The sequence below is a fragment of the Chelonoidis abingdonii genome, chromosome 19 (genome assembly GCF_003597395.2).
Source record: "Chelonoidis abingdonii isolate Lonesome George chromosome 19, CheloAbing_2.0, whole genome shotgun sequence".
Taxonomy (NCBI): Eukaryota; Metazoa; Chordata; order Testudines; family Testudinidae; genus Chelonoidis; species Chelonoidis abingdonii.
Genome location: NC_133787.1, coordinates 41,239,198 through 41,383,376, shown reverse-complemented (window position 1 = coordinate 41,383,376; position 144,179 = coordinate 41,239,198).

Here is a 144,179-nt window from a genome sequence, read left to right as displayed (position 1 = left end):
ACTATGTATAGACATAGCAAATTAGAAGGTGAAACAGAAAAGCAGTAATGGTTGAAAGAGTCCAAGGAATGAAGTGGACAGTCAACTAAACAGGAGTCTGCAAACAGAGCTGCAAAAAAGGCCATGAAATTTTATGCCAAATAGACAAAGGAGTTGCATCACAGAGGAGAGACATGATTGTTCCTTCTCTATACAGTTCTGGTGCAACAGTACCTTCGAATATCACATTGGGTTCTAGGAACAACAATACCAGAAAGGTATCAACCATCTTGAAAAGTCTGGAGAAGTGTCCTCAGGATGATCAGGGAGCTGGAGGGATTGATTTATAAGGAAAGATTAATAGCACTACTGTGAATAAATGAGAACAGTGGAGAAGAGGAGACATACATAACAGGGTATACAAATAAAGGTGAGAGAAGAGTTGTCTATAGTAGCACACAAAGATCTACCTATGACTGATGGAATTAAAACACATGAAAAATTAGGGCTGAATATCAGGGAAAACTTGCTGATAATGACACGTATGAGGCTGTCAACTCTCCAAAAAGAATGGCTGGAAGTCCCTTCACTAAAGATTAGCAGGGGGATCAATTAGCTGATCTAACAGCTTTCTTTCTATATGTAATTTTTATAACCTTATACAAGTAGTAGAATCATTTGTCTCTTATGTAGTATGGCTATATACAGTCTAAACAGTATGATACTATTGCTTAGGGTGAGTACAAATGGATCCCTACATGAACTTCTGGTGAGTGCTGGGCAGAAGCGCCTTGTCATGGTACATGTTGGTAGCAGTGATATAGGGAAATATAGAGTAGAGGTCCTGGAAGCTAAATGTAGAGCGCTATGTAAGAGGCTAAGGTCTGGAGTTTCAGTCACAGCATTCTGAAAGTCTTCCAGTTTCCAGTCTTTCCAGCACAGGCCCAGTTAGATGGGGGAAATGAAGGTTACTTACTTGCAACTGGAGTTTTCGAGATGGACTCTGTGTATTCACACTCTCGGAGATGTGCCAACCAGTGCAGCTGGGAGGGTAGAACTTTCCGGAGTGTGTGGCGTCTGTTGCTGCCTCAGATCCTTCCACTGCTAAAAGCAGAATACCAAGTGATACCAGAATTAAGACTCTGCAGGAGCATGGAAGGTGCGTAGGGAGTGTGACTATGCAGAGTCCATCTCAAAGAAAAACAGATTACAAGTAAGTAAGTAATCTTCATTTCTTCTTCAAGTGTCCACTGCATAGTGCCACTCTTGCGATAGTTTGGCAAGCAGTACAGTAAAATGGATGGAGAGAGGTAGAATCCTAATTACATGACTGGAGCGCTGCTCTGCCAAACTGGTTGCCAGATCCAGTGAATAATGTTTCATGAAAGTGTTGATGGAATTCCAGGTAGCAGCTTTGCATATTTCAATATGCAGAATACGTCTAGTGAATGCTACACATGCAGCAATCACTCTAGCAGAATGGGCATTAAAGAGAAACAGGAGAGCGTGAAGTAGTTCTATAAACACTCTTCAATACACAATCTAACACACAGGGCCTGTGCTCGAATGGCCTGACCTTCACAGTTACCCATATATGCAATCAAGAACTTAGCAAAAGACCTGAAGTCTTTTGTTCTGTCCCAGTAATACAAGAGTACCCTATTTGCATCTAAGCAATGTAACCTAGATTCTCCTTTACATGAATAAGGTTTTGGAAAGAATAGTAAAAAATTAATACTTTGATTTATTTAAATTATGCTCCAAAATCACTTAAGGAAGAAATTTAGAAGGTAGTCTAAGAAACACCTTCTCTTTACAAAAGGTAGCATAAGGGAGGGGTCCCGTCATCAAGACATAGAATCTTGGGATGGGAAAGGACCTTGAGAAATCTTTTATTCCAGTCCCTTGCACTCATAGCAGGACTAAGTATTATCTAGATCATTCCTGACAGGCGTTTGTCTAACCTGCTCTTAAAAACCTCCAATGCTGGAGATTCCACAACGTCCCTAGGCAATTTATTCCAGTGTTTAACCAACCTGACAGTTAGGAAATTATTCCTTATGTCCAACCTAAATCGCCCTTCCTGTAATTTTAGCCCATTGCTTTTTGTCCTATCCTCAGAGGTTAAAGAGAACAATTTTTCTCCCTCTTCCTTGTAACAAACTTTTATTTACTTGAAAACTATTATGTCTCCCCTCAGTAGTCTCTTCTCCAATTTTTTGAATCTTCCCTCATAGATCATGTTTTCTAGCTCTTCAATCATTTTTGTTAGAATCACAGAATCATAGAAGATTAGGGTTGGAAGAAACCTCAGGATGTCATCTAGTCAAACCCCCTGCTCAAAGCAGGACTAACCCCAACTAAATCATCCCAGCCAGGGCTTTGTCAAGCCAGACCTTAAAAACCTTTAATGATGGAGATTCTACCACCTCCCTACATAACCATTCCAGTGCTTTACCACTCTCTAGTGAAATAGTTTTTCCTAATATCCAACCTAGACCTCCCCCACTGCAACTTGAGACCATTGCTCCTTGTTCTGCCATCTGCCACCATTGAGAACAGCTGAGCTCCATCCTCTTTGGAACTCTCCTTCAGATAGTCGAAGGCTGCCATCAAATCCCCCCTCACTCTTCTCTTCAGCAGACTAAATAAGCCCAGTTTCCTCAGCCTCTCCTCATAGGTCATGTGCTCCAGCCCCCTAATCATTTTCGTTGCCCTCCGCTGAACTCTCTCCAATTTGTCCACATCCTTTCTGTAGTGGGGGCCCAAAACTGGATGCAGTACTTCAGAAGTGGCCTCACCAGTTCTGAATAGAGGGGAATAATCACTTCTCTCTCAATCTACTGGCAATGTTCCTATTAATGCAGCCCAGTATGCTGTTAGTCTTCTTGGCAACAAGTGCACAGTGTTGACTCATATCCAGATTCTCATCCACTGTAATCCCCAGGTTCTTTCCTGCTGAACTGCCACTTTGTCAGTCGGTCCCCAGCCTGTAGCAGTGCATGGGATTCTTCCGTCCTAAATGCAGGACTCTGCACTTGTCCTTGTTGAACCTCATCAGATTTCTTTTGGCTCAATCTCCAATTTGTCTAAGTCACTTTGGACCCTATCCCTACCCTCCAGTGTATCTAACTCTTCTCCCAGCTTAGTGTCATTTGCAAACTTGCTGAGGGTGCAATCCATCCCATCATCCAGATCATTAATGAAGATATTGAACAAAACCAACCCCAGGACCAATCCCTGGGGTACTCCACTTGATACCAGCTGCCAACTAGACACCGAGGCTTTGATCACTACCCATTGAGCCCAACAATCTAGCCAGCTTTCTATCCACCTTAAAGTCCATTAAAAAAAAATATGGGTTGGATTAACTTGCTGACAAGAATACTGTGGGAGACCATATCAAAAGCTTTGCTAAATTCAAGGTATATCGTGTCCACTGCTTTCCCCATATCCACAGAGCCAGTTATATCCCAGAAGGCAATTGGGTTGGTCAGGCATGACTTGCCCTTGGAAAATACCTGTTGACTGTTCCTGATCACCTTCCTTCCCTCCCTCCAAGTGCTTCAAAATGGATTCCTTGAGGATCTGCTCCATGATTTTTCCAGGGACTGAGATGAGGCTGACCGGTCTGTAGTTGCCCAGATTCTCCTTCTTCCCTTTTTATTAAAAGATGGGCACTATATTTGCTTTTTTCCAATCAGCTGAGACCTCCCCCGACTGCCATGAGTTTTCAAAGATAATGGCCAATGGCTCTGCAATCACATCAGCCAACTCCCTCAGCATCCTTGGATGCATTGCATCCGGCCCCATCGACTTGTGCATGTCCAGGTTTCTAAATAGTCCTTAACCTGTTCTTTCACCACTGAGGGCTGCTCACTTCCTCCCCATACTGTGCTGCCCAGTGCAGCAGTCCAGGGGCTGACCGTGTCTGTTTAGACAGTGGCAAAAAAAAGCATTGAGTTCTTCAGCTTTTTCCTCATTCTCCATCCCCCAGTGAACTTACTTTAAAGCCCTCCTAACTAGGTTACCAGCCTGCCTACAAAGATGCTCTTCCCTCTCTTCATTAGGTGGATCCCATCTCTTCCTAGCAATCCATCTTCCTGGAGCAACACTCCATGCTCAAAGAACCCAAGCTCTCTCTCTGACACCACCTGCATAACCATGCATTTACCTCCACAATTGGATGGTCCCTACATGGGCCTTTTCCTTCAACAGGGAGGACGGACAAGAACACAATTTGTTGCTTTTCTCTGGACTTTCTCCAACTTGTCCACATATTTCCCGAAATGTGCCACCCAGAAATGGACACAATACTCCATTTGAGGCCTAATCAGCACAGGGTAGTGTGGAAGAATTACTTCTTGTGTCTTGCTTACAACACTCCTGCTAATACATCCTAAAATGATGTTTGCTCTTTTTTGCAACAGTGTTGCACTGTTGACGCATATTTAGCTTGTGATCCACTATGACCCCTAGATTCCTTTCCACAATATTTCCTACGCGGTCATTTCCCATTGTGTGTGTGTGTGTGTGTGTAACTGATTGTTCCTTCCTAAGTGTACTCCTGAGGGCATTCTGTGCCAAAAAAAATTAAAAATTCTGTGCACAGTATTTTAAAATTCTGCAACTTTCTACAGATTTTATTTGTCAGCTGAATGTGGAGGCTTCAGTATGGCACTGGCTGCACAGAGATGGGAGATCACTCTGCAGCTCCCCCCCAGGACACAGATTCAGAGGTGAGGCTGCACCCAATCATGACACAGCACAAGGACCCAGCCTTCCCCAGAAACCCCCCAGGACCCTGCCCCTCTGTGCCAGGTGCACCAGGTGTAGGCAGGCAGGCTCAACATGGCAGGATCCAAGTGTTGAGGGGCTTAGTGTGGGGGTGTGATAATAGCCTCCAGTCCCAGACCTGGACTTTAGCATCCACAATCTGGACCTGTCCCAAACCTGGACTTTAGCGTCCAAAATCTGGGGGCTTACCTGAAACTCCCCCAAGCTCACTACCAGCTTGGATATTCTCGCTGCCACCAGATCAGGAATTGATGGGGCCTGATCCCCCCTTTCCTCTCTCTGGTGTCCCCAACCCTCCCTTGGTGGGACACCCAGATTGCCAAATGCCTTGGATGCTAAAAGCAGGGGAGAAAATCCCTCCCCCCCTTCCCAGGCGCCTCTTGGTCTAGCCTGCGAGTATCAAGAAACCGTTTCTCCTGCTTCCCAAGAGATAAGCGTTCTCTACCTCAGGACAATTGAGATGCAAATGCAAGCATTGGTTTGCCTTTCCCTGTGCCTGCCTTCGTGAGGGAGACAGATACCTGAACAGAGGTGATTCTTTTCTCTTTCCCGTAGACTGCTCTTTCCCTGAAAGCAATAGGAAACCATTGTAGGCGGCTCCACTCTTCCTGGCGTCCACCAGAAAGAATTTCCTTGTATATGCATCTATTCTCCAAGTGTCTCCTACACATCTGTGATACAAAGGAACCCCGAAAAGCAATCGGACATGAGGAGCTTTGGGGTTCCTTTGTACTCATAGAGTTTTGGTATAATATTTGAAATAGAAAGGAGTTAGGAGGAAACCTTGTTTACTCACAGCCGAGAAACAAAAAAGACCCCGAGTATACAAATTCCCGCCCCTGACTTTAAACAATCCAGTTCTCTGATTGGTCCTCTGGTCAGGTGTTTGGTTACCCTTTCCAGGTAAAAGAAACTTAACCCTTACCTTACCTATCTATTTATGACAGGGGGAATCCAAGTGTGGGTTCAGAGCAGGGGTGGGCAAACTACGACCAGCGGCTTGGCCCCGATCCGGCCAGGGTGCTGGGTTGGGGCTGCACTATGTGGCTTCCGGAAGCTGCGGCATGGCCCTAATCTGGCTCCTATGCGCTCCAATGGCCCCCTCCAGTGCTCCAATGGAAGCTGCAGGGGCGATGCCTGCAGATGGGGCAGCATGCAGAACCGCCTGGCCATGCCTCCATGTGGGAGCTGGAGCAGGGACATGCCACTGCTTCCAGGAGCAACTTGGTGCAAGCACCACTCAGAGCCTGCACCCCTGAGCCTCTCCTCACACCCAACCCCCTGCCCCATCCATGATCCCCCTCTTGCTCTCCAAACCCTTTGATCCCAGCCTGGAGCACCCTCCTGCACCTCAAACCTCTCACCCTAACCCCACCCCAGAGCCCACAGCCCCAGCTGGAACCTGCACCCCTTCCCACACCCTTACCCCAGCCCTGATCCCCCTCCCGCCCTCAGTTCCAGCCCTCCTACTACACCCCAAACTCTTCATCCCCAGCCCCACCTCAGAGCCCGCACCCCCTCCTGCATCCCAACCCCAATTTTGTGAGCATTCATGGCCTGCCATACAATTTCTATTCCCCAATGTGGCCCTCGGTGCAAAACATTTGCCCACCCCTTGTTCAGAGGGTTCAGTATGGGGCAATCTGGGTGCAAGTAGCTCAGTGAGGGATCTGGCTGCACAGGGGCTTGTTGCGGGGTTCTGCGTATAACAGTAATGGGACTCTGCAGGGGGGTCCAGGTTGAAGTTCAGCATGGGGAGGTCTGGGTTTGGGTGGGAGAGAGCTCATGGGAGAGGTCTGAGTGTGGGGATCAATGGGGGTGTCCATATGCTGGGGGAATGGGACTCAATGGGGTCAGGATCCAGGTGCAGCTCGTTGGGGCTCAGTAGGCTGGGGATCCAGGCGTAGGTGGCTCATTGGGGTGTTCAAGGTTCAGGGAGAGTAGGGCTTATCAGGGGAGGTTCTGGGTGTGGGGGCGGTGAGGCTCACGGGAGGGTCTGGGTATGAGGGGGTCTGGATGCATAGTGGCTGAGCAGATGGGCAAGCAGTTCCCTGCACAGTGAGGGCTCCCCTGAAGATAAAGAGTAATGGGTGCAGGAAGTGCAGGGAGGCATTTTCAGAGCTTCCTACAACTGGGGTAGAAATCTGGAGGTGGGTCTGACAGGGACCTAGATGCCGTGCAGCGGAAGAGGAAGTTCCATCCTCTCTAGCCCAGCCAGGACTAGCAACTGAGCCCAGTGCAGGGTAGGAGCCACCAGTTGGGTCTTCCCCTGTCCTGCCCCTGCCCCACAGTGATTTACCTCTCTGCCGGCTGCACTGGGCACCCAAAATATACTGCTGGGGAGGGTCGAATGACCACTCCTGTGGTTTCCCTTTGCTTCCCCATCAGAAAGTCATTTTTCTGTGGGGAAGCAAAGAAATCTGTGTGGGACATAAATTCTGCTCATGTGCGGTGGCACGGAATTCTCCCAGGAATACAAGTGGAATACCTTGCATTTGTCCTCACTGAATTTCATCTTCTTTACTTCAGACTATTTCTTCAGTTTCTCCAGATCATTTTGAATTTTAATCCTATCCTCCAAAGCATTTCCAACCCCTCCCAGTTTTGGTATTGTCTGCAAACTCTATAAGTGTACTTTCTATGCCATTCTCTAAATCATTGCTGAAGACATTGAACAGAGCCAGACTCAGAACTGCTCCCTTCAGGACTCCACTTGCTATGGCCTTCCAGCATGATTGTGAACTACACGTAGCTCACTAACTCTTCTAGCAGAAGTGATTGCTATTATAAAAAGTATCTTTGAGGAAACATGAAACAAAGAGCAGCTCACTAGAGGTTCAACTGTAAGAAACCTAAGCTACACCAAAACTAAATTCAAACTGCATGGAGCGACAGGGTCCCATACTGGGGAATATAGATTCAATAAGCCTTTTTAAAAGTTTTTTACCAACATATCCAAACAAATGGATTTTCCATTATTGTGAGTACGGAACATTTCTATTGCTGCTAAGTGGACCTTAATAGAGGAGAGACACAAACCCCTTGCTTTTCAGTGTAACAAATTCTAAAACAAGTTAAAGAAGCTGAAACTGGGTCAACATCAGTCACTCACATAAAAATCTTTTCCATTTACAATTGTAACTTTTTCTAGCAAATAATTTCCTAGCATTAGTTAGAACTTGCTGCACCTCAACAGAGCATGATCTTTTTAAGTCTGTCAGAGGCCTATTGCCCAAGCTATCAGATGTAATGACTGGAGCGCTGGGTGGAAGATCTTCCCCTTCCGCAGAGGCAATAAATCCATTGATAATGGAAGCATATATCCGACAGCAAATACAAGGTGGAATAACTTGGTTTATCACTATTGACTCAGCCATGCTAGAGCAACTAAAATCACCCTCGGTGAATCCTGTCTTATTTTCTTTAGAACTTTGAAGATTAGAGGGAATGTGGGACATGCATATATCAGATCTCTTCTCCACTCAGGAAGGAACATATCCATCAACGACTGAACCTGCTCTTGAGCAAAACCAGGGACATTTTGTATTGAATCTGGTGGTGAACAGATAGATGTCCAGAAACTCCCAAAGACTGAAAATATTTTAAATCATAGAGCCCTTTAGAGACCACTTATGCATCTGGGAGGAATCTCTGCTCAGACTATCCGCGATTGCATTGTATTCTCCCATTACATGTAAGGCAATTGGGTCAACTCTGCAAAGAATACACTAGGCCTAAGATCTCAAATGAAAAGATTACATAGATGTGCTCTTCACCCTGTCTTGGCTGCATCCACGGATTGCTATTCATGAAGGAGGAATTGGGTTGAACAAAATTACTCTAAGGATGTTCTGTGGTTTCAGCCAACACGTTAGAGAAAGACGAATTTTCCTCAGAACAGTGAATATTTTTAACAGACTGTCTGTATTGTGTTTGAAGTTCTATAACAGCCAGTGTTGAAGTGGCTTCATTCTGAGCCTGGCATACGGCATAACATAAATTGTGGATGCCATAAGGCCTAATAAAGTCTAAAAGTGTGTTACCTTCAGTTGCCTGTTGAAGCACTCTGTCTGATGGTGCTTAATTTCAGAGTGGAGAAAGAGGCACTTCCCTTTGTTTATGAGGAGACCTAGAGTTCCAAACAGAGAACAAGTCACCCCAATGGCCTTCCCTAATTCTTCCTTGGATGGAGCCTTCAGCAGCCAATTCCTAAGTAAGGAAAGATGAAAATCCCTAGTCTCTTCAGATACACTGCTACTGGAACCAGGCATTTGGTAAAAAAACTCTGGGCTTGGTGCAGAGGCTAAATGATAAAACTCTGTATTGTAAACACTGTGTACCAAGGATAAAAACCATAGATATTTGTGATGCCAGGGTCTTTGTAACAGGGTGGATTGCCCCCTGGGCTGGACAGCCTGGCGCTAAGCCAGCCTTGATTGTAGGATGAGCCACACCTGGGCTGAATCAAGTGATCACATGATAAAAAGAGCAGGAAGTTGCAGGGAAGATGGGGGAAGCTCAAGAAACTGTAGCTATGTCTACAGACACATTATAGGGAACAAACAGGCTATGAGCCAGTGGGGAGCAAGAAGTAGGAGAGAGTGAGGAAAGTTCCCCAGACATGAAGGCCTGGGAGAGAGACTGTCCAAGAAGCAGGGGAGAGACTGCAATGCCCTACCATGTGGAAAAGAGCAAACACCAAGCAGGAGGTATTGGGAAGTAGACAAGCAGACACTCGGGGAGGAGAAGCTGTGCCCAGCTGAGACGGGGGTTAAAATGGTGACAGTGAGAGTTTGTATTTTCAGAGTCTGTGGTATTTTGGACTATTGGGAGAGAGACTGAACTAGGGTGGGGCCCAGAATGTAACAGAGGCCTAAATAAATGGGAACCCGGAGGTGGGGGGGTGTTGAACTGCCTTGGAACTGAACTCTTAAAGGACTCCAAAGAGGCGGAAATCAGAGCAGGATGCCTGCAAAGCATCTGCTCTTGAGGGGGCACTTGGGCAGTAACTACCCTGCTCCAGTCTTACAGAAATATAGAAGTGTGCATCTTTGAGCTTGAGAGCAGCAAATCAACCCAGAGTCAGCAGAGAGGGAATCATCAGAGGCAGAGTCAGCATTCTGAACTGAAGCTTCCTGAGGGATCTATTTAAAGCTCTGAGATCTAGAATTAACCTGAGAGCTCCGTTTTGGGGTGGGAATTGGAAAACGACAGAAGTAAAACCCTTTTTTCTTTCTGAAAGTTCACTGTACTTATCCTATAGCTCCTGCTTGCAATACAGCTTGTAATTCTGTCCTCTTGTGAAAAACATCCTTGAAAATGGAAGAAGAGAGGAGAGGGGAATTGCATGGATGAAGGGACTTGAATAGGATAGTACAGCATTCCCTTGCAGTGCCATGACTAGTTGATAATTGGCCACATGCATGTGGAAGATGAAGAAAACAATTTTCTCCCTAAAGTCCAACTTCTTCCCCTTTGTCATAAGTAGTAGAATACTACTGGTTACACACTACACAGGAAGGAGACTAGGCTGAAGAGGTAGTGGAATAGCACTGCATATAAAATATTCCACAGAATCTAGTGAGAAAAGAAACTCTGGGTGGAGAAGACCACACAGATACAAATCCCAATCTGAAAGACTGTAAATCTGTTAGGGCTATCCTACTCTCTTCAGTTCTAGATAGGTTCTTTTACCACACTCATCACTGTACCTGAGACTCTTCCAGTAGTACATGGAGCGATATGACTTACTTTGTCATGTGATTGTGCTCTCATCCTCTCCCCAGGGGAGAACCATTATGGTGGAGAATCTTGTTTTAGTAGGGTGGGGTTTTTAGAAGTTTTTAGGGCTTTTTGTTTTATTTGTATGTACCTAGCAACTTGGTTGATATCTGGAAGCTCAGAATATAACAGGGCCTATCCAGACTGGATTCTGCAAATGAACATCATGACTACTAATCTTTTAGAATTCTTTGAGCTTGTCAATAAAGTAGTGATAAAGCAGAACCAGTTGACATAATTTGTTTAAGCAACAAAGAATCCTGTGGCACCTTATAGACTAACAGACGTTTTGGAGCATGAATTTCGTAGATGAATACCCACTTCATTGGATGCATCTGACAAAGTGGGTATTCACCCACGAAAGCTCACGCTCCAAAACGTCTGTTAGTCTATAAGGTGCCAAGGATTCTTTGCTGCTTTTACAGATCCAGACTAACACGGCTACCCCTCTGATACTTGATAATTTGTTTAGATTTCCAAAAGGCCTTTTAGAAAGTCCCACACAAGAGGCTACGAAAGAAGGTAAGTCAGGGGTCCCCAATTTTTTTCTGTCACACCCCTCCTCTCACAAGTAATGGAATCTATCTGCACCCTTCCCAGAAGCCGCATCTGGGGGCCCCAAGGGCTGGGGCCAGAATAGTGCTCCCTCCCTACCCCGCATGGGGGCTGGCCCAGGCCCTCTCCCCCTGAACATTCTCAGGCATGCCCCACAGTATGGGGACCTCTGAGCTAAGTAGCCATAGGGTGAGAGGCAAAATATTTTCATGAATCAAACATTGGCAGGAGATAGAAAGCAAATAGTAAGATTAACTGACAAAAGGCTAACACTGGGATGCCTCAAGAATCCATACTAGGTACCATGTTCTTTAATATTAATAATTTGGAAATAAGAATGGATAGTGAGGTTGCAAAATTTGCAGATGACAAAGTTATTTAGGTCCATCATGACAATATAGGACTGTGGGTAACTGCAGAGAACTGACCAAGCTAGGGGAATAGGTCCCAATGGCAAGGAAAGGACATGAAAATCATTTTCAGTAATGTGAGATATGCTCAAAACTCCTTTTTTCATCCAGTCAGACCACAGAAAAGATCTCTGAGCAATTAAAATTTCAGAATTACCCCAAATTGAAGTCTCTGAATGGAACAAGGGAGGCACTTAACTTGGACGCAACCAGTTCCTGGACTTTCCTAGCAGCAAAATTGTGACAGATGTCTCCTTAGGGAAACGGTAGAAGTCTGAGTTTAGGATGGATTCTAGTGGTAGTGGGGCTACAATTCCTTCCTCCATGTACAGCCAGGCTGGAAAGCCTGGAGTGTTGGGGCTCCACAGTTGCGTCACTTGGCTCAATATTGAGGATACACCATAAAGTCTGAGGTTGGGAAGACCAAAGCCTGCTGGTCTGATAGGCAGCTGCATTTTTTTTTCCAAAGGATAATCTGGGCTTGTTGCCTAAATACCACAAGAAGGTCTTAAAAATGTTAATTCTGCCCAAAAAAGCCAGAAGGGGAATATAGACTGGAACGGAGCTGAAGGAAAAATTGAAGTCTTGGGAGGCCATTCATCTTTAATATACTAACTTCCCCAAAGATCTAGAGGGCAATCTATGTAAATCCCAAACTGCATGATAAGGTGATTGAACTTAATGTGACACTTTCTTTTATACTTCTAAGAAAGAGGACTCTCAAGTACCGGATTTCAGTCTGCTGCCAGTGAAAAATTTTTAAAGGGTGACACTATGCACCCCTTAAGAGATACTGAGAGCCTTTACCTTGTGTCACTTAATTTTGTCCCTTGAGATTTTCCCAAACAATTCAGTAGTTTGTAATACGTTGGGGGTGGTCTGTAGGGGGCTGCGGATAAATAAAAGTATGTAAGCATATTTTCATCTTTTAGGACCCTATTTTTATATCCTGGATCCGCTGGTGTGCTCTACTTTGCAGTGACAGATGCTGTATGGCCAAACCAAATAGTAGTGGGGACAGCCCTATCTAGGGTGATGAGGGTTGCCCAACTCATGTTTCTGTCGTATAAAACCCACCTGGTCTAGGTGTAGTATGCTCCTCATTACTTTTTCTGATTGTCCAACTAGAGCTTTAAACAAAACTTTAATATTCCAGTTGATTAAGAATATAGGTCAATAGCAATCAGACTCTTGGGCATCTTTGTCAGACTTATGCATGGCTAAGATTAGACCTTCATTCACTGAAGAGGGCAACATGATCTACCAAAAGCCTCAGTGAATACTTTGGCCAATTTTGGAGCCAGGATGTCTCTGAATTGGGCATAAAATTTAGCAGGAAAGCCATTTAGTTCCAGAGCCTTCTCCAATTTCACGTTGCCTAGGGGATCCATAATTTCAGAGCTATGTAAATTTGTTGTTGTTCTATTACTTCCAAAATTGGAAGCAAGTTCAAAAAAGAACTAGATAAGTTCACAAGATAAGTCTATCCAATTGTTAGTAGCCAGGATGGGTAGGGATGGTGTCCCTAGCCTCTGTTTGCCAGAAGCTGGGAATGGGTGACAGTGGATGGATCACTTGATGATCACCTGGTCTGTTCATTCATTCTGAAGCACCTGGCATTGGCCACTGTCGGAAGACAGGATACTGAGCTAGATGGACCTTTGGTCTGACCCAGTATGGCTGTTCTTATGTTATGTGCTAAAGCAAATTTTGGGTGTATTGTTCAAATAATTGATCATTTGGGGGGAGGAGATTTCCTCAAAATACAAGCATTGGTAGAATTTGGAGAACTGTTCATTAGCAGATTTTTGATCTGAGAGTATCTGGCCCTGACTAGACTGAACAGAGGAGATTTTGGCTTTTAGCAAATTCACTCCAAGTTTATGAACTGATCGTTTGCTAAAGCAAATTTTGGGTGTATTGTTCAAATAATTGATCATTTGGGGGGAGGAGATTTCCTCAAAATACAAGCATTGGTAGAATTTGGAGAACTGTTCATTAGCAGATTTTTGATCTGAGAGTATCTGGCCCTGACTAGACTGAACAGAGGAGATTTTGGCTTTTAGCAAATTCACTCCAAGTTTATGAACTGATCGTTTGCTAAAGCAAATTTTGGGTGTATTGTTCAAATAATTGATCATTTGGGGGGAGGAGATTTCCTCAAAATACAAGCATTGGTAGAATTTGGAGAACTGTTCATTAGCAGATTTTTGATCTGAGAGTATCTGGCCCTGACTAGACTGAACAGAGGAGATTTTGGCTTTTAGCAAATTCACTCCAAGTTTATGAACTGATCGTTTCCCAACTCTGCTCCCGGATTCAGAAGATGTCTGATTTAGTCTAAACAAAGCTAAGGCTAACATATTAATTTCACATCTGAGATTGGATAAACTCCAAGAGGTGACCAACAAAGGAGGAATCAGTAGCTGAGGTCTGCCTCCTTGAACTGTTCTATTAAAAATTCACCAGCTCAGCCTGACTGGCCGCCTTTTTATGGGAGGAATAGGATATTTATTATCCTGCTCCTTAAGTATGCCTTGCAAGTGTCCCATCAGATTTCTTGGGAGATCCAGGGGTGGTCACTGGTCTCAAAGAAACTTTATTTTTTCGTCCACAAGCTTTTTTAATTGTGTAAAGAGGCGTTTAAACTCTACCTTCTGGTTGCCCCTAGTTTTTTGGGAGATGAGCGCTGCAACACCACAGGCGTGTGACCAGAGACCATGGTCACTTCTATTTAATTTTTAATAACAGAGCTCACTAAACCACCTAATACCAAAAAAATAACTGATCCATGAATATGTGGGATGCATAGGTGAGAAAAAAAGTGTAGTTTCTCCATCTAGGCTGCTGCAGCATCCTCCTGTCCTTTAAACTCAATTCCTCCATCTGGGCAGTAATGCTCTGCCTCGCGGTGGACTGGGATCACTGGGGTCTGCTCCATCTGTCCAAAAGCAGATCTAACTCTCCCCGAAGTCCACCTCTAGAATCAAATTTTCTAGGGAAAAGTCAATTAATCTAGAAAATAATTGATTGAAAAAGGAGAGATCGTCTTTGTTGGGACAGAGGTTAGTAAGAGTGTACAAAACATCGGAAAGACTAACATTAACAATGTTATCAGCTAGTAGGATTTGTGTGTTCAGTTTTTCACTGAACAGAACTGACACCCTTCGACTTGGCAAAGTAATTTAAAAACACGATCACCAGTCCAGTCTTTTCAAAGCTATTCAGACTCAGACTCAGCAAGAAGGCTTTCCTGGAGGAATAGTATATCAGCATTCAACTTTAAGTGAAACAATTTTTTTCTTTTATATAGGTTACCAATTCTTTTTATATTCCAAGCAGCACATGTAAGTAGGTTAGCCACTGGTATTCACAGGGAGCAGCATCCCAACATGCATCTTATCCCAAGCCCACCAAGACCCAGGGATTCAGGTAGGGTGAGGACTCCAGGATGAAAGATATCGAGGGAAATTCATAAGAAGAGAAAACAGAGTAGCAAGAGGTTAAGTGCTGAGTGATTAAGAAAGTTGGGAGGAGGTGGGCTGTAAGAAAAGACAAAAGGTGTGGGAGAGCAACACACAAATCAGAGCGGGAGGACAAAGATCAGGAGGTTAAAAAGGGGCAGTCTGAACAAATGCATCCCCTCTGCTCCAAGTCAAAGGCAAAACAAAATGAATATTCCCAGTCCCCCACATTACAAAAGGCAGGGATAAGGAGCGTGAACATCCCTGAGTACATTTCAAACAGGGTTTCTGAGATAAGATACACCTACAGTATAAGTATGTAATGAAGGTTAGGATGCTACAAGAGACATCTGTTTGGGGATCTGCTGGGAAAAAATACAAGGGATGGGAAACAAGAACAAACAACTCCACCATCTTCTAGAGACACGTGAGTCCATAATACTAGTATATGGCCCTTTGATGGCCAGCTATTTAAAGACCCGTAAGAACTGAAATATTGCCCTCAACTCTTGGTATGCTACCCAAGATTACCATCTGCAGTTTCAACTAAAATCCATTACAGACATGCTGTTCTTAAAAACATGTTTAGCAAGTAATGGGACAGCAAACCCCCCTAATCTCCTGAACTGTAAAACCAATAAACCAGAACTCTATAACAATTATTAGAAATGGATTGAGGAGATCCGGCTCAGTAGCTAACCAACCCCAGTTTGTTAGGCAAATCAATCACTCCCATTGTCCCTCAGAGGGCTGGGGTGGTGTGCTGATTTGAGTAGGAGTATCTGACTGTTCTGGATGGCTTTACACACAGGCAAGATGGCAGACATGGGGGAGGCAGAGCTGAAGTGGTGTTTCTCTGGATCACTTTCCTCTGGTGACAACAACCCAGCAACATACCTGCTGAATAGCAATGCTAGATCCCCTGGCAATGTCAATTTGTCTATTTTATTACATGGCGACAATGTCGTTTTCTGCTTCTCCCAACTTGGAGAACTTAAGGAGATGAGGGTGGAAAAATTGGAAAGAGTCCAGCGGAAGGCAACAAAAATGATTAGGGGGCTGGAGCACACGACTTATGACGAGAGGCTGAGGGAACTGGGATTGTTTAGTCTGCAGAAGAGAAGAATGAGAGGGGATTTGACAGCTGCTTTCAACTACCTGAATGGGGGTTCCAAAGACGATGGAGATAGACTGTTCTCAATGGTACCTGATGACAGAACAAGGAGTAATGGTCTCAGGTTGCAGTGGGGGAGGTTTAGGTTGGATATTAGGAAAAACTTTTTCCCTAGGAGGGCGGTGAAGCACTGGAATGGGTTCCCTAGGAAGGTGGTGGAATCTCCTTTCTTAGAGGTTTTTAAGGTCAGGCTTGACAAAAACCTGGCTGGGATGATTTAGTTGGGAATTGGTCCTGCTTTGAGCAGAGGGTTGGACTAGATGACCTCCTGAGGTCCCCTCCAACCCTGACATTCTATGATTCCTGCTTGATCTTAAAAAAAGCCGGGAAGGCTATAAAATAGGTCAGTCCTTTCTCTTTGGCCAGTTCCTTGCCATACTGAACAGGGCTCTTTTTTCAACTGCATCCCACCCATGGTCAGAAAAAATTATTATTTGATGCCTACTCGGGTTTCCTTCTCTTTCCTTGGGCTCTTTTAAGGATGGATTCTTTCACAGTGTAGTTTAGGAATCTGAATATAAACACCCTGGATTTGGGGGCTAGGGAGAAGTGGGATCTATACCCAACTCTGCATCAGGTATTCAGAAGGGATTTCAAGTAGGGTCTTAGACAAAAATTCTACTAGCCTGCTCTTTTCTATTTTCTCAGGGGACACTACACTCAGGGTATTCTTCTGGATTGCCCTTCCAGATCTTGTATCTTTTTTGTGTCTCTTATCTATCTTGTAGCTTTTGGATCAGACTTAGTTGCTAGTCTGTAGTGGTCCAAACAGAGTCAATATTGTCTTCTAAAATAGAGACTCTCTGATCCTGGAAGTAGCCCCTGCAAACTGATGTGATGTGCTGCAGCTGTCACTTTAATTTCAGGGATCTGCTCTTCACATATCTGCTTTAGCATTTTATAGGCTTGATCCAGGCCTATTGGGGCCTCCTTGCAAGTGGTGTCATTCTGCCCTGCTCAGGGTTGTCAGGGCTTTGCTTTTTTGCAATTTGTGGGGAGTGCAGGGGGGTGGGACGGCGTCAAAACCGATCCATCTGCTACTCACATATTTAAGAAAAGATGAACCAGCCAGAGACAAAAACTGCACCTCACCATAACAGCTGGTGGAGGATTTTTAGTGGGGCTGAGCAAGAGTTGCAGATCTAGGGAGCCATTTCCCCTGCTGGCTTGGCCCAGCAGCACCCATTTTCCATAACCACAACTCTCCCTCCTCCTTTTCTTTGTGCACAGTTTTAAAGCTAAGGCTAACACACACACACGTGTATTGTTGGTTTATGGGTGCAACCAACCTATAAATGATAAGTGTGACCATAACAGAGTTTAAGGCAATGGTTTTCAACCTGGGGTCCCCAGATGAAGTCTAAGATTTCCAAAGGGGTTTGCCCCTCCATCTGAAAATTTGAGGGGTCCACAAATAGAGGTTGAAAATCACTGGTATAAGGCGTGGTGCTTGAATACTTAAAAAAAAATATATTAATAGCTTTCTTTCTGAATTTGTTTCATCTCACTGAGGCTCACATATGAAGCAGGTCTGATTAGCACTTGGACATGTGGCCACAGAGAATACCAAATCATCTAGGCTTGCTGCTTCCCTGTTATAGCAATGGATTCTCCTAATGATTTTATATATTTGATGCCTTTGGCTGAACCTTCAAGCTTCAAACAGGACAATAACTGACAGGAAAAAAAGCAGGGTCTGCCTTAGCTCAGCAGGTAGCCACATTACTTTCAGATGCAAGAGTCCCTGATTCAGTTTTGTGCTGGAATGGATTTCTCAAAAAATGGATTCTTATAGTATAATGTTTATACTTGATTGTCTCCCTAGATTATGAACTATCCACCTCTGGTGTTGTAAATTTCATATTGTTATGTATTCTACCCATAATATATATGCACTAAATTAATTTTTAAACAAGCTATATGGAAAAATATCTGCATTCACTGACCTTTAAGGCTGAGATAGTACACACACAAGTATCAAGACATTCAGGGTCACAATTCCCATAGTAAACTTAATTCTGCTGCCCACTAGGGTTGACCACAGCCAACTAACATTATTTGTAAAAACACTAAACTTTGCTATACTAGCATTCAAACACATTGTTAATTAAAACCTGTTAGATAACAAGTTTTTAAAACAGAACCTATTCTCCTAGTGAAAGAACAAGTAGGAGGAAAAACAGCCCATGGCCTGAGTGCTCAGGGATGAACTGGGAAGCATCAGAACTGAAAGCAGCTCAGACATTTAGATAATAGGATAAGCCAAAAGACTTGCTTCACCATCACCTCATTAAGTGACCACATCCTAGCAACTCAGACCTATGAAAAAAGCAGACTGCTGCAACAGAGATAAGGCTTTTACTAATTACTACTTGTTACATACAGTCAACGGACACGTTTTAGAAGTTCTGGGGCTACATCAGTCAGCATTCTGGAGTAATGCTTGTTATCCCTAGAGGAGGTTTTTTTGGGGGGGGGAGGGGGTGGAAATCAAAGGAAAGGCTTCACACCCCCTTTCCTGAGACTGGCCAAAAGTCAGTTCAGCCCCAGCACTTCTCTCTACTTATATTAGCTTGTAATGGCCCTCTCAGCCCAGAGGAATCCTCAGCCGCTCACTTAGGACAGCTTTAAGGACCTTTGGCACTGCTGGGGCAGCACAAAGGGACATTGGTAGAAGCCAGAAACTGGCCCCTTCTCTCTAGAAAGTGGCCATTTCAATTTAAAAAAGAATTAAAACTATATTATTGAGTTTAGAATTGTAAAACCTCTAATAAGTCCATTGTAGCACATCCCACGACCAATGCAAGATTGCATCCTACAGTATTTGTCTAGTGATTAGTAAAAGCCATTTTATGGCTTACTTCACCACTGCATTGCTCGGTTTTACACTCCACAGATTTCAGTGGAATTACACTGGTGTAATGCATGAGTGAATTAGCCTCTGCCTTCAGCAGGGGGTTGGACTAGATGACCTCCTGAGGTCTCTTCCAACCCTAATCTTCTATGATTCTATAGGAGTGCAACACTACTTTAGGGTGTGCATTCAAGTGCTTGTATATGCACAGTCAGCTATGTCATAAGCTTCAACACCTCCAAGGTACATGCATATTGGCTGACAAATACATAATGCCATGTACATATATTCTAGGAAGTATTGGTAAGTGGCTTTTTTAAACCTTATGATAATTTACAGTGAGCTAGTATACAGTAAGCTGCATAACAGTAAGTTTCTAAGTAAATTAATATTTAGTCTATACTTTATATAACATCCATTCTATCCACTGAAAATATACATATTAGATGCACAAATAAGTTAAATTTAGAATATCAGTTTATTTCAAATATGTAAAATTAATCTCATCTGTTTTTATTATACAATTGGGAATTCATAAATTTGAAGATTATTTCTAATTAACAAAATGCTCATTTAAAACTAGTTTTATTTGTAAATCTGATGGAAAGCTAGTTAACATCACATTCTCATAATCTAGCAACTTTCCCATTAGCTACAGTAAATATTCTTCAATTTTATTACCAATCAGCTCCCTATAGAGTTATGGGTTATAAGTTTAATCGTTTTCATTTCCATGCCCAGCTGAAGTGTATTAGAAAGAAAGAAAGAAAGAAAGAAAGAGTCACCAGTGCTCATTACACTTTACTGCATAACAAACACAGATGTCTGTTTTTCCAGACCCTCTTAACCTTGACCTATAAATGAAGGGTTTTGAAATAGGATAGTGATAAAACACAGGCTGAGTTCACTTGGCTAATAACTGTTGATCGTATAGAGTCACAATGAAGAAGTAAGTTTTCATTTAGCTGCATGAAACATACGTTACTTTTGAATATAGGAATTGCCATACTGGAGCAGACCAATGGGCCAACTAAACCAGCATGCTGTTGGTACTAGATGCTTCATAGAAAGGTACAAGAAATCCTGTAATGAACAATTATGCAATAATTTGTTAAAGGGAAAGTTTCTGCCCAATTTAAGGCACTTAGTATTTGACTTAAGCCCTGAAGCAGGAGGGTTTATATCCCTTATAAAATTTATCCTGTTTGATGTATCTGGGAAGGTTCTAATTATTCATATGAACTGTCTAATTTTTTTTTTAATCTTTCTAAGCTCTTGACCTCAAAAATGCCTTGTGGAACCAATTCCCAAAGGTTAATTATGCATTGTGTTTCCACATCTGTTTCCTTTTATCAATTGTAAACATGTTGTCTTGATTGTGAGGCCCATTAATTATAAACTGTATATTATGATAGTGCCTAGTAGTCACAACCAGGTTGGGCCTTAATGATGCCACATGCTGTGCAAACATACTGTTATGGAGGGAGTCACCAAATGGTACTGTTACGTAGTCTTACACATTCTTTTTCTTAGCATGAGAGCAGTATACAGTTGGGGGCAGGGTAGTGTTATTTTTTCGGATGCAGATTTCTTTGGGTGAAGGTGTTGCAAACAGCATGGGAGATTGGACTGTCTTGATCTAACTAGAGTCAATTTTCGGAGCAGAGCAATTTCCCATGAGACAGACCATGGTTTTTTTGGTTGAAGTTTCAGAAAGCGAAGTGCCTGTGGATCAACAGTGACCACCTCTGTTCAAAGACTGATGTATATAGTGTAAATAAATGAGCTGCACTAAGAAGATACCCCATGTCACTGATTTCTCCTCCAGTGTGGAGAGCAAAAGTAGATGGGAAGTGTAAGATGTCACTAACTAGATATTAAAGCAATTGCTACCGTAGTAAATATTAACAACATCTGCTATTCCTATGCTCAAAAATATTTTTGTGCAAGTTTAGTTTCCATCTATTAAACTGAAGCTATTGTCTGTCTCTTCCAGCTGATGTTACTCCGCATACATTTTTTTTTTAACTCTAGTCTGTTCCCCTTAATGCAGAAAGAGGAATTGGACCATAATATAACAGTTAAAATAAACCTGCAGACAGTCGCTTTGGAGATCTCACTGTAGGCAAGTATTTTCTTTTTATATGTGAAATGCAAAAGGACTAGTATTCCAGGATGAAAGAGTAATAGAAAAGGCATCACATTTCTCTGTAGTGCTGAGACTCCTTAATGATTAGGGACTGAAAAGAATGAGGGCATCATCAGAATAACTATATACACCAGCATCACCAATGAGACCTCCTAACTGCACCTGTTCAAGCCACCACCATATCAGTCTGGAGTAAGATGGGTTAGTGGCTCTATCCTATATATGTCATGGGAGCTGAGGAATATTATGCTAATCATAGAACTGTAGGACTAAGAGACCACAATAGGTCCTCTAGGCCAGTCCCCTGCACTGAGGGAGGACTATGAATTATCTAGGCCATCCTGACAGATGTTTGTCCAACATGTTCTTACAGACTCCAATGACAGAGATTCCACAACCTCCCTTGGATAGTTTGTTCCAGTGCTTAACCACCCTAACAGTTAGGAAGCTTTTCCTAATGTCTAACCTAAATCTTCCTTGCTACAATTTAAGCCCATTGCTTCTTATCCTATCCTCAGAGGTTAAGTAGAACAATTCTTCTCCCTCTCCTCCTAACAACCTTTTATGTCCTTGAAAACTGTTATATCTCCCCTCAGTCTTCTCTTCCCAGACTAAACAAAACCAGTTTTTTCAAGCTTTCCTCAGAGATCACGTTTTTGAGACCTTTAAATCATTTTTGCTGCCCTCCTTTGGGCTTTCTCCAGTTTGTCCACATCTTTCCTGAAGCATGGTACCCAGAACTGGACACAATACTCCAGCTGAGGCCTTATCAACACAGAGTATAGCAAAAGAATTACTTCTTGTGTCTTGCTTACAACACCCCTGCTAAAACCTCTCAGAATGATATTCGTGACTTTGGGGTATTTTTGGTTTTTTGCAGCACTAGTACATTATTGACCCATATTTAGTTTGTGATCCACTGAAACCCCCAGTTCCTTTTCTGCACTACTCCTTCTTCAGCAGTCATTTCTGATTTGATATTTGTGAAATTGATTATTTCTTCTTAAGTGAAAGGCTTTGCAATTGTCTTTATTGAATTGTATCCTATTAAATTCAGGCCCTCTCTCCAGTTTGTCAAGATCACTTTGAATTTTAATCCTGTCCTCCGAAGTGCTTGCCACCCCTCCTCTCTTGGTATCATCCACAAACCCTATAAGTATACTCTCTGCGCCATTATCCAAATAGTTTATGAAGATTTTGAACAGAACTGGACCCATGACAGATCCCAGTGGGACCCCATTCGATATGCCCTTCCAAGACAATTGTGAGCCATTGATAACTACTCTGAGCAAGGTGAGGGGTATTTTTCCCTAGTCATCTCCAAGACCCCAGAGATTCTTTGGTGCAGGTACACGTGATCCTTTCTGACCTTCTGAAGACTATTGTTTTTGGAAGCCCTTATTCAGCAGAATACACTGATTCCCCACTTTTTTAAAGTACAGAGATCATATCTGAGTAGTTAGACATCTGACTCAAGAACATGATAAGTGGAGAGAGTGACTATTAGTGAATATAATAAGCATTCAAATTTCTCGAGGAAAAAAATAAGTATCATGATTCTATCTGCAAACTACTCCATCCCATGCAAAATACCTTTGTCCCTTTCCTCATCTCCTTTTCCATGCCATCCAGAATACCTTGGATCACTGAATAGTAGCTGAATACTTCCGTTACACACTGATCATACATCATGATTCAAGTGCACTATTCATTTGGCATCTCCCATCCTGCATTATGAACAAATGGTAAAAGTATTTTCAGGCAATGAACACAAATTATTGATGCTGTATATTTCCTCTTCTCAGGTTGCAAGGACTTTCAGCAAAGGTAAGTGTGATTAGCTTTCTTGCAGATTTGCAATGTATTATTTTTTCCCCATCCAAATTTGAAGTCATTAATTTTTTTAAAAGTCCATCAAGCCATTGAAAGTGCAAAATGCTTTAGGCAAAAAGGATAAAAAAAGGAAAAGATTTTAAAAAGATAAAATATTATAAATGGTCCCCAAAGCCATGGGGTGTTCTCCTTTTATCATGTTTTTATTCTTAGGTTAGGAGGTTATTAACCTGTATCCTGGGGCGAAAGGATGCACATCAGTTACATCAGTTGAACAGACAAATGAAACAAATTAAAAATTTAACACACACAACACAGGGCTTCTAACAGAAATTTCATCTGAGAAATGAAAAGTGGAAATGCTTTCTCAATTTTTAATTGTGATGCACAGTGACAGGAGAAAAGCAGCTAGAGATATATAAACTAGAACGATCCATAGAGTTGATTATTTTGAAGTCCTCCTTCTATCTGTAATTCTGCAAACATTATAGTAACAAATCCATTGTAATTTAATCTACTTGACCAGTATTTAGCAGTCTGAGTACTCAAACAGATTTATCTACACTGCTTTTCGCTGGAGTCTACCTTCAATATGACTGACAGTCCTCTGCTCTATCACATTCATACTGAGACACAATGTGGTCTAGTCAGTGCACAGAGCACCAGGCTAAGAGCCAGGAACACTGAGTACTGTCCCAGGGTCTGATATCAGCAGGATGTGTTGCATTGGGCAAGTCAAAACTTCTGTTCTTTAATATCCCTCTATAAAACGGAGATAATGTTTATCTACCTACCTTATGAGCATCTTATGAAAAATTAACTACTTAATTTGTACAGCACTTTGAGAATATAGAGTGCTACATAATGCTTAACTAGCAAGCTATATTTATCCAAAAGTTCCAGGATAGAGACTACTGTACCTATCATTTTTTTTTAGTCTGCTATGTATTCTCTCACTCATTATTACATCGCACACTCAATCCAATTCACCCAGAACGCCTAAACTTTGTACAGTGCATTCTACTTTTAAAAGAAAAGAGCACTCCTATAACCAGTGAATTGTATCACACTGTTTTCCTAGATATTATGCCATGAGTCCTCTAGATATTTAAAAATAATTAATGGAGGGGAAGGTGTCCAGGCGGACTAGTTCGAGGACAGATAATGTGTCTTGACACACTCTGGCCTCCGACCTTTCTCAGGCCTAGCTACAGACTAGCACAGGAGAATATACTTTTGATGCTATTTGACTGTTTAAATAATTAGCAATGACAACCCACGCAGCTAACAGACTGAAAGAGCAGAATGAGGCCTGGTCTAAACTGGGGGGTGGGGGTGGGGATGGAGATTGATCTAAGTTATGCAACTTCAGCTATGTGAATAATGTAGCTGAAGTCGACATATTTAGATTGACTTACTGGGGTGTCTTCACTACAGTGAGTCGACTGATGCCACTCTCCCATCAACTCCACCTGAGCCTCTCACGGCGGTGGAGTACAGGAGTCGATGGGAGAGCGCTCAGAGGTTGATTTATCGCATCTAGACTAGACGCGATAAATCGACCCCCACTGGATCGATCGCTGCTTGCTGACCTTTAGACCCTTAGGATATGTCTACACTACCCAGCAGATCAGTGGGCAGCGATCAATCCAGCGGGGGGTCAATTCACCAGCTCACCATCAACCTCCAAACCTTTAACAAACGTATTTAACAACACTGATCCAAATCCAACCCCAGAGCACCCCGTTATTAATCTCTTTCCACAATAAAGTGCAGCTTTGACTCAGAGATGGATGTGTTGTCTTATTTGTTATTTTGTTTAATAATGTGTCAAAGCATTCACAGGCCTTTGGACAGATGTGTCCAGAAATAAATATATTAATGCTTCTACCAATGTTTGCACACCTACATGTTTCTGTTGACATGTGACCCCCACAGTGCCTCACCTATCTGCAACGGTGTTAGTTTTATAGCATAGGAGAGGATAAACTTTTATAAACAAAATACTTGGCTCCTGCATCCTGTCTACAGGAAAGCAAGACATGTGTGCCACTTGTGCAGAGAACTTAATTCTGAAAGTGCAGAAATGTCAGTACATGCCAGGACACTTTTAATTATATTCATACCCTCAGTGTACTCCAGTGCTGTTTTAAATGTTCCCTCAGCAAAAAACTTTTCTTTCCCATATAAAAGCCAAGGAGGATATTCTGTCAATCTAGAAGTATTTCTGAGACCTTCCTCACTAAAAGTATCTTAAAAGAAAAAGGGCCAGACTGTACCACCCTTATTCATGCTGAGTAGTGCCTTACTCTCACTAGTCCATTCATTCCAGTCCGACTCCTCTCAGAATAAGGTACAATCAAGCCTGCAGCAATTAGGATTTGCACACAGAGTTGGTGTCCACAACGGGCAGATTTTAGATTTTTGTGTTATTCGTTGTGTTTGGTTATTGCGGGCAGGTTTTGGAAAAAGGCATGTCTTGAAAATGGTCATACTCAACCCCAGCTCTTGCCTCCTCCAGCAGGTTGTTCCGCAAGCAGAGGCCTTTGACTGAAAAAGACTCCCCAAACAGTTTAGCTCATCAAGGACACTGCCACTAAGGGCTGGTCTACACTGGGAACTTACATCAACAGAGCTATGTCTCCCAAGGTGTGAAAAATTCACACCTGAGAGATGTAGCTATGCCAAACAATCCCTGGAATAGACAGTGCTAGGTCAACTGAAGAATTATTCCATCGACTTACCTGCCACCTATCAGGGAGATGAATTACCTGTGCCAAGGGAAGAACTCTCCCATCAGCATCGGTAGTGTCTACACTGAAGCACTACAGTGGCACAGCTGCAGCACAGAAGATGTGCTGCTATAGCGTTTTAAGTATCTCTTAAAGCACTGATCTCTTAAAGTACTGTTCAAAAGTAGATGTAAAAGGTGAATGTTTATTAATTGTTGGCACTGGAACCCACAGCATCCCACAACTTCTCCAAGAGGTCTTACACAGGCAAGGGGACAAAAATACCAGTCATGGAGACTATATAGATCCCTGGGAAACATCTACATGTTAGATCTTCTGGAGGTAACCCCAGCTGACTGCCCAAAAACAGCACCATTTCCTTGCTGGCTTATTATGCCAGTCTCACACTCAGAGAGTGTTCCTCCGTCCAGCCTAGCAATAAGCCTCACACAGGGTTATGCAGGAACCTGAGGATTACCCAGAATTATTTTCATAGATTCATTCATAAGTTCAAAGGCCAGAAGGGACCATTGTGATCATCTAATCTGACCTCCTGTATAACAGGCTATAGAAATGCCCTAGAAAAAAAATAATGACATCTCCTTTGAAAGTAGCCATGACAGACAGGAAGTCCAGGAATCTTAAACCATCAGTCTGGCCCCTTTCTGTAGGAAGAACTCTCAGGCCACTTATCTGGAAGAAGATGAGAAGTTGGCACAAAAGTTGGACCTTCACTGGAATCTGAATCTCAGTGGAGACCCACTGTAGTAAATTCCCAGAAAAAACAGGTTCCTGATACAGTACAGCCCCAAGCAATGGCTTTGAAGAGGAATAAAGAAGAACTTCTTGCTGGCTCAAATCAGAGATCCCATCAGTAATGGAAATTACAAGCCTCCTCATCTTAGAACAGGTCTTAGACATTTTTCTTGCAAAAGCAACAGAGTTTGCACTCATCGGAAGAGGATATGATAGAGTGAGGACTCTTTAGGACCCTAGAGGCCTGAAAAGACTTCACACCATCATTCATAGTCCAACACAGAAGGGCAGATCACTCAGCCAACTGGTGAACAAGCATGGACACTGGTGAAGGCATGGAAGGACTTGTGGAGTCAGCGATATGACAGCTTTCTTATATGGCTAGTTTTGTTCAGCTATAGGGTATTGTGCAACCAAATTGAGTCTTACCACAACTTGGCAGAGAGAAATAAAATTTAATACTCAAAACTGCATTCTTCTTATTAACTCAGCCCAAGACCTCACTGAAAGATGCTTATTAAAACAGAGGGAAAAACTACTGACAATACAGCCAGAAATCCCAGTATACATATCCAGTGGGGATGAATAGAGGATTATTGGGCATCAAAGACTAGAAATGGATTGTTCTATTTAATCATTCTGCAATCTTCCTTACAGAAGAGAAAATACTGTAAATAAATCTCTTTGGTTAAAATGAGCCTGGATCATGTATCTTCCCCTCAACAAATGCTGTGTCTGTTCTTAAGTGAAAGTGGTGTTTATAGCTATCTTCTGAGGAAACTGATAGTATGACAAGGCAAGCAAAAGGAACAATTAAGAAAAATGATAGCATATAGCCCCCAAAATTGTATCTTTCATATGCCTTTTTTAAGCTAACTCCCATCCAGTTGATCCATGAGCGGTATGGCAGCACATATATAATTGCTGAGGAAGCAAATACTTTGAATCAGTCCACAGAAACCATGCTGAACAGCTCCAAATGAACTCCAGTCTAAATGTCAGCCAGAAGAATGACAGCCATAATGCAGGGTCTCCAGAGATAGGCATGACAAGCAGAAAGCATTTGTTGAATGGCAGAATGAACTCACTTCCATCTCAAAGATAGATAGGTTTAAGTACCTACAGAGGAAGCCCCAGTCTGAACTAAGAAGAATGCCGGATGGGTGGTGGGAGAGAAAAGCTGCAGGAGTCCAGCATTACGCAGATATAAACAATGCAAAGATGTTCTTTGACTCTCTCAAAGCAGTCTATGACCCATCTAAATCTGGCACAGTCCCTTTGAAGTCAGCAGATGGCACAAACCTCAAAAAAGGAGAGAATCATACAGAAATGGGCTGAACATTCAGTAGTGCTCAATAGACCATCCACAGTCAATCGATGTATCCTTGAGCATTTACCTGAGAAACCCATCAAAGAGGATCTCGATATCCCTCCATTAGTTGGGGAAGTTATAAAAGCCATCAAACAACTGAACTCTGGCAAAGCATCTGGAAAGGATGGTATCCCAGCAGAATTGTGTAAAGGAGCAGGCCCAAAGGCTATTGAGGTGTTTCATGACATCCTTAGTAGCACTTGGGAGGAAGAAGAAATGCCACAAGACTTCAAAGATGCTTTTATTGTATCACTGTTCAAAAAACAAAGGCAGCAAAGCTGACTGTGGAAACTACAGAAGCATTACTCTCCTCTGAACTGCAGGCAAAATACTAGCTCGCATTCTACTGAACAGACTCATTGCAAACATATCTGAGGAGAATCTGCGAGAAGCACAGTGTGGTTTAAGACCAGGTTGGACACAGTCTTTGTTGTAAAGCAGGTCCAGGAAAAATGCTTAGAGCAGAACAGACCTGTATGCAGATTTCATTGATTTGACCAAAGCTTTTTATAACGGTCAACAGGGAGAGTCTTTGGGCTATTCTACATGAACTAGGCTGCCCAAGAAGATTCATACCAACCATCCTTCTGTTCCATGACTATATGACAGAGCAAGTACTCGCCAGTGGTGACTTTTCTGATGCATCTGAAGTCTCAAATGGAGTGAAGCAAGGCTGCGTACTGGCTCCAGTGCTGTTCAACTTGTTCTTTGCTTGTGTTCTCAGCCATGCAACAAGGGACTCGGATCAGGGGGTATACATCCACTACTGATTCAATGGCTCCCTTTTTGATCTTCAAAGACTCAGTGCTAAGACCAAGACACTGGAGAGACTTCTCATCAAGGCACTCTTTGCAGATGACTGCACCTTGATGGCTCATAGATAAGATGACCTTCAGGTCATCACTGATATATTTTATGAAGCATCCCAACTCTTTGGCCTCACCATCAGTCTTGGGAAAACAGAGTTCTTGTTCCAACCAGCACCTCATTCCAATGCCCCAGTGCCAGCCATCTTCATCCAGGGCACACAGCTGAAAAATGTGGATCAATTCAAGTATTTGGGCAGCATCACCTCAAGTCACGGTTCCTTTGATAAGGAAATCTCCTCCAGAATAAGCAAAGCCAGCCAGGCCCTTGGCCACCTTCAAACAGAGAGGTGTATAAAGTGAGAGGATAAGATATTTGTTCAGACAAAGAACTAGAGGAGACCACAGGGAAATAAAAATACCCGCTACCACAAATCTTTGATGACACTGTTACATGTGTGACAGTTATGCGTGTGCAAATGGAAAAAAAAAAAAAGTGTCCCTGCAAGCCACATAAAATCTTAACTGTGTGTGCAGAGCTGTTGTTCTTTCATCTCTTTTGTACTGGTGAGAAATATGGACACTATATAGGTGTCACATCAAGCTGCTCAAAGTATTCCACATGCGCTGCCTCTGAAACATCATGAAGATCTGCTGGCAAGACAAAGTGCCCAATCTCAAGGTCCTCAAGAGAGCCCAGATGACAAGCATCCAAATGATGATCATGAAGTCACAGCTATGTTAGACTGGTAATGTCAGCCGCATGGACGCCAACAGAATCCCCCGCCAGCTTCTGTATGGTGAGCTCTCCCAGGGCATCGGCCTTTAGGTCGTCCACGGAAATGTTACAAGGACACCACCAAAGCCAGTCTGCAGTACAGCAGTATCAAACCTAGGGACCCTGAGGACGCCTCCAGTGACAGAACACAGTGGCGTGCAACCGTCAGAAATACCTGCATCGCCTTTGAGGAAGACACTGCCGGCATCTACAAGAGACACGCGAACGATGTCGTCACAGAGCATCAGCAGCACACAATCCACTGACCGCGAACTTCCCATGCACCATCTGCAGCAAAAATGTGCACCTCTAGAACTGGCTTGTACAGTCAAAGGGCACACCATGAGACCAACAATAGATGATCTGCACAGATTTGTGTCATCATTAGATCGATGGACTACCAAGAAGATTTCTGCGATAATGATCTTTGAGCCAAACCTTCACTTTTATGACATAGAATAGTAACTATAAGCATCCATTTAGGGACATTTGGTATAGGTGGAGGTACACCTGACATCTCAAGGCCAAATTATGAATAATGAGTCTAGTTATGAATCATGAATCTAGATTTTTTTTGTTCATTCTCTTCTGTTGGTGCTCTTCAGGATGCAGAAGACTTTCTAGGTGACAATTATCCGCTATCTTAGCACCAAAATCAAAACAAAAGCAAAAGGATTTGCTTTTCTCTAAAGCATCACCTCCATCTTTAAACTTCAACATTTCATCATTTGCAAGCTTAGGACAATTATTTGGAAACAAATAGGAAACAAAGGCAGCATTACAACAGAGCTATGCAGTTTAATGCTATTTCTGTCTATATAAAATCTTCCGTAATTTGTTTATAACTCCCAGATTCAACAATAGTGTGCAAATGCAATCCCATTTATGTTAATGCCCTCTCCCTTTTTCGCAGATCAGATTCTGAATAAAAATTAGGTAAATACTCTGTTTTGAAAATATATAAGATGTGAACTTGTTGGGAAAAAAAAAAAACTCCAAATGCACTATCCTATCAACCACATTATTTTTTAACTTAATAACTGAAGTGTACTGTTAGTGAAATTACAACCTGCTTGTGACACAATAAATTTACAACAAAATTCACTCCCATAAATTATTCAATTCACTGACTGCAACTAAGGAGAGAAATATCACCATGAACAGGTGATTAGCATGTGAAAGGAAACCATCTCCAGACTGAAACAATCACTGTCACCTCCATTTGAAGCTGCCTAGTGGAGTTTTGTAAAATTACCATTAAAAATACACATTTAAGGCTTTGTAGTTTCTATAAAAGCATTAAGTATTTGATTTACATTAGATTCGTTTGTTCTTTCTTCAACTGTCTCTTTCTCCTACGAACCATAACTGCTTCAATAAATGCTGGCTCAATCAAGTGTGCATTAAAACAAAAGAATTTAAGCTCAATAAAACTGATGAATCAGAACTAGAAGTTAACTTTTCCCCTTGCCTTCCCTTCCTCTTGCTACAGAAACTGAAATTGGTTAATCTGGTAACCCAAGAATATAAACAATGCCTGTGCTATGTGTACAGGTATACCAGTCTTTCACGCAGAGGCTTTAAACCCAGGCAAGGTACCTATCCCTCAAATCTTCCTCATATTTAACATGGACACTATGGGCTTCATCATGCAATGCTTCATTGGTCCTACTGAAGAGTCTGCATCACATGCAGGAGCTTGCAGACTGCAGTTTCATCACAATATGAGGGTTGCAGCAATTTAGCCTTTTGCACAGATAAGATTTCACAGCAGGGTAGTTACTGAATGAGCAAAATCTAGACAGCCCCAACTTACCCTGAACCAAATTTTCCATCATTCTCTCTTTAAATCATTGTATCAGATGCAAACATCCCACCAACTGACAGCAAGGAGACTAACAGGCTTGCATTATGGCTAATTATTTTGCTCAAACTTACAGCAATCATTGATAATGTCTTTAGTGCTTTACCAGCCTGCTGAGACAATTTCTTGTGCACCTGTGTTGGTTGTTTTTGTCTGTTCCAAATAGGTAACCATCATCGTGTCGGCTTTAGATAATGCAATGAAGAGAACCAACCATGCCCATATATGCTTAACAATATTGCAGCAGTGTCCTGGGATTCCTTTTCTCTAGGGACCCTTTAAAATATTTAAACAGGGCAAAAGGAAAACTCTGACTGCTGCCGCTGCTTTATTTTAGTTCTTAGAACAATTCATTTCACTTCAAAGTTCACAAGAACAATTATCCTGAAGGCACATAGTCTCCCATGAGAGACTGGCCTTTGAGAAAACTACCCAGAAAACTCTCTCAAATGAGTTTTAAGCATAAATTTTCTGAGGTTTATCATCTGAGTCAGAGTGCTTTCTCCCCAACTGGTTCTCCCTTTTCAGGCCCACCAAGCAACAGACACACATCTTATTCATTACAAGCATTTATATGGCTCCCATCATCTTCACCTCCTGCCAGGTTTCCTGTTTAGAGAAATTATAAGGGGGTAATCTATGCACTGTAGGTCATTTTTCTTGAAAGAAAGGATTCATCCAGTTCTGGGAATCAAATTGTTAAACTGACACAAACGCTTTACAATAGAGTACGTAAGAGTCCATCACACCAGTCTTCAGTGAATTCAAGGATCGCTACCATGACATGTAACTTGGGAATCCACAACTAAGCAGTTTATGGTCTTAGAGAAGGAGCCATTATTTTTAGTGCTGCTCAACAACATTTAACCTGGCCTCTTCTCCATCTGCCCTTCAATATCCAGAGAGATTCTAGTGGTGGTGGTAGCAATAGCTTCCAGGAAAGAGGGAGCTGTGTGCCCCTTTATCAGGAAAGCTTATTGGTTCCACAAAAGACTGTATTTCTTCAACCAGTGGACAAAATATTCAGCCTTCACAGATCTGGAGTTAACTGTAAGCATTCAAATAATGTTCTAATTCCTTCTCAACATCTCTTTCGTTTGAAAGCAACAGCTTACATAATTCATGAGGATAATCACAAATATGCAGAAAGCTAGAGAGATGTAATGGAAAGGCTGACTTGTGTCAGATCCAAATAGCATACACTTCATGGAGCTTATGGTTTTCCCATAAATCTTGTTACATGGACATACCATCGTTCTCAGCCATTCCAACAATCCCTGCTCTCAAACGCAGGGAAACCTTGGTACAAACTGTTAGTTTCTCTCATTCTCCATGACAAAGCCTTTTCTTCTGAAGGATGGAAATTGAAAGGAATTTCATGTGTTATCTTCTAACCAGTCTCCAGCTGGCTGTATTTATTTATGGATGCCAACCCTTGACAGCATATCTAAAAATTGGCACAAAAAATGGTGCTCATGAGAGTGGAAAGTCTAAAAATCAGCACTTTGGAAATTAGGTAAAATTAGTTAGTTTTCAAGAGTAGACTCAAAACAAACAGTCAGATGTCTCAGGGATAGCAACTTTCATCAAATATGTAACATTTAGGCTACTTGTATTTCTTATCAGAGATTTATTAGTCATCTCCATCACAGCCAAAGGCTAGGCAGTGTTCACAGCGAACAATTCTTTGCCTTCAGTGCCTTAGCATCAAATGGACTGTTGAAGCGACTCAGTCTTTTCAGTATTTACCACAAAACGAGAGGCACTTTGATTCAGCCACACTCTTGATGTAATAAATGAAGTAAACCATTCTGGGTGTTGGAGCAGCAGCCTGGACAGCCAAGAGCAGCAACCAGTTTAAAGAGCCCTGTGATGGTGAAGGCCCTATACATTGTATGAACAGGAGGCGAAAACACAACTGAGAGGGTGGAGTAGCAAACGCGTAGATATAGGAGGGATTGGGGAAGGAGTCAGAATGATAAGGAAGATGGAGGCTGGGAAAAGGAAAGGCGGCATATATGGAAAGAAACTACCTATACTACCAACTCTTCAGGGCAGGGGACACATCTTAGGTGTTGCCTGTGAAATACCCAGCACACTTGAGGGCATTCTAAGATATCAAAACAGTAACAAAGAATGAAAGGAAAGAAAAAGCCTCTAAACTGAATGTGGACCAGAAAATGATCCTTTCCATTAAACTTCAAACTCCTATTCTTTGAGGATTCTCAAATCATCAAAATTAGTTCTAATAGGGAGGAGACCGGATATTATAAAATCATAACCAAAGGAATCAGTAATAAGTCTGTCTTCAGCAGTAGACAGAATTGGAGACATTAGTAAGTGATGAGATCACAAAACATCTGGAGAAATGTGAGCTGATATAAGAAGTAGCCAGCAGAGCCCCATAAAGGGTAAAGCTTGTTTGACAAATCTGTTGGAATTTTTTAAGGAGGTAACAGACAGCAGACAGGAGGAAAACATTGGACATAATCTGCTTGGATTTTAAAAGGTCATTTGACACATCACATCACAGCAGCCTAATACATTAAGTATGGCAACTAAAAAGCACCAGCTTTGAAAGAACAAGTAAAAACCAGAAAGCTAACCAAGGCCAAAGAGTGAAGTTACAGCTCAAGGCAGGGAAGAAGAAAGTGATGACTTTAACCTGTATGAAGTGCAACACTTTTTTCCTCTGGACATTAATTTTAGGGCATCTTCCTCTTAATCTGTTTGTACAGACACCCTAGGAAGACGCCCTAAAATAAATGTCCAACTCCATGGACCATACTGAACTGCTGTATGAGGTAAAGCTGATAACGTATAGGAAAAGGATTATAATACAACTGATTTTCATTTTAGTTAAGTTTACGATGAGACGTTGTAGGATTAGAAGCTATATATTAAACTGGCACTTTCTGAAGACACAGAATGGAAAAACTTGGAGAGACTCTAAAAATAACTATGTAACTGTCTTCATAATGTAATGTAATCAAAGACTAACAAGGCACGAGAGGGATAGAATCCAAATCTGGAGAAATCATTTAAACCCTCCTTAGACTAAAATTTAAGTCTCTTTGATAGATCACATTTAGACTTATGTGTCAAACTGAGGCCAGCATACCACAAAGCACTCATGGAAGAGACAACGTACCATACAACCCAGGATAGACTGAGCAGATAGGGAAGAGGAGAATGGAATGATAAAACATTAAGAATTGACAGGTAGAAATGCTAACAAAACTGAACAGTGGATTAAAGATGTTCTAGAGAGAATATAACTGAGGTTTTCAAGATGCTAAGGGGGACAGAGACTTACTTAGCAGGCAAGAACATAAGAAGAGAATACTAGGTATGTTCGTCAGTTTAATGCTGTAATTGGGACACACTCAACAGTACCTCCCCAGCTGGCTATGATTTTTCAAATTTAGGGCCCAATTCAATATTACATTACTCCAGTATTACTGCTAGTAATGGAATTACCGTGGTATAAAAGTGTAATAATGCACTGGTGAATCAGGACCATAATTTTCAGTGGTACAGTAAGTTTTGTTATCTAATGCCATACAATATAAAGGGAATATCATCTAGTCCTGATCTGCTTATGTTAAAGATTTCCACAAATTTCCCTTACCTGCCTTAGATCAACTATAAAGTTTATATGGTCTTTCTTCCTTAATGTATCATTCTTGTTAAAGGCAAATTTTAGAAATGAAGTCCAGTATCTCACATATTTGTGAATCACTAATTTCATTCCCTGTGTTAAGGCCTGATTCAAGGGCTGCTTAAGTAAATGGGAGTCTTTCCATTGACTTCAATCGATTTAGATCAGGCTTTTATTTTCAAGACCTGATTTCTCATTGTGTGTCTTGTATTCGTGATCAGAGAAACTGTAGTCTGTCATTTTAGGACTCCCCATCCCCCGCACCCCCAGTAGATTGCAAAGGGTAAAAGTCAGTGCAGAATTTAACCTCCAGTAGACATAGAAGTTTCTACACACCTTCCCACCCATACATCATGTGTCTTTTAGAAATGTTCTAGCAGTTCTTAAAATATTATTGGGACTGTTTATTATGGTCCTCCACCTATAAAGCTAATCTGCCTTTATTATGGGTTTAACAGGTCCCAGAAGAAAAAAAAAAAATTAAGGCCCTGATTCTCTCCTCACTTACACTGGTTCTGTTCAGGTACTCTTGATTTACATTGGTATGAGTTAAAGATGAATTAGGCACACTAAATTAAACACACTAAACTAAAATAGGTTTCCTTCGCATAAGTCACAACTCCAGAATTAGATATCTCAGGATCTACTGTAGCCCAGGGCTGCCCGGGGGGGGGGGGCAAGTGGGGCAATTTGCCCCAGGCCCTGGGCCCTGCAGAGGCCCCCACAAGAGTTTTTCGGGGGCCCTGGAACGGGGTCCTTCACTCACTCCGGGGGCCCCAGAAAACTCTCACGGGGCCCAGGCCCCCGGAGCTTCTTCTGCTCCTGGTCTTTGGTGGCAATTCGGCAGTGGGGGGTCCTTCCACTCTGGGACCTGCCACTGAAGTGCCCCGAAGATCCACAGCAGAGGGTCCTTCCACCCCGGGACTCGTTGCCAAAGAGCTGGGTCTTTGGCAGCAATTTGGCGGCAGGGGCCCCCCACTATGGGTCTTCGGGGCACTTCAGCGGCGGGTCCCGGAGTGGAAGGACCCCTCTGCTGCTGAATTACTGCCGAAGCGGGGACCCCCCCCGACGTCAAGACCCCAGGCCCCCTGAATCCTCTGGGTGGCCCTGCTGTAGCCCAATCTATATGTTACTTCTGAATATAATAAAAGCAGAATATAATGCAAAGCAGTGACTATAATAAAAGCAAGCTAGCCCAATGGGCTACACTACTACATTTAAAAACAAGTTCTACACCTCTTGAAAAGCTGGAAATCTCTAATTTCCGCTGTTAGAAAGCTTCTGTTTCTAGCGGCTGAGAGTTACCACCTTTTAAACTTATCACTGGAGCAGGACTGAATACTACCTTTACTGCACTGTAATTTGGGGGGGGGGGAGGCACGGGAAGAGATTTAAAAAATTGGAAAAGAAAACAATATGATAAATGTATATTTAAAAATAATGGCAGCTTTTTAAAGCTGCTCAAAGATTTAGAACAAGGTTAGGCAACCTATGGCACACGTGCCAAAGGCACGCGAAACCTTAAATTAGAGTGAATAAATGAAGACTTGGTACAGCACTTCTGAAAGGTTGCCGACCCCTAGTTTAGAATATCAGAATAAGAACTTTGAGAGGCGAACTGGTGGGCAAAGTGCAAGTAAGGTGGTCAAAGATTTATGAGCTGCTATGCTTAGATACTATAATGAAATACTTAAAATAGATAAAAGATAGTTAATACATTTATCACATGGATATCACTGCTACATATGTTCCAAGTCTGCAATATTATTCCAGAGCATTTAACTCCAAAGCATTTAGAACTGGAATAGAAAGATATACTTCAGTTAATTTGAGTACTTTATTATTATTCAAAGAAATGCTCAGAATTCTGCTGGGAGGGAAAAACCTTATTTATAGCATCTACACAATTATTTTTCTTCCCAAAGGGGTTGCTGGTATCTGAAACTACAAGCCAGTCAAATCCTTCTCCCCACCCTCCCCCTAGTGCTCCCCTGAGATCTAAACCCCAACTGTCATAACTTTGACATGCAAAATCTGCTTGGGTCAGGACTCTCTCACCTTTCAACCTGTAAGGGGCAGGACTATATATTCCATCCAAGCTTCATCACTCAGTTATGGTCTCTCCCCAGCTTGAGAACCAGGGCTACAAAACATTATAGGTCATTACCACAAATGTATGAACAGTTAGATTCAAAAGGACAAATCTACCTCCACTTATACATAAAATTAAAAGTTTTTGTCCAGTCTATCGCTGTCAAAGTCATTCTGTTGGGAAAACTTTGGGATTACTTTTCTAGTTCCTGTCTCAAAACTTCCAAGTGATTAAAATATTTACATGTAAAGCTTCTTTCCCTCATTCCTCACATAATGCTCCTGTATGTTCATATGAGGGGAGAGAAGTGAAACTAACAATTCCTATCTCTTCTAAACCAGCAAACAAGCAGAAGCCAAATATGACAACTGATCATCATGGAAATGATGAGGATGAAGAAGTCGCATCTCGTTTACAAAAAATCTTGAGGCTATTTAAGAACAGTAACATACACAAGTCCCAACTCCACAATAAGATACCCACAGGTGGGCCTCTGTGCTGCCCCACTATTACTCCGCATTCACTTGGAATCTACTCACACAATCTCAGTGTAAGATCAGGGCTAAAAAAGCATTAAAGAATTAAATTTCAAAGTATGTATGTTAACATTAAAAACCATTTATGCAACAAGAATAAATTATTTTAAATGAACAATAAAATGAGTCTCACTAGTTGTTTAACGCCAGAAGTAAAAAAAAACATAACAAACCATGTTTTATTAAGCACAGGTTGACTTGAGACATTATCACATTTTTTCTAGCTATACAGTAAAAGAATCTTAAAACCATTTCCACAAATAAACACTGGTTTTAAAAAAAGAAGGTGGATAAAAGTTACCCTCATTTAAACAAAATTAATAATGAAGTGTTCTGCTTGGTTTTATCCTGTTTCTACCTCTGATCATTTATCATGCAAATGAAAAAGCAGTAATAGAAAATGTAAAGAAAACCAACTCTGCAATATACTGAAACTTCTATCCAGCAAGAGATAAGATTGAATATTAGAAGGAAGGGTGCAGAAAATTAGCTGTCCATACAATGACTGGGAGAGGGATCTGTTTTATTTAGCCTGAAGCAATTTTTGTTGGAAACTGACTAAATTAAAATGCAGTCTATTAAATCCAGAATCACACTAGAAAATGCCTTTTCCTTGCACTTTTAGATACATTTTCATTGATCTCATTTTATGCATGATTACATTTTTAATGAGTTGTGCAATATTTCCAAGCTAATTTTAAATCCCTTCCTTCTCCTCCTCCTGGCTCCCGCCACGCACACACTAACTGCTGGCTGGCTTAACATTTCTGATAAATTGTTGGACCAGAAAGGAGCATTACCAAGAGGAAATAAATTACTTCAATTTTTGCAGCACTGAAGCAATGAGAGAACACAAATGCCAAGTGTCTAATTATGCCATCTTCCAACTTGCTTCCCAAAAACAATCATTTTATTTCAAGTAATAGGTATGTTTTCTCCTACTGTTCATTGCAAGTAACTCTGAACAATGTACCAGCTACTATGGTGAAAACAGCACCCTCCCCCACCACCAGTACTGACCAGAGAGTCAATGTTCCTCTTCTCAAAAGTTAAAACCTCTTGCAAAAGAGTTGAGTGCCATGTAATCTAATAAAACAAGGGCAAGGAGGAGGAAATGGGCAAATTTATGAGAGCTGTAGGACAAGGGTACTTGTGATGGTAGGGGGCAGGGCTCAGCAGCACTGAGGCTCACTTCTGGTTTAGGTCTTCTGTTCTTAAAATTTCATACTTCAGGGTTTCAGATGGCAGTGTGCAGGGTCAGGCAGGGATTCCCCCTCCCCTACACTGTATTCCGGGGGTTTTGTTTGTTTTTTAAATCTCCTTCCTCTGAAGCATCAGGGCTGGTTATAGCTGGAAGTGGGACATTGGATGGAGGGCCAGGGCTCTGAGATGGCACCAAGCTTCTCTTTCTCTCTCTCCAGTGCATGCAGTTGGCTGTCTGGCTCTTACTCACGTGCTCAGGGACTAACTGATCACCATGTGTGGGGCTGGGAAAGGATTTTCCCCTACTTGGGGGGCAGGAGGTGTTCCACCTTCCCCTACAGCATGTGGCTGCAGGTCACTTGCCAGGAGTACATCTCACTTAATCATTTCCCAGCCATTTCAGGAGCCTCATGCACTGGTGCACCTCAGCCCCTTGTTTCTCTGCCTATAGAACTTCATAGTCAAGTCTCCTGTAGACTGTACTGTTTTGGTCTAATTTCCATCGTTGGGTTTAGTGCAGACCTGCTGGGGGTGTTGGTGGCCTGTATTAGACAGGAGGTCAGACTAGATGATCTGGTGGTCATCTGCTGGCCTTAAACTCAATTTATCTATTGTCAATACCTGATTATCTGAAATAAACTATAAGTATTTTCTGAATAATTAATTTCCAGTATCAAAAACTCATATTCCCAGGAAATCTTGCCTGTTTCTTCTCTTTGGTGAAATGTTGTACATTAAAACAAACGGGGAAATTACAGGAGCAAAGCGTGAAACAAGGCACTAACCAAAGGTAACTGATATGCAATATTTTATTTTTCACTTTGGAATGGGTCTTTTTGGGGGGAGAGTGGTCGTGTTTTTTGTGCAGGATAGTGGGATAACCATTATGTTTTGAGATTAATCATAATTTTCAATGTATGCATTGTATATAGCCCTGAGTTCTAGTACATTTACATGCACCATTTCTCCCTGCTGACCAGAGGCCTTGGGCTGTACCACTGCCCCTGTGTGCCCCCAACCTAGCATGGAGGCATCAATTATCATAGTCCTTGATGGTGGCTCTGGGTTAAATGGGACTTCCCTGCATGAGCTGCAAGGATCCTTCCACCAATCCAGAGATTTGAAGACAGATGGTGGGATGCATACCACCAAGTCCAAAAGATGCCTGCCAGCATGATGTGAAAGTCTTGTGTGAGGGCTGAAGAGCATACAAGATGCCATGAGGACCCTAAGTCTGAGGCAGGTCCCTATCTGTTTTTGAGGACGACTAAAAGTAAGAGCACAGGTCCCAAAGTCTAGAACCTGTTGAACAGTAGGAAGGCCATGGACATGGTGGCATCCTGTATGGCTCCTATAAACCCTATCCTTTGTGTGGGTGTCCAGGTGGATTCTTTCATTCACCAACTAGCCCACAAATAGTGCCAGGATCATCCTGAAGTTGGTCTACGGTTGAAGGTCTAAGTGACTTATCACCCAGTCATCCAGATATGGGAACATTTAAATACCTAGCCTTTGGAAGCAGGCAACCATCACTGCGAGGTACCTCATATATAGCCTTGGTGCCATGAAAAGCCCGAATCACAAGAGCCAGTACTGACAGCAGTTGTCATCTACCATTAACTTCAGGAAGAATTCATGGTAGATGGAATTCATGAGTTGATGGGAATATTGGCTGTTCCAGGTTCTGCAAACCTGGGTCCCTGACCCTGGTCCTTACAGTTATCAGGGAGGTAAGTGTGGCAGGGGAGTGGGAGGAGATTGGTCACAGGGCCCGTGCCCACCAGGCCTCTGTTACCACTGCCCAGCACTGTGCTACTATCCTATAGTCTGTGGACACTGCCACAGTTGCTGCCATATGCTGCTTGCACCAAGCATTCTCAGCTGCCAAGAACCAAAACTAGGCAGGTCATTGATCTGGTTTTAAGCTGGACAGTTCTGTTTTTGGTAAGATTTGTCCCTGTTCGGTACTAGAAGTGGTTTCATCTGGTATCAGAGTACGCTGTCTGTCCCCACCAGCCTGACATCACAAGCACCATATGTGTAAGGGCATATTGGCTGGGGTGGGCCTCCATTGTTCCGTGGGTACCTGGACATCCGATATTTTGGGGATGTGGTAGTGAACTCAGCCTCCTTCTTTGGGTTAGGACATGGGCAGCACCCTCCCACTCCAGAGCATCCTGGGCATCCCCAGTTTGAGGCTATGAGCTTCAGAGGAAGGGGAATCTGGCAAGGGTGAGGGGCTTTGCTGAGGAGAGAGGGGTCAGCCTGGGTGAGCAGGGTCTGGTTAGGGAGAAGGGAGTGGGAAGGTGGTAGTACTGCAGCAGAGGTGGGGAATGGGGGCTGATGAGGAGGCAGGGAAGTTCTGCAGCTGGCACCAACAGGACCCAGGCTGGGGCACTGCCAGGGAAAGGGGACTAGGTATGGCACCATCCTAGAGGCTGGATCTGGCTACCCCATGAAGGGCCAGGTACTAGATTCCTTTTGCCCAGTGGCCCTGGACTCCCCAGTCCTGTAGGACTGAAAGCTGCACCCCTTGCTCAGAGCCAAACCCATGGGGTCCATGCACCCCCTACAAGCCCCTCCCGCTCTGCCTAGCAGCTGAACCCTCTCTGCAGGAGAGGGGCCTGGAGCTTGTGAATCACATGGAGATTTCCATCTCTCCTGCCCTCATGGCCTCTGATCTCTGCTCCATCAGTGTGTCCCCCTCTCGCCTGTGTGCTGACATGCATGGTGTATTAATTCCCAAAGGGGTGCAGCAAGAAGAGTTTGGAAACCTCTGGTGTAGTCCAGCTCCACTACTTCCACACACCATCAAGCTAGAAGTGATGCCAGAGCAGATGTGACACAAATGAGCCGGAGAGTTGGGGGTGGAGAGGTTGTAGATATCAGGGGCTGAGAAAGGAGTGGTGGGCTGCCCTTGGGTGCAGAGTCAAATTTGCTCCTTCGTAAGGAAGGAAAAGGAGTGTTAGAACAAATGAACAGTCTCTGCCCCTTCCTGGTGGGCTTGGGTGGCCTATAACTCATAATAGGGAGACTGCCTCCAATAGGGTCAAGGCCTGATGTTGATAAATTGAAGAGGTTCAGAGAAGACCCACCAGAATGAACGAAAGAATTAGAAAACATGCCTTATAGTGGTGGACTCTAAGAGCTCAATCTATTTAGTTAAACAAAGAGAAGTTTATCAGGTGAATTGATTACAATCTATAAATACTTATATGGGAACGAATATTTAATAATGGGCTCTTCAATCCATCAAAGAAATGCATAATACAATCCAATGGCAGGAAGTTATGGTAGGCAAATCCAGGCTGGAAATAAGGCATAAATAGTTTACAGTGAGCATAATTAACCACTGGAGCAATTTACCAAGGGTTGCGGTGGATTCTCCATTGCTGACAACTGTTAAATCAAGATTGGATGTTTTTCTAAAAAAGAAAAAGATATATATATGCTCTTGGAATTACTTTGAGGAAATTCCATGGCCTGTGTTATACAGGAGGTCAGGTCTCTTCTGGCATTTGAATCTAGTGATGTTGAGAGGTCAGTTCGGCATAGTACGGTGGCACAAGCTTTGATATGCCACCATCAGCCACAGTGGTTGGTACCAGCAATCCCAGTACCAGTATGGGTTGGCACAGCTCATGCGTTCACCAGGACAGGTCTCCTTCCCTCATGTAGGACAGAAGGAAAGCAGAGTCCTGAAACCTGGCCAGGGATGGTATAAGTAGTTTTCCTCTTGGCGCAAAGGTGCCCTCCCAGATGTTGGCAAGACTGATAATTGACCCCAATAGGTACAGTGACAACTCCACAGTTGTGCCAGTTCCATGAACCGAGATGCCAACAGCACAACAGGCAGTGCTAGAGTTCCATGTAAGTCCTCAGCAGACAGGTTCAGTCCCTTTGCTTGCAGCAGTGGAGACATTGGCCTTGGAGTCTCAGAGGCGTGGCTGGGGTGAGCCACTGAGGGTGTCTGCTTCACAGCCAATGCCAGTACTGCATTGGAGCCAGTACCAGAGCCAGAGAATGATCCTAAGATCTCAGTACTGATGGTGACAGTATGGTTGGGATGGAGTTTATCAAGATTTGTGACACATCCCCATTGCCTCAGCTCGTATGAACCCCCATGCTCAGGGAAATTTTTTTGATATACCTTTAATGTCGGACAGCTTCAAGTCCTTGTGAGGCTTCAGGGCTGAGCTTGGGGAAGGTGATCTATGTGTCTTTTCCCTGAAGTCTTGTGCTCGGTGTCCAACTTGTCCCAATACTTCCTCAGTGAGGGAGTGTTAGCACTTCAGGAGGTTTTGAAGACACCACCAGCACGGTCTTATATGACCTCTGGTGTCCCAAGCTCCTGGAAGCCTGGAATCCAGGATAGTAGTCTTGACACATGGATTATTCCAGCAGGAAAGCCAACAAGAGGTACTCCCTTGAGCACTGGATCCACTTTCGAAGGACGTACAGATCTCATGCTGAACCAGAACATGCCCTTCACCAAGGCAGAACACACCTCATGTAGCCATCATTGAGGGGCATGATAGCCTCTCTGCAAGGCTGTCCTTAAAGCCTGGGAACTTGTGATCCACCACATGGGTCCCCAGCAGCAAGTCCTCAGTGAGAGGAGAAGTTCTTCGGCCACTGACAATTTCATGTCTGGAACATTAAACCTAACACTATTCTAATTTTAATCAACAAATTGCTAACAATAGAAGTATGTACTCTCAGAACAGTTACATTTGCTCAGAGACACACCACTGGCAATAAGAAGGAACTGGGTGTGTTGTGGTGGCTCCACTCATCATGCCCTCACTGGAACAAATGGGCCACCCCTAAAGACACTGCTGATTAGAAAGTTCTCCAACATGTGCAACCAGCAGCTGTGAGATACAGATCATCACACAAAGAAGAAGGGGGTGACCCTGCACTCTCTTGACACCAGGGCTTTGGAGCGGAGTCTGGAGCAGGAGTGCGGAGCAGCTCCTGAGCAGTGGAGCTGCAGGTTTTTCCCTGGAGCTGGAGCACAGCTCCAAAGCCCTGATTGACACAGGGACATGAAATCTGCCTAGACCTTATGCAGACCTTGCATGACCAACTAACAATTGGAACAACTTACCAAAGATTGTGGGGGATTCTCCATCACTGAAAGTTTTATACTCAAGATCGGATGTTCTTCTAAAAATCTGCTCTAGTTCAAACAAATAATTCAAGGAAATACAATGTTATACAGGAGGTCAAATTAGACCAGTGGGTCCACCAGCTCTGCTGACCAACTCCTCCCCAATGCATCCTGCACACCACACCAGGGAACAGCTGTTCAGCAGCACGCACGAGGTGCTGGGACGGAGGAAAAGCCGGGCCGGGGCGGAAAGAGGTGGGGAAAAGGAGGGGCAGAGGTGGAGTGGGGGCAGGGCCTGGGGCTGAGTGACAGGCTTAGGGGTCCATGAAAATTTTTAAATCAAAATGGGGGTCCTCCGGTTGCTAAAAGTTTGAGAATCGCAGGACTAGATGAGCTAACAATCCCTTCTGGCCTTACAGTCAATGAGTTTTAGTTGTTTCATAGAGAAGGTTGAAGCTAAATTTCTATTTAACTTAACTAGATTTAAACACAGCCTTGCAAAGTTATACTTACCAATGGTGAGACTTTAATGAATGAGTAAAGTCTCTTTCTGAATTATCATTAGTTACTTCAGTAATGAGTGGACATAAATTTTGTACTTGGGCTAATAAAATTTTCATAACAAACTAGCTAGTTTGTCCAAAAAAAGAAAAAAAAAAAACCATCTGTTGTCCAATTTTTAGATTATGTATTAATTATATTGATTACTTAAGAATCCCCAGTTTTCACTTTGAGGGTTGACAAGTTCTTGTCCCAAGATCAGACTCAGTATTAAAATTATTACAGTTGGGAACCCCAACGTGCACAGTGCAACACTCTTATATTTACAAATATAGTTTATTAATCCATTTAGCACAGCCACAAACACTCCAGCTCAGTCAGCAGATAGAGATACTACAGAATGTACATCTGCACATCCATATACTCACACTATCTTCTGTAGAGTATCCTGGAACGTTAGCCATCATGTTCCTCATCACCTTCCCCATCATTCTGGCACCTCCCCAGGACTACATCTCTTTCTCCTCCACTCCTAGGCTGGGATGCCAATTTTATAACGCACTATGTTGATGCCACTATGTTTGATGCATATTCAGTAAGGGATTTCTCCCCTTTTCCTTATTTGTATTTCTTCACCTTACTAATGTTGGAGTGTCTTTTTCCTGTGTGTGAGTATATCAATTATCTCAACTTATTATCACTTACATCCATTTGTTACCATGGCCCTTTTGTGGTTAGCTATCACATTTCTTATTTCTGTCCTAATTATTTCAGTTCATTCCAAGTTCTACGTTGTGGTGTACCTCTTAAATTTAAAGGGGGATGACTTTAGGAAGCACCTTCATGCCAACCTACTTCAGCGCATCCTTTATGTTAAAGGTAGCCGCCTTATCTGGATCTTGTGTTCATCTATCTAGGTGAAAGGTCCCAAACATATGTATGACAACTTTGCCTTAGATCAACATACTGGATGTGCCTGTAGGTCTCTTGTGTTACAGCCAAAATATACTCGAATATAAACTTATTATAATGAAACAAATAATCAAACCTGTAAGAAAATAAGAAACTTATAAGAAAAGATTTACAGGCAAGCAAGCAGGCTAGCCTTAGATGTATCTCATGTACCTGTTATATACGTTCATTGCCAGGACACTTCTGTGGTTGACTCATACATCTGTGGTCAGAACTTCCCCTTAAACTCTTATTTTCAGCTCCCCAAATTCTTGAGGTTTTCTGTTGGGCCATTTATCTGTGCAAAGTTTATCTGTTCAAAGTTTATAGGCCTCAAGCCTAATCTTAACTTGCTGAAGCTAATGTCTTACAGGATACAGGCCTGTAGTTTTCTTGCACTACTGCTGAATATGATGCAAAGCAGTAAATCTAATAAAGGGAAGCTAGCCTATGGGACTACACAACATACACCAACACGCCCAACCCACCCACGCCCACACGCCAAAGAAACAAAACAAAATCACACACCTCTGAAGAGGACATAGGGATCATGGGGACAAGCAACTGAATATGAAGGCCCGGTGCAGTGCTGTGGCAAAGAAAGGTTAACATGATCCTTGGGTGTATGAACAGGGAAATAGTGAGTAGAAGGTAGGGAGGTGATTTTACCTCTGAATGTGTCATTTGTGAGACTGAGAGTAGACTCCCATTTCCAGGTCTGGTGTCAACAAGTTTTAAAGGCTGTCAAAAAATTGGAGATGGAGCAAAGAGCCCCAAAAACTGTTTGTGTAACAAATACATTATCTCCTGACTTTCTATTATGTACATCTCATCCTGTTCTTATCTATGTCAAGAGTCAGCTATCCCTCGGTCGTGGTTAACTTAGATTGTACTGTAATTTCTTCAGGCCAGTCTATAAGTGCCATGGATAGATATTGCACTATATGAACAATGGTAATATAATCTTAAATACATTAAAAACAACAGGAGGGTCAGTACAGAAGAGGAGATCTGGAGAAACAAAGCTAGATTGATTGAAATGAAGCAGGAATGGGGAAAATTGGCAGGAACAAGAGACGGAAGAGAGAGGAGAAAGGTTAAAAAAAGAGGAGTCTGATCTCAAAGTCTGAATACACAGAGAATGTCACAGGTTGAGTTGGAATAGCATGGGAGAGGAGCAGAAGATCAGAGCAGAGGGGACAGAGAAGTTGGAGGACCCAAGGGACAGTCAAAAGATCCCTGAAGATGGGCAACAGGAGCAGGAGTGAGACTTCAATCCAAAATCAAACAGCAAGAACATCAGAAAGGATTTTACTACCATACTATGCCCCCCAGCAACCCAAACATCTGCAAGACAGTCATTTTAAGGATTAAATATTTAAGTAGTAACTCTGGTCCCATAGGATCCACTAGATCCCTTTCAGAGTTGGAACTTTAGAGGGTCTTATACACAAAGGCATTTCAGATTCCTCCCTTCTTTTGCACTTATTGCTGTTCAGAGGTCCCTGTGGTCTGGAACTTTGGTGAAGATCTTGCTAACACAGAAAATAGGTTAATAGGTTTAAAATTATTGAGATTGTCCGTGTTTTTCTTTTCATGAAGTATGATACTAAACTGAAATAAATACAATTGTATCAACCTTCTAGACTTCAAAATGTTATTTATAGTCATTTCTATAGCATCATCTATCCTTAGTAAAAGTAGTGATAACATGTAAGAGTCCTGTAATTTAGTCCAAAGGATCTAGGAACAGAATGGCCACCCCAAGTTGGCTCTAATTAGCAATCATTTCACAAAGCATTTTCATATAACAAACTTACAATATTGTAATTCATGTTAGAATATACATATATAAATGAAGGTACTAATGCTTGATTTCAATAGGACTAGGAATGGGAGTAAGCACTATTATGAATCATGTTTGTTCTATGAGATAATGTAACAATTAATGTGTAAGTGCATAGTTGTATGAAAATTTCTCACTAGAAAGGCAGAATTTCGCCTAAAGAATTGACCTAGGATACCATCTTGCAAAATGATACAAGGCAGCAGAAACCATACCACCAACTGAGGTCAGCAAAGCCCCAAAAACTAGTCCTTTAACTAGTGCACCATTTGCTTTATCTTTAATGCTTTAAGAGGTAGAATAGATAATGATTTTGTTTTGTCTTTATCATCCTTAGGCTGATCATGAATAAGATACAATGGGAAAGGTCCCATTTTCCATCCCCAAGGATTATGCATCTGCTTACATAGCAAAACTCAAAATTACACTTTAAACTTCTTCTCACCTATTCTTGCCCACAGAAGTATACAGCAGAGGACATCTCTACAGGATATGCTTCTACGGGCACAGCATCCTGAAGAATCGGAGCAGGCTGTGCAGAGGGGAAAGAGGGATGGTGAAGAAATTTGGCAGCATGTGACCTCTAAAAGAAGAAAGAGGAGCGTCCATGTACCAGCAATGGAGATACAGATGAGCAACCATTTTCATGGTTTCCACAGGTACTAATGCGGAGAGTGGACTAGATGGTACATCTGAGAGAAGGGAGCAGAAGAGACTCCACCGATTGCAAGGCACGAAATGCACTGTCCTAGGGATGGGTGTTCCACAACCACCGCTCCCAAGAGGAGGAGGAGGGTAGTGGTGGTTGGGGACTCCCTCCTCAGGGGGACTGAGTCATCTACTGCCATCCCGACCGAGAAAACCAAGAGGTCTGCTGCTTGCCAGGAGCTAGGATTCATGATGTGACAGAGAGACTGCCGAGACTCATCAAGCCATCAGATCGCTACCCCTTCCTGCTTCTCCACGTGGGCACCAATGATACTGCCAAGAATGACCTTGAGCGGATCACTGCAGATTACGTGGCTCTGGGAAGAAGGATAAAAGGAGTTTGAGGCGCAAGTGGTGTTCTCATCCATCCTCCCTGTGCAGGGAAAAGGCCTGGGTAGGGATCGTCGAATTGTGGAAGTCAATGAATGGCTACGCAGGTGGTGTCGGAGAGAAGGCTTTGGATTATTCGACCATGGGATGGTGTTCCAAGAAGGAGGAGTGCTAGGCAGAGACGGGCACCACCTAACGAGAGAGGGAAGAGCATCTTCGCAAACAGGCTGGCTAACCTAGTGAGGAGGGCTTTAAACTAGGTTCACCAGGGGAAGGAGACCAAAGCCCTGAGGTAAGTGGGGAAGCGGGATACCAGGAGGAAGCATGAGAAGGAGAGTGCAAGAGGGGAGGACTCCTGTCTTAGACCGAGAAAGCAGGACAATCAGCGAGTTATCTTAAGTGCCTATACACAAATGCAAGAAGCATGGGAAACAAGCAGGGAGAACAGGAAGTTCTGGCACAGTCAAGGAACTTTGATCCCGTGATGGAACCAACACAAACTGCCACTGGGGATACACTCTACATGCCCTGGGGCCAAGATAACGCCATGATGGAATAAACGTCACGAAGAGGCACAAGGCGCAGCAGCAGCAAAATATGGGGGAGTGTGCACGTATGTAAGAAGCAGTATGACTGCTCCCCCGTGCTTCCGCGGGGATTAAACGTGCAGAAAAAACCGGAGTCTCTGGAATTAAGTTTGAGAAGTGTGGGAACACAAGAGAGTGATGTTGTCGCTGGGAGTCTGCTATAAAGACCACAAGATCTCAGGGGGTGAAGGTCCTAGGACAAGGCTTTCTTCCGGCAACACCAGCAGAATGCCCCCAGAGTAAGGCAGAAAGTTCGTAGGCCTTCTGGTTCCCATCATGAACTACATGGATTGCCCCCAATCACCATGATTAACAGACTGTGAGAGCAAATGTACAGCGGTCCCAGACAACTTCCAGGAATGGTGATACGGGAGATTTTTCAGAATGCCTCGCTCGGAATACCCAGACAGTGCTGTTGAGGAAACTCAACTGGCGGGACAAAGTCTCTTTCTTAATCCTGCTTCTCACAACGAAGACAGGGAGCAAAAAGGACCCCCGGGACGAAGGAAAGGTGGCTCATAAGGGGAAGGGCCAGTAGAGCGGAACAGTGAGGGATGGGGAAAGCCTGAGGAGGCTAGTGGTCCTGCCGGCGGATATAAGAATGTCATACGTCCAGAAAGTCTCCCAGGGAGTAGGAAGTCCCCTGCCACAAGAAATTACCGAGAGGAGCGCAAGACAAGAAAGGATCATTTGACCCGGCGACTTCAGAAAAGTCAAGTGAAGACTCTCTTGTGAGAGCTGCCACTAACAGAGAAGGCTATGCGGGCAAAACCGGATCCCCTGACCGAAGAATAAAACAAATGGAGGAGCGTTGTGGTGAGGAAGGGTCTAACAGTCGAGAGGCTGAGACCGGTGAGATAAATTAGGGTTTATAATAGGAGAATCCTGTATCTGAGCCTTGAAGAATACCCAAAAGAGAACTAAGCCCCGTGGCGATGTGTAGGAAGAATAGTAAAATATGCATGGTGCAGACCCAGCCTGTGCCTTTAACATGTGAAATCCTTGAGGTGATCTGTAAAAACACGACACCCAAAAGAAAACGGCTCGTAGCAATGACGTGGAAGGACAATCGGCCACAAATCAACTGAGCCAGAGGGAGGGTATAAAAATATGTCAGGCATGCAGGAGTGAAAATCAGAAAGCAACTCACACTTGGAGTTGCCCTCCGAAGGTTAAGGCTCAAACACCGAAAGAAGCCAGGGTTTTTCTTCAGAGATATTTCGTTAGCACCCAAAGAAAGAAAGATCAACAGGGAAAGTTGTCGGTCCCCCCTAGTGGAGCAAGTGATGGACGCCTGAGGGCCAACCTATTTGTGACAGGATGGAGGTGGGAAAGCTGAAGTCATTGTCCACATCACTTTATCTGATTTTGTGCCGTTCGTGCATCGACGGAAAACGAGAGGTCAATCTACTTCTACGCTGCGGCAACTGGGGCAGCACGATTAACAGTAACTGAGGAGAGAAAACCATTAAAACAGGAGGGAAAAAATGTAAGTATCCAGCCCTCTGTGTGAAAAAGAAGTTGATGAGTGCCTTCAGGACCTATTTAGAAAACTGGGACGGCCGAGACGAGAAAGGATCCATGGAGGCACCCGTAAAAAACGAGGCCGCCAGATAACGAAACTGCCACTCCGGCATGCAGTGCATAAAAAAGAGTTGGGTGGATGTGATTGCAGAGCCATGACCATTATCTTTGAAAACTCATGGCGATCGGGGAGGTCCCGGATTGCTAGAAAAAGGACTACTGTAGTGCCCGTCTTTAAAAAAGGGAAGAAGGGGATCCGGGGAACTACAGGCCAGTCATCCCTCACCTCAGTCCTGGAAAAATCATGGAGCAGGTCCTCAAGGAATCAATTCTGAAGCACGTAGAGGAGAGCAAAGTGACAGGAACAGTCAGCATGGATTCACCAGGGCAAGTCATGCCTGACTAACTAATTGCCTTCTATGAGGAAATACTGGGTCTGTGTTGGAAGGGGAAAGCAGTGGATGTGTATTACTTTGACTTTAGCAAACTTTTGATACCGTCTCCCACAGTATTCTTGCCAGCAAGTTAAAGAAGTATGGGCTGGATGATTGGATTATAAGGTGGATAGAAGCTGGCTAGAGTCGTCGGGCCTCAACAAGTAGTGATCAATGGTTCCGTGTCTTAGTTGGCAGCCGTTCAAGTGAGTCCCAAGGGTCGTCCTGGGTGGTTTTGTTCAATATCTTCATTAATGATCTGTGGATGTGCAGTGACTGAACTCTCAGCAGAGTTTGCAGAATGACACTAAACTGGGAGGAGTGGTAGATACGCTGGAGGGTAGGGATAGGATACAGAGGGACCTAGACAATTAGAGGACTGGAGGTCCAATAAGCGAGATAAACACTACGAACACTCTGAGACATTCAGAAAAAAAGTCGGTTAATTCGAGCGAGCCAACCACCCTCAACACAAATAGGACAGGAGCCTAGCCAGAATTACCATCCAGCAATAGGAACGCCCAGCTGAAGAAAAGAATCACCCCATACGACACTGTTAACGGAGATCCAGGGACCTGTGGTATGGCTAGGAAGCAGTTTCTGCAAAAAGGACCTAGGGTTCAGAAGCGGAGAAGAAAGCTGGACAGGAGCAAACAGTGGTGCCCTTGTTTGACAAGAAGCATGGTACTACCTGTGATCCCTATCCTACTCATGTTGGGCCGTTGTTTATCTTGCTGAATTAGGGCATTGCGTCCAATCGCTATGTGGGAGTCGCGTGATTGTGTAGAGGACTGTGTTAGGATCTGTGAATTCAAAATGTTTCCCCTCTATTCGACCTTGGTGGGGCGATCATCTGGCATTGAGGGAAAGCCTGGTCCACAGTATTTGTGGTCTTGTGTGACGTATGCCCCAACCATACAGTGTCCCCGAGCCACACTACAAGACGTTATGGAAAAAATTGGATGTAAAGAGGTTCATTGTTGTGCCAGTGGACGTATCGTTGTTTATATCTGTTTTTTTGAGGTGAGATTGGGGTGTATTGTGTGTAGTTGTTTATAAGATTTAGATGAGGGTCAACAAATAATAATAGGGTGAGGTTGCTGTTGTGTGTTGTTGGGATGTGTTATGTCTAATTGACTTCTTATGAAGGAGGTGAGTTGCGTGATGATTCTTGCGGATGCTTAGTCTCACGATTTAATTGGTTGATTTAATACAGTGAGGTATGGGTTGAGGGTGAACTGACTGGTGGGGATTGTTGTTAGTTCTGCAGGGATTGACCGTTTTTTATTATTATGAGATAGGACGGGGGGGATGTATTGATGAGTGTTTTGTTCTTTCGCGGTTTCATACGACCTGACGAAGAGGGGGTGTGGGTTTGGTGTCCAAAAATGGGAGGATGGATGGATCTGTAGACTTAGTTCTCAAGTTTTTTGGGTGCAGGAGGTAGGTAAACCTTTTCATGAATTGAAGAAACAAGGATAATGGTTCGAAGTTGCAGTGTGGGGGGGATTGGGTTTTTGGGTCCTTTGTATTATTACGCTAGTCGTGGTATAATACTTATCACTCAGGGAGTGGTACGTGGCAAACATCTTTGTATGGTGCTTCCGTAGGAGGTGTGAATCGCCTTCCTTAGAGGTTGTTTGATATTGGGCGTCAGGCTGGACAAAGCCCTGGCTGGCAGTGATTTAGTTAGGAATTGCTCCTGCTTTGAGCAGGGGGTTGACTGTGATTGACTTCTGGGCTCCCGTGATCGCACCCATACTTCGTACTGTTCTTGGAATCAGTTAGTAATTTAACAGACTGGATTTCTTAAATAGAGCAAAGTGAGGGTGGGGGAGTTCTGCCTCCAGGAGCAGGAAATGCAGTTCTGATCAATTTCATTTAAATATACAGATTTAAAGATCTACATATATGAAAAAGTATGAAAATTTCTAAACAGATTCGTTCTCCCACAACCAAGCATTTCCAAATGGCGCCAGCTTGCTATTCTGGTATCTGCAGAAATTTTATTGCCTTGGTGTTATTGCATTCTTCGATACTGAAGGAGTATGAGAAAAACACCACCCTTGTTGGTTGTTGAGAGCTTTGCCATTAATCCAGGAATATGTCATACCTTGAAGAAAAACTCCTAAAACAGAATTAAAGACCTTTTCCCCTATTAAGGAGGAGGAAAAAAATGCAACTAATGTGCATGCACTTTTTGCTCAAGGCCAAAAACAAGCAAGTGCGATGAAGCAAAGAGGAAACACATAACCTGTAGGCCATACTTTCCTCATTTTCACTTCTCCTTGGATGGCTCTTAACTAACACAAAGCCTTGGGGGGGAGGGGGGGGGCGGATGGGGGAAATGGGGCTTAACAAAAAACAAACCAAGGGAGAGCATTAATTCAACTAAACGCACTAAAAGCCTTACACAATTATGTTCAGAATGTTGAGAGAAAAAAAAGATTCCAAACCATAAAAATATATTTACAGCACAGCAAAATAATTTGCATATTTCAGTAGGATTTGAGTCACCAGCCACAGATTAGCTCAGCCCAGGAAAGACTAAACCTTTAATTTTACAGAATTTACTTGCCAAATCAAGTATGTTACATCCATTGTTGCTCCTCTAGAATCTTACCAGCTCTGGACAATCACCTTATTTTTTTAACTGTGGGTAATAGGCTCATAAATCCCTTGTCTGGTTTTCAATGATCTAAACTAAAATGCTTCTGAAGTTTGCCTGAAGGACAATATTTACAGAGCTATTATATTTCTTCAGAAAAATAACCAGCCTCTTAACTGGTAGTTTATTAAATTTTAACCTAGCCTGCTACTCAGTACTACATTCACCCCCTTCTCTGCTGCCACCACGGCCAATTGCCTCAACTCTGCTCATCTACTTGATTTTACTTCCCCTCCCCTGATGCCATGATGCCACCTTGATCCTTCTGGCCCCTCCCTTATTAACTTCCTCCTCTATTTTCCTATGCCACCCACTTGCACCCAATATAACCCAGCTAGGGTGACCAGATGTCCCAATTTTATAGGGACAGTCCTGATATTTGGGGCTTTTTCTTATATAGATGTCTATTACCCCCCTCCCTCTATCCCACCTTGATTTTTCACCCTTGTTATCTGGTCACCCTAAACCCAGCTGACATTGCCAATTGCCAAATGCATAAACTTTCAACATCAAATTGAGAATGTTTTGTGACAGACATTCTAGAAGTCAGACTCTGGGGAATGTATTCATTACTATAACACTGCATACCCAAATGAAGATTATATTATTATGGAATATGCATATGAGTCAATTAAAGCAGAAAAAACAAAGTGCTTCCCAGAAAATTATAAAAGTACACTAGGTTACATTTATTTTGAAAACATTATAACAAAGACAATATAAATATCTGTCATACCTTTTACTTCTCTCTGTACTCTGGTCACTAAGTATTTACAGAAGCCTGTAGTAATTCCTCAATCTCTGGCTCTTGAAAAACTACTGTGCTTTTTGTATGTGTGCCTATGCTTACAGGATGAAGTTCACCAGATACTGAGTAGTCCTCTGCACTACTTAAGGCCTATTTTTTAAACCCTTGCACAGAGATGTATTCACCCATGGGGAAGAAGGGAAGATAAAGACTAGTTGGAAGACATGGAGCTTGTGAATCCTGAGTCCTTCTGATCATGTTTGTAATAAGAACATAAGAACAGCTGTACTGGGTCACACCAAAGGTCCATCTAGCCCAGTATCCTGTCTTCGGATGGGCCAATGCCAGGTGCCCCAGAGGGAATAAATAGGTAATCATTAAGGCTAAGATTTTGTCATGGTTATTTTTAGTAGAAGTCACAGACAGATTGCGGGCAAAAAACAAAAATTCATGGAAGCTGTGACCTGTCTGTGACTTTTGCTGCTGCAGCTCCATGGTTCCCCCCCCCCCACCCCTTGGGAGCTGTGGGTGACCATATTTCCCAAAGAGAAAATGGTACACCCCCAGCTGCTCACCGAAGGCATCCCCCACTCCCCATGCCCACCCCAGGCTGTCACTCATCCCTGGAACCCTGAGGAGGGCCCCCTCAGGAGTCTGTCACCTGTCGCTGGAACCTTGCAGAAGGCCCCTACAAGGAGGCTGTTGCCTGTTGCTGGAACCCTGCCAGGTCCCCACTGGCTGCTAGCTCCAGTCCCTTAGGCCCCTGGAGCTGAAGCAGACATCTTCATGGAGGTCTCTGGAAGTCACAGATTCTGACTTCCATGACCTCTGCAACATAAACACAGCCTTAGTAATCATCAAGTGATCCATTCCCTGTTGCTCATTCCCAGCTTCTGGCAAACAGAGGCAAGGGACACCATTCCTGCCCATCCTCGCTAATAGCCACTGATAGACCTATCCTCCATGAACTTATCTAGTTCTTTTTTAAATGCTGTTATAGTCTAGGACAGGGGTAGGCAACCTATGGCATGCGTGCGAAGCAGCACCGAGCTTCGATTTCGAGCAGGCACTACGCTGCCAGTCCAGGCCACTGTGATCCAGGGTGTCTGCATTTTAATTTTGGAATTTAGCTTCTTAAACATTTTTAAACCTTATTTATTGACATACAAACAATAGTTTAGTTATGTTATAGACTTATAGAAAGACCTTTAAAACACATTCAATTGTTTTACTGGCACACAAACTTTAAAGGGTGTGAAATAAATGCAGACTTTGGCACACCACTTCTGAAGAGTTCCGACCCTGGGTAGCCTTCACAACATCGTTGAGCAAGGAGTTCCACAGCTTGACTGTGTGTTGTTATGAAAATATCCTTTTTTTGTTTTAAACCTGCTGCCTATTTAATTTGTTTGGTGACCCTAGTTCTTGGTGTTATGAGAAGAGTAATAACAGTTCCTTATTTACTTTCTCCACACCAGTCATGATTTTATTCATTATTCCCCTTAGTTTTATCTCTTTTCAACTGAAAGTCCTCAGTCTTATTAATCTCTCTCCTATATGGAAGCGTTCATACCCCTAATAATTATATTGTTACCCTTTTCTGAACCATTTTCCAATTCCCATACATCTTTTTTGAGATGGTGGCTACGACGTTGCAGTCTATGTATTTTTATAAAATTTGATCATGAGGTGGAATGTAATGTACTGGAATATGCTTCATGCAAAAGATGTCTTGTAAGTATCATTACAAGCTTATTGTCTACTGAGTGCGGTATTCTATTTGTATAAGGTTATCACTCCTATTGTTAATTTCTAGTTTCAGATACAATAGGCCTCAGAGTTGTAATTATTGCAAGTGTGGGCCATTGTTGTGGTTTGGAATCTTAATGGCTCCCATCAAAGGCAATTGAACCTTGGATGGCTCTGTTTTGCAGGCAAGAACTTCCTGTGAGTCAGGCTTGAGGAGATGGAAGGCCTGGGGTCCTACAGTGACATGTAGTCATGTCACATGAACTGGAATCCATCTCTTAAACCTGGTGCTTTTCTGGGCGGGGGGTGGGGAATTGGAAACCAGAGGGCAAAGGATTCCCGCCTTATGCATAAGATATATAAATGAGTGGAACAGAACAGAGGGAGAGCCATATTGAAGTCCCCTAGTTACCACTGAGCTGGAACAAGAGCTGTTACCAGGGGAAAGATTGTGCCAAGCCTGGAAGGTGTTCAGTTCTGAGGAACAAAACTTCTGAAGCATTCTGAGGTGAGCTTATCTGTATTCAGTTTGATTGGACATAGATTTGCACATTTTATTTTTATTTTGCTTGCGTGACTTACTTTTTCTGTCTTTTATACTGGAACCACTTAAATCTACTTTCTGTATTTAATAAAATCACTTTTTACTTTTAAGTCCACAGTATGTATTAATATCTGGGTGAGCAAACAACTGTGCTCTCTCTCTATCAGTGTTTAAAAAGGTGAACATTTACGATTTACCCTGCATAGTTTATACAGGGTAAATGGATTTATTTGGGTTTAGACCCATTGAGATGGGCATCTGAGTGTTAAAGACAAGCAAACTTCTGTGAGCTGCTTTCAGGTGAACTTCCAGCTTTGGGGAAGTAATTCAGACCTGGTCTTTGTTGGAGCAGATGGGAGTGTCTGGCTCGGCAAGACAGGGTGCTGGAGTCCTAGCTGGCAGGGAAAACAGGAGCAGAGGTAGTCTTGGCACATCAGTTGGCAGCTCCCAGGGGGGTTTCTGTGATCCAACCCGTCACAGGGGTGACCACATTTGCACACACAGTATTCAAGATGTGGGCGTTCCATGGATTTATATAGAGGCAATATGATATTTTCTGTCCTATTATCTATCCCTTTCTTAATTTTTTCCAACATTCTGTTTGCTGTTTTGACTGCTGCTGCACATTGAGTGGATATTTTCATAGAACTATCCACCATAATTCCAAGATCTTTCTTGAGTCGTTACAGCTAATTTAGACCTCATCATTTTATATGTATAGCATTAACAATTACCATCTCTAACAATGAAAAAATAGTTTTGTTAATCAGCATAGGAACGATGCTTGAAGAGAAAGATGCCCATTAACCTAATTCTAACAAGCAGTGAAAAGAGAACGCTCCCATAACACACTCTCTTCTCTCCGGAAAGAAAACTAGTTGGACTTGTGAGAAATAGACAATCTGAAATATCCCCCCTTTTTCAGATTCAATGACCATCCAGGAAGGTCTAATGCAAGAGCAACTCACAAAACGACAGCATAACAAACTGTCATACTCCATTTAACTTGATCTGTTAGCAGGTGTTGTTGTTCCTGCTGGGATATGCAGAATAATTTTGCTATAGCTCACTAAACTCCACTTCGGGTAGAAGAGAGGTATATGTGGCCCTCCAGCCCAGAGGACTTAGAGTCTGGACTGAGAAGTTTCTAGCTTTGGGAAAAGGCTTAGGCTGAACTTCATAATATTGTTACCCCTTTTGACCCAAGCAATTAGCCAATATTCTGGGCCTTATGGGTTGTTTCCATAAGGAGGAGAAATTGACAATAGACTCAGGTATTTCTTTGATGCAGTCCTGTTTATCTGAAAAGAATGAGCACAAAGTCCCGTTTCTCTGAATAAAATAGGATCAAATGACAGGAGGCAGTTTCCTTGCACACAATTCCAACCCTGCCTTTCCAGTCAGAACTCTTACCAATCCTTCGCCTCCACCTCCAGGGCTATCTCCCAGTACTTCTCTTGCTGTTTTCTGTTTTCAGGCTGCTTTCTCCTACTCTTGCTGTCCGATTTCTGGTTCCTCCTTTAACCTGTACACAGGTAGCTGCAACAAAATCAGTCCCCATCTCTTGTATTTGCATTGTCTAGTCTTTGAGGGGAGGCTTCCATTGTTTCAGCTATCACTAACAAATGGGTCATTTAATTGTTCCCTCATTTAGCCTGAGTGAAAGGTGGCCATCAGATTCCATGAGGTCTGCAACTCCCTACAGATCCAAGACATGCTTACCCATTCCATTTTTTTAAAATGCTTTCAGGGATTTCTGAGACAAAGAAATATACTTGTACATTTGTTAAGGAGATAATGCACTATAAGCATTTGAACATACACTGTATTTAACGTCTCTCCCCCTAGGCCCAAGTTTGTTTTAGCACACACTTGAAGATAACCTAGATTCTGCTCCTATGACTTGATGCAGGAATTGTTTTCATTAGATGCCTGCTTTTCAAAATAATTCCAAAACAAAAAAAGTTTGGCAAGAAAATTGCATTATGTCCACAAACTGAACTGTACCTAGTTTTTAATAAAAAATAGTTTTTAATTAGCTGGCCCTCCAAATGGATACAAATCATGTGCAGGCAAGTTAAAGAACTTGAACTGAGCCCTGTTCCTAGGAAAATAAACTTCTGAAGGGTACCGAATAACAATTACTCCTATTTCTATGCCGGGTGAAAATAACTAAGCTGATTGCTCGTACAGCTATATATGGCTTGTGAAGGTGAAGAGTAAGGAGAGGGCAGATTCAGCAATAGCAGCAGCAGCACTGTATGGGTAAACTCCTTGTTTTGACGTAACCATAACCAAGTCTCTCACCCTTTCATTGCTGCGGGTGCTTTATTAAAATGCATAAAGTGGCCAGAATCTGAGGCACCAATAAATTCTTCTGTAAAAGCAGATTTTTTTCAAATGGCTCCCTGAGCACTAATAATCACATCTCTCTCATGTGTACTTGACTCTGCTTAATCTTTTTTTCTGGCACTTTTTAACTTCTCCAAGTCAGGTATTAACATGAGCTTTATTTTCCCTATAGGAATAAGAGAAAGAGCGCTGCCATTATCGTAATCACGCAAACTCCTTCGAGAAACTGCAGGACTTTAGATCAAAGAATTCACATCATAGAGTAGGAAAAGAATTCAATAAGGATTGTAGGCATTTATTTAACATTAGATTTTTTAAAAATTGGAAATTAATCCTGAAAAATACTTCTGGAAGCTGACAGAAGAAAAGCAAAACAAAAACAAAAACATCCTTTCAGTGGCTAACTTCATGCTGTAGCCCTCCACATTATTAGGACACAACAGCAGTGTAATAAAAAAAAACAAAAAAAAAACCACTATCTTGCCATTAGCAGAAAAACAAAAAAATGGTGCTACTTTTGGCTGGGCTTTGCAGCTAGAATGTGATATGGAAGAAGACAACACGAGACTGTTCACATCAGTCAAGCACTTTGAGTTTGCAAAGTGTTCATCAGTTAATAACTTGAAGTTTCTCCAGCCACATCCCTACTCAACATTTCTGAGTTACAGTTTTACCTTCCTTTAGGACTCTTGTTATTTTCTATGGAGACGCATGCAGCTGCTGGGATCACTTCTTCTGTGAAAATGAAGAAGATGCATCAAGAGTCCACCCTCCCTCCATCCGCTATTTCTAACTGCTGGATATTTTTCAATTTTTTCCCCAATGAGGAGGTCACCACAGCATCCTGACACTTGTGTAGTCATGTTCCAGCTGCACTAATCCATTTCCCACTGAGCTGCTGGAGAAAGAGGAATTCATCTGGCACCAGCAGGGAGAAGACAGAAGGAAAAATTAAGGAAGAAATGAATAAATAATTTAGCCAAGCGAGAAAAGCACGAACCAAGCAGTGTGGGTGTATATATTAAGATGAACTAAGTAGAAAAAGGGTACCAAGAAACCAAAAGGTACTTTAGAAAAAGCGTTATGTAAAACAATACAGGTTCATCTGCCTTGATGAGCCATAGGCTGAGAAAAGGAACCTAGGAGTTTTCATTTGGACATAATTTAAATTCCATGCCAGATAGGAGAACTTTGTCTACCAGGTGCAAGTGTTAAAGATAACATGGCTAATAAGCCATGTGCTGTCTGAACTTGGTGGATTTGGAAACAGGCACCAGTTTCATAACAGGTGCTACTGAGTCAGCTTGTTTAAAAATAGTTTGTGTGGTCGGGGTGTGATGTATCAAACGCTCACTAAAGAAGCATTCAAAAATCAAGAACAAGTATTAAGTGCTCGTAAAAGCAGCAGAGAATCCTGTGGCACCTTATAGACTAACAGACGTTTTGGATCATGAGCTTTTGTGGGTGAATACCCACTTCGTCAGATGAATGTAGTGGAAATTTCCAGGGGCAGATATATATATGCTAGCGAGCAAGCTAGAGAACGGGTAGTCGAATCAGGGTGCTGAGGCTGTTCGCAGTTGAAGGTGTGAAACCAAGGGAGGAGGAAACTGGTTCTGTAGTTGGAAAGCCATTCACGTCTTTGTTCAACCCTGAGTGATATGGTTGTCAATGATTTGCATATGACTGAGCTCAGCAGTTTCTTTTGAAGTTGATCCTGAAGTTTTTTTGCTTGCAGGATGGCACCTTAAGGGCTCTGCTGGGGTGTTGGCAGGGAGGTTGAGTGCGTCCTACAGGTTTTTGTATGTTCCATGCCTAAATCTGATTGTGTCCATTATCCTTTTCCGTAGGACTGTCAGTTGGCGAGCTTTCTAGCAGAGGGCATGCTGATATGTGGCGTTATTCATGGTGGACGTGCAGGTGAAATGAACGTGATGTGTGTGGCTGAATTGTGTTAGTGTCCTGTGATAGTTTGTCGCTGGTGTAGATATTGTTGCAGAGTTTGGCATCGAGGTTCTCTGTTTGCATGCTGTCTGAGCATAATAGTTACTATGATAGCTGGACCTGTGCATCCTGGTGAGAATACGTTTCAGGTTGGCAGGTTGTCTGTGGGCGAGGATTGGCCTGCCACCCAAGGCCTGTGAAAGTTTGGGATCATTGTCCAGGATGGGTTGTAGATCCCTGATGATGCGTTGGAGGGGTTTTAGCTGGGGGCTGTATGTGATTCAGACTAACACGGCTACCCCTCTGATACTATTAAGTGCTCAGCTCTCAGCTGGGTTGCTGCAGTATTTATAGGGTTACTTACTAAAAAACAAAACGATTATCCTTGCACTGATAAAGGGCCAGCATCCTAAAGAATAAGTGGGGCTTTAAATTCCATATTAGATAAACCCCTCCACTCTCCTTCACCAGCCCAGTCTCAAATACCTGCTTTTATTACAGTGTATGATCTGAAAGAAGGTTAGGAATTTAAGCAGTGTGTTCGGGTTTGCTTTTATATATTAGTGAAATACAGTATTAAGGAACTAATAAATATAGATTCCACCCAACAGCATCTCTGAGGCATAAATACCAGCACACAACACTAGAGTGACGTCTGTATGTTTTAAGAGCAGATTTGTTGTTAGTTTCTTGTTGTGAGAAGCTTGACCTTTTACCTTTACTGACCTGAGTAATAACTATATATTTTATCAGTTATTACAAAAGCTTAATGACCTGTTTAGTTAATGGCCTGAGATGACGCCAACAGCAGAAACTACTTTATCAGACCCATCCTTTCCCATCACGCTGCCTGGATTTAAGGAAACTGCTGCCTAGAAGCTTTTTCTAGCTGTTTATTATAAAAGACATCTTAAAACAATAAGAATAATACAGACTGAACAAGACTAGTGAGGTTCTGTTGTATAAGATCAATTGTTCCCTTGCGGTCCCTGCAAGAATCTCTGTTGTGATCTTTGTAATCAGGGAGCTGCCACAGGTCTTTTAACGAACCTGTTCCAGTACTACTTTAACACAGTAATTTACCCAACGTGTGTACGCAAAGTGTGCAGATTCAGAACTCAAACACTGTCCGTTTGCCATGTCATAAAGGAATTAACAAAACATAAATGAAGCTGGAAATCTTGAATTATTAGCATATGAATGCACTGCTGTTGGTTGAGGAGTGTTTGGTTTCCTTTACCCCAGACAAATCTATACAGCCCTGATTCAGGCTGCCAGATGTGGCGTATTTACTTATGCATTCTCATTGTTTATGACAGTCAGCTCAAACAGAAACTTTCTTGTGAGTCAACCTCTGTTTTCCCAGCTGTCTAGCATGCATGCTCCTCTGGACACTTTTTTTGTAAATAGTTTGACCACATGTGTCACGTCTGGAAATTATTTCAGACACAAAGTGGGGCTGCATAGCATCTGTGCCGGAGATTCACAAAAAGGTCCCTCATGGGGGGAACAATTAGAATTCTACACAATCGCAGAAGAGGAAGTTGTTAACTCTGCTATTCCAGACAGAGTGTCCTGCCAAACTGCAGAAGGTGAACTTAAACTTTTTCTTAAAGAAAAAAAATTAATAAAAATTCAAGGAGCTGAGAACTACAAGGAAGAACATAGAGAAGCATATGCATGAGGATTTGTAGGAGTTCTACATTGCTTAAAAATGTAGCATTATTATTATTAATATCCATATATGGACTTTTCTAAATTAAAAACATATAAAACTTTGGTATATACACAGCACGAAGTGACACATATACCAGAAGCCATCCTCAGGAACCTAAAGATAAGGCATCTGAGTGATGAGGATATCAAATACTTTAATACAGTTCAGGATTATTTCCTACACTACATTTTTCTATTGTTTTGTCTTGTTTTAAAAGTCTCAGGCAATGGGGCTGTCTCCCCTGGAGAGACTATTGCGCAGTCCAACAGATGTCATGCTCAATAGGTTTTTTCCTGACATTTGGCCTAAGTCTCTTTTCTTATCATCTCATTACTGTTCGTTTATGCTCTTATGTGTACACAGAGGCTACATACACCCTACAGCTTTCGTTGATGTAAATTATGTTGCTCAAGAATGTGAATAAGCCACCCCCACTTGAGCAATATACGTTACATCGACCTAAACACCAGCATGGACAGGCCTATGTTGGTGGGAGAGCTCCACCTGCTGACATAATTACTTCAGCCCCCACAAATAGTGGTAACTACATTGACAGGAAAGCTCTCTTCTGTTGGCTTAGATCAGTGGTTTTCAACCAGGGGCACATATACCCCTTGGGGTATGCAGAGGTCTTCCAGGGGTACATCAACTCATCTAGATATTTGCCTAGTTTTACAACAAGCTACATAAAAAGCATTAGTGAAGTCAGTACAAACTAAAATTTTATATAGAAAATGACTTGTTTATACTGCTCTATATACTATACACTGAAATGGAAATACAATATTTATATTCCAATTGATTTATTTTATGATTATATGGTAGAAAATGAGAAAGTCAGCAATTTTTCAGTACTAGTGTGCTGTGACACTTGTGTATTTTTATGTCTGATTTTGTAAGCAAGTAGTTTTTAAATGAGGTGAAATTTGGGGTACACAAGACAAATCAGACTCTTGCAAGGGGTACAGTAGTGTGGAAAGGTTGAGAGCCACTGGCTTAGAGCAATTGCACTAGCAATGCTGCATCTGCACTGCTGTAAGCTCTGTAGTGTAGCCATAGCCTAAATAATTCATCTTCATCCATGCTGCTAACACCTAGGGTCACCAGACAGCAAGTGTGAAAAATTGGGACAGAGTGTGGCAGTGGGAGTACTAGGAGCCTTCAGATTTTTGTAGACTTGTGCACCTATTTTGTTATTGCTTACTCAAGTTAGAAATTTGGCTCTTTTAATCTATTCCTGTAAATCAATCCCTCTGGATTCTTGATACTCCTAGTTTTTCCCTTCGCTCATTCCAATTTGTCAATAGCTTTCTGATGGAACATAATATTCCAGGTGCAGTTACAGCAGAGTGAGAGAGAGAGAGAGAATTACTTTCCTGCTCTTTAACGTGAAGCTTTATTCATACTGCCCAAAATTAGATTGGCCTTCTTTGCTGCAATATCACATTACAGACTAATGTCTAATTTGCTGGCTAACGTTACCCCTACGTTTCTGTCAGCATAACTGCCTCCTAGGTTTATCCTTCCTATTGAGTATGTTATGGATTATTTGTCTCTCACACCAACAGATTTATCAGATGCATTCTCCCGTGCTGAATCTCATTTTATTATTTTCTGCTCCTGTTTCCAACTTACATACTTTGCATCACTTCCATCTTCACTCATGTTCACAGCTCCTCACTATCTAATATTTTCTGAATTTAATTAGCATGCTCTTTACTTCAACTTCCTGATCACTAATGACGATGTTAAGAGTCAACCCACACCAAACCATAGGTTTCTATGCTGAAAAACTCCCCAAACAAGATAATTTGGGCTAGATCCACAAAGGGTCTTAGGTGTTTCAACACTCATCTTCTTAGGTACTTTGTTCTGCAGTGGAATCCACAGCTCTGAGTTAAGCACCTAGGTTAACTATACAAAGCAGGGAGAGAAACAGCCGCTGAAGAATGGAATCCACAAAAGTCAGTACACTGAACAGGGACCTGCCTAAGCTAACCAATAGGAAATGCTGAGGAGATGAGTATGGTCTAAGCCCCAGCCCTCAAAGAGACTTAAATCTGGCAGAGCAGAAAGGACCTTCCTCCACTCAGGATTGTTGTTGCAAGTAACACCAGAGGTGGTGGTTGTGATGCACTCCCATACAACTTTTAGCCCAATGGGTAGAGCATTCAGCTGGGATGTGGGAGACCCAGTTCCAATTCAAAGTAAGTGCCTTTGCAATTGGGCTATTGGGTCACTGAACCAATAAATATTTCACTACTTGTACACACTGCAACAGCTTCAAGTCTCTCCTGCTGAGAGCGCTGGCCCAAAATGCACCATAGCCTAGTGGTTAGGGTACTCTCCTGGGAGAAGGGAGACCCTAGCTCAAATTTCTTCCCCACATCAGGCAGGGAGGTGAGGGGGTTCAAACTCTGGTCTCCCATATTTCAGGTGAATGCTCCAACCACTGGACTAAGTGTTGTAAGGGGGGCAGTGGCACCATCTCCTCCTCCTCCAGCTGTTTTAGGCATGCTCTGAGAAAATGTCCTGAATCAGGCCCTACAGAGGAGACAGGCATGAGAAAGCATTGCTTGAGGATCCCGCTGGGACATAGGCATGAGACAGGTACCCAGGTGCCTAGACTGAGGCAACTGTGCACACACGCACTGAAGTCCCCTAAGAGCCCACAGAGTTAGGTGGCAGCTGAGCAGGAGTTTTGAGGATCTCTGTGTACGCACCTAACGTTGCAGTTTGAGGACCTAGCCCTTTATCCCTTTACCCTTATCCCTGACCCCTGATTCTCTATTTACAATTGCACTGACACTTTGTCCAGATAGTTTTTAATACATTTAATTGTGTGCCGTCTTAATTCTGTATAATTCTAGTTTTTTTAAAATCAAAAATGTTATATGGTACTAAGTGAAATGCCTTACAGAAGTCCAAGTATACTACATCAAACACTATTACTTTGGTCAGACAAACTTTTAATCTATTAAAAAAAATATCAAGTCAGTTTTGACAATATCTATTTTCCACAAACCCATGTTTACTAGTATTAATTATATTAACCCCCCACTTTAATTCATTATTAAGTCATTCCATTATTTTGCCCAGGCTGACAGGCCTATAATTACCCAGACTGTCCCATTTACCCTTTTTAATTATTGGCACAACGTTAGCTTTCTTCTAGCCTCTGGAATTACCCCAGTGTTTTAAGAGTTACCGAAAATCAGCATTAGTAGTCCTGAGAGCTCTTCAGCTAGCACTTTTAAAAACTCTTTGATGCAAATTACCTGGACCTGATGATTTAAGACTAACTCTAGTAAGTACTGTTTAACATCCTCCCAAGTTACTACTAGAATAGAAAGTGTTCCATCATCAACTGGGTTTTTCACAAACACAAAACATAGTATTGACAATTCTACCTTTTCCATCTAGCAAAGGACCAATACCATTGTGAGGATTCTTTTTATTCCTAATATACTTTAAAGAACTTATTGTCCTCAACTCTGCTGTCTATAGATTTCTCCTTGTATCCATTTCCTTCTCATCAACTTCTCCTTGTTACATATAGTTTGCTTTTATATTAGAAAAAAGCAAACAGAAAAAATATCAAATCTGTTTTCCTTGCATCATAAAGAAGCATTACATGGCACACAAAAGCTTTTTTTTTTTTTTTGCGCTTTGCTATTTACATTATCTATAGCTTTCTTTTAATATCTTTGTTTTGCTTTTAAATAAAGTTGCCTTGGGTTTTTGTGTGCAAGGCAGCACTGTAACAATATTTTGTTTTGGTATAAGACACTTCATCCAAGGATTTCAAAAAGCTTTACAAACAGTTAACACTAGCAACCTCTTTGTGAAGTACATAAGTATTATTGTCCCCATATCATAGTTAGGGAAGTGGAAGCACCGGGAAATTAAATGTTTAACCTAAAGTCACAGACAGCTGGGCTCCTGATTCCCAGTCTTCTGCTCTAACCATGAACTTCCTTTCTCTTCTGGAGATGGCAGAAGGCTCCTAAGATCCAAGTTTATTATGCTGTAGTTTTGTCCTTTCTGCTTTATGTAAAAGAAATCCAGAAGAAATGCTTAAAGCTCTGACAATTTAAAAATAAGCACGTTCATAAAATAAGAATAAAATGTATGTAACGTATCTACATAAAGTAGAGAGCTACAGAGACATGACAACACTATAAGAAGAGAGTGCCTGCCAAGGGTAAGTATGCACACAGTAAGCGATACCAAGAAGCATTCCTTGCCACTACCCTAAAACAAACAATAGTAATACTCCATATTGATGGCAACCCAAATAGACATGGTAAGAGTGTAGCTGCAAATGGGACTTGCACATTGGCCTGGTTAACCATCAAGCTGTATAATAACAGCTGATATAGCAAACTGATGGGCTCTGAATGTGTATCAGTGACACATTGTACAGTAACTAACTCCTAAGAGACAATATGGTCTATTGTATCAGACAAATTGCAGATTTTACAATTCAGACATTCTGACTCCTACGCACATAGATTAGTGGCATTGAGGTCTGCTTGGATTATTACTTAGCATAAGAATTCCTAGTGTAACCTCAATAATTATTTCACAGTGAAGAATTTTTTAAAGACAGCCTATTGGCAACAATGTTAGAGTCTCAATGAAGTTGGCAGGCATGAGCATTAGTCTAGGCACATCAAGTCCCTAAGAAATGTTTGTCTCTAGCAAATGGCATAACCATTTTTTGTAAATCAAATACCTTTCTCGTGTTAAATCCTTTTTGCTGTCCTTCAGTCTGGACAGCCTGAAAATTTTCTGTTAAAAATAAAATATTTTTGAATTATAGGAATAGAAGAGCATCTGAGCACTAACTTTGGTTAGATTTCTGATTGAGTTGGAATTAAGAAAACCTGAGAATTTGGAAGTGGTTGAAGAGACTTAACATTATGCAATACACCCTCCCAGCCTCAGATTTTCTTTTCCTGACAATATTCAGTGAGAGCCAAGTTAATAGTCCTTTCTGTTCTTAAAAATCTATTAAGATCATCCAGTCTGACCTCTTATATAAGCCTCACCCAGTAATTCCTGGATCAAGTTCACAAATTCTGGGTGAGCAGGAGCTCATCTTGCTTGATTTAAAAAGTTCAGTTGCTGGTTCCCCTCACTGTTAAAAATGTGCACCTTTTTTCTAGTTTGAATTTGTCTAGCTTCAGCTTCCTCCCATTGGATCTCATTATATTAGAGAGCTGTCTATTATCAGAAGTCTCTTCCCCACACTGGAAGACTGATGAAATCACCCCTTAATCTTCCCTTGGGTAAACTGAACAAATTGAGCTTCTTAAATCTCTCACTGTAAGGCATGTCTTCCAGACTTTGAATCATCTTGGAGCTCTTATCTGAATCCTTTCCAACAGTTCAACATCATTTTTCAAACACTGACACCAGAGCTGGACACAGTATTCCAGTAATGATCACCAATGTCATGTAAGAGGTAATAACACCTCCCTACTTTTACTCAATATCCCCCTGCTTATACACCCAAGATGTATGCACAAGCTTTAAAGCTCCTCTAAAGCTTATGTGGAACTGCTAATAAAAGGTCCAATTGTACAGCCTTCACTCAGGCAAAAGTCCGATTAGGCCCCAACCCCTTTAAATACAATATTATTAACTGCATCTCCAATTGGTAGATTTGGTTACTTCAAACTGATAGCTATGTCAGTTTTCCCTGTTCTCTGATCCTTCTTCAGTTTTGTAACTTCCTCTCTTACTAAAGGGACAATCAAGAAACTTTAAGAGGTTGACAAAGGAAGATTATATGATTACCTTCTTCTATTTACAGTAAAGCCACAGCATTTTACAGAGATGATGATCAGTTTTCAAAAGAGACACACAAACGATTCTTCACCACATTCATGGGTGTACAGGCACCACATGAAGCGAGCTCACTTAACCCTACAGTTTCAGACTGTGGCAATTCTGTACCATCTATAAATCTTCTAGGAGCCTCTCTCAAGTCTTCTGAACAAAAACTCCAGAGTAATACAAGTCAAGTGCCCTAAATAAAAATCAGAGGAAAATAATCTAGAAGGAGGCTGCCATCTTGACAGTATGATGTGAAGGATGACTAAAAACCCACCTCTCTCACTTAGATTGTAAAAGTAGCAGACACCTTGTCTGCACTACATCATGCACACTAATTGGAGTTCTATAAACAACAAATATGAGCACTCAAAATCTGAACATTTTAAAGTTGCTATGAGGTCAGTTCTACAAAGTTGGGGGCATGCATGTTTTTGAAGTACTGGATAAACTTAAAAGTGACTAAAGTAACTGATATTTAAACTATATTTCCTATGCAAATGCAAAGGCTCACTCTTTCAGTTCTAACTTTGAATTATCAAACCAGGTCCGTCTGGAGGGGGAGGTAGAGGGGCAAGTGGGGCAATTTGCCCCAGTCCCCTGGCCCCGCAGGGGCCCCCACGAGAATGTTGGAGACTATCCCTGGCCCCACTCCCACCTCTCCTCATCCCCCATTGCCTTAGCACACCGTGTCCAGGAGTGGCCCTGGACAGAGCTAAAGCGGCATGGCTCCAGCGAGTTCTGAGCTCCTCCCACTCAGAGATGCGTGGTAAGGGGGCGGGGCTGAGAGCTCAGGTTTTGCTGGAGCCACACCACTGCAGTGCTGTCCAGGGCCACTCCTGGATGCAGCGCACTGATGCTCTGGGAGAGGGGGGAGGCAGGGGTAAGCAGCATGGTAAGGGGGCCGGGGAGGTTGGATAAGGGGCAGGGAGTCCCAGGGACAGTCATGGCACAGGGAGGGGGCAGAGGTTTGGAGGGGGCGGTCAGGGGATGGGGAATGGGGGGGTGGATCATGGGCATTCCAGGGCTCTGTCAGGACTTGGCGGGGGAGGGGGGGAGAATAGGGGTTGAGGCAGTCAGGGGACAGGAAGCGGGGGAGGTTGTGGGGGTGTGGAGTCCCAGGGTGGTGGTTGGGAGGGGATCTGGGGGGGCGGTGAGGGGACAAGGAGCAGGATGGGTCAGGGATTCTTGAGGGGGGCACTTGGGGGCAGGAAGTGGGTGGGGATCATATAGGGGGCAGGGCCAGGCTGTTTGGGGAGGCACAGCCTTCCCTACCCTAAAGGTCATTCAGCAGTTTGAGGTTTGCGGACAGCTATTTAACACAAAGAGCCAAGCTGTTATCTTTTCCCTTAGGGCTACCATCCCTTTCACTTCTCAAATGCCAAATTATAGTCTACATTTAATTTCAGTGCCATAGGGAGATTCATGTCAGCCACTTTAGATTAACAGTGATAGAGCCAAGAGAGCATGCAGGAGGGATCACATGAGAAGAGCAATATCCTACACCACCTACCTCCTTCCCAACCCTATCAAGGGAGACGCCCCTCCCATGCATTCCCTGAGTCTCCAGAGGGATTAATTCAGTGGTTCTCAAACTTTTGTACTGGTGACCCCTTTCACATAGCAAACCTCTGAATGCGACCCCCCGCCCTTATAAAACAAAACACTTTTTTATATATTTAACACTATTATAAATGCTGGAGGCAAAGCAGGGTTTGAGCTGGAAGCTGACAGCTCGCAATCTCCAGTAATAACCTCGTGACCCCCTGAGGGGTCCCAACCCCCAGTTTGAGACCCCCTGGGTTAATTTAATTTTAGGACCCTGTGTCCATTCACATGCATTTCAGTTTTCGCAACATAGGCTCATCCCAGATTCTGGAACAAGCATTAACTGAACATTTGAGGAGTATGTACATAAGCTATACTAACGACAAACCCACAGTAACTGTCTCCAGTCTCTAAGAAACAGATTAATTCATGGAGGTTAAGTCCATTAATGGCTATTAGCCAGGATAGGTAAGGAATGGTGTCCCTAGCTTCTGTTTGTCAGAGAGTGGAGATGGATGGCAGGAGAGAGATCACTTGATCATTAACCTGTTAGCTTCACTCCCTCTGGGGCACCTGGCATTGGCCACAGTTGGTAGACGGGATACTGAGCTGGATGGACCTTTTGTCTGACCCAGTGTGGCCATTCTTATATTCTAAGCTAAATGAATCCAAAGTTATGGAGACAGATATGAATCAAGGAAGCCAGCAGGGTATCAGAAACCTGGAAAAATCTCTGACTGGATGGGATCAGGCGCTTTCTCACAAGCTGAGGAGGCTCATAAGTTTTGGATTTTTTTTGAGCAGAATTTTGTTATTGTTTCTTTAAATAAACACAGCAAGCAGCAAATATTTGGCCACATATTTTGGGGTTTCAGAAATGTGTTCAGGTTTTAGCAGACTAATTTCAGCTTTTCAATTGAAAAAAAAAAATTTTGAAGGAAAGCAGACATTGTCCATGATTTTTTCTGCTTTTTAAAGAGCCCTAGTTTTCGATCCAAAAAAAGTTGACAGAAAATTTGTCCAACCCTTTTAATGAGCTTTAGTGCCTTTTAGCACTAGCTGATGCTGAGAACCAGTGATACTTTGTAAAGGTGATTGGAAAAGAAGTTCTCTCAAAACTGGGTTTGTGCCGAGATGTGGGAAGTTTTTAAATGTTTATTTTTCCCAGGGTGGCCCGGGGGGCGGTGGCGGCGCAAGTGGGGCAATTTGCCCCAGACACCGCAGGGGCCCCCACAAGAATATAGTATTCTAACTTTTTTTTTTTGTATGGAAATGGCCCCTGAAATTGCTTTGCCCCAGGCCCCCTGAATCCTCTGGGCAGCCCTGTATCAAACTGGATTTCTGCTGGTATGATATTGTGGTTACAGCCTCTACTGAAACAGACAAAAGCTTCAATGTACTGAATGGAGATAGTGAACTATAACAAATATCTTACTACATCAGAGGTGCTCCTGTTTCTGAATTGACCAAATGTTGTTTCGATTCTGCAGAGGCTGCAATACTGCCCTCATCACCTCATCGGCTTCCAGAAGTGCATTGAATAACGTGACTAACATCTGTCAAGTGAGAGTCTTTTCTCTCTCATTTTTATAGCACATAGTTTCATAGAGTTTAAGGCCAAAAGGGACCAGTAGAACATCTAGACCGACCTCCTGTATATCACAGGTCATTAAGTTTCACCCATATACTCCTGTATTAAACCCAATGTCTGTGATTAAACTAAAGCATTTCAGTCAATTATTGTGGGCCACAGACCAAGGTGCCCCGGAAGCCCCAGCAATAGTAGGGAATTAATTAAATAAGTTATGCCAAGATGATCCTAGCAGGTGATCCACGCTCCATACTGCAGAAGGCGGCAAAAAAAACCCAAGTCTCAATCCCAAATCTAGAGACCAGTCTGATCCCAAGGGTATGTCTACACTAGAGCTGGAAATTCCAACCTAAGAAGACATAGCTCTGATCAAATTAAACATACAAGGGTGGCCTTGGCCCCTGCTCAGACCACCAGCTACTTGCCCAAAGTACATACTCATGACCTTGGACAGGATAAAGTTCAGTGAGGCTAGCTAGCCCCTCCTACTGTTTGCACCACTGCAGCTATACTTCAATTTTTAGCATGCTAGCTCCACCAGAACTAGGTAGATATATCTCCTCAAACTGGAGTTTGCACCTCCCAGCTCCAGTGTAGGCACACCATCAGTGTGTGTGCAAGACACAGCAGCCAGGCATCTAAGCACTTGTCTACATAGGGGGGTGAATTTGCACTAACTTTAGTTTGATGATTTGCGTGTGTACGGTGTCCACACAGTGCAAAGGCTTAAAGCATTCTAACTGGCCAGTCAATATGTAGTCTATAATCCACTGCATAAGTGGATTAAGTTCATTGTGTATGGAGTTAGGGTGATTATATTCATGTGCACGCACTGCTCGTTCACATTACCTCGGCATTCTGCCAACTACTATCCCAAACTGCTTTACATGATGCCAACCAGGACTATTTAAATGCTCTGTGCCACCACAGAGCACTAATCCACCCCATCCAGTGTTCTGTCTCCAGCTGTGGCCAATCTCATATGCTTCAGAGTAAGTCTAAATAACCCCTCCCCCAAAGTACATCTGGCCAGTTGTGCACTGGGGAAAAACATTTCTTCCTGACTTCTGCTGAAGCAAGAGATTTGACTATAGTCATCTTAGTGCAGCACTACAAGCTTACTGAGGGCAGTGCAGGCAACCCTGTTCTATGGCCCACCAAAACCCTGGTATGCTGTTCCAATGTGTAATGGTTCTCACAGCTAGGAAACTGTATTTTATTTCAAGATTAAATGTATCTAACTTACAGCCATTGATTCTCGTTATGCTTTCATGGGCACGGCCAAGAAGACCGTCTACTACTGAATGTCTTTTCCACATAAAGGTGCCTGTACATAGGGATCAAGTCACCTGTCAGCCTTCCCTTTGACAAGCTGAGTAAATTGGGCTCTTTAAAGCCTCACACCGTATGGCTTGTTTTCCAGCCCCAGGCCCTGAATCATTTCTGTGGACATCTGTCAAGAGAGTCTCAAAAGCCCAGAAGCAACTCACCAGCTGGCAGCCCCTTGTGGCTGCGTATGCAGGTTGCTGGGCCTTCCACTTGGTCACCACCTCCCCAGGCCACCTCTACCTAGTCTTCCATGTCCTGGCCCACTGGACAGGTCACTTAAAAGTTCAATTCACTTCCAGGGGAACTCAGAATCCCCAAAATAAACACTCCTTTCAACAACATTCCTAGGTGAATACACATAAGAAGTCTTTTGTCCCTCCTGGGCTAAACTCACAGTTCTCTTTTCTCTTAGGAGACACTGGGCCCCAATACTGTTTCCCTGGGGCCTGGGTAACTCAGGAAGTTACTGCCTTCTTCCTTAAGCCAGGAGTCCCCAGCTCTCCTCCCAGAGCAGGGTGCCTTTTAGTCTGCTCTAGGTCTTAGCCAGCATCTCCCTCTGCTAGCCCCACTTCATCTTCAGGCTCAGAGAGTTTAACAATCTTTGCCTCCTGGTGTCTGCTATGTCGTGTCAGTTTATATCCTTAAAGCTTTGTAAAATTAGCCTTTTGAAAATTCCAGGTAAGCATATTACTGGTTGGTGCCATGTTCTGTTTGCACAAGGTATATGTAGCCAGACAATCATCACTGATAGCTAAGCAATAGCTAATTTTAGGCATATGATTAACTCTTATTTGTCTATCAGAATGAAGTCCAATATTGAGTTACCCAGTATCGGGTACAGGACTTTCTAGGTCAAGTGTGAGGCAAACCCACAGCCAGATAAGAGCTACTCACCCTTCCAGGAGAGCTTGCAGTGACTCATTGCTCAGGCATACTGCAACTACTCAGCTGTACTGACTCATCCAATAAGCAGACCCTACAGTTATTCAGCCCTCAGGCATTCTGCAGCAACCTATCCCTGGGCAGGGCTTGGTTCAGATGACCCCCAGGCACAGGTATTTCACTGACCCCACTGAGCTGCAATTAGTCTGCACATCAGTGCTACTTGGCCAGGAACTCTTCTACTGACTCACAGTGTTACTCCCTAAGCTTCTAGCCTGCCCTTGATCTGATTTCTGCTTCTGCCTCTGCCCCGCCTTGTTCCATTCTGCTTCAGCCTTGTCTATGCCCTGTTCTGACTTTGCTCCAGCCAGCAATCACCTCTTGACTCCAAGACCTTTGGCCTGCATTCGGACTGACTTTGATCCTGATTTGCCTTGTCTACAAACTCTGACCTTGGTTCTGACTCAGTCTGTCCCTGGCTTCAGCACTGCCCTCAGCTTGGTCCCAAATCTAGGGTCAGCTCTAAATATCAGGCCTGATTGCCTAGAACCTGGGGCCTGACATTAATAAGTTATTGTCTATTATTTTTAGAAACCCTAAGGAAGATTTCCTCCCACCCCGCTGCATGAGATATGCAACGGATGTCTCCCAAGTTGACATTACTCATGAGAACACAATCTTTCTTCCTAAACATTACAGCCAGGTGCTTAAAAAGAAGTTTGTCCCATTCTGTACTGAGATTAGGTGGTCTATAACAGATGCCCACCAGTATTGCATCTTTCGTTTTAACCAGTTAGAACTTTAATCCATACGTACTTGAGGTCCTGTAATTCTGAACTGTCCTACTCTGTCACTGGTAATGGTGTCTTGATGTAAAGTACCACTCCCCATCCCTTTTTGCCCATTTTATCCTTATGAAACATGTTATATCAATTTTAGTGTTCCAGTCATAAGATCCACTCCACAAAGTTTCAGTAATACCAAACATATATTTCTGCTCATACACAAGCATCTTCTATTCCTCTTGTTTATTACCAAACCTCCTACCATTATTATATAGAGAATTAAAAATGTGTTCCTTATATGTGCCATACTCTTGACATTTGTTATATGCATGATGTCATAAAGCTAGTTTACATATTCTGGTGTTAGTCCTATGAGTGCCCCATCATCACCCTCACCCTTCCTGGGTAGTTTAAAACCCTCCCGAACACTAGGTAATCTGTCACCCAGGAAACGAGTACCTCTGTTACCTACATGGAAGTTGTCAGAACCATACAACACAGTCTTTCCATAGTAGTTGTGCCAATGTTCCACCAAACCCAAACCTTGCCCCCCGAATACCATCTACTTAACCAACTGTTCACCTTCAGTATATTCCGCCTTCTTTCTTCTCTCGCTTGAGAAGCAGAAAAGATATCCAAAAAGACAGGATAGATATTCCTCTCCTGCAGTTTTGTTCCTGGATTCCTGAAGTCTTTCTGCCAATGTAGACCACTGACAAAAGAGTCTCTCCTACCATCCTTAGAATCTTATTTATTCGAGCAATTATGTCCTTTGTCTTCACTCTTAGAAGGCAGAAAGCTACCCTGCTCTCCTTCTGCCGAATGCCGAATGCCCTGAATTCTCATTGCGGGTTGTCAGAGTATCGCTTCCAAGGCCAGCAGATGTAGCATGACAATCTGCTGGAAGAATTCAGCGGCATGGCTGGGCCTCAAAAAAGTTACATAATGCAAAGCAGGGGAACATTGGGATGGCAGTCAGGCAGTGGTCCTTGAAGATGTACCATTTCAGTGCCACTACCCCTTCTGCCCTTCCCTGAAGGGGAGAAAAAGAAAAGATTAAAAGCTTTTTCTTGAGAAAGAGTTTTCTGGTCAATCTTCCTAAAAGGTAATAAACATAAAGTTGTTTGAAACACTGCACTTTCGTTATCTTGGCTAAAATGTCAATAATCTACTTGGAAATAATTTAGCTGTCATATACATAGACTGCTCTGGAGGAGTGCTGTACAGTATGATGCATACAGTGGTAGTGTTTTCTTTAGTGAAATCTGAACAATGAAGCATGGCTGTAAACTGGCCAGGCACAATTACAGTGATTCTGTACTCTCAAGCATGGAATTTGACAAAGTGAAAGAGTCACTGCTGAAGTGGAAGAGGGTAATGGGCAGTTTTCTTACAAAAGGAAAGAGCAGTGGTCAGCAGCAGGAGAGAGACCAGGGCTTGCCAGTTCCCGACTTCCTTGGAAGAGTTTAGCAGCAGCAACAGGCAGCAGGGAGGAGATGAGACGGTTACTCATCTTGTGCAGTAACTGAGGTTCTTTGAGATGTGTGTCCCTGTGGCTACTCCACTTCAGGCACTTCAGGTGTCGGTGCGTCCTGGCACCATCTATTGGAGATTTACGGTAGCAGTGTCCGTGAGGATCATACACGCACAGCAGGCATCTTACGGTGCTGTTGGTGCCATATCTAGTACGCGCACAACCTGAGCCCACCAGTTCCTTCTCTACCGTGGAGTCCTAACTGCGAAATCCAAAGTAGAGAGGAGGAGGGGAGGTAATGGAGCACCCACAGAGAGACACATCTCAAAGAACCTCAGATACTGCACAAGGTGAGTAACCTTCTCTTTTTCTTCAAGTGCTGTCCATGTGGGTGCTCCACTTCAGGTGACTGTAGAGCAGTGCCCCACAGAAGGCAGGAGGGACTTTGGGTTCATTTGAGACATAGACATAAGTACCATTAGGTCAACTATGGTGTCAGGCCTGGAGTCTTGAGTGATTGCATAGTGCTCAGTAAAAGTGTGGACAGAGGCCCAAGTAGCTGCTCTACAAATCTGTAATATTGGAACAGTGTGTAGGAACGCTATCCAGGTTGAAACTACAAGGAGTCCGGTAGTAACTTAAAGACTAACAGATTTATTTGGGCATAAGATTTCGTGGGTAAAAAAAACACCTCACTTCTTCAGATGCATCAAGTGAAAGTTACAGATGCAGGCATTATATAATGACACATGAAGAGAAGGGAGTTACCTCACAAGTGGAGAACCAAATGTTGACAGGGCCAATTCGATCAGGGTGGATGTAGTCGACTCCCAATAATAGATGAGGAGGTGTCAATTCCAGGAGAGGAAAAAGCTGCTTTTGTAATGAGCCAGCCACTCCCAGTCCCTATTCAAGTCCAGATTAATGGTGTTAAATTTGCAAATGAATTTTAGTTCTGCTGTTTCTCTTTGAAGTCTGTTTCTGAAGTTTTTTATTCAAGTATGGCTACTTTTCAATCTGTTATAGAATGTCCAGGGAGATTGAAGTGTTCACCTACTGGCTTTTGTATGTTACCATTCCTGATATCTGATTTGTGTCCATTTATTCTTTTACGTAGGGACTGTCTGGTTTGGCCAATGTACATGGCAGAGGGGCATTGCTCGCACATGATGGCATATAACATTAGTAGATGTGCAGGTGAATGAGCCCTTGATGGTGTGGCTGATGTGTTTGGGTCCTCTGATGGTGTCACTAGAGTAGATGTGACATGCATCCGACGAAGTGGGTATTCAGCCACGAAAGCTCATGCTCCAAAATGTCTGTTAGTCTATAAGGTGCCACAGGATTCTTTGCTGCTTTTAGAGTAGATATGGGAACAGAGTAGGCAACAAGGTTTGCTACAGGGATTGGTTCCTGGGTTGGGGTTTCTGTGGTGTGTAGTTGCTGGTAAGTATTTGCTTTAGGTTGGGGGGTTGTTTGTAGGTGAGGACTGGCCTGCCTCCCAAGGTCTGTGAGAGTGAAGGATCGTTTTCCAGGATAGGTTGTAGATCACCGATATTGCGCTGGAGAGATTTTAGCTGGAGGCGGTATGCAATGGCCAGTGGTGTTCTGTTATTTTCCTTGTTGGGCCTGTCCAGTAGTAGGTGATTTCTGGGTACCCATCCCGCTCTGTCAATCTGTTTCCTCACTTCCCCAGGTGGGTATTGTAGTTTTAAGAATTCTTGATAAAGATCTTGTAGGTGTTTGTCTCTGTCTGAGGGATTGGAGCAAATTTGGTTAATTTCTTAGGGCTTGGCTGTAGACAATGGATCATGTGATGTGTCCTGGATGGAAGCTGGAGGCATGTAGCTAAGTATAGTGGTCAGTAGGTTTCGATTATAGGGTGGTGTTTATGTGACTATTGCTTATTAGCACTGTAGTGTCCAGGAAGTGGATCTCTTGTGTGGACTGGTCCAGGCTGAGGTTGATGGTGGGGTGGAAATTGTTGAATCCAGGTGGAATTCTTCAAGGGCCTCCTTTCCATGGGTCCATATGATGAAGATGTCATCAATGTAGCGCAAGTAGAGGAGGGGCGCTAGGGAACAAGCGTTGTTCTAAGTCAGCCATAAAAATGTTGGTAAACCATGGGGCCATGCGGGTACTCATAGCAGTGCCACTGACTTGAAGGTATAAGTTGTCCCCAATTCTGAAATGACTGTGGGTGAGGACAAAGTCACAAAGGTCAGCCACCAGGCATGCTGTGGCTTTATCGGGGATACTGTTCCTGACAGCTTGTAGTCCATCCTCATGTGGAATATTGGTGTAAAGCACTTCTACATCCATGGTGGCCAGGATGGTGTTTTCAGGAAGATCACCAATGCATTGTAGTTTCCTCAGGAAATCAGTGATGTCTCGAAGATTGCTGGGAGTGCTGGTAGCGTAGGGTCTGAAGAAAGAGTCCAAATAGCCAGATAATCCTGCTGTAAGAGTGCCAATGCCTGAGATAATGGGACGTCCAGGGTTTCCAGGTTTATGGCTCTTGGGTACCAGATAGAATACCCTTGGTCGGGGCTCTGGGGGTATGTCCATGTAGATTTGTTCCCGTGCTGTAGTTGGGAGTTTCTTGAACAGATGGTATAGTTTCTTTTGGTATTCCTCAGTGGGATCAGAGGATAGTGGCCTGTAGAATGTGGTGTTGGAGAGTTGCCTGGCAGCCTTCTGTTCATAAACTGACTTGTTCATTATGACTACAGCACCTCCTTTGTCAGCCCCTTTGATTATAATGTCAGAGTTGTTTCTGAAGCTGTGGATAGCATTGTGTTCTGTATGGCTGAGGTTATGGGCAAGTGATGCTGTTTGTTCACAATTTCAGCCTGTGCGCCTCTGTGGAAGCACTCTATGTAGAGGTCTAGTCTGTCATTTAGACCGTCAGGAGGAGTCCACACTGAGTTCTTCTTTTTGTAGTGTTGGCAGGAGGGTTCCTGTGGGTCAGTGCACTGTTCAGTGGTGTGTTGAAAATATTCCTTGAGTCGGAAACGACAAAAGTAGCTTCCAGATCACCACAGAACTGTAGCATGTTCGTGGGGATGGTGGGGCAGAAACAGAAGGTTGAAACTGATGGTGTAGAATGCGCTCTGATGTGCGCAGGAGGGTCTGTGTTCTGAGTGTGATAGCACTGTTGAATGCATGTGGAAATCCATTTGGACAGTCTGACTGGATATTACACAGCCTTTTGAATGTCAGTAGTAGCAATGAAAAGTCTAGGAGATTTATGGAAGGGTTTGGTCTTGTCCAGGTAAAAACGTTAATGCATGCCTAATGTCCAATGTATGCAAGACAGCTTCTGTTGGAGTCCCGTGAGGCTTGGGATAGAATGTGGACAGATGGACTGGTTGATTCATATGAAAGCCTGATGTTACCTTCAGTAGGAATTTTGGGTGTGGACGTAGCATGACTTTGTCTTTGAAAAATATTGGGTAGAGAGAATCTGCCATGAGCACCCCATCTCACTCAGCCATCTGGCAGAAGTAATAGTGACCAGAAAGTCCACTTTCATGGATAAATGCATCAGGGAGCAAGTGGCTAAGGGTTCAAATGGCAATCTGGTGAGACATTTCAACACCAGATCGAGGTCCCAGGGCTGGGTAGGTTGGCAAACTTCTGGGTAAATGTTCTGGAGATCCACGAGGAAGCGTTTAGAAATTGGGTGAGCAAAGAACAAGGTCCCGTCAATCTCATGATGAAACACAGTAATGGCCACAAGATGAACTTTGATCAAGCTCGTTGCTAAACCTGAACATTTCAGCTCCAGTAGGTATTCCAACACTAATTATAGTGGTGTTGTGGAGGCCGTCAAGTGTTTTTCTTAACACCAGGAGGAGAATCTCTTCCATTTTTGAAGGTTTAATAATAAATATTTAACTTGCTCTGAGCAGGCTGGTTCGCCATGATGGAATCATGCAGGAGCCACACTTATAGGCGGAGTTTCTCCAGATTCAGGTGAAGAGTGCGACCACTGTTCTGAGACAGCAGGTCTGGATGAGGAGGGAGAGCTCAAGGGGCGCATATCACCATGCACATCAGGTAAGGGTACCATGTTTGTCTGGGAGATGTCAGGCCTATGAGGATAACCTTGGCCTTGTCTGTTCGTATCTTGTGTATCATGCGTGACGTCAGTGGAATCGGTGGGAAAGCGTACATGAGTTGTGCATCACATGTGATGAGAAAGGCGTCCCCCAATGACCATAGTCCCATTCCTGCTCTCCAAACAGAACATTGTGCATTTGTGAGTTATTGGGAATTCAAGCAAGTTGATGAGGGGAGTGCCCCACTGGCAGAATATAGATAACAGGACTCTCCTATTCATTTCCTATTTGTGGTATGAAGCCAAAATGTTTGTGTTATGGTGTATGCACCAATTCCACAGTTTCATGGCTTCAGTGCATAGCAAAGTGAGATTGAGTGCCCCCTGTTCAATTGATGTAAAACGCACAGGCAGTGTTGTCGGTCATTATTCAAATCAATTCATTCTTTATGTGAGGTAGGAAGTGTCTGCAGGCATTGTGGACCTTGCATAGCTCTAGTAGATTGATGACCACTAAGTGGTGACCAAAGCTTGGGAATGGATCAGATGTAAGCACTGCCTGGTGAAGGAGGTTGTCCAGACCCTCGACCAAAACTTCAAAATTGTGGCTTGGGCGGAGCTGATTGAGAACTCAAATGGTTGAGACTGAGGTGCTCTCCATTGCTGTGAATGTTGATGTTGTCTTTTGTTCTCATATGGTCTATGCTGCTGTCAGAAGAGGAGTCTCTGGACCTCTGATAAGGCTGGTACCACCTTCTCTTCTCAGGTGGGGTGTAGATACCCAGAATGCACAGAGTGCTCAAGAGTCTTTCACTGAGTGGAGCACTCCATCTGTCTTGGCAGAGAACAACTTCTCTTGGTCAAAAGGTAAGTCTTTGACCTTGATTTGGAGTTCTTTAGAAATGCCCAAGGATTGTAACCAGGATGCCTGGTGCATCACTATGGACATGGTTCTGGCTGCTGTGTCCACGACATCCAAAGACGCTTGGAGGGCTTTTTTAGCAACAAGTTGTCCCTCATTTAGAATGGCCTTGAAATGTGCTTCTTTCTCCTCTGGAAGCTCCTCTCTGAAAGAGTTCACTTTCCCATTGTAATTATAATTGTATTTTGCTAATAGTGCAGAATAATTGGTGACTCTGAATTGTAATGTCACCGATGAGTAAGCTATTCATCCAAAGAGGTTGAGCCTCTTGTGTTCCTTATCTTGAGGGGTCGATCTAAACTCTTGTTGTTTGCCATGTTGATTGGTGGCGGTGGCCACCAAGGAATTGGGAGGGTGGGAGAAGAGGAAGTCTACTCTTTTGGCGGGGAGGTAATACTTCCTATCCGCCCTTTTACATGTCAGCGGAATCAAGACCAGTGTCTGCCATTCTGTCTCTGCTGCTCCAGAATTGCATTGTTAGTGGACAGAGTGATCTTGGAAGTGGAGGAAGGTTGCAGAATTAATACCAGTTTGTGCTGATTTGTCTAAACCTCCACCAGTGGGATGTCCTGGCTCTCGGTGACTCTCTTATACAGTTCCTGGAACTGTTTGAAGTCATCTGCTGAGGTAGGCAGCAGTGGCATAATTACTTCGTCCAGGGAAGGAGGAAGAGTTGCGTGCAAGAGAAGTAGCTTCCAGATCCCTGCCCGTCTCGGCATCCTCCCCGATGTCATAAGCCGATTTGTCTGTGGGGTGAGATCTCAGCTCACGTCTGTGAGTCATGGGTGGCCTAAAGTAAGGGCCTCTGTAGGCTGCCCAGGGTTCCCAATGTGCCCATTGCATTGGGAAGGCCATCAGTGGGTACATCCACAGTGGTCCTACCAAAGGTCCATCTAGCTCAGTATCCTGTCTTCCGACAGTGGCCAATGCCAGGTGACCCAGAGGGAATGAACAGAACAGGTAATCATCAAGTGATCCATCCGCTATTGTCCATTCCCAGCTTCTAGCAAATGGTTGGTTCATCTGGTCTTTTGGTGATGAGCAGTGCGGTGAGAAAGTGCATGGTACCTGCACATCATCATTATCTTCACTGGACGAATGTAAAGCAGTCTTGAGAAGTAAGGAAATCCCCGCTATAACGTTTGGGAGAGCTCTTGATACCAAGCAGAGGGGACTGCAGTGCTGATGAGATAGCTAAGTCTCTCTGTTGCAGCAGGTTCAGTGGCATTTCTGATGTCAGTACCGCCGGTGCCAATTGGGGTGCTCTCGTGGGTGCTGACACTGGTGCTGTAAGATGTAATGGTGGTTTAGTTGGTGCGGTCAGTGCCGAGTTAGCTTTCTCTACCGGTGCCGACTGCTATGTCAGTGCCAGGGTGGCAGCATGCTGCCTTAGGAGATGCTTGGTATCGAGTCCCTTACAGGCAAGTTTGGTGCCGTGGAGGAGGCATGTCTCCATCTCTGCCTCAGCTCGGTCTCCTTCACTCCGAACTCTGCAGTGCCGGAGTTGCCTAGAGCATCATAGGTGCTCATCCGAGCATGTGTCAGCACCGGGGGTAGCAACCTGGCAGGAGACCACCAATGTTTCTGCGGTGCTCCCTGGGAAAATGTCTGTCCCCTCTTCCTTGGTCTTTTAGAGGAAGGCATGTTTCCTGTCCCTGAAGGGGGAGTGACCAGAAAGAAAGTTAATTGCTCCATCTCTGGTTGGAGAGATTTCTCCAACAGGATCATTCTGAATCGGAGATCCCGGTCACACCAGGCTTTCACCTTCAGGCTATTAAAGTAGGCGCCTTTTTGTGGGATATGCGCCTCACCGAGGCATTGTACACACAAGGAGTCAGAAAGGGGCACTGCTTTGCAGTGGGAGTCGCAACACTTAAAGCCTGGGGAGCCAGACATCTTAACAGTTAACTGACACTGGTGTGGGGATGGTAAACTGTGGAAAAGTAATTTTTTTTAATAAAAACTAACACTAACTACAACTTTCTATATGACTAACTATTTAAACTATTATTTTTAAAGTTTGGCAAGAGCAAGGAACACTGTCCCAGAGTTCCATCTTCAGCCGAGGATGGTTGGGAAGGAACTGCAGGGCTCAGGTCATGCACGTGCTAGATGTGGCACCAACGGCACTGCGAGACACCTACTGTGCATGCACGACCCGTGCAGACACTGCTACCAAAAATCTCCAATCGATGGCATCGGGACGCACTGACATCTGAAGTGGAGCACCCACAGGGACAGCACTTGAAGGAGAACCAGGGCCTGCCAGCCCCTCCCATGTCTCCAGTGGACCAGCCTGAGTCTGTCTGCAGACACCAGTCTGCAGCACACACCTGTCTACGATTTCATCTTCCCGATGCATGATTGGCATCCCAAATATTCAGAATCATGAGTCAGCCCCAAACAATCATAAGATTAGCTTAGAAATCATGATTTTTTAAAAAATAATAAATTTGGGCTTCTCTTTATTTGCCTGCCTGTTTTTGAGTCAAGCATGCACTTTGATGATGTTTTCAAGATTGTCTCTCCTGCCATGGGGGCTAGAAACTTCCTCCTTTATTTTTTAAATGAAAACTGAGATTCCTGTCATAGTCACAGAATTTAAGGCCGGAAGAGATCACCTAGCCTGACTTGTTTATCACAAGCACCCAGCACCTGCACACTAAACCCAACAATCGGAATTAGACCAAGTTAAAACAGCCTTCAGGCGATTAAACTATTGCACTGCACAGACAGAGAATAGGAAAGACAGAGGCGCACCAAGGCCTGAGGCCCCTGCAGTGGCAGGGAACTGATTGACATATACCCAGATGATTCTATATGAACACTTCTCTTTAGGAGCTGGTGTTTAAGTAAAATATCAAATATCATGAGATGAGATAAAATTGCAAGAGTTGGCAATGCTGTGATGTCATAGGCACTTATCCAAACTACAAGAGCTCCAGATATTGTACCACCAGAATATTCTCTTTTTCCACTGCCAACAGTCAGCTGTCTCCTCTATCTCTGCAGTAAATCTACAGCCCAAACAGTTTGAATTCTTGGCTGTTTGGAATTTTTTAAATTCACACAATTTACCCCTTTCAGCACTTTAAAAGCTGATTTTGATTTTTATAGATTTTTTCCTTCTTTCATTTAAAATTGGTGTTGCCTCCTTTTAACTCAGTAATAACCTATTTCTGGTTCACCATCCTGTAGCTGTCACTGTAATAACATTTGTCCAGATATAGAGGAATATCTTCATTAACACCTCTGAAAATAGCAGCCCAATAGGATAAGAAATGCTGCAACAAGAAGAATGGATTAATACCTCCCTTGCCGTTAGGGCAGGTTTCATATATGGTACATATGGGCACTACACATATTGGAAATCTCTTGACAGAGTTATAATGTACATATGTTGTTTTCACTAGACTAGGCACAGTTACCAGACAACTTCATTTACTGAAAAAAAACAGAAGCCTTGAATATTTGTTTCCTCTTAACCACAGAATATTTACATCCTACACTACACAGTGTATTGCGATCCACCATTTAAATACCATTACTACTGAAGGACTTGTTACTTGTTTTTGAAAAAATGAAAATTTTTGAAGTATCTCCTTAATTTCCAATTAAAAGCACTTGATTTCAGCCTTGGTTTCAGATAAGGTTTTAAGAGCTGTTACAACCTACATTAATTATAAAGCAAAAGAAGGGAAAGAGAGCGAGAGAGATTAGCATTCTGTATGTTTGTCTAGAATTACACATGCAACTCCACCAATGACGACACTAGGGACTCAGCTGTCACAGCTGCCAATTGGAAAGAAAAATGGAGGGCGATGGAAGTGATGAAATTGCTATTGGCAATTAAAGTAGATGCATCACTCTAAAGGCTAGATTAGCTCGAGCTCCAAAATATATGCTGAGAGAAAAAAACTACGGAGCATGTGCCTGCTTTTGTTAGAAACTCAAAACTCAGTCCAGATTTGTGAAAAGGTTCAGAAACTTGAGCAAATCTACAGCTCAAAAATCATAAGAAAGTTGTGGTTTCAGTGAGAAGTGAGGTGAAATTTGGCAAATCTAATTTTCACTTTGAGATTCTGAATTAATTTAAAGCTGAAAATCAAAGCAAATTAGGAGCATGCAAACCTCAAACTGATCAAAACCAAACAAAAGTTAAGAAAAGCCCTGTGAAGTGAAAGTGCCAGGCTTCAGACAGCATAAATACTAATCCTTTGATGCTGTGGATCTGGGATAAGGTTACATACACACACACAAATTCCATATGATAAGCATAGTTGGCTGAAGTCCCTTATTTAAGGTGGCTGTAAAAAGCAGTTAGGGGGCCTACTAGAGTCTGTCCAGAAACTAGCCCCATGTAGGTGGAGTTCTATGGGTATTGTGACCAGGTGTGGGGGGGAGAGGGCGAGAAAACACACAGAAACTTAGCTGAGGACAGACAAATACAGTGAGAGAGGTAGAGGCAAAAAGCAGGAGAACCTAGCAGTAGCCTATGATACATCTTCACTACATTTATATACTAACAGCTGACCTGGCCATTTGACTTGGGCCTGCAAGACTGTTTCATCATGGTACAGACATTTGGGCTCAGGCTGCACCCCAAACTCTGGGACCTCCCACCTTGCAGGGTCCTAGAGCCTGGGCTCCACCCCAAGTCAAACAACTACACCCCAATTAAACAGACCCTTACCCCACGTCAGCTGATACAGGCCAGTGGCAGGTTTTTAATTGCAGTGTAGATATACTGTGTGATTAGTTTGACCCCGGGTAAAGCAAGCTAGAGGGAGGTTTGGGATCCATTGGCTAAAGAGGATTGAGACTGTAAGCTAAGAAAATGCTCTTTTTGTTATGCTTCTTGTTTCTTAGCTCAAATGAATTTGTTAGTCTCTAAGGTGCCTCCTTGTTCTTTTTGCTGAATAGTCTAACTACCACTCTGAAACCTCTTTTTGTTCTGGGTTCCTTCTGCATTCAGAGACACAGAACTTTGTACATTCTTTGTAAATAACTAAAACTGCATCAAAGAAATACCTAGCTCCAATTTCTACTCCCAGCATCTCCAGGGCCCCAAAATTTAACTAGCCACTCGGGTCAGAAAGGGGCAACACTATTAAAGAGAAAGGGAGGGCTAGTAGCATATAAAGAGTGCTTTAATAAAGCAGCAGCAACGCACAAGATTCTACCCTCTTTATTTTTTAATAGAAGCCTTTCATGATATGGAACTAATTATCGCCATCTGCCGTTCCATACTTATATTTCCTCTCTAGCAGCTCATTCTTCAAAAACTCAGTAGCTTCCTCCCTTTACATTTGTAAATGCTGTTGACTATGGATAAAATCCATGTTTACTTTGTATTCAGGACCCATAGGAAAGCTTGTTTTAATCATCAACAGATGTTACATTCTGCTCTGCTTTGCTTGGCACACAACTTCAGAGGGAAAATAAAAGAAAAATCTTTATTTTAAATTTAAAATTGTAGATTGTTACAGACTAAATAAAATGCCAAATTGTTATTGGAAACAACACAGCCACTGTAATAATGATAGCTGACATTTACTTTTTACAATTATTTTTTTCTGGCGCTGTTTAACACAAGATGGTTTCCACATTTTGTGCAGGGTTTTTTTCCCCCCCTTCTCTGAAATGATTTGCAATGAAGCCACAGACATTTGTAATTTATTTTTATTTAATGCTTTCCTATGAGCTTATGAAATACTGGGATTATTATGCTATATACAGTAGATAGTATGTATTCAAAAACCTATCCCACTGGACTCATATTTCAATACACATTATCCCCTTGAACTCATTTATAAACACCCCTTAGTCCCACCGACCCCTCTAAAAACATGTAATATCTCCATGGACTGTTTCGGTCTCATGGTCTTTTTTATCTATGGTTTCATTCTTATTTCTATTAATCTTTGCTGTCCAAACATCCATTCCCCCTTTCCTTCTCCTGTTTTTATTTATCCATCAGTGGTGTCCACAGTAACTTTCACTAGTGGCAATAAGGGGCAATACTCCTGCAGGTTTAGTAACAGCCTCACTGATATTCATTTCCCAACTGCTAGAAAAACAACTTGTTGACGTAGGGTTGTTCAGACACCTGCTGCCCTAATGTTGCAGAGTGACATCCTGAGATTTCCTACTGATGGGCTGACAATTTGTATTTTAGCCATCAGAGCCCAGAATCAAATTCTGATCATCAAGGCCAATGCGCATCCAAGCATTCATCTCTTAGCAGATCCACCCAACTAAGTCCTTTCTCACACACAATTTCCTTTCCATAATTATTTCATATTTAATTGGAGACAAACTGGACCATATTTGTTCTGAACATCCTGAGAATGCAAAAATCAAAAAACTATCTTTTATTAAATAGAAACAGTGGAATATGAAGGTTGGATAATGGTTTTGATTGACAACCTACTTCATTTGCATTTTGAAAAAAATCAAATCTTAAATCTACAGACTCTGCACATTGCTTGTCTATGTTTCTGTTTCTATTGCCTATCCCTCTGTTATGTACCACGTCCACATATGGAGTCTCAGCTGTAATTAATTTGTAAGATATTTGCAGCAAGATCTTTCATTATATCTTTGACAGCACCCATCACACTAGAACTACAATTCTGATCGGTAACTCTGAGTGCTACCATAATATTGCTATGAGTTGAGTTAAACTTCATTGAAACTTGTGGACATAACAGCTGCTTTCATTCAGGATAAATGTAAAAGGCAACTCAGCTCCCTTATGGAATAAGAGCTGAAAAAGTGGCGGCCTCCACCCAAAACAAAGCCACTTGCAAAGGCTGAAGTAGGAGTTAGCCATGCATTTCAAGGAGGTTCCACTGTGATCTGATAACAAACTCAGGGGTGGGAGATTGACTGGATTGGAGCAATATGTCTGAGGCCTGGTCTACACTATGCGTTTAAATCGATTTAAAGAGCGTTAAATCGATTTAACGCTGTACCTGTCCACACTACAACGCTCTTTATAGCGATATAAAGGGCTCTTTAAATTGATTTCTGTACTCCACCCCGACGAGAGGAGTAGCGCTAAATTCAAAATCATATACAATCGATTACGGTTATGTGGAGCGGAAATCGATGTATTGCCTACAGGCCGTATCACACAAGTGCACCACTGACCACTCTGGAGCAGCCAAATCTGAAACTCGGATGCAGCGGGCCCAGGTAAACAGAAAGCCCGCGACGATGAATACATTTCTGTTTGCCCAGCGTGGAGCTCTGATCAGCACGGGTGGCCGATGCAGCTCAGCATGGACTCGTACGGGAGATACTAGATCTGACAAGAGCTGTATGGGAGACACGTTGTGTCAGAGCTCCGTTACAGACACGAAATGCCAAAGGTTGAAAAAAAAATCTCCAGGATACACAGGCTGCGTGACAAGCGTAACGGAAGCCAGAGACTCAAATGGACGCTCATTAGGATGGAGGGGGTTACTGAGGACTCCAGCTATCACAGTCCACAGCAGCTAATGTGAGAAGCTCAGACAGTGTCTGGGAGTGTTCAGAAAAGCTCCTCAGTTTCTCCCCCCTACCACGTGAAAAGAAAGAGAAAAGTTCATTTCTTGAGATAATTATAACATGGTACTTAATGCTGCTGGTCAGACACGATGCTCCAGCAGTGAAGAGCAGAATCCGCATCACTCTCCCTCTCCCCCTCCCGCGGTTATGACGGTGCAATAGCACTAGTAACCGTCCTCATGAATACTAAACATGTTGACATCGAGGGCCAACATTGCCTGGTTACTCCGTAGATAGGACAGAACGCTAATAACCAGCTTTCATCATAGCAACCTTGGGGCTTCAAGCCCCTCCTCCTTCCTGTGTAAAGAAAGATTTGTACTGCCTGGACTGTCATAGCAGCAGCATGCTGGGCTTCCTTCCCCCACACGTTTAATGTCCTGGCCGGACTATCATCGGCGCCGGGAGGCTGGCCTCCCCTCATTTTATGTCAAACACTGCAGTGTTTTTTCCTGGGCATTCTTATTATTTTTCTTGACACAAATGGCCAGGATACTGCCATGTATCCCAGAAGTTGGGAGGAGGGAAGCCAACGGGTGGGGTTGTTGCAGGGGCACCCCCTGTGAAATACTGACACGGAGCACTGTGGCTCTGATACCTGGTTCCCTCTAATACCTTGCCCCTTATTCTAGCAGGACTGACTCTATTTTTAGAAACCATAAGGGAGATGACACTCAGTCCGCAAGTGAGTCATTCCAATTTTTTGCTTTTGCGTTGCGCCCCCGGCAGATTTTCAGACCAGTGGGCACTCATGATCTAGCACGGCAACAGAGGGGGATGAGAGAACCGTATCTCATTGCCAGTTTTCTCCGGCAGTAGCGGTTTACAAACGACAGTACCATCTCTGCTATCATTGCACAAAGCAGTGAATGCTGCTGTGTAGCGCTGGAGGTATCCGCTCTCTCTCTCCGCGGCAATCCAGTACACATATGGTGCCGAAAAAAAGCTGAACGGGCTCCATGGTTGCCGTGTATGTGCATCTGCCCAGGGCAACCAGGGAAAAACGGCTGGTGAAAGGATTGCAGTGATGTTTGCCGCGGAGGAAGGAATAACGACGACATTTACCCCCGCGACAATAATGATTCAACCCAGAATTCCAAGGGGCGGGGGAGACTGCGGGAACTATGGGATAGTTACGGAAGAGCTACCCACAATGCAACGCTTCAGAAATCGATGTTAGCCTCGGACCATGGACGCACAACGCCGAATTACTGTGCCTAGTGTGGCCGCAGGAAATCGAATTTATAATATCAGTTTTATAAAACCGATTTTAGCTAATTCGATATTATCCCGTAGTGTAGACGTGGCCTGAGTGTGAGAGGCAAGAAGCAAGAAATACCACAGACACTGAAAGAGCAGAAAGCCAAGGACACAGCAGAACAACCACTGGGAGCATGGACCTGAGAAAAAGCCGAGAGAGTGCTTTTGGGTTTGAGTGCTGACTGAAAAAGGCTTGGAATTATGGACAAAGAAAATAAATCTTGTTTGATTCCCTGTGTCCAAGAAAACAAAACTTTGTACATTCCTTGAAAATAAACAGGATTGTATCAGAGAAATATCTGCCTCCATCATCCATTTCTGTTAACAGAAACAACCTGCAGGAGCTGGGGATTAGGTCCTGCGGGGTTGGACTAGATGACCTCCTGAGGTCCCTTCCAACCTTGATATTCTATGATTCTATGACACCAAATTTTGGCTGTTTGCATCAAAAAGGGTAACAACAGAAGTAACAAACAACAACAACATTGGGTAGGATAGCAATTCATGAAGAATATTTTTAAACACTTGAGTAATCTTAAATACAAAATATTTTACCAGGAAGTTGCCTCAGCTTGTGAGTTTACAAATCAGGGTGTCCAGGCAGTTTCTAGAAAGCCAAAATCACAGCCAGAGAAACAACAGAACAGGGATATTGCTATACTACTATATTGAACACCATGATGTGTTTTGGAAGACTTCAGTGTTGATCTTTAGTACATTTATGTAATACATATGAAAATACAACCAGATACACAGAATTACTCAGTCTGTAGGTTGTACATATTTGTGCAAATACCAAGTACAATAAAATCTGCAAAAAATTATCATTCTTCTAAGAAATTCCATGAATGAAAATAGAAATCTCAGGAGGAAATAAAACCTTTTCTTTTTTAAAAGAAAAAAAAGGATCAAAAACTGTAGTGCAGTGCCAACCGACTTGGAAAGAAGCAGAGTTATATTTTATACTGCAGGTGAATACTGGAATGAATTAACAGTTCATTAAGAAAAAGCTCTTCGCAAGCCATGAATTAAGAAGAAAATCAGAGAGACTGTCATCTATAATTTCCAGTGTGCGGATAAATCTAAAAAGATGTCAACAGGCTGAGATCTTACTGAGCGCCCAACAAACAGGTGTCTATTGGCCTCCTGACCTATGACATCAACGAAGCAATAAAACTTTTCATTTAGGGACAAAACCATTTCGTACTAGTATATGGTATAATAGCTGCTTCTTAAAATATGGAAACACGTATAACAAATGCCTCTTTAAATCCCAAAAGGAACACCGACTTGCACTGTGCAGTATTCCCCCCAGGAATCTTGTAAATCATATAAAAATTTAACTTGTCCTGGGACAGTTTTGAAAATGTGTTTGTGGTTTCTGGTACATTTTTCAAAATATATCTGGTCAATTCATCAATGGAAAAGAGTCCTCTCAAATTCCTATGTAAGAGTTTTATTTTCTTGTTTGCAGAATGGGATTAAGTTTCAGACAAATGTTTTAAGAAAAATCTTTTTTTTTTTTGCAGTTTTTGAATGTATTTTATTCTCCATTGTTTAGAACAGCTTCTAACACCTAGAAAATAAAATGATATTCCCTCTCCATTAGTTCTTCACTGATGTGTCTTTTTGCTGCATTGCTAGCTCAGGAGAAGCATCGTCATGGTTTTGCATCATTTTCTTTTTACTGTGCTTGAGCATTTTCAGGGTGAAATTCAGATCCCATTGAAGGCAATGGGAGTTTTGCTACTGACTTCAGGAGCCCAAGATTTCACCTTGAATGTCAGCAAAAGTCTGAATGGAGAGAGGTAGTGGGGTGGGGTGAAGGCAGAGGATGCAATCTGTGGCTGGAGAAGAGAACAGCAGGGAAGAAAGAAAGTGTAGAAATGGTGTTAGAGGCCTTGTTTAGACTAGGATTTAATGTGTGATGCTAGCACATGTTAGCTAACACTGCTTTTAACACATGCTAAACTGGTCAACATAAAGGGTAGGATTCTCAATATTCTTCAAATCAGCCATTTTAGTATGTGTTAAACTCTGTGTTTTATCTAGATTAGATGTTTAAAACATACTAGTTAGCACATCATAAACTCATATCATACCTTTAAACCCTGGTCTAGACAAGACCACCATACATGGAGAAGAGAAGAAACAGAGTATTGGGAAGAAAATAAGTAAAGAAATAATTAAAGCCTCAGTCCTGCAAAAACATATACACTGAGTTTGATGGAACTACTCATAATCTTAAAGTTAAGCATGTGAAATAGGTCTTTGCAGGTTTGGGGACTAAAACAGCTAAAGTAAAATGCTGAAAGGGAAAAATACAGTGGGGAGAAAGAAGAAAAAAAATAAGGTAAATAACAACGGGGAAAATCTCTATAGAAAGGGGAGAATGCAGTTAGACAAAAATGTACAGCAGTTTGAAATATTTGAACAATGCTAGGCAAATACTGAAGACAAAATATAGAAAAGCAGGAAAAGAACAAAAATGGGAGTTTTGGTTAGTGTTTACTGTAACAACAACAATGTTCAGTGAAATATAATGTATACGGCAGCTCTCAGAAACCCCAATATGTGTTACACTCTGTACACATCATAAGAGTGCTGTGACAAAGCAATCTATAGCCAAGGTATGTCTGTGGGAGAAAGGACTAGCTCAGTAGTGCAGGTGCTGACCTGGGACATAGAAGACCCAGGTTCAGGTCCCCACTGTGCTATGGGTAAGTCATTTAGCATTTTGGTACCTCACCTCTCCATCTGTACACTAGGATGATAATGCTTCCCTGACTTCTACAGGTCCCAACAAGGAGATCAACATAGCCAGGATAAAAACCACCTACTGAAGTGACATGAAATGACACATCTATGACTGAGCTGATCATGAGACATATAGCTCAGGTACATTTGTATGTATCTATATCAAACTACTGGCTCCATTTTGTTTTCTGAGCACCATTTGGATTATAAGACTGTTCTGTGTCTTCACCTTGATTCTGTAGTTTTTATATTGAGGTGAAATATAACAGGTGGTGTCACAGGAAATTTTTGCATCTAGCTGAGAGTTAACAATGGAGGGTCATTAAACCTTGATGATCATACATTCAAATGGAAGCCCCATTGGATAAGGAGCTGACTACCACCCAGGGCAAACCCATTCTCCCAGGTGGGCTGAAAAACAACTGAAAACCTGACAAGGGTATTGAGGCTGACCAGGAAGATCATCTGGCAGGAGGAACTGGAAGTCTAGAAAAGGAATGGTCTCTCACTAGGGACTTCGAGAGGAGACCACAAGAAGGCAGCAAGGATGTGCAAAAAGTGAAGAGTGAAAGAAAGGATCATGCACTCAGAAAACACTGACCAAATCCCAAAGACAACTCTGGAGTGGTGAGGAAACTGAGGCAGGGAATGGTTTACTGTGTTTATTGTTTTTCCTAGTTATGTATATCTACTGTGCTGTCTAAAGTAAAGAGCGATTGGTTAAGAAATCCTTCTGCAAAGTTTGTTTTATTTGGCTTCAACCATAAACCACGACACTCACAAGGTAGACCTCTGGGAAGGGTTTGCTTAAGCTACTAGGGAGTCTTGGGGCCTGTGCAGCTAAACCATGGGATCCATTTCCGAAAGGCATATCAGATAGAGAGTCTGTGAATAGGAAGTGAGCTGAGGCACCAAATCTCAGACCCAGTACTCCATTCTCATCCCCTTTGACCTGTCAACTTCCTTCAACACAGTCAACTCTGCTCTTCTTGAAACCATGTCCTCCCTTCGCGTCTGTGACTCTGTCATCTCTTTGTCCTTTCTTCCTACCTCTGATCACTTCTTCAGCATGTCCTTCAAAGGATCCTCCACATCCCTCCTCCAGCTTTCTGTCAGGGTTTCACTGGTCTCTGTCCATGGTCCCTTTCTCTTCTCCCACTACACCTCTGTGACAGACATGAAAATATCTTGGACAAACCTTATTAAATTTAATTCAAGTATTTTAGGAGTTGTATGAAAAATTCAAATGTTTATGTACCCTTGAGGGACTGTATGTAGCTCTGTGGGGACAGGGGACACAGCCCTGCAGGAACTAAGAACAGTGGGGGGTAATTAGGCAAATGCACTGAAGTTGTAACACCCCAGTGAGGTACCACAACCTGGAGAGAAGTTCACATATACCAGTTCAAAATGGATTTCCCAGGGACCAACAGATAAAGGATTTTTGGATAAAATAGCCTGAGTTAAAACTGACTCAGGGCCTTGGGTTTTTGGCCCAGCAAATGGACAGGACTTCTAGTCCAAGGGGTGGTGAGGGACCCATCCTTAGGTAAGGATTGGAAGCACTTTGGCCTACTGAGGGTACTTGTTCTGAGATGAACTAGCGACCACAGCAAAACCCCTGTCTGGGGTTTGAAGGACTGTTCACCAGCCAGAGCCCTTGTTGGAGTTGGGGGTGATCTCTGGTAAGCTTATTAGCATGCTTGTAGGTTCTTTTATTGCTTTGAATACGTTTTCTTTGTAATGCTTTTATTTTAAGACTAAATGTGCTTGGTTAGAAAGAGCTGTGTGAGAGATTAACCATAGCAATCACACTGGTTACTGCTCTAAGTAGAAAAGTAGAGCAAGCCTCCTAAGGCAGCCTGACTTTGCTGGGGAGTTCACAGTTTAGAAAGGGAGCTGAACTGAGGAGCCAGGATCCTAGAGAGAGTGCCCTTGCTGGACCACCCAGGGATATACAGGTGCAACTGTCCTGAACTATGACTTTCTGTGGATAATCTCATCTACAAACAAACATTCTACCACTATCTCTAAGTGGACAACTCACAGATCGACCTCTTCTCCAGACCAGTCATCTTCTGTCCAGACTCAAATCTTGCCTTGTCTCTGACATCTCCTTGTGGATGTCTAGATATCAGCTCAAGCTCAACATGGCTAACATGGAGCTTCTAATCTTCCACCTCAGGTTCTCTCTGCTACCTCCTTTCTGAAGCACTGTGAATAGCACTACAGTCCTCCTGTCACACAGGCCCATAACCTGGGCATGATCTTCCACTCGGACCTCTCTCGAAGTCCTCACATCTGGCTATGTCTAAATCTTGCAGAAGCTTTCTGCATAACATCTCTGAACTATAACCTTTCCTATTCATTCACAGAGCTAAAAAGCGTCTAGGCTCACATCATCTTGATTACTGCAACATTCTTTTCTCTGAGCTTGACAAATGCAGTCTTGCCCCATTCATAATGCTGCTGCAAAAATCATTTTCCAAGCCCATCCCTCTGACCACATCACTCTTTTCTTTGCATCCTTCCACTGGCTCCTCCTTTTCTGTGGCTTCAAACATAGGCTGTTCTGTCTTCACTTTCCAGACCCATCACGGCCATGCCCCACCCTACCTGTCATCTCTCATTCACTATTAACAGGTTGTCTCCTACCTCTGATTAGCCCATGATGATGCCAACCTCCACTACCCACTTTTTAATTTTTCAAACAAGCCCCTTTATTCTTTCTCTCATACTGCCTCTCACAGGAAAAGATTACCATAAACATCCACAAAGTCACTTAATTGTTATAATTCAAATCCCTCCTTACAATACTCCTTTGTTGTGCTGCCTACAAAAAACTTGGCAATAGTTAATTTGCTGGTGTCAGGAGACCACAGACAGTCATGCTCACCAACCCTGTCTCAGCATTTCCTGGTGCTCTCCCATCTGCCTGTATCCATCTGATGTCTCTTGTCTTATACTTAGATTATAAGCTTTTGGGGGCAGGGAGTGTCTTTTCATTTTGTGTTTATTGTGCTAGGCACTGTACAGTTTCCTGATCCATGACTATGGCTCCTAGGCAATAAGTTAACACAAATAGATGATTAATAATAATAAACAAAACGAAGTGTCTAGAGATTAAACAGACCAAAGGGGAGCTAAATGTTCTCGGATCCAAACACAGCAGCCTGATGAAGCTTGACCAGAGCTGTGACAAGTACCTTCCTCAAAAATATGTAATCTAAAATAACTGACTAGGGGTCCAATGCAAAGCCCACTGAAGTCAATGGAAGTCTTTCCATAAACACTGGATCATGTCCTCTGTGGACATGAATCTAGACCAGAGACACCAATTCACATGTATTGTAAAAGTTATTTCATAAATGTCACACATTTTCCCCACATTTTGTCACACAATCCTGATTAGGACATTGAGATGTAGGGAAGACTGAAAACCAGGTTTGTCACTTCAACAAACTCTCCCTCAGAGTTTAAGGCCAGAAGGCACCATTTATACCACAGACCTAAGTTGCCTTTAAGCTGCACCCCGATAGCGGTGTCTACACTGGCACTTTGTTGAGAAAAATGTAGAGGAAAAAGATATAAGTCTCTTGTCGGGGTGAATGTATTTAATTGCCAAAACCAGGCATTTTTCCCCAACAAAAGTAGCATCCTAGTGTGTATGCACGCACTGTTTGGTCGACAAAAAGCAGTTTTGGGTGACAAAACTTGGTAGTGTAGACAAGGCCTAAGATATTTTTTCCAGCCCTCAAATAATTTGTGTGACTTTATCACTTTTTTGTGGCTTCTTTTTACCCTTTCCCCAATCTTTGTGTCATCTGCAAACTATGTCAACAATGATTTTATTTTTTCTTCCAAATCATTGATGAAAATGTTGAATAGCATCAAGCCTAGTACTGATCCTTGCAGAACCCCACTGGAAACTGTCCTATTCAATGGTGATTCCCCATTAACAGCTACTTTTTGAGGTCCAGCAGATATACAGTATCCATAAACAACATGTTACTTGGGTTAAGAACTGGCTAAAGAGGTGAGTAAACAATTGATATTTTTACTCAGTAGCTGAACCAAAACTTTCAAAAAAAATCATTTTAGGTCAAATGAAACTTTTTTTCTTTCTTTGTTTCATTTTCAGGTGGTTTTTCCACTCCCTTTTTTGTGTTTTATTTTAAATAAATCTGGTTAAATTTCAAAACAACATCAAAATGTTTGATTTAAAAAAATGTCAAAATAAAAATGTTTAAAACTTTTCCAATTTTCTCTCATTTTCAGTCAAATCCATGCATCAAATTTGACCCAAATTCATAAACAATTTCATTCAAAGTTTTCAGAATACACCAGTTCTAATTGCATAGTGCTAATTTTTTTTAATAGGAATGTCATGCAGTACTAAGGCCTGGTCTACACTACGCGTTTAAACCGATTTTAGCAGCATTAAACCGATTTAACGCTGTACCCGTCCATACTACGAGGCCCTTTATATCGATATAAAAGGCTCTTTAAATCAGTTTGTGTACTCCTCCCCAACGAGAGGAGTAGCGCTAAAATCGGTATTACTATATCGGATTAGGGTTAATGTGGCAGCAAATCGACGGTATTGGCCTCCGGGCACTATCTCACAGTGCATGGCGCTGAGTGTGAGAGGCAAGAAGCAAGAAATACCCCAGACCACTGAAGAGCAGAAAGCCAAGGACCAGCAAACGAACCACTGGAGCATGGACCTGAGAGAAAGCCAGAAGAGAGGCTTTGGTTTGAGTGCCTGACGTGAAAAAGGCTTGGAATATGGAGCAAGAAAATCAATCTTTTTGATCCCTGGTCCAAGAAACAAACTTTGTACATTCCGTGAAAATAAACAGGTTGATCGAGAAATATTCTGCCTCCATCCATCCATTTCTGTTGAACAGAACAACCTGCAGGGCTGGGATATTAGGTCTGCGGGGTTTGACTAGGATGGCCTCCTGAGGTCCCTTCCAACCTTGATATTCTATGATTCTATGACACCAATTTTGGCTGTTTGCCCATCAAAAAGGCGTAACAACAGAAGTTAACAAACAACGAACAACCATTGGGGTAGGAAGCAATTCATGAAGAATATTTTTAAACACTTGAGTAATTTATACAAATATTTGCAGGAAGATTGCCTCAGCTTGTGAGTTACAAATCAGGGTGTCAGGCATTCTGAAAGCCAAAATCACAGCCGAGAAACACAGAACAGGGATATTGCTATACCTACTATATTGAACACCATTGATGTGTGTTGAAGACTTCAGTGTTGATCTTTAGGTACATTAATGTACTACATAATGAAAATCAACCAGAATACACAGAATTCTCAGTTCTGTAGGTTGTAATTATTTGTGCAAATAACCAAGTACAATAAATCTGCAACAAAATTATCATTCTTCTAGAAATTCCAGAAATGAATAGAATCTCAGGAGGAAATAAAACCTTCTTTTTTAAAAGAAAAAAAGGATCAAAAACTGTAGTGCAGTGCCAACCGACCTTGGGAAGAAGCAGAGTTTATATTTTATACTGCAGGTGAAATACGGAATGAATTAACAGTCATTAAGAAAAGCTCTTCGCAAGCATTGAATTAAGAAAGAAAATCAGAGAGCTGTCATCTATAATTTCCAGTGGCGATAAATCTTAAAAGAGATGTCAACAGTGCTGAGATCCTTACTGAGCCGCCCAACACACAGGTGTCTATTGGCCTCCTGAGCTATGAAGTCAACGAAGGCAATAAACTTTTCATTAAGGACAAACCTTTCTGTACTAGTCATATGGTAAACTAGCTGCTTCTTAATATGAACACGTATAACAATGCCTCTTTAAATCCAAAAGGAACTCCGACTTGCATGTTGCAGTATTCCCCCACAGGATTGTCACAATCATATAAAAATTTAACTTGTCCTGGCAGTTTGAAATGTGTTTGTGGTTTCTGGTAATTTTTCAAATATACTGGTCAAATTCATTCTGGGAAAAGAGTCCTCTCAAATTCCTATGTTAAGGTTTTATTTCTTTGTTGCAGAATGGGATTAGTTCAGACAAATGTTTTAAAAAATCTTTTTTTTTTTGCGTTTTTGACTGGTATTTTATCTCCCTTGTTTAGAACAGCTTCTAACACCTAGAATAAAATATATTCCCTCTCCATTAGTTTCTTCACTGATTGTCTTTTTTGCTGCCTTGCTAGCTCAGCGAAGCATCGGCATGTTTTGCATCATTTCTTTACGTGCTTGAGATTTCGGTGAAATTCGATCCTTGAAGCAAGGGAGTTTTGCTACTGACTTAGGAGCCAAGATTTTTCACTTGAATGGTCACAAAAGTCTGAATGGGATAGGTGTGGAGGTGGGGTTGAGGCAGGGAGGATGCATCTGTGGCTGGAGAAGAGAACAGCAGGAAGAAGAAATGTAGAAATGGTGGTTAGAGGCCTTGTTAGACTAGGATGTAATGTGTGATGCTAGCAACATGTTAGCTAAACACGCTTTTAACACATGCTAACTTGGGTCAACATATGAAGGGTAGGATTCTCATATTCTTCAAACAGCCATTTTAGTATGTGTTAAACTCTGTGTTTATCTAGATTAGATGTTAAAACAACTAGTTAGCACATCATAAATCATAATCAAATACCTTTAACTCCCTGGTCAGACAAGACCACCAACATGAGACAGAGAAGAAACAGAGTAATTGGGAAGAAAATAAGTAAGAAATAATTAACAGCCTCATCCTGGCAAAAACAATACAGCTGAGTTTGACTTGGAACTATCTCATAATCTTAAAGTTAAGCATGTTAAATAGGTCTTGCAGTTTTGGGACTAAAACAGCTAAAGTAAATTGCTGAAATGGGAAAATACAGCTGGGAGAAAGAGAAAAAAAATAAAGGTAACATAACAACCGGAGGAAAATCTCTATAGAGAAGGGAGAATGGCAGTTAGACAAAATGTCAGCAGTTTGAAATACTTGAACAATTTGCTAGGCAAATACTGAAAGACAAAATATAGAAAAGCAGGAAAGAACAAAAATGGGAGTCTTTGGTTAGTGTTTCGTAACAACAACAATGTCAGTGAAATATAAATGATATACGGCAGCTCCAGAAACCCCATATGTGTTACATCTGTACACATCATAAGAGTGCTGTGACAAAGCAATCTATAGCAAGGTATAGTCGTGCGAGAAGGACTAGCTCAGCTAGTGCAGTGCTGACTCGGGAATAGAGAACCCAGGTTCTCAGGTCCCCTGTGCCATGGGTAAGTCATTTAGCATTTGGTACTCACCCTCTTCATCTGTACACTAGGTATGATATGCTTCCCTGACTTCTAAGTGCCAACAAGGATAGATCACATGCCAGGCATAAACCACCTACTGAACGCTGCATGACACATCTTGACTCAGCTGATGCATGAGGACATTAGCTCACGTGACATTTGTTGTTATTTATTCATCTTACTGCGCTCCTTTTGTTTTCTGAGCACCATTGGATTTAAGACTGTTCGTGTTCTTCACCTTGATTCTGTAGTTTTTATTTTGAGGATGAAATAAACAGGTGGTGCACAGGAATTTTGCATCTAGCTGAGAGTAACATGGAGGTCATTAAACCTTGTGATCATACATTCAAGATGAAGCCCCATTGGATAAGGAGCTGACTACACACCAGGGGCAACCCATTCTCCCAGGTGGGCTGAAAAACACTTGAAAACCTGACAAGGGTAGTGAGGCTGCCAGGAAGATTATCTGCAGAGGAAACTGGAATTCTAGAAAAGGAATGGTCTCTCAACTAGGGACTTCGAGGGAGACCAACTCAAGAAGGCCAGCAGTGATGTGCAAAAAAGTGAAGAGTGAGAGATCGTGCATGCACTTCAGATACACTGATCCAATCCAAGACAACTCTGGAGTGGTGAGGAAACGAGGCAGGAATGGTTTAACTGTGTTATTGTTTTTCCTAGTTATGTATATCTACGTTGCTGTCTAAGTAAAGAGAGCGAGTTGGTTAAGAAATCTTCGTGCAAGTTTGTTTATTTGCTTCAACCATAAACCACGACACTCACAAGGTAGAGACCTGTGAAGGGTGTGCTTAAGCTGACTAGGGAGTGTCTTGGGGCCTGTGCAGCTAAACCAATGGGATCCATTCCGAAGGCATATCAGATAGAGAGTCTGTGTGAATAGGAAGTGAGCTGAAGGCACAAATCTCGGACAGTACTTCCATTCTCAGCCCTTTGACCTGTCAACTTCCTTCAACACAGTCAACTCTGCTCTTCTTGAAACCATGTCCTCCCTTCGCGTCTGTGACTCTGTCATCCTTTCCTTTCTTTCCTACCTCGATCACTTCTTCAGCATGTCCTTCAAAAGACCTCCACATCCCTCGCTCCAGCTTTCTGTCAGGGTTTCACTGGTTCTCTGTCCATGGTTCCTTTCTCTTCTCCCACTACACCTCTGTGACAGACATGAAAATACTGGACAAACTTATTTAAATTTAATTCAAGTATTTTAGGATTGTATGAAAATTCACATGTTAATGTACCCATTGAAGGACGTATGTAGCTCTGTGGGGACAGGGGACACAGGCCCTGCGGACGAGAACAGTGGGGTAATAAGCAATATGCACTGAGTTGTAACACACCCAGTGACGTCCACAACTGGGAGAAGTTCAATCATACCATTCAAAATGGATTTCCAGGACCAACGATAAAGGATTTTGTGGGATAAAAGCCGAGTTAAAACTGACTCAGGGCCTTGGGTTTTTGGCCCAGCAAATGGCAGGACTTTCTAGTCCAAGGGTGGTGGAGGGACCCATCTTAGGTAGCGATGGAAGCACTTTGGCCTACGAGGTACTTGTTCTGAGATGAACTAGCGCCACAGGCAAAAACCCCTGTGTCTGGGTTTGAAGGAGACTGTTCACCAGCCAGAGCCCTGTTGGAGTTGGGGGTGATCTTCTGGTAAGCTTATTGCATGCTTGTAGGTCTTTATTGCTTTGAATACTGTTTCTTTGTAATGCTTTTATTTTAAGACTAAATGTGCTTGGTTAGCAAGCAGCTGTGTGAGAGATTAACCATAGCAATTCACAACTGGTTACGCTCTAAGTGCAAAGTCTAGAGCAGCCTTCCTAAGGCAGCTGAACTTGCTGGGGGAAGTTTCACGTTTAGAAAAGGGAAGCTGAACTGAGAGCCAGGCTCCTAGAGAGAGTGCCCTGCTGGCCAGCCCAGGAATATCAAGGTGCAACTGTCCTGAACTATGATTTTCTGTGGATAATTCTCATTCTACAAACAACATTCTACCACTATCTCTAAGTGGACAACTCACAGATCGACCTCTTCTCCGAACCAGATATCTTCTGGTCCCAGACTAAATCTTGCCTTGTCTCTGACTCTCCTTGTGGATGTCTAGACGGGAACTATGGGATAGCTATGGAATAGCTACCCACAGTGCAATGCTCCGGAAATCGACACTAGCCTCGGACCATGGATGCACACTGCCGAATTAATGTGCCTAGTGTGGCCGCGTGCACTTGACTTTATACAATCTGTTTTATAAAACCGGTTTATGTAAAATTGGAATAATCCCGTAGTGTAGACGTACCCTAAGTCAAATGACTTGAGTCTAATTATACTATATTACATCTACACAGTTACTTTTGTCAAACTGAAGAAGGCTTTACCTCTCTTGGTATTTCTCTTTCGCTCCCTTCCAGTTAATTCCATCATTGCTTTCTTTTATCAAATTACATATGATATACATATAAACATATTAAGTACAAAAAAGTACATTAACATTACAGTTCTGACAAACTCAAAGGCAAAGAAAGTAAAATTAAGGCTGTCACTCCAGCCTTGCCTAATATGGGGTGCAGCAGCTACAATATACACAGGAAATTAAGCAAAGGAAAGAACAGGCAAAAATAAAAATGGACCTAAGCATAAACTCAGAGGAAAACTTTTTTAAAACACATTTCTCTGAAACCCCATTACATTCTCTTTTCTATATCTTGCACCACTGCTGACCAGCCTTCACCTTGTCCATGAGATCTCTAGAGACATATTCCATTTCGCCTCATGATGACAGAGGCAAATGTCTCTGGACAGTGGTATCTCCGACTGATTGAAAAAGGAGACTGGCAGCTTTTGTTTATTCAAAAATACCAGTACCTTGGAAACCAGCAATGATGGAGAAACAACAGCTTCTTATCAAGCCTTTTCATAATACGTCCTTTAAAACTGATATATAATGTGACTATGATCTAGAAATTAATGGATCCATAGTACACACTGACATGACATGTCATAATGACTCTGAGCAATGATCAAATGATTTTGTTAACCATTATCATCTCATGCCAGTAAGTAGCATACATCCATTAATGCACAGTTTACTGAGATTAAACATTTTAACAGTTTTTAAAGCAGGTACTATTGTCACAACCCAGACAGGAGACTTCCAAAGCTCCTCTATGGTGTCTCAGAAGCAATATCTATCCCAGAGCACTAAGATATACAGTAGCTGCTTTTCACAGTCAAATAAATTGCACCTCCTTGTGCATTGCGTATTATGATACAGACTTTAATTAAATGATCTCATACTACTACTTTTTCCATAGGACCCCTGCCACATTGAGTGCACAGGATGGATGGTGCTCTGGGAACGAGTCAGAGTTGTACAGCGAATAAGGCTGCTGTTTGAAGAATTTCCAACAAAAAAGGTTACCTTGAACCACTAATTTCACTGAATTGATGTTTCCACACAACTTGCTGCACAGGACATGAAAGCTGCCAAGAATACACTAAAGCCTTTATTCTGCATTGAAATATTTATAATTTTTGCTCTAATAAGGTTCCAGCTAAATAAAACTGTGATAAATTTCAGAATTCCTTATAAACTTCCTCCATATTTAGGCCCCATGTTTAGAGTAGTGGAAGGAACAAAAACAAAGGTGATAACTGTGAGGAGAACTACCTCCTGAAGAATCCAGGAAGATCCAGAGATTTTTTATGAAAAACGAAAGTAGTAGGTTATTTAGCGTTAGTGTAACCCACATGCTTTATGCTGCAGCATTTGGTTTAAAAGCAGTGGGGAGAGACACAGGGCTTGTCTACGTGGGGAAATTAGTGCACAGTAAATTAGGGTGTGTTTTATTAATTTAGATGGACTATATGGGTACAAAGAGTCTAAGGTATTAACATAACCCAGTCACTGTCCAACGTTAAACAGTTTTAAACAAGGTTCAGGTTTGGTATACAGAGTCCTCAGTCCACTTAGTATCATGACAAACACTCCATTAAATGTCTTTCTAACCCTTTAGTAAAGATATAGAAAAGGAAGGGGAAATGAGGGAGGTTAAAGCATTCAAAATGTAAAGCATTAAATAAGGGTTTCATTTTAACCATATCGCATGTTCTCTTTCCTTTTAGCTGGAAACAATCTTTTAGAAAGAACAAAACTTGTCTAATAGTCTCTTGGGTGATATTAAAGATGGTAACTGTCCTTTTGGGGAAAAGAGAAGTTAGTTACTATGGGCTGGAGCTGTCATTGTTAAAGTCTGATCCTCCCCGTTTCCTAGAAAGCAAAAAAAGACAAACACACATAAGAGGGGAGAGCAGAGAACAGTAAAGGTAGAAAATGCAGCTTGTCTCTGGTGTTTTTCACTTGCAGAGTCACTGCTGGAAAAATGCAAGCCCAGCACATGGTCTTATCAGCCACTCTGAGACCTAGCAATCTTGTACTAGCATTGGGCTGTTATGGACATTGCATGTAACTGCCTCTTTCTGGTCACAGACTAAGTCAGACTCTTATTAGACGGAAGGAAAATGAAGAGAGATAGGAAAGAAAAAAAATAAGCTGGGGAAGGAAAAGGCCACATGGGGGGACAACAAAGTCTCCTATCCCAGATGGTGGTAAGGATTAAACTGAAGCCAGCAGAGGTGGCAGTATCATCTGGATCCCTCTCTCTGAAGGTCTGGGGTCCCAGGAGATGATGGGGTAGCCATGATGCTGAAGCTTCCGCCAGTAGCTAAGGACCCATAAGGGGAAATGGTATTTGGAATAGCCCATGCCATCATTATTTTGTCCACTAATTAGGCCTAATTTCTGACACACCAATTTTGGTTCATTGATTCCTGGTTCTACACTTCTCTTGTTTATCAAAGCACGATCTTAACATAGTTACATCAGCAGACCTTTTTGTTTGGATTAAGTCCGTCTCGCTTTTGCACCTGTGATGCTGAGCCAGCAAGGGTTAAGCAGCCCACAGGCTGACTGACGTGAAAACAACCCTTAAGGATACATTAGAGTACAAAAATGGGAAAGAAGGCTATTCCTTGTGGATAATTAACAAAGTCATATCTTCATTTCTCTTTGAAATTTGTGACTCCACATAGTAAAACTTCTTCATCCAAGGAAGGCCGGATGTGATCATTTGCTGCCAAGAGGCTTATCCACTGAGCTTCAAGCTATAAGGGAAGTTTCAGGCCTGATTCTTGCTATCTCAAATCTGCTTAAATTTTGACAGGGGAAGTCTAAAGCCACAAGACTGAGGTCTCCAGGTCTACTCTGGTTGACGCCTGCAATTCTTGTGCAGAGTTTGTTCAAATTCTTCCATATTGGCTGCATATTGAACTATAACCTTAACATTGATTCCAGAAGGATTTTACAAATCAGCAGCCTCACCACATCTCACTGAAACTGTCCTAAGAACTTTACTCATATCTGTATGTATAATGATCTTTAGACATAGTAACTCTTTATTTTTTATTAATAAATCTTAGATTTAGTTAATAAGCATGGGTTGTAAGCATGTTTTTGGGTACGATCTGAAATATTCATTGACCTGGAGGACAATGTGTCCAATGATTGGTAGAACTTTATATATGGTGAATAAGAATATTTAATAACCGTCACTATTTTAACCTTGGCTGTCTGGGTGGGAACCAAAGGCTGGATTGCTTATGGGGAACTCTATTTTGGCTTCTTGGTAACGAGTAAGGTATTATAGAAGCTGTTTAATTACTGGCTTGGTGAAATCTAATTATAAAATAAACCACCAGTTTTGGAGATTGCAAAGACTAGGGCAGATTGTTTGCCCTGATTGAGCATTTTCATTGCAGCTCCTCCAACGACCACAGTCACAGCTAGGGGTGTGCACAAGGAAAGGCAAGCAAGGGCCAAGGCCACCCCAATAATCAGCGGGACATAGAGCTCCTCCGGCCCTGAGGCCACAATGGGAGCTGACAGGTCCGCCAGCCCCAGGGCCGCAGCAGGGGCACAGAACGTGTCCCTCCAAAAGCACTTAAATTGAAGTTCCTGCACATGTCCCTGGTCACAGCACCTTTTCCCATCAACATCTGCTATAGACTATTGTGACATCTTATGAATTTACATTCATTTTTTTACAGCTGAGCTCATTTGTTGTAATTAGCAGGCTGAATTACCACAACAGGTGAGTACACTTCCAAAGTGCATTAACATATTTAATGAACAGTAAGAGTTTCCACATGAGAAGTCAGTGAGGAATAGCTAGTATGCACCAGCTACTGCAGGTTTTTTTCGCCCTATGAAAACAAGCCCATAAATTTTAGTTTGAATACTTGGTTTTTGCATACAGGGAGAGAACCGGGCAAGACAATATGTATTTTCATATGGCTAAATGTAAATGTATACATCTAGGAACAAACTGCATCAGCCATACTTCCAGGATAGGAAACTCTATTCTGGAAAGCAGTGCTCTGAAAAAGATTTGGGGGTCACGGTGGATAATCAGGTGACCATGAGCTCCCTGTATAATGCTGTAGCCAAAAGGTGTAATGTGATCCTTTGACCCATAAACAGGGGAATCTCAAGTTAGAGTAAAGAGGTTATTTTACCTCTGTATTTGGCACCGGTGTCACTGCTGCTGGAATACTGTGTCCAGTTCTGGTGCTCACAATTCAAGAAGGACGTTGATAAATTGGAGAGGTTTAAAAAAAAAATTACAAGAATTATTAAAAGATTAGAAAACCTGCCCTATAGTGATAGACTCAAAGAGCTCAATCTATTTAGCTTCACAAAGAGAAGGTCAAGGGGTAATTGATTACAGTCTATAAGCACTTACATGGGGAAGAAATATTTAATAATGGGCTCTTCAGTCTAGCAGAGAAAGGTAAAACATGACTGTGACGAACTGGGAATGTTCTTAATGTTTTCTCTGAATACTGTGTTGGTGCCTCAGTGTCCCCTATGCAGTTCTTAAGTATCTGGCAGAGCAAAGGCTAGTGCACCTAAATGCCTGACCCAAAATGCCTGACCCTCTGTCTCCTAGCAACTGATGGCCTGGGCCCCTCCCCTGCAAAGGTGCCAGCTGAAGGTGTTGGAGACAAAGAGATCAGGTGACCTCCTGGCCCAGGGAAGGAAGTGAGCAGAGGAGGAGGGGCTGGAGGGGTCATTAGTCTGGAGTTGGCTAGGGACGAGGAGTGAGGGCAGACGTGGGGTCTGGCTCACGGCCCCCCAGGTTCTCTGTACCTACAAGCTCTGTTTTAGACCCTGTTCCTGTCATCGAATAAACCTCTGTTTTACTGGCTGGCTGAGAGTCACATCTGACTACAAAATGGGGGTGCAGGACCCTGTGACTTCCCCAGGACCCCACTGGGGCGAGCTCACTGTGGGAAGCGCACGGAGGGGCAGAGGATGCTGAATGCTCCAAGGAGAGACCCAGGAGGTGAAGACGTGTGAGCTTCTTGCCCTGAACAAGTCTGCTCCAAGGAAGAGGAGGCTCTCCAAAGTCCTGACTGGCTTTGTGGGGAGCAGTTCCAGAGCATCGCCCGGGGACTCCGTGACAATGACCCAAGGCTTGAAGTTGAAATTAGACAAAACTGGAAGTAAGGTGTAATTTTTTAACATTGAGGGTAAGTAACCATTGGAACAATTTACCAAAGGTCATAGTGGAGTCTCCATCACTGACAATTTTTAAATCAAGATTGCATGGTTTTTTTCTAGAAGATATGCCCTAGAAGTTATTTTGGGGAAGTTTTCTGGCTCGTGTTATACAAGAAATCAGATTAGATTATCACAATGGTCTCTTCTGGCCTTGAACTCTATAGAGTTGGACTCCAAAGCCAGAAGGCTATGAATCTATAAACTCAGCTAGAAGGGTCCAACAACATTCAGAAGTAGGTTGTGTCAGTTACTAGACATGCTTGGTAGCTGTTTCTGAAGCTATATAGGGAAAACAGCGGTGCAGGTTCCATGCGTTCTGAGAGCTGAGGTAATCAGAGCTGTGGGTTAAAAGACAGCCCTGTGGACTTGATGGCTAATTGACACAGGACCAAGAGATGACTGCTGTGACAGCTGGGTCTCAATATGTGTATCACTTTAGATACAGGCTACAGATTTCCTATCTCACCAGAAACTGAACAGACCAATCAACTATTGACCCAAGGACTGGAATCCTGTTACTGTAAGGCAATGGCTCTCAATCTTTCCAGACTACTGTACCCCTTTCAGGAGTCTTATTTGTCTTGCACACCCCAAGTTTCACCTCACTTAAAAACTACTTGCTTACAAAATGAGACATAAAAAATACAAAAGTATCACAGCACACTAGTACTGAAAACTTGCTTACTTTCTCATTTTGTCTGTTTGAAATTTTAGTTTGTACTGACTTGGCTAGTGCTTTTTATGTAGGTTGTTGTAAAACTAGCCAAATAGCTACTTGAGTTGATGTAGTGTACCCCCAAGGGTACGCATACCCCCGACTGAGAATCACTGCTGTAAGGATCTCCAGACTATGTTTTCTTAGAACAGGGGTAGGCAAACTTTTTGGCCTGAGGGCCACATCTGGGTATGGAAATTGTATGGCAGGCCATGAACGCTCACGAAATTGGGGGTGTGGGCTCTAGGGTGGAGCCAGAAATGAAGAGTTCAGGGTGTGGGAGGGGACTCTGGACTGGGGCATGGGGTTGGGGTGTGGGCTCCAGCTGGGGGTGCAGGCTCTGAGGTGGGGCTGGGGATGAGGGGTTTGGGGTGCAAGAAGGTGCTGCAGGCTGGGACCAAGAGGTTTGGAGGGCAGGAGGGGGATCAGGGCTGGAACAGAGGGATGGGGCACAGGAAGTGGTTGGGGTGCAGGCTCCGGGCGGCGCTTATCTCAAATAGCTCCCAGAAGTAGCAGCATGTCCCCTCTCTGGCTCCTAAGCGCAGCACCAGCCAAGTAGCTCTACATGCTGCCCCATCTGCAGGTGCCACCCCTGCAGCTCCTATTGGCCGCAGTTCCCAGCCAATGGGAGCTGCAGATCCAGCACTTGGGGTGGGAGCAGTGTGTGGAGTCCCCTTGCTGCCCCTATGCGTAGGAGCTGGAGGGGGGACATGCTGCTGCTTCTGGGAGCCACGGCACATGCGGAGCAGGCAAGCCCCTGACCCCTCTCCCCGGCAGGAGGCTGAGGGCTGGATTAAAAAGGTTTGATGGGCTGGATGGGGCCCCCGGGCAGTAGTTTGCCCATCCCTGACTTAGAAGGCTCTAAAGTATTTAGAAAAGTATCAAGATGCTGCTATTCTTAAACATACAGTACATATTATGGCCAAACTACAGAGACTGAGAAATCATCTCTGAAAAGAGGTCACAGGGAAATGTGTTTGTGTGTGTACTTAAGTGTAGAAGTGTAAAAGCTATATTGAAACCTTGCATTGAAATATCTATCAGGAACACCACTACATTTACTACCTAATAGCATGTGCTTAAAAATTATGAATAAGTATTCCAAATACCATTTATAGTGTTTTGGTATGGATTAAATCTTTGTTTACTAAGAAACTATTTCTCTTTGAAGCTGCCTGGGAACTCTTATTAATACCTGCTTTCAGGGTTTTTCATACAGTAACCCTAAGATTTAGTCCTGTGTAATGTTTTCTGCAAAGTCCTCAAAAACAAAAAACTCTGGTCTGTGCTTCATCAAAGAGTTATTGTGAGGTGCAGGATAAAAGGGAGTGTAATAACAGATTATACATGATATTGCCTCAGCATTACCCTAACCATACACTACAAAGCCTACATCTCTCGTCTGTCTCCTTATTCTCCTTGAAGCCTGTGCTGTTCCTACAAGCCTCTACTGTTCCCGTTTTAACCTTTGCTCTTTCCATACCATCTCCATTCTAATAATTTATGAAAGATTACTTCTTCAGTGACTGTAAAGAAAGTCACTTAAAAGGATATAAGTGCACCAAACCTGACCCCTTCTTTCTGTATATCATATGTAAAGTGTACTGTCTGTCTGAGATTTTAAACTCCTTGGGACAGGTACCATGTCCTTCCCTGTTTGTTCAGTGCAGACCACATTGTCAGCACTCTGGAAATAACAGATATAGTAAAGCCACCAAGATTAAGAAGGCATAGTTTTACGCAGTCTGACAACGCCCCACCTCCACCTTTCACGAGAGGTACTAGCGCTTCTTTCTGAGCAACCTGGGCTCATCCCTGATATAATTCCAATACTTGTTTCTTCAAATCATGTAGAGTCTAAAGGATGATGACACAGGAGAACAGCACCGCAGAGATTTTTATGCCTCACACCATGTACACTCTCAACTTGATGAAAAGGACTAAAACGTTTTATTTCATTCCTTCGAAACAGAATTATTTTTGAAAGTCCATGTCAAATGTACCAATACCCCAGCCAAAAACCTAAACCACAAAAAGAAACCACCATTTCCCCCACACACACGATGTCTGAGACGTGTGCAGCTTTCTACAACATACCTGCAGGTGAAGGCCTTGCTGATCTGACTCCATTAGCTCTCCTATGCTGTGGTACAGCAGAGCAAACAGACATCCCATTATCTCATGGCACTTTCTAGTTTGCGGGAAACCAGTAAAGTGCAATTTCAAGATACAGAACGCAGCATTCATTAGAGAGAGCTAGTTAAAGGCTGCTAATGGGCTGCTTTGGCTACCTCTTCCTGCAGAGTTATTAGGAGGAGGTCCATACACCAAACCACATCCAGCTCAAATGAAATGTTACATTATATGCAAAATATAGTCTATTGGATTTTAGCATTAACAAACCCCTTGGCACTGGATTTGGAGTGTGTGAAAATATCAGAATTCATAGGACAATGACAATTGTGAGATTATCTACAAAGGAAATTATTAGAATATTTAAAAATGGTGACCTAAAATGATTTCTCAGAAAAGCAGCTTCCTATTAAACTAAACTTGCTCAATATGTAATTTTTCCTTTTAATTTTCATAAATGGATCACTTTGAAATGTATTCCATCTAACAAAGACTATATATTAAAAAGTTATATCATATCTTCAAGTCTTAATTAATGTCAAGAACTTTATTTTGCTTCCAAGTAACTTATTAGAAAGCTATTATTAAGGTAATTTAATTTTTAGAGGGAGCAACATTTGTTTTCCATTTAAAAAATAGGTGGTTCTGAAATCCCGGCCTGTCAACATCATTTAAAACATTCCCATTCCATGCCCCAATGTAATAAATTAAATCAACGTTTTAATTGTGCCCATGCTTTGTGGTTCTTGGCAGTACAAAAAGATCTTCTGTGAATGCACGTCCCAAAAAGTCCTACTGAGTGATTAATTACTGGTCTGGAAGATATAAATATGCCTTTCAGTAGAGATGGTATGGACTGCTGGAAGCTTTGGCCTTATACATCTCTGCAGCACTCTTTTACTTAGCAGACATCATTTTAATTCAAACAAGATTTCAGCCCTGGTATTCACTGACAGTACAACCAGCCTTCTCAGCCCATCTAGTATATCAAATATTAATCTAAGGGTTACGTATTTGAAACTAAGAGGAATATCAGGCAGGCTCAACTATTAGTTTCTACGGAGTTCTCAAATTGTCTTGCCCATCCTTAAGAAAGGCACACAACACAATATAATAGTAATTTTCACATGTATAGGACAATAGTGCTCCCTTTGGATGCAATAATAGTTCTGTTTTTATTAACATCTGGCTAAGAAACACTCAATCTCTTGGTCCTAGTCATGATTGCAGCATCATAGAATCATAGACTTTAAGGTCAGAAGGGACCATTATGATCATCTAGTCTGACCTCCTGCGCAACGCAGGCCACAGAATCTCACCCACCCACTCCTGTATCAGACCTGTGGTGCTGAGCCATTGAATACTCAAATCAATCGGTTAAAACTTCAAGGTCAGAGAATCTTCCGCACCGTGAACCCCATAGCCCCACACTGCAGAGGGCTTCTGCCAAGCGCCATGGAGGAAAATTCCTTCCCACCTCAAAATAGGCGATCAGTCTAAACCTGAGCAGTGGGAAGATCAACCTAGCCAAGACAACCCAGCGAATTCTCTGTAAGCTAACTCAGATCCCACCCATCACAAGCCATGTGGGCATATTTACCGCTCAGTCAGTCAAGATGAACTTAATTGCCAAAATTCAGCATCCCAATTATAACCATCCCTGCCATAACTTATCAAGCTTAGTCTTGAAGCCAGATAACTCTTTGCCCTGCACCTACTCTTGGAAGACTGTTACAAGCGACTTCACCTCCATCTGATGCGTTAGAAACCTTCAATCTAAATTCAAGATCTAACCTTTACGACAGCCAGATTTATTCCATTTGTTCTTGTGTTCCACATTGGTGCTCCGAGCTTAAATAATTCTTCTCCCTCCCCGTATTTATTCCCTGATAATTGTATAGGAGCAATCGTAATCTCCCTCAAGCCTTTCTTTTGGTAGGCTAAACAAACCAACTCCCTTTGATTCCTTTTCATAAAGGACAGACGTTTCCGTCCCTTGGTATCAATCCAGTAGCCCTCTACTGAAGCCTGTCATCCCCAGTTGAATTCATCGCTTCTTAAAACATGGGAGACCAGAACTGCACACAGTATTCCAGATGAGGTCTCACTAGTGCCTTGTATAACGGTACTAACACCTCCTTATCTCTTCTGGAAATACCTCGCCTGATGCATCCCAAGACCACATTAGCTTTTTTGGTATCAACATTATTACTCCACCTTTTCACTTCACAGGCCACAGCTGTGTCCCAAAGCCTTGCTTCACAGCCAAAGCCAATTTAGAACTAATCTGGTGACGTTTGTAATATGTTCTAAGCCTTTAGTATGTCCAGTACACAGAGAAGGAAGATGTCTATCTCCCCCAGTGACTGCGTCCTTGCCAAAACAAACAGCCCCGTGTAGTGGGGCGGACTGCCCCACTCCCTGGGAGGATGGGCTATAGCAGGCCAGGGAGCCTGCGCAGCCTGGGAGCCAATCAGAAAAGGTCTTATGGGGAGCCAATCAGGGCCCAGATTGGAGGGAACCAATCAGGGCCAAGCTCACCCATATATAAAGGCTGCCCAGAGCAGGAGTGGTCAGTCTGTCCCAGGCCTTTGACAGGGGAAGGTCAGTCTCCAAGAGGGAGATTAGCACTGTGGACAGCGCAGTGCTGGGCAGGCTCAGGGAGGCTAGGAGGCTCTAGCCCATAGCCGCCAGGCTGCAGGCCCTGAAGGGAAGGGCCTAGCGGGTGCAAGGGGTCGTAAGGGAAGCAGCCCAGGGGAAAAGACAGAGGAGGGGAAAGAAAGAGGACAGAGAGGGTGATGCCATAGGGTCCCTGGGCCGGGACCCAGAGTAGAGGGTTGGCCTGGGTCCCCCCCTTCCTCCTTGCAGTACACCCAGCCATTAGCCATAAGGAGCGGCCATTATAGACTACGCCCAATCCCTGACAAGAGGGATTAGACTTTGGGGTGTGTGGTTGCATATGGTGGCTGGAATGTTAGACTGCTGATCATCAATACCCGGAAGGGGGTCCAGATGGACTAAGGGACACTGCCGGAGGGCAGTGGTCTCGAAGAGCATGCCGCCGAGCAGGGAGCAACGTGGGTCCAGCGACAGCAGTGGAGAGCAGAGGGCAGAACAATGGATGGGACACCACCAGGAGGAGGCGCTCCACTGGAATTGAGCTAATTCCCAAAATCACCAGCAGGAGGCACTGCGGGTGGTGAGTCGCAACCCGTTTACACTCCCCAACTAATTGACATTGCTAGGGTTAAAATAGGAGTATTTCCTTCACTGGAAACATAAGGGAGTAATTCAATGAAATAAATGGTCAGCAAAACTAGTGCTGAGTGAACTGAATGGCTCCAGAAACTGGTAATGCAACAGAGAACATTTCACCCATTTAAGTCCTGCCCATGTTGATCGTGATTGCTATTCAATAGCCCAGTGTAAAATGAGTTGATGAATCCTGCTCTAGTTCCCAATAAGACACATATCTTTATCACAAAAGCCATCACAGCTGCTCAGAGAGACTAAACCTTGTTCTTGACCCTACAAAAATTCCTCCCTGAGTTAAAGTACACTAACAGGGTGTGATGGCAGGAGGAAGTTTGCACTGCCACTGACCATGCTGTACATGTTTTGGGGTTGGAAGACTGACATGACTCTCATGGAGCACCAAAAATTCAGTGGAAGAAGTATTTTATCAAATGATGTTAGCATTGTGATTTCTCATTAAATAAATACCTTTCATCGTATATATTTTTTCATTGCGACTATGGGAAAACCACAAATTAAACATACATAAGAAGGCAGCCAACCTCCAACTAAGAAAGTCTTTTCAAAAACAAAAAGGAAGTAAACCTTTGAAATAATTGCCTCTGCTGTTTTTTTTTTCCTTTTTGCTATTGCTTCAGAAAAATTCTTCCTTTCTCGTCCCTTTAGCAAGGTGTCCTGCTGTTGTGCAGATGAAAGGTCCAGTCTCTTTAAAATTTCATGCAGGGCGCTTCCTCATAATCTCTCAGCTTTAAAGGCCCATGGCAAACACAATATAATACTTGATGGAAAAGAGATAAATGTATGCAAGAAAGTGTGTATGTTCTTTATAAAATGTATACATATTCCAGGATGTGATGGTGATATCCATTTTTAAACTGCAGAACCATATAATAAACCGCATTTATCTTCTTCCAATACACTTTGACCACTAGTCCAGCTTTACCAAGACTACCTGTAACTTTTCAAACCTTTGAGAAGTTTCATACAGTTGTCATTTAAATACAAAATAAAGATTAAATTATCCTGTCCCCCCAACAACAATAAAAAATTCCTTCTTCCTTCAGGAATCAGTCCCCGGAGCCAGCGCCCAGGGCTGGAGATCAGCACCTGGGGCCCATGCCTGCTGCCGCCAGGGTCAGGGGTCAGCGCCAGCAGCTGCCACCGGGGTTGGGGACTGGCACTGTGTGGCCAGAGACAAAGATTGAAGCCTCATGGCCAAAGGCCAGGGTTGCATGGCCAGCACTGGGGGTCAGCGCTTCAAACCCAACAGCCAGAGCCAGGTGTTGGCACCTGAAGTCCCATGGCTGGAGTGCTGGTCCATGCAGCCAGGCTCCCTAAGTCCCGCCACTGGAGCCCGCCTCCCAACCATGCCAGGGCTAAAGCCAGGGGAGGGGGCAGGGAGGGGGCATAGAGCTCACCATGCTCCTGCAGCATTGTGCCCCACCTGTCTCCAGGGATCGTGCAGGTAGAATGACCAGATAGCAAGTGTGAAAAATCAGAACAGGGGGTGGGGGGGGGTAATAGTTATCTATATAAGAAAAAGCCCTCAAAGTCAGGACTGTCCCTATAAAATCGGGACATCTGGTCACCCTACATGCAGGGCTGCACATCCAGAAGGAACAGGGAGGGAGGGGGGAAAGGTGCCAATGCTTTGTATCTGTCATAAATAGATAGCTAAGGGTTAATGTTTCTTTTACCTATAAAGGGTTAACAAAGGGAACCAAACACCTGACCAGAGGACCAATCAGGAAACTGGATTTTTAAAAGTCAGGGAGGGAATTTTGGGGGGTCTGAGTCTTTTGTCTGTCTCTCGGCTATGAGAAGGTTCCTTCTATCTTCTAATCTTCTGTTTCCAAATTGTAAGTACGGTAGAAAAACAATATAGGCTTTTATGTTGTTTTGGTTGTATTTACATGTGTGTAACTTGCTGGAATGTTTAAAGTATATCTCTTTGGAATAAGGTTGTTTATTCATTTTTTCTTTTAAGCAATTGATCCTGTATTATTGTCATCTTGATACAGAGAAATTTTGATGTCTTTTTTCTTTCTTTTTAAGACTTGTTTGAGTTTTCTCTCTGGGTAGGCTAAGGAACGAAGGGGAGGGGAATTCTCTTTGTGTTAGATCTACGGAGGGTAAGCTCTGCACACAAGGAATTGTGGAGAGGGAGAGAGAAGTATCATTCTACTGTTTCCTTTGTATTTGGGGGTTTGTCTCTTGTGGAATAGAAGACATGCTTCTTGTTATTGTGATGTAAAGAGATTGCATCATACTCCTCAGTTAGCCAGAGAGGAATTGGGTGGAGAGAGAGGGAGAGGAAGTGGGGTATTTCCCTTTGTGTGAGACTCAAAGCTCTGATTTGGGTCCCTCCAAGAATTGGGGGACCAGAGCGAGGCAGACTGTATTCCTGGTCTGGTGGGCAGCGAGATAAGATCCAAGCTGGTAATTAAGCTTGGAGGTTCATGCTAGGCACCCACATTTTGGACGCTAAGGTCCAGATTTGGGAAAGATGCTTATGATAGTCTCCCACACCCACCCACCCCCACTACTACTCAGGAAGCTGTCATGGCTGCAGGGAAACTCCCTGGTGGCCGCAAACGACCACGGTGGCTGCATCTGAGAAATGTTGCCCTAGAATATCTGGAAGTATCAAACCTTAAAATCATAACATTATTTACAGAAAAGCTATTTTAGGTCCTTTTGGAAGTTTCTAAAGTGTCAGTAGTTATAAATTCTCTCCTTCTGTGGTTCTCTCTCCTAACATGGATCCATATTAACTAAGGTAGTCTGGATTTATAGGTGGAAGGGTACAAAAAGTCCCAATGAATGGTTTAGAAAGCTAAGTCATTTCTAAAACAGTTATTTTTAAATATATAGATGGCATATACAGAGTACATGACAAGATATAAAGGTTTTATTGACATTTGTTGGGACAACCTGCATATTTCACTGTGGCTTTGGAACTCATGAATATTGTGGCTTTACCAAACTCATGACAAAGTGATACCTTACTGATCACAGGGGCTCTTCTCACTATAGGTCTGGCACCTCCTCCTGGCCATTCTGGGGAATAGCTCACCAAGTCAACACCCTTTCCTGTGGTTGCATATGCTGTCTCTCCCCCTTTTCTCTGGGTCTGCAGTTCCTCTCTCACTCAACAAACTGCTGCTGCCTCTTCATGACTCAGCCCTCTGGCCAAGTCACTAAGTAGGTTCCCCTTCCAGGCTGTCTTTCAAAGTCTCTTCTGTCCATGCAGTGTCAGGCAGCCCAAATGCCCACTGCTGTGACCCTGTCAGTCCAACAGTGACAGAAGCACTCCTGTTCAGTCTCCTCAAACAGTACCATTCTGCAGGTGCTGATATGGGAACCTAGGCCCACCCTTTACCCTGGGTTCCAGTCCAGGACCTTGTAGTGAACAGTTAAGGTCTACATCTCCACCACCTTACTGTTCTCACCCCTGCACGCCTTCCTCCTGGGCTTTTTCTCCCTTCCTCAGGGAGGGAGACTGCAGGCTTCTTGGCTTTCTAGAAGCCCCACCTGTTCCCTCACAGGTGAGCCTTTTTCTAATTAGCTTCCTCCAGTTTAAATCTCCCCCATTTGCAGCCTAATTGGCTGATTGGGCCCACTTGACCTAATTCAACCCTCTCCGGGCCAGTGTGGGGAGTACTGTACTAATGAGAGGGAAATTAAGGCAGTGGCCACACCCAGTGACAGAAAGATAAACTGCTGCTACAAAGCTACATAAATAATCACAGATATCCTCTAAATACAATGTGAAAGTAATGTCTAATGTTAAAAGAACGTTAAGGTTCAGAAACCGAACACACAAAACAAACTCAAACTTGAGAGGCCAAATCTGGCCCACTACAGTTACACCTGTGCAATTCTACTGACTTCAGTAATTAAGAACAGAGCGCAGCACAGGTTTCTAAAGACATGGTAACATGAGTACATTGTAAATTCTACATATTTTATATCACATAAATGTAGGCCCAGATTGTGTCTTTAGGTATACCATTGTATAAAGGGGTATTGCATAAAATATACTGCACTAGAAATATCCCTAGGAGTCAGGATTCCTTCCTGCTCCCTTCTTCTAGGGTAAGAAAGAGAAATAATTCACGGCGGCCTTTGAAAGGGTGCTTATTTTGCCCTGTGTGCCCACCCAGCCCTGCTGGATCCCTTAGGCCGGTGGTTCTCAAATTTCTGTATTGGTGATCCCTTTCAGATTGAAAGCCTCTGCATGCAACCCCCCTTATAAAAATTAAACACACTTTTAAATATATTTAACTTCATTATAAATGCTGGAGGCAAAGTGGGGTTTGGGGTGGAAGCTGACAGCTCATGACCCCGCCCCCCATGTAATAACCTCACGATCTCCAGTTTGAGAACTCCTACCTTAGGGGAAATAGGGCGAATGCAAAGGAACAATGGCTTCATTTACTCCCTGCCATTCTGCAAACTTTTTTCTTGGGAGGAGCAGCCAGAACACAAACTCTGCTCTCCAGACAGAAGTCAGACCCAAATTTGGGTTACCCTGACTGAGCTACAAAACCTTATCTGGCCACATTAGGGCTAGTTCCAATCTAACCCTCAATAAGTTAGGGTCCAATCATGCAGATGCTTATACATGTGAGAAGCCACATTTAATTCAGTACATAAACATACCTGAAACAAATCAAAAAAAAAACAGTATTTAACTCAGTTGTCCTACTCACATGAGTAAAGTTACTCAGCTGCATATTTGGGACCTGCTTTATGAAACACATACCACATAAAATGTCCCAAATTAAAATTATTCCAACATTTATGTAAAAATATTACAACTTGAAATGTTCATATTTTTTTAAACTACTAGACCTGTATTCTGCAAACCTGGCTGCTATTTTCTTTCTTCCTTCCTCACTGATGACTATAAAACAAGCTAAGTTTGAAATTCTAACTTCAGCCATTTTGGGGCTATGCAAGCACAAAGAGTTTAAAAGGAGAGCAATTTTTATGCTCACAGAATCCAGAAAGGGATGAACCAGCTAAATTCAAAAGAAAAGAAAAGAAAAGAAAAAAAAGCCCTTAAAATTCAAGATAGTTACAAGCAACTGAAAAAACATACAAGAAACACAAAAATGTATATTTTCTAGGGAGATCATTTATATATTGTTACCCTTTTGACCCATGTAGATAGCCAAAAAGTTAAGGCTGGAATGAGAAATTGCTGATGGAATCAGGTATTTCTTTGATGCAATTTTATTTACAAAGAATATATGAAGTCCTGTATCCCTGGACACAGGAGGAATCAAACAGCAGGAGACAGTTTCCTTGCTTACAGATCCAAAACTCTTAAGCCAGTATTCAACCCAAAACCTCTCTCTAGTCTTCTCCTAGGGCCATAAGCCATGCTTGTCCAGGCTGCCTGTACGCTCTTATCCCCATGTGTACACATACTCAAAACAATACCCAGCAAAACCCTCTGCCCACGGAGTTCTAATTCATGGGTGGACTGCATATGGCTTTGTTTTATATGGAGGCTGCTACAGAGGAGCATAACAGTTTCTAATTGCTATCTTAAATGAGGGGCAGTGGTTACATCCACCACTGGCACCAAGTTCCTCTGTTTCCGGGGGGTGCTAAACCCCAACTCTGTCCCAGGCCCAGCCTCCACCCCTTCTGCCAAGCCCCCATCCCGCCCCATCTCTTTCTGCCCCTGCTCCACCCCAGGCCCCGCCCCCACTCCATCCTTCCCCAAGTCCCCTTCCCATCGCTGCCCTACCTCTTCCTGGCCCAGCTCCTCCCCCTCCCCGCAGCGCCTCCTCCATGCTGCTGAACAGCTGATCCACAGCATGCAGGAGGCATGGCAAGGGAAAGGAAGGAGCTGATCGGCGGGGCTGCCATGGGTGCTGAGCACCCTCTATTTTTTTCCTTGGGTGCTACAGCCCCAGAGCATCAATGGAGTCAGTGCCTATGACACCCACCAGCTTTAATGATGTTTCACCCAACCCACAACAATATTATTCTAGCAAATAAGGGACATTATGATAAGGAGAAAATTACATTTGTATGACTTACAGCATGGAGTTTAATCAGGGGCTCTTGAAGTCAGTGACATCTTTGGACAAGATGTTGCAGGAGGGATTAGCTCAGGATCAGTGACAAGAATGCCTTGATTTAAATTAATGCAGCATTGTCTTCAAAAGCAAGCTCCGCACAGATAGGGTGACCACTTCAAAATGCAAAAATGGGACCCATGCAGGAGCCCCACCACCCTCCGTGACTCCATCCCCCGCTCCTTCTCTTCCCCCACAAACCCCACCACTGGCCAGGTCAGAAGCCTGAGCTAGGCAGCAGTAAGAGATGTCTGGAGAACTTGGCCACTGTGAGGCACACTCTTGTGCACCTTGGCCGCCCGCCCAAGGCAGATGGCAAGTCCAAGGCTCCTCACAGCAACCCGGGCTCCCTGGATGGCTCTTATCAGGGCCTGTCTCTGGCTTCTGGTCTGACCAGGGGTGGGGCATCTGGGGGAATAGGAGGAGCAGGGGATGGGGCCTTGTGGTAAAGTTGATCTTAGGCCCACCTCAAACTCCCCCCCACCCCGGGAAAAGATTGGCAATGCCCCTGAGCCTCAGGCAGGCACGGAGTAGCATCACATGGAATCCAGGTCAAATGCTGTCCCACAGACATTCAGCCCAGGACTGGGACTTGAAATGTACATTTCAGGACTGTCCTGCCCAATTAGGGACAGGTTGTCACCCTACTCAGAGACCAGGACACACCAACTCAAAGCTGCACTAGATGCTGCCAGAACAACAGATGCAAAACCTGAAAACATATTCCCACTGCTACAATAATCAACACCCTCCACAACACACCTTTCAAGATCCATGAGTCCTACACATGCCTATCACAGTATGTGGTGTACTTCATCCAGTGCACAAAATGCCTCAATAACAACTATGTGGGTGAAACCAGACAATCACTATGCTCTCAAATGAACTGACGCAGAAATATGATAAAAGACAAACACACCTTATCTCTGGTTGGTGAACATTTTTCACAAAGTGATCCCCTATATCTAACCTCTCAGTCTTCATCCTAAAAGGAAATCTGCACAACAAAAGATGAGCCTGTGCCCTTATATTCATAACTCTGCTAGATACTAAAATTCATGGACTGAATAGAGACACTGGATTTATGGTTTAGTCCAACAATCTATATACAGCCCATTTAACCCCCATCCCCAGCTTTTTTTTCCTTTCCCCCTATGACTGGAGAGGTGTTAGCAGACCACTTCACTCTGAATAGTCCCTTGAAATATGTGTTAACTGCTTATGCTAAACAATCTGTTCCACCTGTATTTAGTTGCAACATCCTAAGTACCTTTTCCAGACCTGAGGAAGAGCTCTGTGTAAGCTCGAAAGCTTGTCCCTCACACCAACAGAAGATGATCCAATAAAAGATATTACCTCACCCACCTTGTCTCTCTTGACTGAAACAAAACCTTTGTGCTCTCTTTGCTGCATTATAAATACTTCATTATAATGAGAATGTTGCATTAATAAATCTTTTGTATAGCAGCACACGAACAGTTTACATTGTTCCATCTAAAGAAAATTCTGGGACCCTGCAAAGGAGAAGGCTAGTGCAGTAAACGGCCCAGATTTTAAGTGGGGAAGGCAGGGTGGAGTCAAGCTTCACTCCAGGTAGGAATCTGAACCCTCTTCTTCCTCCATGCTAGACTCCTACTTTTGTCTGACACAGGACTGCCTACAGTATGTCTACACTCCAGTTAAACACCCATGGCTGGCCTGTATTAGCTGACTCAGCCTTGTGGGACTTAGGCTACGGGGCTGTTTAACTTCATGGCAGACATTTGGGCTTGGGCTGGAACCCTCACCCCAGCAGGATCTCAGAGCCCAAGCTCCAACTTGAACCCAAGCATTGACACTGGAATTAAACAGCCCCGTAGCTGGAGTCTCGCAAGCCCAAGTCAGCTGACAAGGGCCAGCCACAGGTTTAACTGCAGTGTAGACAGACCCCTAGTAGCCTCACCCAAACTATAGAAACATAGAATTGTAGCACTGGAAGGGACCTCAAGAAGTCATCTAGTCCAGTCCCTGGCCTCATAGCAGGACTAAGTATTATCTAGACCATCCCTGACAGGTGTTTGTATAACCTGCTCTTAAAAATCTCCAATGATGGTGTCGTGGTATAAACCCCCACTCTGAACCTTAGCGTCCAAAAGATGGGGTACCAGCATGAATTCCTCTAAGCTTAATTACCAGCTTAGATCTGATAGGCTGTCATCACCCAAAAATATAGTGTTTTGGGACACTTTCTGGCCCCCAAACCCTTCCCAGGAGACCCCCATTTTTCGCATCACCAAGAGGCAATACAGATTCAAGCTCCGTGATCTAAACAAAGAGGAAATTCACCTCCTCCCCGCCCTCCCGGAGAGAGAGAGCAGTGATAACACAGAGAGAAATCAGGTTTTCCTCCCCCTTCTCTCCTTTCTCCACCATTCCTAGTGAATACAGACCCCTTCCCCTTGGGTCTTACACAAGATAACCAAATCAGTCAGGTCTTTAAAAGAAAACTTTAATAAAGAAAGAAAAAGTAAAACTTGTTCTTGTAACAATCCAAGATGAAAAATGTTCCAGGTTCTTTCAGCTTATAGACCACAGGGGAGAGTCCCCCCTCCCAGTTACCAAATACAAGTTGTACAGAGATACATCCTCCAGCAAAATACTTGTCTCTGTTAAGTGGAAAGTTAAAATCCTTCTAGCCAAATACACATTTGCAAATAAAAAAAACAATCAAAAGACTAAAACCGCCTTTCTACTGGTACTTACTAAATTTGAACAGAAGATTAGAGAGCCTGTATGTACGTCTGGTCACTCTCAGAACCCAGACAGAACAATGGACAAACAAACAAACAACACAACACAAAGACTTCCCTCCACCAAGATTTGAAAGTCTCTTGTCTCCTGATTGGTCCTCTGGTCAGGTCTTCCAGGTTCACTGCTTGTAACCCTTTACAGGTAAAAGAGACATTAACCCTTAACTATCTGTTTATGACAGATGGAGATTCCACAATCTCCCTTGGCAATTTATTCCAGTGCTTAACCACCCTGACAGTTAGGAAGTTTTTCCTAATGTCCAATCTAAATGGCCTGGCTGCAATTTAAGCCCATTGCTTCTTGTCCTCAGAGGTGAAAGAGAACAATTTTTCTCCCTCTTCCTTGTAACAAACTTTTATGTACTTGAAAACTGTTATGTCCCCCCTCTATCTCTCTCTTCTCCAGACTAAACAAACCCAATTTTTTCAACCTTTCCTCATAGGTCATCCCTTACTGAAATCAAGATATACTATATCTACCACTTCCCCCTATCCACAAGGCCTCTTACCCTGTCAAAGAACACTATTAGGTTGGTTTGACACGATTTGTTCTTGATACATCCATGCCGACTGTTACTTATAACCTTATGGAAATTAGACAGTCCCCAGATGACATACACCTGGGACTTGACCGGTCTCCTAAGGGCTAAATACATTAACTTAGCCCTTCTTCAAAGTTTCTCCTACATGTCTGTCTCAGCTGCTATTAACACTTATGGCTTTGGACTCTTATAAAAGATACTGTAAAAGAAAGATATAACATTGGTCTGATTCCCACTAGAAACAACAGTCAGCATTATAAGTGAATGTATTGGTAAGTAATAGGAAAACTGCTATTCATTCCAAACTCCCCTTTAAGCAAATTAGAAGAATAAAGTGTTTTGAAAAGATCATACACATGGTATGTAACTTGGCATCCCACCAGGAGGATAAGGCTTAACTCTAGATGAAATATTCAGTTACATTTCTAGAAATTAGAGTGGACAGATTTAGGGTTAGTCTTCTAGGTTATTCATGCATAATGAACCCATAGATTAGTCCTATTGCTTAATATGACAGTATTATTCATTAGACAAGTCATCGTGGTCAGAGGCAGAAAATTATTACAAGGACAAAGTAAAGATCCAAATTCCAATGGACTAGAGTAGTCTGATTCCATTCATGACCAAGATTGGTCTTTGCCATTTTTAATCCACCCAGAATCCTTTTTTATTCTGCTTGAGCTTTTGGTTCTTTCTGTATGCTTCATTCGTGTTGTTTGTTTGTTTGTTTGTTTTGTTTCATTTTAAACAGAGAAGGGGGAGAAGTGTTTGGGTGCTGCTTTATTTTTCTCTTTTTTTATTTTTAATCTGGATCTCATTTTTGGAGTGGGAATGGTGGGACCATATTTCCTTCAGCATAATCATAGAATCATAGAAATGTGGGGCTGGAAGAGACCTTGAGAGGTCATCTAGTCCAGCCCCTTGCACTGAGGCAGGACCAAATACACACATCTCTAAAAAAATCCCTGACAGGTGTTTGTTTAACCTTTCTTTAAAACCTCCAGTGATGGGAATTCCACAACCAACCCTTAAAGCCTATTCCAGTGTTTAACTATCATTATAGTTTAAAGTTTTTCCTACTATCTAACTTCAATCTCCCTTGCTGCAGATTAAGCCCATTACATCTTCTCAGACCCAGTGGACATGGAGAACAATTGATCACTCTCCTCTTTATAACAGCCTTTAACACAGGGGTTCGCAAACTGGGGGTCGGGACCTTTCAGGGGGTCACAAGGTTATTACATGGTAGGTCACAAGCTGTCAGCCTCCACCCCAAACCCTGCTTTGCCTCCAGCATTTATAATGGTGTTAAATATATTTAAAAGTGTTTTTAATTTATAAGGGGGGAGGTCGCATTCAGAGGCTTGCTATGTGAAAGGGGTCACCAGTACAAAAGTTTGAGAACCACTGCTTTAATAGATTTGAAGACTATTATCAGGTCCCCCTCAGTCTTCTCTTCTCAAGACTAAACATGCCCAGTACACTATTTTAACTTTTCCTCTTAGGTCAGGTTTTCTAAACCTTCTATCATTTTTGTTGCTCTTCTCTGGATTCCCTCCAACTCATCCACATCTTCCTTAAAAGCGGTGCCCAGAACTGGACACAATACTCCAGCTGAGGCCTCACCGATGCCAAGTAAAGCAAGACAATTACCTTTACAGTTGTGCAATTGATTTTTCCTTCCTAAGTGCAGTACTTTGTACCTATCTTCATTGAATTTCATCTCTTGATTTCAGATCAATTCTCCAATTTGTCAAGATCATTCTGAATTCTAATCCTGTCCTCCACAGTGCTAGCAATCCCCCCCTCCCGCCTGGTGTTACCAGCAAATTTTATAAGCATACTCTCCACTCTGTTATCATTAATGACCTCTCTTTGGACTGTTACCATGTTGTGGAGAGGCTTGTGTGTCCTGATGACCCTCAGAACTATGTCGTCCTGTACTCCTGGTAAGGTCACCCTTGGCGAACAGTTCTGAGGTGACGTTCCAGATGAAGTTCAATCCAAACTCCTCAAGACCCCAACAGCAGAAAAGGCGTATTCAAGGACTTGTCAGTTCTCTGCAGCTGTGAAGGTGGATGAGGGCTGCAGCCGGACATAGACCTCCAGTTGACTCGGACTCCACTGCCACCAGGCCCAGGGCTCCTTCCTGCCAAGTTTTATGAAGTTGCTGCCTGTGTACTGGCCTTTACCAAGGGTATTAATATCTTCCCACTAACAAAGTCCTGCAATGATAGATGAGTGGTGGTGACTGGAGCAGTAATCTCTGGGAATCCGTAGTCACAAATCTGCATGCAGGTGGCAGCCATGTGTTGGGTTATCTTGCGCTTGGACTTGTGAGACAGAAGCCCAATTTTGGCAGCTGCTGCCACGATTAAGCAGTCCTTTTCATGATCCCCTCTGCTACCTGTAAAGCACGAATTGGACTCCTCAGACATCTTAAGTTTCATCAATGACTTTTCCCCCAGTAGACATCATCCTTGTATCAGGGGACAGCTGATGATGAGGATCAATGAAAATACTGACTATTACTGGAACCAAGGCTGATCCCTGCATGATTCCACTAGACATGTCCCCTCAATTTGACAGCAAACCATTGATAACTACTCTTTGAGTACAGTCTTTCAGGCAGTTTTGCACCCACCCAATAGTAATTTCATCTAGACCACATTTCCTTAGTTTTCTTATGAGAATGTCAAGCAGGACTATGTCAAAAGCCTTCCTAAAATCAAGATACATCATGTGTACAGCGTCCCCTGCATCCATTAGGATAATAACCCTGTCAAAGAAGGAAATTAAGTTGATTTTCCATGATTTGTTCTTTGTAATGTCAGGATTCTTCATTGAGGTAGCAGATCCATTTCTCTGTTGAGATTAATAGACCCAGCTCAGTTTCAGTGCTTTCCATAGGAGAATATTGTACCACTGCCTGAACCATTCTCTTGATAGGTTTATAGGATATTACAACCATCTTTTGTTCTCCAGCTGTCAATATGATAGAACCTAAATGGTCCCTCCTTTTACACCCTTCTTAGAGATCATCTGTATACCAGAATGCTGAGGGTGGAAACCACACTCCAAGTCTGCTCTATTGTGACAGGGAGAATTTTTTTCACTCTGATGCTGTGGCAGAGACAGAAAGCTTTCTTTTCCTTCACTATGGCTGTATTTGCACACTCCTGACCAACAGAACTGTTCCAGCAGGTAGACAGCTTGGTGAATCTAAACAGCCTCCACTCAGAGGCAGAGTTGGTGTTTCTTGCTGCAGAGAGTTCTTTATTTGTACCTAGAGAAGGTAAGTCAAATTTGTATTGGACTGGCTGCCTCCGTGGCGACAGATATATGCCTGGAAAGGGACAAATGCTAAATCTTCTCTGGTTGATTATCTGTACCCAGTATCACTGGATGATTAAGTGCTTCTACTGACAACCAGAAGTCAAGTGTCCATGCAGATTCTTTGATAATGATGACTGCAATTTTTCTTTGTTTGTACACTATAAATGGGTAAATAGAACTGCTCTTGAATGGTTCCATTCTTTTGTAAATCTCAGAGTAGTACTGGCCAACTCTTCATCAGCTTCAAAGACCACGTCATAAAGTTTTCCAGGGATCTAGTCTGTCACCCTATCTGTTTAGTGTATATATGGAACTAAGGGGAGGAGACACTGAGATAATTTAGCCTGTGTTACCATTGCTATGTGGGTGATATACTGCTCGTCTCTCATTAATACACCTCAATTATGCAAGGACTTGACTTTTCCAGGGCATCTTTGACATCGGGATGAGGGTATGTGATGAGGTGGCTGCCTCTCACTGGCAGAAAAGGGGTTAAAAGCAGCCCTAGCGAGGCAGCCAATCAGAGGAGGGTTAAAGGGAGCAGCCAATCGGGGCTAGGTAGGCCCATATAAAAAGGGAGCTGCATGGCAGAGGGAGGCAGTTCTCTGCTGGGAGCCCAGGGAGGAAGGACTGTGTCCCTGAAGGGCCAAGAGAACTGCCAGCACCCTGGACAGAGCAGTGCTGAAAACAGGGGCCGAGGGAGCCAGACACAGCTCCTGGCTGGCTGCTGGGGGGTTGCAGACTGAATCCCTGATACAAGGGTAAAGAAGGTACTGGGGCCACACAGGAAGTGGCTAGACCATGGACTTCAGTTTGCCACATAAGGGAAGTGGCTGAACAGCGGACTGTAGGTGCCTGGAAGGGGGGAGCACATTATGTGGCGGCCGGAGGGCTGTATCACTGAAGAGGATGCTGTGGTCCTTGGAGAGATATGGGTCAAAGAACAGGAATCATGGTAGCAATGCACCACCCAAAGGGGGCACACTCAACTGCAGAGTTAATTCCCAAGACAGGCTGAGGAGGCGCCAGAGTGGTAAGCGAACTCCATTACAGGGTGATTTGGCTGAAGTTCAGTCCTGATAAGATGGAGGTAATGAATCTAAAAGATAAGGCAAGGATCTTGTCTACCCCGATTACTGAAGGTACTTTTATGCAAGAGATCCATAATATAAAGTCTCCTTTGAATCCCAAATACTTCTGGATTCTCATGTGGCATCCATGCAAGGACATTTTTCATCAATGCCCAGGAAAATGACTGCAATTACTTCTCTTGAAAGTAGGTTTTTTTTCACAGCTATCTAGACCTTCGTGACTTCCAGAAGTGGGTCCTTAAGAGAAACTTAAATGTGAACAGGACTGGGGCCTTACAGATGACCTCATGGAAGTCATACCATGCATTATGGGGATGACAGATAATATAATGTTGAATGTGAGTTCTCCCCCTTCTGTTTAGATTAGTCAACAATTTATATATGTTACTTTTTTAATATCGTTAAGACCCCATTGAGACTGGTGCTTGTATTAATTAAAAATAAATTATACAGAAATCTCTGCTGTACAGCGCAAAATTAAAACTTAAATTAAGAAGAAGGCCTCTTGTGTTTAGACTGTAAAATTAACTAAGGAAGTTCTAGTATAATACGCAGAGATGAATAAACTCAATTAAGATAAAATTAGACATGCTCATGATTCAAACTTTTCCCATCCCTGAAAGCAAACCAGTACTAAGAAGCACTTACCTGCATCAGCAGGCCCACTGGGACGAAGGGCAAAAGCTGAGGGGTCTCTACCTACACTGATAACATGTATCCTCTTAAGGCATCTAACCAGGCCTTCCACTCGCTCTTTAGAATGTCTCCTTTCAGACAGCTGACCAAATGGTCTGAAATCTTCTCCAGTCACACACAGTAATCCCTCTACTTGGGACCCACTGTAAAATTTATAAGACTCCAAGGCTCTGGGACAATTTATACTCCAGAGTGCACTATGGGATTGTAAAACCCTGAGCACATGAGATTCTTCTCTCCTTTCCATGAGAATAACTAATTTGCATTACAAATTTCTGATGCTGAGATCTCTGATCTCTTTGTCCAAGAAATATACACCATTGTGATGGAAGTTTGCCAGAGACTCCTTTTTTCTTGGCTAGCACATTTCTTAATCCACTAAACTCCAACAGACTTGGAGTCAAGAAAGGTTTTCTTCAAAGTTCCAAACTTGGTAGAGATTACAAAATTTCCTGAAACTTTCACTTGCCTTGAGACGTAAACACAATTGCCTTCTATTCTTAGATGTGAAACATAAAAGAAGTTAGAACTTCACTACCACTTAATTTAAGACAAGTTCAAATATCACTTTATGGTTGGGAAAAAAACCCAAAACAATTGATACTATGGCAATAGATGCATTAGAAATAGTCAAAGCAAATAAGAATGGCAGCCATGGTTTCCACAGAACAACTTACCAGTTTGAGCAAATGATAATTAAAAAACTAGGAGGGATACATTTTCAAAGTGGTTTGCCTGCATGTATAAAAAAATGCAAGTGTGTTTCTAATGGCCGTATAATTGCACTTACATAGGCATTCATTTTCAAGAAGTGGCACATAAAAGCAAAGGAACTACAATGTACCTATATAACTAAGCGGAAGCATGTTGCCAACCACAGTAGAATGGTCATCTATTTAAGAATGCGACTGAGTTTTCAGCATAATTAATTACATAATTTTATATCTTAATTTAGTTTTCACATTTGCCTATGTATTTATGATTTATTCTAAAGCACAGTACTTGTGGCACTGTAATCTACATTTCCTACAAATCACATAATTGAGGGGCAGATTTGATTTTTTTAAAATAAATCTGGAACAATTTTTATAATATATAGAAAGAGATTTGAAAAAATAGGTTCCTAACCAATAGGACATAAAGGCCAAAGGCTAGTTTTGCTAACTTTTCCAGTGGAACAAGTGTTTGAGAGATATGAGTTTGATGTAGTGGGTAAAATAATATTTTCATATAAATAACATTTCTGCTTCTGGAAATTAGATATTCGCCTGTTACTGATTTTAATTTCAGTTGCATACGCCAATATAAATCAAATCAAACACTATTTACATATATTGTATAAATAAACATGAAACCAAAAGGCAACATGAAGATTGTTATCTAGAAAGCAGATATCACTATAGTTAACTCATGAATGTGTGTAATACAAATACCCACAAAGCATCTCTGTAAGCTTTTTGGAAATCTGACATTTTACCTTACTAGGGCCAATCAGCTAGCTGTGCAATTGTGCAAACAAAATGTACATGTTTGCCACAGGAAATTTCTGCTGGCATTTAAATTGTTATTACAAAAAATATCCATTATCTGAACAAGCAATTACACCTTAGCACACTCTGGGAAATTAATTTGTTGAAAATTCACCCCCAGAATAAAAAAGTGAGTAGTACAGGGCCATACTTTAATCTTTAAAGAAAAGTCACATTTTTCTCAGCACACTATTCTGCAAGTGCACGTAAAGAATGTTGTGCCGCTACACATAAAATTACGTGCATATGAAGATTATGAGCCAAATTCTGCTCTCATTTAAAATTGTTCAACACAAATGTGAAAGCAGAATTTGTCCCAACATCTAGGGCCAAAACTTCAGCTGGTGTAAATAAGCATCCCTCTCTACTGAATTTAATGGAACTATGCCAATTTACACTAACTGGGGATCTGAAAGCACTTGTGGAGGTAATATCCTAGTGATCTGTTATGGAGCCATGTGATAAATTAACTTATCATGAACCTTTGACTACCTAACCTGCCCTCAGCTTTAAATAGCTCATTTAAAAATAAGTGAAATAATCAGCTATCCAAAGAAATATTTTCTTCTTTTTTTTTTTTAATGCAGAATTTCTACCAAGAATCAACCCAACCCAAGATGCAGGATGGCCAAGATTTCACACTGAGCAGTGACAGTTCTTCTGTAAATAAAAGTACCATGGCGCGACCCCCCATGGGAACACAAATCAGAGATGATCAGCTTTCAGAAAGGATGCAGGCACCTGCTTCAAACCCTGGAAGGGCCCAAGATAACGAGTTAAAAAGCATGACTTTTATATACTGAAAAGCTAATGTTAGGGCATATTTAGAGGTTTTTATGGTTCCTCTGAGCTCTGGACAGTTGGGTTCATGGTAAATAAAGCATCTGGCTTTATAAGGGGGAGGATACAAAAAATAGCTCCAAAACTTTCTAAAATATTTGAAAAATAGTTTTTTTCTATAACATGTGGCACTTGCAGAACACATCATGATAAATGCTGCAGTATGACATTTTTATTGGCACTTGTTTGGAATGAGCAACATAACTCCCTCAAGAGAGCCTATCCCAAACTCAAGTTGATAAGACATTATATAACACCACACTGTAGTGGGGCGGACTGCCCCACTCCCTGTGAGAGTGGGCTGTGGCAGGCCAGGGGGCATGCGCAGATAGGGAGCCAATCGGAAAAGGGCTTGTTGTGAGCCAATCAGGGCCCAGATCGGAGGGAACCAATCAGGGCCAGGCTCAGATGTATATAAAGGCTGCCCAGAGAAGGGACCAGTCAGTCTGTCCTAGGCCTTTGAAAGGGGAAGGCTAGTCTCCAAGGAGGAGACTAGCACCGCGAACAGTGCAGCGCAGTGCTGGGCAGGCTCAGGGAGGCCTGAAGGTGCTAGCCCTTAGCCGCCAGGCTGCAGGCCCTGAGGGGAAGGGCCTAGTGGGTGCAAGGGGCCATAGGGGAAGCAGCGCAGGGAAACAGACTGAGGAGGGGAAAAGGAGGAGAACAGCAAGGCTGATGCCAGAGGGTCCCTGGGCCGGGACCCAGAGTAGAAGGCAGGCCTGGGTCCCGCCCAACCCTCCTTGCAGTACACCCAGCCATTGGCCCTAGGGAGCGACCATTATACCACGCCGGATCCCTGCTAAGAGGGATTAGACACAGAGGGCAATTGGACATGGTTGTATATTGTGGCTGGAATGTGGGACTGCTGATTATCGATCCCTGGAAGGGGGAGTGGATATACTAAGGGGCACTGCCGGAGGGCAGTGGTCTCGAAGAGGACGCCCCCGAGCAGGGAGCAACGTGGGTCCAGAGACACCAACCAAGGGCAGAAAAACGGATGGGACACCACCAGGAGGGGGCGCTCCATTGGACAGATCTAATTCCCAGAGTCACCAGCAGGAGGTGCCGTGGGTGGTGAGTCCCCACCCATTTACACGTGGTAGAGAATGCAGGTACGAGCGGTCCATCCCTGATACAAGGAGCAAGAGCAAGGACTAGGCAGATTGTGCCAGATTGAGAGACTGAGAAACAGATGGTGGAGAAACCAGACTCGTACTGGAGGGCCTGGGTGGCTCGGCTTGCCAAGCAGCAGAGTGAGGTGCTCTGGCTGCTGCAGGGGTGGGCACCCAGACCATATAAGAGACCAGGCGCCCAGGGCAGGAGGCCAGGGCCTGGCTCTAAGAAATGTTACGCATGTGGGCAAAAGGGCCACTTCAGGAGGGAGTGTCCCTACTGGGAGAGGGCAGAGAGGCCCCACCCAGACAAGGCTCTCCCTGTGAAGGTAACAGGGGGGCCCCCAGCTTGTTGGGTCTGCGGGGATCAGGGACACCTAAGGAGAGAGTGCCCCTACAGGGATCCCAAGGCCCGGGCCAGCCCAGAAGGAAGGGCTGGGGCCTACACAAGCAGGACTAGGGCCATGACAGGGGGAAGGCGCTGAGGGTGCTTCCACTGCCACGCCAAGGGCCACATACAGAGGCATTGCCCCCTGAGGCAGAAAGAGGGAGTGTCCGAGAGCAAGGCTCAGTCTGGGACTAGCCCCCAGGAAGGGGTAGTGCAGGCTGAGGCCCCCAGAGAGAAGAGGGCTCGGGTAGAGAGGCCCCACCTTAACGAGAGAACCCACACAAGGGCCAAGAGGGCCGAGGTGGGAACCCAATAGATATGGGAACCCCTGTAGGACCAGAGAGGTCTACGGTGGGGACCCAAACAACTGAAGAAGTAGTGAGCAGGCTGCTCCAAACACTGGAGAGCCTGCGGCAAGAGAGAGATTCCCTGCGGGCCCAGCTGTGAGGAGCACTGGGGCGCTAGGGAATTCCTGTCTTCCCCCCCACCAGTAGATTCTTAAGGGGGAGGAGAAGGGCCTAGCGGGTGCAAGGGGCCGTAGGGGAAGCGGCCTAGTGAAACAGACTGAGGAGGGGAAAAGGAGGAGGACAGTGAGGCTGATGCCAGAGGGTCCCTGGGCCGAGACCCAGAGTAGAGGGTGGGCCTGGGTCCCCCCACACTTCCTTGCAGTACACCCAGCCATTGGCTGTAGGGAGCGACCATTATACCACGCCGGATCCCTGCCAAGAGGGATTAGACACACAGGGCGATTGGACATGGTTGTATATTGTGGCTGGAATGTGGGACTGCTGATTATCGATCCCCGGAAGGGGGTGTGGATAGACTAAGGGGCACTGCTGGAGAGCAGTGGTCTCAAAGAGGACGCCGCCGAGCAGGAAGCAACGCGGGTCCAGAGACACCAACCGAGGGCAGAAAAACGGATGGGACACCACCAGGAGGGGGCGCTCCACTGGACAGAGCTAATTCCCAGAGTCACCAGCAGGAGGTGCCGCGGGTGGTGAGTCCCCACCTGTTAACACACACCTTTACATCATCCATGTTTTATACCTACACACACAGGCTGCTTCAAGCACAGGAACAGCAAAAACTCCTATTCCCAGACCATCAATCAGCTTCCTCCTTAGCACAGATTCTTCCCACTACCCTACCTATTTATGTTTAGGTTGGACATTAGGAAAAACTTCCTAACTCTCAAGGTGGTTAAGCACTGGAATAAATTGTCTAGGGAGACTGTGGAATCTCCATCATTGAAGACTTTTAAGAGCAAGGATGGTCTAAATAATACTTAGTCCTGCCATGAGTGCAGGGGTCTGAACTAGATGACTTGTCAAGATCCCTTCCTGTCCTATGATTCTATCTGTACGGTAAATTACCTGTGTTTTGGACTAGTTAGGCACAAAAACTGTGCCCAGTCAGGCCAGAATACAAGTAATTTCCCAGACAAACTGGGATGCTTCAAGCATCCCAATTATTCAGTGAATTAGTATAACGTATATTCTTACTTGGCCTTTTTATAAATATGCCTTTTTCTGAGTCACTGAGTTCCTGTTTTATCAGTCAAACGTTATAATCCTATTCTCATTCTAAACAAAAAATAATTTGAAACATGTTTACTTTCAAAACATTTATCCTCCCAAAAACAGTGTTCAAAAAAGTGTACAATGATGAATATTAATACAGAGTAATTGCTGCTAGTTTCACCACAATAAATCATTTCTAATCTGAATAAAAAAAGATCAACAGTACTATCAATCGTGCTGGCCAGGGAGCGAAAGGACATTCCCAGACATTAACTGCTTTCCAAATATGAAAAACATATTTAATATCTCTTATAACAAGACGTTTTCCTCACATTTCCTTTGGGGGAAATCTGTTTGGTGCATTCCTCTCCATGCTAGGCTTTGGCACTATAAGCCAGGTTTGTCATTCTTCCATCTGCAAAGGGCTGGTTGCTGGGAGGCTGCCAGGTTTACTGTGATATCATTCACTGAACCAAGACTAAGCATGTTAAGCACCAGGAAAGAATGAGTAACAAAGTAAATATATGGAGTTTATGCATTAAACTCATTAATGTACTATATAAAGAAATATTTAATCTTCCAACAGGTAACTGTTTGCACAATTACTCACTTTGGGGGAAAAAACATTGGGGGAAAAAACATTGGGGGAAAAAAAATTTTAGCATGAGAAATGCATAGGATTAGAACTAAACTCTGGGTGCTCTATAATTTTGACCGTTTAAATTTCTTTCATACCACCAAGGCCATCTGTATCTGCAATTATGAGTAAAACAATAGGGTTTTAAAGTAAATCTTTCCTGAAGCTGCAAATTGTTATGGTGCTTAGAAGAAAACATTTTGAATGACTTGTTTGTTTCTGGGCAGAGATACTTCATGAGCAATAGATGTGGGTGGCCTAATATGTTTAAATGCCAGTGTTGTGCATAGGCCTTCTGTGGAGAGGTATATTAGTGCACAGTAATGCAACTCACATTTTATGACTACAGAAAGTCCCTGTGTTACTGCTATGATATCTTTTTTACTATGCCTATACCACGAGGTCTATGCCACTGATTATGTCTGTAGCAGTCAATTTTTCCACAAACATCCTCGTCGTATCAAGCTTTTACCACCTGCACTGTTCCACTTCACTTCATTTTAGCATTACTAACTACTTCAACGAGACAACTACCACTAAAAGCATGGTACTGTAGCAATCATTTGGTTCTGTGCACACATTTTAATTTCATGCCCTACAGGGGGGAATCACTATCAGCCTTAAACAAAAATTGAGTCTTTAATGTTTTATTGTTTTTACACATTTTATCTTCCCAACAGTGTATTTACTACTTTTAAAAATTCTGCAATTGGAGCTACCACTTGGCTTGCGTTGAACATATATAGGGAACATTCAGCCTCAAAATCTGAAACACACAAATAATTCCATGACAGTAACAATACAAAGAAGATGAAATTGTCGAATGATTTCCTCTTATTCACATCTAGTTGTCGTCATAGCACAGTTGGAGCTAACATGTTGTGCAACCTTACAGCAATCTCTGGAAGGGAGAATCACTACTTGAGATCACAGAACTAGATGGTTTTTATCATAGCCTGTAATTTACATCCCTACAGGAATGGGGGTAGAAGGAAGAGAAAAGCAGTGAAACTAAGAAAATATAATCATGGTTAGCCTCAAACCTGGTATATGAATTTTGTTTTCCTTTTACACAGACATTTTCATGTTGGCAAAAGCAACTGGTGAAATGTTGGTATTTTTTGTTTCCCCTGTGTACACTTTAAGAGCTAAAAACTGAGTCTGTGGAAGTGAGCTGCCCTAGGCACAGAACTTACAGTAGCACAGCACTATTAAATCCAGCAATTAGAATCTATTATTAGGACCTAGAGAAGGGAAAAAATGATGACCAATGGTGTATGGTGACCATCCAAAAAAGCCAGCGAACCATTAAAAACATTCCTTCTGTCTGAAAACTTTTCTATAAATAAAGTCCTTTTTTTAAATTTATTTAACATGTTTAAAAGAAGTATCAAGGGCAAATTAAAGCTTTCTTCAATAAAGGCATTTTTTGAATTACATTTACAGCCCAGACTTTTCTGCCCTCTGGTGGGGAAAAATACTGAATGACAATAACAGGACAATATTAAAGGTTTAATTATATAAATAAGGTTAGTCTGTGACATATGCTATCTTCTTTTTAGTGAACCTAATACTTTGCTTATGTACCACACTTATATCATAGTACAGTGTAAGAATATGCATTTATTAAAATGCTCGACTTTTTACAGGCTATTTGCATTGCAGTATATAAGCAGCTGTTTACATGAACAATCGAACTTTGGACAGGTAAGTTTAAGTACCTATCATGTGAGACATCCAAAAATATGACTGACTACCCACACTTTTTATATGGTAGACACACCAAAAGATGTGTAATTAAACAACACAGAAAAAGTCAATACTATGTATCTTGCGTTACCCTTGCAATGCAGTGGAATGGCTAACCACTGTCTGCAGTAGACTGACGGGTGTATGCAGGCTAGCTGAAATAAGCTAATTCAATGCTGTCGTTTTATTTTATGTATTTATTTATATTAATTTCCACCTACCTAGAGTCCCCACCCAGTGTATATATTTTGGCACTCCCTCTTCCTTATCTGAGCTGAGTTAGAGTTTCTCACTACAAAAAGGGAAGAGATTGATGTCAACATGTTCTCCATGAAAGATTCTCCACTCTGGAATTTGCTTCCCATTTGCTAATCCACCAGAGCCTGGATCTTGAAACACTACAGAGTTCATTTTTTCCTTCCACACACTTAAGGAAGGGATCTGTAGAATTTGGTGTACATACAGGATGAGCAGCTTTATTCATCTGGAATATTGTGTCCAGTTTTGGGCGCCACACTACAAAAAGGACGTGGAACAATTGGAGAGAGTCCAGCGGAGGGCAACAAAAATGATTAGAGGACTGGAGCACATGACTTATGAAGAGAGACTGAAGGAACTGGGCTTATTTAGCCTGCAGAAGAGAAGACTCTAGGGGGATTTGATAGCAACCTTCAACTACTTGAAGGGATGCTCTCAAGGAGGAAGGGGACCTAGGCGTTCTCAGTGGTGACGGAGAACAGACAGAGGAGCAATGGTTGAAGTTGCAGGCAGAAAACGAGGCTGGATATTAGCAAAAAACTTCTGCTAGGAGAGTGGTGAAGTATTGGAATGGGTTACCTAGGGAGGTGGTAGAATCTCCATCTTTAGAGCTATTTAAGGTCCGGCTAGACTGCACCCTGGCTGGGATTATTTAGGGAAAATGGTCCTGCCTTTAGCAGGGGGTTGGACTAGATGACCTCATGAGGTCCCTTCCAACCTTTTGATTCTATGATTATTTGTGAGCAATAATTAGTAAATATGAAAAATGTAAAATAGCATAAGAGCTCTCAGAACATGGGATGGATGCTTATTGATTGACAAACATCTTACTGATAAGAGAATATAAATGAAATACAGGGATCACACCAATTCTTTGTTTAGTTGAACAGGATAAGAATGCTGCAAAATAATAAATCTTGTTACAGGAATTATGACGTTGTTCTTCTTTGGAAACCACCTTGAAGACCAAATATATGTTAATGCATTATAAGCACTTGGGCCCTGATTCAGCAAAGCTATTATGCATGTGCTTAACTTTAAGCATGTAAGTAGTGGCACTGCCTTCAATGAGGCTACTTAAAAGTTAAGCACATGATTTAAGTAAATTGCTGAATCTGGAGTGCTAAAATAATTTATAAAAGTTCTTTAAAATTAGCAGGTAGGGTATGCATACTATCTACTTGATTATAACTACATGTTATGGAAGACCTCTCACTGTTCTCACTTTTCTGCACTCTCTAGGCAGAATGAAGCAAATTAAAGGTGTACACTAGAAAATGTATCAAACAAAAGACTATTTAAGATCCCAAATAGGTAAAGGAACATATTGTGTATATATAGATTCAGCCATTACAAATACTTAAATATTAATAAACAAAACAAAGCATATTAAAATAAATTCCTCCCTAGCTTACCTGCCAACCCAAGTTCAAAGTTCTATGTTTCCTCAGAAATTCATGACATTCTAAACACCTAAAAAACAGAAGCAAGCAAAAAAATACTTTGCTGTAGGTTCTTTATGTAGAGTTGCTGTCTGTTGTTAAATAGCTGCTGCCTTCCGCACCAAATATGGAAGCAGAAATCCAAATATACCCTTACACATCCCACATGGGTACTGAGAGGTTACTAGAAGTTTGCAAACGTTTTGATCCTAGCATTAAAAGCACTATAGAAGTTTGCCTTTCACCTTTAAAAATTATGCATCTCCTCACCTCTCAGTGTACTTTTGAGGGTTTTAAGTCAAACCTACAATGTTTCAGAATGTGTTATTTTCTATTTTAATTCCCTTTTTGATGGTATTATATTGAAAAAGGGAAAACTCTGAGTATAGTCCATGCAGGTCTAGAGGAATTGTTGGTTACTGCCATGCTGCCTACATTAATGTTTGTAAATATACCACATACTTATACAGTTCTAAAATAAGTACAGCATTTGGAGAAGAAAAAATCTAAAATACTTTCAAATATAATTTTTAAAAACTGCTACTAGGCAAAAGTCCATGCAAACGATATTCTCAGCTTTTATCCTTTTATGCTCCCATTAAGCATAAAAGGAGTGCCACATTTAAATCCATGTACATAGCATATCTAATGGGCACAATTATAAAACTGGAGAAAATAAATAAATAAAATTAAACTAAGTGAGGCAGTACTAGTCTTCTCCATAACATTTGATTCTGTCATGAGTAGACTGGAACCTCCTAAATGAAAAAACAGACACCCCTGCTTCCAGTAGTATTTAGATAAGCACATACACATGGCATGCCTACAGGATACAGTTTTTCATTTGTATTGCCAGTCCTCTCGGTTGATCTATAACCAACCAAAATAAACAGACTTAACTTTCCAGCAGGTCTCAAAATGAACCCGTAAATTAAATTCCTATGTCACAAAAGGAAGCACAAAATATGTAGGAACAAATAAAATAATTAAAATTATATCAACACTTTTTTCCCCAAGAATAGAAATTAAATATATCAAGACAAGTTCTAAGGGAATGCTTTTTGGAAGCTAATGATACAGTCCCAAAGACATCCAACATAATGCACATAATATCACACTGCAACGTCAATTAAGAGAGAAAGTCTGGCCTAATAACAGAACATTTAAAAAATCAATTTAAACATTTTTAAGATATTAGAAGAAACGTTACATATTCAGAAAGCTGTTTTACCTAATGCACCCTCGCCTTCCCTTCAACTCCCGAGCTATTTCAGGCCTTGATCCCTACCGAGATTTGCATTAATATTGGAAGTTGCAGCAGACCCAGCCAGGCCAATCTTGTACCAATTCTACACAGCATAACAACTGTACTAAAATTTTTGTATGATGGTCTTGTGATATAGAAAAAGGTCTAACAACAACCTGGATGAGACTCAAGGTTATAGTTACTTCTAAATAAATAGGATTTCAATCTAGGTCTCCAAAAGTTACTTAGTTATTGAAGTATCAGAGGGATAGCCATGTTAGTTAGTCTGTACACACAAAATCAACGAGGAGTCCGGTGGTAACTTAAAGACTAACAGATTTATGCATCTGAAGAAGTGGGTTTTTTTACCCATGAAAGTTTATGTCCAAATAAACCTGTTAGTCTTTAAGGTGCCACTGGACTCCTTGTTGTTTTCGTTATTGAAGAATCACCCTATTGTTAATATCTCAAATCCATATTGACAATATGTCTGGAGACACTGATTTTACTCCTGTGGATCCAAACTACTTTAATTTTTCTGAAAGGAAATCAGAACTCCCTTTAACTCATCATAATCAGATCCTGTTCTCATAGCCAAATATTTTCTTGGGTATTGAAGAACTAAAAGAGACCCATTTGGATTTTTCTAAACAACTGCTGGAACTATATTAAACAAATAAAACATTTATATGGAGACAGAGAATAAAATAGTGTCCCCACCAGTTTAGAAACCAGCATATTTCTCTCCAGCATCTATAAAGCAGCTCTTCAGTACATGCAGCAAAGAATCCTGTGGCACCTTATTGACTAACAGACGTTTTGGAGCATGAGCTTTCGTGAGTGAATACCCGCTTCGTCAGTTGCATCTGACGAAGTGAGTATTCACCCACGAAAGCTCATGCTCCAAAACATCTGTTAGTCTATAAGGTGCCACAGGATTCTTTGCTGCTTTTACAGATCCAGACTAACATGGCTACCCCTCTGATACTCTTCAGTACATCTATCTTTAGATAAATAATAAAGATAGGTTAGGGTCAATTCACATTCTATATTTCCAAAACAATTTAGATCCATCAGCTGGTAGATCAGCACACTGGGCACTGACTGTCCAGCCTTTCGGTTCATTTAAAAAAAATAAGCTTGCTTTTAATTGTGTAAAACAGATTAATTGTGTAAAACAGATTAATTGTTTTCCGGCAGATAGGACAATGCTCATAGTTAAATGCTGAGTTCCTTAGAAGAAGCTAATTAGCTTCTGAGTTAAATTTAGTTCCCTCTCAAATTTGTCGGTCACATGACAGGGAAAGAGTTTGCCAGGAAATGATTTGTGAACTTTTTTCAGCATTCAGAACTTTATCTTAACAATGCCCCTGATGGCAAGTTGCATTTACTTTAAGTAAAAATTAGTATGTCACATCCTCATAACAAATATCTCATTATAAATATTACTGAAGCCCTATCATGATGGAAAATCCAGATTTCCATCTTCTGGCTGATGGCCACAAGAAGTTGAAGATCAAATGCTCAGCATACTTAAGAGAATACATAAGTCATTACCGGTAATCCATTTCCATATTAAACAAAAGAGACGTATTAAAAAATCATACAGTGAAAGGGCCTCTCTGATAAAACGTTTGGTCAGATCTGCAAACTCTTTGAACATGCAATGCTACTTTACATTCAAGCTAGAACTGAGCAGTAAGGCAGCTTCATTTGCCTCCACTGCCCTCATATTACTATTATTAAACTCATTACTCCATAAAGCACTGTGAGTGCTCAAAGATAAATTCTGGGTCAATGTGATGTTTCAATAATGGTACAAATGCTCCTATGCAGCAGACCAACAGCTGTGTCCTGAAGTCTGTTCCAAGCTCCTGAGGTAGGCAAGGATTAGTCATTCAAAGGCAGCATGCTCATCCTCTAGACTGAAAGGAGAACTTCACATTGCTCTAGTGACTCTCTTGAATGATGCACAGATGGCAAAGACTAGCTCTGTAGGAAGCAGCCTCCAGCCCTCCTCAGCCAGGAGGGAAGATCACTATGATGCAGGCTCTTTCAAAGACGATGAGTAAACCGGGAAAGTTAAAGGATCTAGGACAATTTCTAAAAATATTGGCCTAGATTCTCACCTGTAGTCATAGCATAGCCCTGGCCCTCTTTAAACTAGGTAACTAGATAAGGCATGCAAGGGTGATATGCCAGTTGGAGATCATTACAGCAGAGTGGTGCTCCAGCTACGTCACCTTCTCTGGACACTCCCTCTTTTTTCAGCCACACCCCCTCCATCTTGGAAGACTGAGCAAGGTGGTATAGGCTGGGAGAATCCTCAGGGTTTATCTACACTGCAGCTGGGAGCAAGCCTCCCAAAGAGGAGAGACAGATTTGCGCTAACAGGACTTAAACTAATGCTCTAAAAATACAAGTGTGAATATCAGGGCTTGGGATGGGACACTCAAGACGAGGAAGTCGGGTGGGCTTGAGAGCCTGAGCTGCAACATACACACTGCTATTTTCAATGCACTAGCTCAAGCCCTGTTAGCACGAGTCTGTCGACTTGGGCTGGGCAGCTCGCTCCCACTGCATTGTAGACATACCCTTGGGTACTAGGTCAGGCTGACTTTGTGGCTGCATTGCATTCAGAAACCAGTGCAAATAAGCCACAGCAGGGACCAAGATCCAATTAATCCATTTTAGACTGATTTCTACTTAGACAAATACAAATCTTTGCAATATGACTAAAGCATATGGATTGTTTCTTGGAAAAGGTTTTGCCAAACTACTTATATATATTTATTTAGCTATATTACATAGTATCTCAGGAGATGAATTATCTCCTGTAAGTGCCCCTTTATATGTTGTTGTGATTAGAAAAGTGACAATATAAAAATAGCTTATCCCCAATGCATCTTTGAGTCATATCTAGCTTACTGTGCTGTTTAAAACAAGTTTTACTGCTTTTATTCTTGCAGTCCCAATTCAGATACAGGAGGGCAAACTGGAGTCTATTCTGCCTCACACACACCATAAAGAGAAGAATTTGCTAAGTTCTAACACAGATGATAATGAAAGAGACAAAAAGGAAGAGCTATATTTTCAGATGACAAATGGAATGTGCAGTTAGAAAAATCAGATTTTAGCTTGCAACCTGAGCAATTTTGATCTGGAATCACTAGGAGAATAAATCTGGGATTTCATGATACAATTTTTACAAGTCACTGTTATTACTATAGCTATGATTTGCTGGTTTAAAGTGCCAGTTCACCATTTCAACACTGTGCTTCATTAAACAGTGTAAAAAATTCCTATCTTAATAAAAATCCCATTTTGTGATTCAGGTATACACAAGCGCAAACCCAGTCACCCAAATGTGTAATGTAAAATATATCAAGCATCATAAGAAAAATACACTACAAAAAATGAGAGTTATACAAAATAGTCTGAAAGAGAAACTTAAAAAAAACACTGTGGTAGTGTTCATCTTTCTCTATACATTTGTTGCCTTATTCCATCTGTTGTACTCTTTGCCATGTTTTCTTTAAACATTCTCGTTCATATCCTGCCTTCATTTGACCCTTCCAAAGGACTATGGAACATTAACAAAATAGGTAGATGAACATTCTGTCAATTCTGCATAATGACCAAAATTGAATTATTTTTCATGTTTAACTGAAGCTGTGTGGATTGGAACATGATGAATATCATGCTTAGTTGCTTTTGAAAGGCAAGCAGTTGGTAGGAATCTTTAGGCAGCAGGAGCAAAGAACCAAGTTATTTGGACTTCTGTGTTTTCTTGTAGCACTCACAGTGGAAAATGGCCTATCCCCACACAATATTCCTCCGGAAGAGGAGGAAGGTAAGAGGAGACAATACCAAAGGAAAACTAAGACGTTGTGGCCAACCACCAGGAACACAACAAAGTTAACATGATTTTAGAATTAAGCTGTATAGCAGGGGTAGGCAACCTATGGCATGCATGCCAAAAGCAGCAAGTGGGCTGATTTTCAGTGGCAATCAGACTGCCTGGGTCCTGGCCATAGGTCTGCGGGGGCTCTGCATTTTAATTTAATTTTAAATGAAGCTTTTTAAACATTTTAAAAACTTTATCTGCTTTACATACAACGATAATTTAGTTATATATTATAGACTTATAAAGAGTGACCTTCTAAAAACGTTAGGCACGCAAAACCTTAAATTAGAGTGAATAAATGAAGACTCAGCACACCACTTCTGAAAGGTTGCCAACCCCTGCTGTATAGAAACTGTTATAACAATTTATACCATGCTCTACAAACAATTGAAAACATGCTCTATTTGCAATCATATAGATTTCCGTGTCCTATTATTAAGAGGATTTAGCATATAAAAAGATATATTATTATTTGTATATTATAGTAACACCTAGAGGCTTCTACCATGCTGTGCTAGGCACTGTACAAACAGTTGTGAATGAATTACAAATTAAATAGACCAGTCAGACTAAGGGTGAGAGAGGGATACAACATACAAGCAGAAGTTTGGGACCTGTGGCACACAGAGATTAAGTGACTTGCACCAGGTTACATAGCATGTCTGTGCCAGAGCCAGAAATTGTACCCAAGTCTTCAGAGTTCCAGACCAGTGCCTTAACCTCCCTTTTTAAATAAAGCACTATGATCTATTGAGCCCTGAACACTGGGGGAAACACTTAAAAAAGACATCTTCAAAGGTCTACAAAGACTGATGGTGACACAGACAGGATTGGGTCATGAAAAAAATCACTGGTGAGATTCATGTACCTTTTTATCTTGTACTGGTTATAATACAATTGTCCCAAAAAAAAAGGGACATTACAGCAAAGTATTTCTACTCAGGTTCACAACTAAGGTTCTGATGGGTCTATCCTGTGTATAGTATGTGTCATTATGTAGTGATATTTCTGCAACTAAATGCCACATGAGAAAACAGACTAGGATAAGATAGCAACAGACTAGGATAGGATGTTGCTGCATGAAAAGGTTGATATACCCAACCCAAATTTAATACTGGGGACAAAAATATTGTGATGCCCCTCAACTGAAGAAACAGCACAAGGGCAAGACCACATGGACTGTGTCTCACAAACATCTTATGGGGAGAAAACATATATGGGTAATAAAGGGTTCCTTATTCTAGCAAAGAAAGCCATAACAAGAACCAACGGCATGAAGATGAAGCCAGACACATTAAAATTATAAATTAGGCAGCAATTTTTAACTGTAAGCTATTATTAAGGTTGCCTGACACTTTCTATCATAAGACCCTGTTTTTAGTTACTTATAATGTTGCCAGACTTTAACTGTTTGGGCTGAAATTTTCATGCCTGGTTCCTGCCTCAGACTGAAGTTTTTCAGCAATTTTCAGCCAAATTT